Source organism: Melospiza melodia, chromosome Z (genome assembly GCF_035770615.1).
Source record: "Melospiza melodia melodia isolate bMelMel2 chromosome Z, bMelMel2.pri, whole genome shotgun sequence".
Taxonomy (NCBI): Eukaryota; Metazoa; Chordata; class Aves; order Passeriformes; family Passerellidae; genus Melospiza; species Melospiza melodia.
This window is the reverse complement of record NC_086226.1, coordinates 32,037,655-32,157,838: the sequence shown is the minus strand read 5'-3', so window position 1 is coordinate 32,157,838 and position 120,184 is coordinate 32,037,655. Positions and strand designations below refer to the sequence as shown.

General features: G+C 40.8%; 2 protein-coding genes and 1 long non-coding RNA gene across 11 annotated transcripts; 1 reads left to right on the top strand and 2 right to left on the bottom strand.

The window, feature by feature from the left end:
- Nucleotides 1-6,607: 6,607 nt before the first annotated feature.
- Nucleotides 6,608-105,101, bottom strand: SNX18 (sorting nexin 18). 8 transcript variants are annotated; one of them, XR_010031118.1, is made up of 5 exons: nt 103,531-105,101; nt 63,811-63,878; nt 43,294-43,377; nt 40,025-40,202; nt 37,785-39,360 (listed from the first exon to the last, which is right to left on the bottom strand). XR_010031118.1 is itself a non-coding variant. In XM_063180045.1 (3 exons), the coding sequence occupies exons 1-2, from the start codon at nt 105,074-105,076 to the stop codon at nt 63,835-63,837; spliced, it is 1,590 nt and encodes a 529-aa protein (XP_063036115.1). In that variant the 5' UTR covers nt 105,077-105,101; the 3' UTR covers nt 6,608-10,208; nt 63,811-63,834. The 8 variants fall into 8 exon arrangements, 6 of the variants coding, with proteins under 6 accessions (XP_063036115.1, XP_063036116.1, XP_063036118.1 ...); XR_010031117.1 differs by having other exon boundaries at nt 37,785-40,202; XM_063180045.1 differs by lacking the exons at nt 37,785-39,360; nt 40,025-40,202; nt 43,294-43,377 and adding an exon at nt 6,608-10,208.
- A 489-nt stretch (nt 105,102-105,590) lies between these two features.
- On the top strand, nt 105,591-119,984 carry LOC134432056 (uncharacterized). 2 transcript variants are annotated; one of them, XR_010031202.1, is made up of 2 exons: nt 105,591-106,785; nt 118,798-119,984. It is a non-coding gene; the product is annotated as an uncharacterized LOC134432056 (long non-coding RNA). The 2 variants fall into 2 exon arrangements; XR_010031203.1 differs by lacking the exon at nt 105,591-106,785 and adding an exon at nt 116,287-116,352.
- Nucleotides 116,832-118,188, bottom strand: HSPB3 (heat shock protein family B (small) member 3). The gene has a single exon (XM_063180446.1). The coding sequence runs from the start codon at nt 118,057-118,059 to the stop codon at nt 117,463-117,465; it is 597 nt and encodes a 198-aa protein (XP_063036516.1). The 5' UTR covers nt 118,060-118,188; the 3' UTR covers nt 116,832-117,462.
- Nucleotides 119,985-120,184: the final 200 nt, after the last annotated feature.

The window sequence follows — 120,184 nt, the reverse complement described above, 5'->3', positions numbered from 1 at the left end:
AAATAGTATAATTTTTGTTGACTACAAAGAATGAACTGACTTCAAGGGAATGGCACTGTGATAATAACCAGTCTCTTATTAACAATCTCTTATGAACTTCTCATCTACTTTTCACCTTTAAATTGCTACGGGTTCCATCCAGCGTCTTTGTAAAAACTCTGTTCTCAGCAGTCTCAGCACTGCACCCAGTCAGTAAACACTGGACTATCATTTTTATTTAGGCCTAATTTTATATACCATTTTCACTTTTATAGAATGGATTTGCTGACCTCAAGATGCTTGGTGCTGTTCATCTCATACTACTTTGTTTTAGATGCTGTTTAAAATTTTGATGATTAAGTGTTTCTGTCGTTTATAGATTCTAGTTATGGGAAATTTCACCCACAAGGTGGGCCAGATGTAAAGTGTGCTTACTGCTGTGTTCTGGGAGCTGAGCACAGGAGCAGTGGAGGTAGTCCTCACCTCTTCCACCTCTGCCATGGGCAGACATGATTGTGGTGCATTTTTAGAGGCTGCTCCAAGAAGAGTAGTCCATGTCAGTGGAAAGTATACAAGCCATGTCTTCAGCTGATCAAGTTATTAGAGTACTTGAGACTAAAGGTATGAACCCTTCATAAGCTGAAACTAAATGTAGTAGAACCTTGTTACACAGTTTTTAACATTTGTCATTACTCTGTCTTCCCTGATGCCAGTGTGGAGTTCAAGCCTGTGATCAGTGTGAAGGGCTGTGGGTGTTTGGTGTCGCAGCTGGATCTCACTGTAGATCTGTGTGGTGGACCTTTTCTGCTTTCCCAGAGGAGGTCTCTGGGACTGTTCTGAGCAGCTCTCAGCCAGGGGTGGTGTTGCCAGCCACCACAGGGACACCCCTGCACCCTCTGTGGAGGTATAGCTGTATGTCTCTTGCCATTTCCTGGGACCCCTTCTACCAACACTGAGCAGACACCAGCTTCCTCCAGATCCCAGCTGTCAGGTGCAGCCTGCCTCCAATGCCTTCTAGACCGTAGCAGCAACCTGATCCCTTTACACTTTCTCCAGGACACACTCCAAAGAGGACTAAAGAGCTTTAATCTCAGCACTTTTGTAACCCGTGAAGAAGCCTGCTTCACATTTTTCTAGCTCTGGGACCTTCCTGTCAAGAGCAAAACACACCTCATGCTCCAAATCCTTTCAAGCAGTGCACCTACACTTTGATACCAAAATAGTGCACTGCTGAAAACTCCTGAAGTCTGGTGACAAAATCCACACTGTCAGCTTGTGACAGGGTGAACAAATATACAGAAATTAAATGTGTACTTTATGAGATTTTGATAAGTGTATCAGTGTAAAGACAGCTGTGCCTTAATTTGTGGTGTTTAGTGTGTGGTGGAGATGGAACATAAGGTTGATGTAGTGCTGGTGATGTAAAAAATGAGACTGTGACATAATAATCAAAAAAACTGTCATTCAGTTATAACTCTGCAATTCAATGGGCATTCTTGAGTTCAAGCATTTGCATGGTAGGAGAGAAAAGCACTATATAAGAACATCCAAAAAGGTAGTGGAATTTGTGCTGGCTCTTTTGGCTTTAGCATAAGAGGCTGAAATCTTGCTCTGTTTCCAAAATGGTTTTGGTTGACAAGAGATGTTCATTTCCAGTAGATTAGCCATCATGGGATTATATCTTGTGCATTTTGCTCAATTTTTAAAGCATTGAGGGTTTTTTTTTTCAGCTTTGCTTTTGTTTTTATAGTTAAAATCAGCCTAAATACCTAATTAATCAGGAAGTGTGCCAGCATTCAGTTTTCTTCCTCAGTTTTTGCTGCTGTGAGACAACTGTGCCAAAGTGCCTGCCATAATATGGAATGTTCTGATGAAAACTTTTTATGAATGTAAGTTTATTGTTAATCAGTGATTACTTGGTTTAATGCAAAATGCAGAGACAATATTGTAACTGATAACTGCATAAGAATTTAGCTTTAAAATCCCATCCTGAATCCTAGGTAAAAAAATCCCCAAACACTTTCCCTGTGGACAGTGCAGAATAGTCTTTGGCAGAGGATGGTTTATCTTGTTCATATATGGATATGTAATATAGATAAATTTGCTCTGGCTTAGCTAGTCTAGGTTTGAGATGGTAAAAACTAGCTGGGATGAATCCCATACTGGGTTTCCTAAACTACAGTCAATCTAAAAAATACAAAAAAAACCTACCCCATTTTGTGGTTATGGATCCTTTTGAGATTCTAGGAACACACATATTTTCTGGTCAGAATATTTTCTGGGTTGAATATTTTGGTTGTTTCCCTTGCCCTTGAAATTGTGTGGGTTTTTTAGTGGAGATGGGGTTTCTGAAGGATTCCCCTTTTTACCAAATGGAGTTATAAACTGCAACATGAAAGTGCCTTGAAAACATATATTAAATCAATAAACTTTTTGTTTACAATCCATGCTTATAATTGTGCTTTTTATAAAGACCTCTGAAGTGCAGAGACAGAAGAGAATCCCATTGCCAGTAACAGCGTTTTTCTGAGTTTTCTAGTGTTGTATTTTTTAAATTGCACATATGTGCGCTGTGCTGTGCCCAGTGCCTCTCAGTGTGTGTGGCTGGAAAAGGAGACACTTCGCACTGTGCACCTAACCTGGCCATATCCAGCACTGGCAGGAATGTAACATCAAAATAAATACATTGATTTGAACTTGTTCTAACAGGACTGCCCTGGGTTTATTTCAGAAAGATTTTCTGTTATTTAACTGCATCTGATTTTAAAATATCAGGTTCTTAAATACATTAATGTTAATACATTAATGCTGTTTCTTCTTTGATTTTCATCTTGATTGAAAGTACCCCCTCACTCCAGCCTCGCTTCAAATGCACTGTTGAACCGCATTCTTTTTCTCAATCAGAACTTAGCTGGTTTGCAGTTGTTCTTGTAAACTGAGGTAAGGAACTTCCTCTTGAGACATCAGAAATGCTGGTGGCTCTGGGGAGCAGCTCTCTGTACACCATACATTAGTGCCCTGTGCACAGAAATCTGTCCGCAGTAATGACAGATTACTGTGTCCCCCTCCTACACCTCAGAAAATACTGGTTTGGAAAGAAGAGAAAATAGGACAGAAATGGTCATAAACCCTTTACATTCTCCTTTTATTTACATATGGATGAGTGCCAGGTACAACTTCTGCTGCAGTAGCCTTTGCTACCTTCTGCAATTCCAAATTCAGCAGAGAGTCTACTTACGTGGCCTCCAATCTGCTTTGCACCACTTTTTTCGAGTCAGTCCTTGTGATGCTGTGTTGAAATACATTCTGTGAATATTTTTATACAGGCTGAAAATAATTGTCCTGGCATATTCAATGGAAACTGTATTAATTTATCTTCACTCATTTCAAGCTAAGTAATTCCTGCCAGAGCTTGCATATCCCAAATGCAGTCCCAGAACAAAATGTTCTTTCGTTGCAACTGGTGAAATCTATATTTTCACATCTATTTGTAGGGAGATTCTGCATGGTGAAATGCTTGCTGTACATGATCATTTCCTCATTTCCAGTCTTCCTGCTTGGTTGTTTCTGTGGGAATGCTTTGTACATGCTGGTAGGCACTGCTAGACGTGAAGTTATTTGCAGTTTGAGGTTTTAGCTGTGAAGCATTTGCATGGCTTCACAGTGAGAGGGGCATTACTTCACATAAATTTGTTGGGGAAAAACAAAGGAGGAGCAGATTGAGAATTGGGATGGGAGCGTCAAAACTCTTTGCCAGAGCACAGGCAATAGATCTGAATAAATTTATGCAATGTAAAACGTGTGACTGATCACACATGGTGGAGTGATTTGCTCCAGCTCATACACTTCATCTTGCATAGGTACAAGATGTGGTGCATGAAAGCACATTGGTGAGAAAATTTTTGAGAGAATTAAAAATAAGTAATCAAAAGCTTGCTTTTCATATACAAGTATAGACATTGAAGTACTTATCAATGAAATTGAATCTCTTAGGGAGAGGCATGTAGGAAGTTGTTTTGAGACATGCAAAGCCCCTGGAAAGCTGCTTTGCTGGCAGTGAGTACTGAGGAAGGAGCTGGTTAGAGAGGCAGGGAGAGATAGGAGGATTACAGAGGCAAGCTTTCTGGGATTAGATGGAGTTTCTATAAATGGGAAGGTCGTTTGGAAGCAGATCCATGGGTTTGTTTGAAAGGCAGAGGTGACGTGCTGGGCTGTGCCTTAGGCAAGCAGGCTATGATCCACCACACTGCCTGGGAAAGGAAAGTGTCTAGGTGAGTTTTGCTCCTACTAGAAGGGAGAGTCCTGCTTAGGGACGGGTGTCAAGAACTGTAAGCTCAGTTTGCCTTTTCTTTTATTCCTTCTGTAGCTGGAAAGAGCTGTTATTTCTATTAGAAATAAAGAATGTATGACATGAACATGCTGAATTTTGACTTAAGAGGGTTTTTTCAAGAAGTCTAGTTGTGGAATTCATCAGATCAGATCACTAAAATCCTTCTTTAAATAACCACCACCCAGACTGGCTGAGATAAGTTGCCTAGGATGTAATTCAGATGTTAGGTCTGTTGGCATGAATGTTACCTTAAAAATAGAGTTGCAGTGTTCCTAGTGTCTTGGTCAAAGTGCAGAAAGGAACAGGATGGACTTGCTTTGGATTTTGACTGATTATATTAATTGGAAGCAATTAACAATTAATGTTAAATCTAGCAATGTGCAGATACAAGAGGTATTTATAAGTAAGGCAGCAGAGGTCTTGATTTTGAGCACTGAGCTAACTACACAGACAAACATGGACCTGAACTTAATCCTTGAAGAAATGAACGTATCTGGAGAGCTGATCACATTTACACATGGTTGCACAAAATACTGTTGAAAAGCAGCACAGGGATAAGATTAGATCAGGTGTAAAAGTAAGCAGGAGTGGGGTGAATCAACTAGAACAAAGAACTGCCTTCTTCATTAACCATCTGAGCAAGATATTGAGTCAATCTGTATTAGCCATGTAAAGTCCTATACACTTCTAAGAATGCTGCATTATAATCATCAGTGAGTGCCCGTTTTCCTTCCTGAAACCACCTTGTTGCTGGTTGCAGCACTTAGGTTCATTTTGTCTTCTCTATGGGCTGATTCTGGGATCCAGAGACATCTCCTTGGTTCTCATCATGGAATCTGCCCTCAGAAGACAAGTACTTCTGTGCATGCCATTCAAGAACAAGGAGGGAGGTAATGGTTGTTCACCACTGATCTCTGTAATGGCCTACTCTAATCTGAACCCACAATTTAAACTTAAAGGCACTTTAAATCCATTTCCGTTTTATTGGTTCCCCAGAAAGCCTGAAAGGTTGTAAAATGGTGGGTTCATGATGCTTCTGTGTGACTCCACAGCTCAGGAAGCAACAGCTTGTTCCCTCAACACCAAGCTCAGCTTGTGCTGTGCTTGGCAGACCTTGGACATTTAGCAGCCTATTCATGTCCCACTAGGCTGCTGCACAGACAGAGGGCAAGAGCCTTCACTCATGCAGGTCAGTGCAGCCTCTCTGCACTCCTCCTGCTGTCAGAGACATGCCCTCTCCTGCATCTTCAGAATTTGCTCTCAGGGGCTGTCAGGCAGTGGAACCCTGACCTAGTTTCACAGATGTCCTACTGCCACCCTGCTGGGGAGTTCTCAGGCTGGCAGCTGTAATCAGAGGGCAGTGCTTTGCTAAGAAACACCTCAGTAGTGTTCTGCTTTAGAGTTTTATCTTCCTTAAAAAAACCCCAACAAACCAACCTCTTTTGAGAAACACAAACACAGAAGAAGAATATGTAAACACACACACACACACACACACACACACACACATATACATATATATACATATGAATTTAAAGAAATATATATTATAAATCAGACTCTCTGTCAGATATTAGAATAGTTGTAAACAGTGCATCTCCTTCCAGGTACTTGTGCTACAAGCTGTACAGGATGGATGTACATACTAAATGTTTTGCCCATTACCTCAGTGATAGTTTAAGTCATTCTTCATTTCTTTAACAAGTCTGACTGCCTAGGAATTTACATGTCTCTCTTAGATAACTGTTATGTGGTTTAATTGCTCATTGGCTGCAAGTCATCAATACATGTTTATTTTATGGGAAAGTTAAATGAGAAGATGTTCCTGTGCATAGATTTTGGAACAGAAGGTTTCTTGTTCTTCAAATATTTGAAAATCTTTGTAACTCCAGACATCTTGGATCTGATATATGCATTTCAAAGAATAGCTTGGCTGCTGCTGACAACTTGTCCAACTTTTACTACTTTGGGAAAAAATACACCAACCCTGTTACATGTGGGTAGCTGTCGAATAATTTGGAATAAATAGGAAAATTTATTTTGTCTAAACACTCTTTTCTGGTATGCAAGACATGGATCTGTTTATTTCTTAGCTGTTGATAAAATAAAATAAAGCAAAAATGATGATGCCATTTGTTTGTACAGCCAATGCAGAGTCCACTGAGACTGACTGCTTTTCTTTAGCAAGTGCAGAGCAGCTGTAACTGGAAATGTGTTTGGATGCTGTGTGGGTAAATCATCCAGCTGGTTATACTGACAGCATATGCTTAAGAAATACAAAAGCAAGTATCCAGCAAGTATCTCAAAAAGGTGTTTTATTTTCTTGTTTACAGTTTCCATAGAGGAATGGACATTGCTGTTTTCCTGTTAGGAGATACTTATATTTACAAAGCATTTGACTGAGCTCAGCTTTTTGTCCCATGCTAGAATAGATGACACAAGTGACTAATGGCTTCTACACAAGCATGTGATATGGAAAGGGGGAGATGACTGACTCAAAGTCTCTGCAAAGTGCCTTTGAAGATTCCACAGACACAGGAAATGGCATGGCCTTTCTTGCTTTTAGGGCAGGCAAACAGGACGCCTACGTTCTTTGAAAATAAAATGGATGCTGGAAATTTGGATAGTTACACAGCAAATCTACTAGTAGGCTGTCTGATTGGAAGTGACTCCTCTGTGTCAATTTTCTCCTTCAAACCTGGCTCGGGGATTTCACACAGAGGTTTAATGGGAGCAAGCACTGTTAGCACCAGGGTGTTGCTCAGCCTGTGAAATCTCCTGGGTTGGCCATAGCCACTGATAAAAAGGAAGAATATCAAGTGAGCTCTTTCACTCTGAGGATAAAGAGCAACAAGGACCTGGAATCACCGTACCTGCATATTGATGACATACACCAGCATTCACTAAACTTTCAACATCCCAGCTGGAGCCTGACAGTGCCTGGTTTCACTGGAAGTTGCTGAAATCAGAATGGCTTTTCTTTGGGCTTGCCTGGGATTTACACTCTGCTGACTGATGGAGGAGAGAGCCTGGCAGTTCAGGGTCTGAAGTGATCCAGCTCTAGCCTACATCTTGCCACTATGTTTGCAAATCCCATATACTCTGGGAAAGTCTTGGTGAGGTTAGATAAGGATCATGATTGGGGCATTCATGTGATAATGGGGAAATCCAGATTTAAACCTTCTGTCTCTGACTGAGAAAATGTCCCCTTCACTCCCAGAAGAGAGTCCAAACCTGGGAGCCATACAGACTCTTTGCAAAAATACTGAAGGAGCAAGAGGACACTGAATCATGTAGGTGCTCTCCAGACAACCAAGATTTCTCTAAGCCAGGTGAGTGTTCTGTTTCCATTACTATGTGCAAAAAGCAAGGGAAAACATGTTTTCTTGCAGATGATTCTCCAGGGCCTTCTGGGGAGGACGGCTGAGCTGGTTTAGTTGTTACCTGAGTCCCTGACTCGTGAGTGCTGGAGTCCATGGTGAATGGAGACTGGCCCTGTCCTGCAGCCCACAGCTGGAAACCAACTCCTCTTTCATGACACAGACTTGTTCCTTTGGTTTGACACAGGGAGCTCCAGATCTGTATCAGTAGCTACTATGAAAAGTTTTTTCCGATATCTAATGCTCCATGTCTAACATTACCTTGATGGTTTTATTCGTAATTTTTTTTTTTTTTGATGTAAAGCCACTCACTCCCAGCATGTTTTTGTCCAAGTATTCAGGTATTCTGCAAAAACATCATTGCATACATTTTCTTCTCCAGACAACCACCTGTAATGATGTTAATACCAAGGATTTTTCTTTTCCAATTGTTTTATGACTTTTTTTGTTATTTTCAGTTCTCACATAAATGGTCCCACAGAAATCATGTCATCGCACTTTCCTGCAGCCCCAGGCAAAACAAATTTTCAGACATTTTACTGCCACACAGCAGTTACCCAACAGACACATTTTCCCATTGCTTTTGCAACAATGCTTACTTGGTTTTCAAGTTTTGATGGGTTATATTCAATGATGTCTTCTTTGTCTTGACAGATTGTTTTCCAATTGCTGCTCTATCTTCTTCTGTTTTCTCTAACATCCAATAAATGGGCCCAGCTGACAGCAGATGTGATTTCACCATGGTAGAGTCTCTTTCACAGATGAGTACAACACAAAATCACGCTCATGAGTACAACTCAAATCAACTCATGCTGTTTTGGAACCACTTTGCAAGAGGTTATTTTGACTTGCTTTTAAAAATGCAGGAGTCTTCACAGAACACTGCCCAAACTTGCTGCTGAATGAACTTCTATTAAATGCTACTTTTTGAGAGTGGGAATAATATCATAAGGGTGCAGAATCCCTTGTGACATCTTGCCAGGTTTCTCAGGTTTCAAAACCTGGTTCTGTACTTATCTGAAAGCAATACAAAGAGCTACACGTGTCTAAGCTACAAATAGGGTAGGGGCAATATTAGCACAAATTAAGGGCCCAATCAAGTGTAAACAAAAATGATTTTTATTGGAAGCTGATATAAAATTTAATCAGCTCAAATATTTCATTTGGCACAGAGATCTTTTGCATATAGTAAGGATGGTGTGAGGTGATGACTACACATTAGGAAAAGCTGGCATAACAGGTGTGTTTGTATAATGCTGTCATCTCTTCATTGAGTTTTCTGGATTTAATGGAATTTTCCAGTATCTTGTCTGTGCTTTCCTTATTATAGTGAAATGGCTAACTAAAGCCAGTGATCATCTGGTACTGAGTCCAGAATTTATCAATGCTTCTCCTTTCCTTGTTCTCATTAACAAGGTGGTAATTTCTTGAATATTAAATGGTGGGAGATGAGGAGCAGCAACAAGAATACCTTCCTGTGGTTGTGTGTTTTATAGGCCCTGGTTCTGCCCTTGCTCAGCTTCACCTTCAGCTCCTTCCCTCCGGTCTTACACAAAAATTCAGTGTTTCCTGTTGCTGATCCAGAGCTACATGTGTAGGCTCTGCAGGGGAATCTGGGCAGGCTGGATCTGGGCTGAGGACAGTGGAGTGAGGTTCAACAAGGCCAAGTACCAGGGATTGTCCCCCTGTGCTGGGCCCTGCTGAGGCCACACCTCCAGGGCTGTGTCCAGGGCTGGGCCCTCACTGCAGGAAAGGCCCTGAGGGGCTGGAGAGAGCCCAGAGAAGGGCAATGGAGCTGGGGCAGGCTCTGGGGCACAAGTGCTGTGAGGAGCAGCTGAGGGAGCTGGGGGTGTTTGTCCTGGAGAAAAGGAGGCTCAGGGGGGACCTCATCACTCTCTACAGCTGCCTGAAAGGAGGCTGTGGCCAGGTGGGAATTGGCCTCAATCTGCCCAAGTAACAAGTATTAGGATGAGAGGACATGGCCACAGTCTGTGCCAGGGGAGTTTCAGGTTGAACTTCAGGAAAAATTTCATCATGGAAATGTTTGTTAAATGTTGGATTGGGCTGTCCAGGAACATGGTGGAATCACTGTCCTTGGATGTCTTCAACAAATGACTGGATGTGGCACTTAGTACCACTGTCTAGTTGCCAAGGTGTGATCAGTCAAAGGTGTGCTTGGAGATTTTTCCAGAATAAATAATTCTGTTATTTTGTGATGCTGTGATTCTGTGTCTTGACAAGCCAGCCAAAATGTGCCTACATGCTGGCCAGATGGCTGCTGCCACTTCAAATAGACATTGAGCTGGATCTGACTTTGACTCACCATGAGATACTAAATTTGGCTTCTTTGCGCTTTTACGCTGCTAATTTTCCAATGAATTTGTAATAACTTGTCATCTTTGAGAATGCTGCACCTCTCTCAAACTTGGCTCAAGGTTGATGTTACACTGAATTTGGAGATGGGAGGCAGACAGGCAGATGGCATGGTTGTACAGGGGTGGTTCCTGTGGAAAAACAAACTAGAAAGGAAGAAATACAATTCAGATTTCAGTAATTTTACGATGTTTCTTATATTGAAAGACTGAAATGTAAAACAGCTACACTGACAGTACCTAGTAACATGGGTATTTGTAGATAATTGAAGAGCGAGGAATTGTGTTTTAAGACATGTTCTGTGACTGTCAAAGATAGATGTTATTAACACACTGCTAAAATTTTCCCTCCCCTTCTTCTTCCTGTGGAACTCTTAGTTATTGGGTTATTTTTTTACTCCACTTCTGACTCCGTTGTTTCTTTTCTGTCCTTCATTTGCAAAAGGAGAGCGGGCTTTGGAAAAACCTCCAACTGCATTCACACATAACCATATCTGAGGGAAAAAAAAGGCCAAAATGAAGTTTTTTCCTCTTCCTGGAAATCAGTGACACTGAACAGGACCTCCACAAAAATGCAGATGACAGTAGAAAACCTGATCAGTGTAACCTGGTCTGCAGCCCAGTTTTATGTCAAAGAGGATAATCTTAGGCTCTAGTAGCTTAAGGAAGAAGTATTATATCCATGCAGCACTGATAGGAACAAAATGAAATAGATTTTTTGATGCTGATCTCCATGTTTGTAAAGGTAGGAACCTAGACCAGTGTTATAGTGAGGAGAGATATTTGAGGAAATCAAATTTCTCCCTCTTGTGAGAATATTAATAAGTCACAAATATTTTGCTTTATGAGAAAATGAACAAGATCTGTCTTGATGATGGCCTGTAGTAGGTTAACAAGTAACCAAAGTAACAAAAAAAGGCAGAGTGAATAGAAAACATTTCTGGTGCACAGCTTAAGCATTGTAAAAACATACATGGGAACATAATTTTACTGTTTATTTGGAAGTCTTCAAATTGAGCCTTCAAATTAAGCCTTTCTTAAATATGAAGACCTGAAGACATTCACAGGCTTGACCAGACTTAAAGTTTGAGAAATTATGAACTCAAGGACAGAGTAAAGTGTTGTCAAGATGAAGTGCTGTGCTGAAAGAATGAAGTAAAAATGAATGCCAGCAGCCAAGCAGAGATCTACTCACCTCATCTCCTTGAAGAAGGGGGAGATGAATGCCTGGCCTATCCTGATTCCTGAGTACACCCTCATGGGCACAGCACATGAATTCTCCCTTTCCTTGTCTCTACTTTCTCCCATTCCAACAGTCTCCAGTTTGTGGGTCCAGTGAGGGTAGGTACTGACTGCCTGAACACATGGACTTCTGCAATTGTGGGATGATCATTCGAGTCTTTACTATTACACACTTTGCTCTCACAAACAGGCTGGTGGCAAATGTTCTCCTAAAATAACAGTTCTTTACCTCTTGGTAATGCTCTTTACCTTTTGTAATCAATCTATGGTGTAAGTATTCTGCCAGGCATTTTGGAGTCTAATCAAAGCCACCTTAAATTTTAATGTTGGCCCCAGTGCATTCAGTCTCTGTCCTAGCAGATGTTTTTCTCAAAGACTAGTCAAGTTTTGGTTTGGGAGGGAAGTTCAAGGCTTGGAAGGAAAGAGCAAATCTGGAAGGGTTGCCCTGTACTTCCTTAGGCTTTTGTTAACTGATACTCTTTTTTGGAAGAGTCAAGGAACCATCTGGCTGCAGCTGGGTGCCTGTGCAAAGCCCAGCAAAGACAGTATTCACCGTCCTGTGCTCCCTGAGCACAGCAGCTCTCCTACTGACCAATGCAGAGATGACCTTTGGGTCATTCCCCATGTTTAAACAGAAAAGTCACTATTCCTTCCTTTTCAAAAGGAAATGACATTAGCATGAAAATGAACCTATCTACCTCGATGAGCAAGGCAGGAAGTGTCTCTGGTACTGAAGAAAAATATTCTACATGTTTTGTCCTGCATTTTGCCACTATGTATACTGCTCATATTGGAAAAATGAAGAAAATGTGGTTTTCACTCTGTTTTTAAATTCCTAAAAGGTATTTTTATTGTATAACACCTAGCTATTGTTTAATGTCCTCAATCAAGTAAGGAAAGTAGTCAGAACACGTATTTTTATCAGTGGAAATTACCAAAGTAATTGATAAAGAGGCCAGAATCTCTGGGGATATAGGAAAGTAACCTTTCCATAATGAACTTTTTTAGACTGTTAAACTGTGTAAGGTTTTTGGTTGAGCTTGTGGATTTTTGGCTTTGTTTTTTCTTGGACAAAAATGTTGTGAAACACCCTGATGCCAAGTTTTTGTATTGCTGTATTTCTAATCATAGAATGGCTTAGGCTGGAAGGGGCCTTAAAGTTTCCTAATTCCACTGCCTCTGCCATGGACTGGGACACCTTTCACTGGACCCAGTTGCTCAGAGCCCCACATGGTGGGTGCTGTATGCCTGTCCTGATCTTAATCAGGAAATAAATGTTTGTGTTAAATTAAAGGATGGAAAATACAAATAAAACCAAGATGATTTATTTTTAGAAAGCTCATTTTCTTGTCTTTTGACACTATTGTTTTGAATTATAATAGTTAAATTGCTAGGATGAAAACAATGAAAGTTATTACAATACAAAAAAATAACAGGTTTAATACCATTAATTGCAACTCAAGAAGTAAATGACTGTTGGTTTCTCGGCTGTTTAGGTGGCCTGGAAGGGCCCAGGGTGGCCTTGGACAGTCCGGCGCTTCAAAGGACGAGAAGAGACTTCAGATCTTTTCTCGGTCTCGGTGTTTATTAATTGTTTATCTAAAAGATTTTCTTTCAGCCCAACAGAGGTCTGCACAGCAAGCCAGCCATGAGCACACTGAGAGCCCCCGGGGCGGTCACTTATCTTTATACCCGAAGTTACGTGTACAATATTTATAATTTTTCCCCAATACCTTCTACCCTTATTAACCGGCGCACTTCTAGTAATAACCAATCCCAAAGTGCCACCATCACCACAGAAGATGGAGGCCAAGAAGAAGAAGAAGAAGGACAGGACACGCCCCAATTCCTCCATCTTACTTCTTTAGACCCCCCTGTACAGAAATCCTAAACCCTGTGTTCTACACCTTAATTAACTTATCCCTTCATCATTCACCCCAGTGAAATCCTCCCATCCTCATACAGGTGTCATCTCCTGTGTAGGGTCAAAGTCCAGCCACCAGACACTTCTGGCAACATTCCAGGACTCCCGAGCTCCCCAAGGGTGTTCTCGGCCACTCTGCACCTCCATCCTGAGGTGCTGAGATCCCACAAATGACATGAGCCTTTCCCATTATAAAAATATGCAGTACCTTATAAGCATGGTATATCAGCAAAATAAATAAAATCAGGTTTCAGAAAATTCATTAAACATTTAAATCTCAACAACAAAAGATTATTTTGAGCAAGAACAGATTTGTTGTGGGCTTTCTGCCTCAGAGCGGAGTTTAAATTAGATTCAATTATTCAGTAGTTTTATGCTTTTTAAATCCATTAGATGGTAATACCATCCCAAAAGAAACTTTGCCAATCCATTAGAAAGACTCCTAATGGGTTGTTTGGGTTACATTAGTAATGGCAAGAACTATATATTTGAGGTACATATTCAAAACAGGGTATGTATTTAGGGAATTATAGTAGGTGTAAGGACCTTAATTTTACTAATAACTTGAATATATTTTGAGTGTGACTTTTAGCTTTCAAATGTTAAAGGCAGACTAGTGTTCCCCTCTTAACTTCACAATAAATAGAGAATGACACATACTTGTGGTTGGTTTTGCCTGAGATCTCTCTATCATGAAACAAAACCCTTTTATTGCCCAGAATTTACCACTGGTAAATTTTGCTCAATTTTACAGGAAAATATAAACTTTTCTTTCATTTCTGCTTACTTCAGTTGAAGTTGATATACTCATGATTTCCTAAACAAAAGGCATATTTGTATTCCTGTATTGATTAGAAGAGCATTCAAAGATTGAAGAGAATTCAAGATTTCAAGCTTAGCAGCAGGCAGGAACATTAAGACAAGCAATTAAAATTTTATCTATGTGCTCCTCATATTTCAGTTCAATTATTTCCACAATTTTTATGCCATGTACAAAATGTGCAGATCTGTGGTTTATCTGTGATCACTTGCTCTGAATAGGAGGAAGTAGATAATAAGAGGTAGCTAAATATGCCTGTCAAGATTTTAGAAATCTGGCTTTGCATTGTAATTCACACTGATTTAGTCAGTGTTTTTAGCTGAAGTTCATTCATATGGAGACTATTTGCATACATCTTCAGTGCCTAAATATTAAGAGCATCAGAAAACAATGGCTAAATAAACACCTTTGTTTGTTCCCAAAAAATTTTATTGACTTTGAATGATGATCAAGTCATGATCATCATGACTTGACACAAATGTTTACATATTAATGTTTTTAAAACAATTTTTTGATGCTTATTATGACTAAATATATGCAATTCAGTCATATTACAGTCTCAGAAAAGGAGGAGAGCATGGAAAGTGAATTGCTGCTAATAGGAGAACATAGGAGTGGGAGATCTGAAAGTGGCGTGAAAGGAAAGGTCCCTGCAAGGACTTAGCAGCAGTCTGGGGTGCCAAGGCAGAGGCACAGGCTCTAGTAATGTTTTGCAACTCGTGTTCTCACTTCCCCTCATGCCAATCACCCCAGTGGGCAGCAGGCAGACAGCCAGTGCCTGCTGTGGCATCCACCCCCTCCTTTCCCACTGCAGTGGGAATAACCCACCTGTAACAAGGGCATGAGGTCCCACACCTGCTCATGGCGGTCGATCCCTCTCTGTGCCTTGCTCATCCTGCTCAGATCACACAGCTAACTCTGCCTTTCTCCTGCTTGCTCTATGCCACAGAGCCCTTGCCTACAATTGTTGAATTGGTCCCTTTAGCTGAATTTAACTGTCTTGATCTTCTGTAAATCCAGCTAAGGCTAATTCCACACACATCAATGTGTGATGGGGTAATGCTGTAGTCTGATAGGCTGCTCATTGTCCAGAATTTTCAAGACTGAGAGAATTCCTGAATACATGATTAATGTCTCCTCGAGGGCATTAAAAGTGCAATAATTGTAGCAACTGGAGGCAGATACCCACACATGTCTGAATCTGTCCTAGTGGCAGTTCTTGGCAGTTCCCCTTCCTTGCAATGAATCTATTCACAGGATACAACCATGCTACAGGCTCAACATTTTTTTTTCATGTGTTTGTAGAAAGCACTATTTTATTTTGTGTACTGACAACAAAACCATTTTGTTTGACTATCATAAGGCCTTTCAAGGCAAAACAAAACAAAAAAAAAAAGTGGTGGTACTAATGGGCATAAAACTTGTGTGACCTTGCTTGCAATGTGTCTAAGATGGAGAATTGCTAAGATTCAGGTTTTCTTAGTAACTCCATTATGTCAAAATTTCCTGGTTGCAATAGTCATGGGTTTCTCTTTCACTGAAACATGACGAGTTGAGCAATTGGCCTCTTGCTGGGCTGTCTGGAAAGATGACACTACAAACTACACTAAATCCACTATTGCAGATCCCTTCTGTCCTCCACTCCTGCAGTGCTTGGTTTTCCCTTTGTTCCATGGGCACCTATGCTTTCCAATTTTATTTTTCACTGGTCTGATGAAGAAACAAAAAATGAAAGGGAAATACAGGGGTAAAATATAGTGGGAAAAGTAATTGTCCCAGTGCTTAAATAACAAGGCAGCTTCAAACTGCACAAAGAATAATGTAGTTCTTATCTATTATTATTTTGAAGTTATTTATTTCTATAGGAGTCTTGCTGACTTAGAGGGATGATACACTGATTAAATATAACCATCTGCATGATATTCACTTTTTCTGAAACTTGTGCTCTTTTGCTTTATTCTGACATTACAAGTTGATAACACGACAGTTTGCAGAACTGTAGCTGCAACTGTATCTGAAGACCAAAACTAAGAAAAAAAGCAGCCAATTTTTATGAGTGGTAATTTCATATGTGGTTTGTTCATAAAAATGCCAACAATAAAACTTCTATTGGCTTCTTTGGACTGAGCTCCTATTGCTGGTATTTGTTCTCTTTTCTCATCCAGAAAAAATTACTTTTAAATTTCATTCCAAAAGCACAAGTACTTGTCAGTGCTTTTTTTTTTCCAAAGACAAGTTCCATTTTCCTGTGTTAGCTGTCCAGAAGGATGTGTACTGGGGCTACCCAGTCCTGCTGGTGCAGTTATCACTTCCACTGAAAGGTACTCATGGAACAAGGTCTCACATCATCTGTGTCAGCCTCAGAAAGAAGATGGAAAAGTTTGATTTAACCCAAGGTCAAGTCAAGAGTCTTGCAGACAGCGAGGCACTGCTACTATGGGTTTTACCCTACTGTGCTATGCATGCTCTGGGGCAGATTTAGGGGCCATACCTAAAATCTTGTAGATACCAGCTACTGTAATAATAAAATCCAAAGATCTCAATTAGTGAATCATTGAAATAAGAGTTCCCTTTGTTGATTACATTTATGCTTGTATATCAATGAAAACAGATTTTAAATGGCACAGAGGCCAGTCCTCTTAGAATTTTGAGCTCACGGCTTGTTAACCCCACTTACATTTCTAAACATGATGGCCGCAACTGGAAGTTGCCATATCTAGGAGGTTTTGGGAGGCTGCTTGTTTTGTGAGACCTAAACCACGCCGAGGGTGATCCTAGTGATCTAACACCATTGAGTGTCACTGCTTAGGCAAATCCCACAGTACTGTTCAATTCCTTAGCACTGAGCTACTTAACATAACTGTATTCCTGAGCTTCAGTGCAGTGCTAACCCCCCGTACACAGTAGTGCAGCTTGTGGCAGCACCATGTTACATCACTTTTTTGGGCAATGTTTCAGTTCCTGGACCTTATGTTGAAAGAAGTGCATAGTCCCCAAAATATTAAGCCTCTTTCAAAGAGAGAGTCTTCCCCTGAGCACTAGAAGGCTCCACTGGAGGAGATGAGAGCACAGGTACAGCAGCCCCCTGTGCCTCGCAGCTGTATATTCCACTGCTCTGGCACTGTCGTGTGGAAAAATAGCCCCACCTTCTGTGGGACTGCAAAGTCCCCAGAAAGATTTCCACATATAAAATCAATCTGGGGCACAATTCATCATCAAAAAGTGTAAAGACTGTTGACACCGCAAAATGCAGTGACAAAATGCTTAAACTGATAGTGGATGGTAAGAGAATATAGAATCCCAGTGACTTCACTGTCATATATAGCTTCCATTAATGAGTTGTGTTAGCCAATCTTTAAAAAGTATATGTGTTCATATGTATGGTTTGGCTTCCTGATTCTCTTGGCACTGAATTATTCTGCAGAACACGAAGGGAATGGCTTTTGTACTGGTTATATTTATGAAACAAGCTGTTAGTAGGCCGATCTTCTCTAGAGGATGTTGCATGTGAGGGGAGTGGGAGAGAAATGAGTGATCAGAGTGATTTTCATGACCTCAGCATTGAGGAAGACAAGAAGCGGCTTACACCCTGTTCTTGAAAAGTATGACATCCGGGGGAAACTGAGTCCTGTGAAACAAAGAAGAAAAAACGGCTGACTGAAAAAAACCAGGAATTTAAGATTATGACCGCAGACATTCAGCATCTGACACAAAGTGCTGAGTAAGTTTGAAAAGATTTCTTCTCCAGCAAACAGGAACTGTTAACTAATCTACCGGCTTAGCTCTGATATATTTTTAAAAGAAATGTCAAAATTCTTGGGGTTTATTTCCTGAAAGAAAGGTCTGATCCTACAATTATCACCCATCTCAACCTGTTGAGGTTGCCTACCCTATATTCAATTTCTCAGCAAGGTACACTTTAACATGGCAAACTGAGTACTAAAAACTAGGTTCTTTTAGAGTAATTTTGCTCAGCTGGAAGAGAATAGACAGCATGGCTCCAGGAAGAAACAAGGAAAGGTTTATGTTTTAGTTGCACACCACTGAACTGAATGACTGAGTACATCTCTACTATGATCTAAAAGTCCTGCTCAAACAAATGAGAACCCACATTTAAAAGTGAAGAGCTGAAGACAGTCCTTCACTTCCTAGGGAATTCAGATTATTTCACCTCAGTGGAAGGAACTTGATTTATACACATTCAGCTTCTGATTTCACACTAGCTACTCTATCCTCAATTGGGATTTAATTTTAAAAGACTTTTAAATATTTTAAAATTTAAATTTTAAATATTCACAACTAGTATTGCAGACGATCACATCATTTTAGTGTGATTGGTAGGAGAGGTAGTTGGACAACCTGATTCAATGTTATAAAGTTATTTAATGGAAATGGATGAATTATTAATAATGAGTAGTTAAGCTGATCAACATGGAAATTTCTCTGCATAGAAGTAATAAATTTTTTAAAATTATTGCTATTGTTAGTTATTGTTATTATTCATCCTGCCTTCATGTTTAAAAAGGCTCAGAATTTGGCCCTACACACATTAGACATTTCAAAAAGTGTGAAAGAAAAAATCTTTTAGACTGACTGTCTAAATTGATTTTTCTTCCTGCTTCCTTTTGTTATATTTTATGGTAGTGTGAACAAAAAAACCTCCGTGACTCCCAATGTGAAAGAAAGAAGTGAGAGAACACAGAAGTTCCTCATGCAGACTTTAGGTCATGAGAGTTTGTGCTGGTTTATGCATTAACAGTTAAAACATGGGGAAGGCATCAATTTCCATGTGCAGTTGCGTACATTGAGCAATGTTTAACAAAAGCACAGTGCACACTTTTCTGCTTCTCTGCAGAGAAGTGTGGTAGTATTGAATTAACTGATAAATCTGTTCCTTGTTGCCTTTTATAAAACTGGGACCGCTTTTGGAAAAAACTAGGTGTTTAAAAAGTTCTATCTGAAATGGCACAAGTTCATTTTATTTTATTCTTTCGTCTGCAGATGTTACCAGTCTTTCCCACTGCATGGAAAAATACAGCTCATTTAGAGGAAATTTAAGCCTGCTGACAATTCGCTTGGCTTTCTGTTGCTGCTTGTGAACCTCACAGTAATAGTTTACGGATCATAAATTAAAAATGGTAAACTAGGACAGAGCATTGTAAAATGCTTTTAAATTACTTCTGTCATTTCATTGGTAGGATATAATGTCCGAGTTACTTAGAATGAGGAAAAGAGTGCTCACTGTGACATACTAATCACCAGTAAAGCTATGGTGCTAATCCAGGAAGACTGAAATATTCACACTGAATGATACTGGGAGAGTTATGTATCTGCCTTGACATTTCAGAAAATAACCACCAATGGTGATTATTCCTCCAAGACTCCACTGTAAACTGTATGCTGGATCACTACACTTAAAAGTCAGGTCATGATCTGCATGTCTGAAATAAAAGTTATTTCAGCTGTTGCTGGTAGTCCACAATCTTGCTCGTGTTTCGTTACATCTGTGCTCTTCTGGGACTATTTTCATTACACCAAATAATCCAATTAGTCCATTACCTGCACTTAACCTTTATCAAGACAAAGTGACATATTGCCTTACAAGCATTACACAAATGGACAAAGCAGAAGGTGCCACTTGAACATTAGTATTCCTCAGAAATTAGGTTAGCTGTAAAATTCACAAGGCCTTTCTTAGTGTTTCCTTCTGAGTAAACAGATTCATTTATAGAAAAATGTGTTGTATGTGACAGAGACATAGTATGTTTTAAAATTTCTCACTTGGATACGAGTTTTAAGACATTTGGAGGTGTAGTTCCCACAGACAGTTTAAAAAATAGTGCTGTTTCTTCCATGTTATCACCCATTTTTCAAGATGTCCTGTGCACATTGAATCCATATATGATTTACAAACCCATGAAGACTGGGATAATTCCAGTACCTTTTAGAAGGCAGATATGTAACAAGTGCCACACTGCACACTGGTGCAAAGGTCCATCTATTCCATTATCCTGTGTCCACCAGTGGCCAATATTGGATACCTACCCAAAATATAAATCAAGAGATTTACAAGCTTTCTCTAGCTTTCTCTACTGCTATTTTGTTTGGTTGTTTCCTAAACATATGTGAATTTTTTTTGCATAAGTAAGTTTCTGTGGTGCATGACTAAATAACTAGCACTACGTTGGGATATTTAAAAAGAGAAGAGTGTTAGTCTGAATCTCTTCATGGTATTCATGAGCTTATCTATGTCTTTAATATCTCTTCTGATTTGCCACTTTCCAGTCCCAGCCTATATGGTCCTTCTGTATTTTCAGTCATCTGAGTCCAGTCAGGATCTTATTTGTAGGATAGCACTATTTGTCTAAATACATATTGAATGCATTTAGAGGGTGTGCCACCCTCAAAGCAGGTAATCCTGGTCATGGCTAGAAAATGAAGACACATCACAAACATCTAAATTCAAGTGCTTTATCCCTTGGGGAATGCCTGTAAAAGAAAATGTGTTTGCTGATAGAGATGCATTACTGGCTAATCCAAATTATCTAACTTGCTCTGCAAAACAATCCCTCTGCTCCCCAAATGAATTATCTGTAAAGAATGCTTTGCTTAATTGCTGAGCTCATATTAAAATTAGCAGAAAACATGCTTTGCTGTCATTTTTCAGCTGAGCTTGAGTACTAAACTGAGTTCCAGTGACACCACTGTTCAGCACAAGGCCACTGCCAGCAATAACCAGTATTGATAGCTGATAATTATGAATGATACATATGAATGATAGCTGAAATATTTATTCACAATAACCTCGTATTAAGAATGATAGCTGAAATATTTATTCATGAACACAATTGCAGGCTACACATGATTTGTCTCTGCCCATGCATTTCCAGTGGCATGGAAATTACTTGTTTCCTGCTTGGTGTTATTTCTGCTTCAGCTGCTTGGCTCTTGCTGACACTCCTACAGCCAGGCTGCCAGGGGCACAAAGGCCAACTCCAGACCTCGGAGACAGATGTGCTCTGTCAGTCCCATCAATGAGCAAAGTGGAAGGCAGAGCCACTCTCTTGTGCTGTGGCTCATGGGGCTGTCATTTACTCTGCTCCTTCTAAAAGACAAATAAGCTCTTGAGTGGAAGTGAATTTTCTAATTGAATTATCCAGTGTCCCTGACAGAAAAGACCTTAAGAGCCCAGACCATGCAAAGAAGATATAATCTGAAAGCAAATCTGGTTCACATAGCACATCAACCTGTGCATCTTTCTGAATTTTGCCCTATTTATGACCCAATGCATGCAGTATCTGCTATTTTTGATGTCTAAGATAAAGATTTATCTCTATTTCTGGGATTGAGTGGATAGTACACAAAGCCCTTCTATTGGAATAAGAAAGGGCTGTAGCTGTCACCTAAGTTATTGGCAGCTCTCAAGCATTTCCCTTGGGATTCCCACCCAGAACTCAGTTGACACCTGTTTGTGAGGCTATGCTAATCTCCTTGGCATTGGGAAGAAGCAATCTCAGGGATGCAGTGAGCCTGGGAATGTTGTGAGACTGGAGATGTGGTGAGGCTGGGGATGTGGTGTGTGTCCAGTGCCACACCCTGCACAATGCAACAGAGTCTGGCTATGTCCTGGCTGCAATCCAGTCCCCTGAGCAGCTCTAACCCTGCTTTTTGCTTTTGAGATCCCCTCCAGGTTCTCCTCTTCAGTAATGTCTTCAGTGATCACTTTCCATCTTGCACCTCTGATTCTGTGTCTCTTACTGACATGAGAAATTCTGTAAGGTCAAGGCGGTAGGATGAATCCTTAGCAAAATTTGTGGCCCTGTCCTACAGAGCAAGGATCAGAGGCTGCCCCTACGGCTGAGGGCTGACTTCAAGGTTGCCTGTGTGCTATCCCACTCAGGAGCTAGGAAGATCTAGCTGGTCCTGTAGGATGTGAAAGTAGACAATGAGTATTCCTGTCTTACTGCAAGGACACTGAGTCAGGGAACTGTCAGGACACATCATTTCATTTGATTGTATCACTGTTCCTGACAATTTCCTCCAGATATTTACCATCCGGAATGCTAAAAAAACCCACCACATTTCCACATTTATCATGCATATTTGTTTGTTCCAGCTTCCTGACACGGGGACTTTTGCTGTCTGAATTTGCTTAGGTAATAAGATTATACACACTTCCCACATAGCCTTTTTTTGCTTAATATTTTGTTAATATTACTTGTTGTGCATTCATCCTTCATTTCCACCAATAACAAAAATGAATTTAGTAACCCTTATAAAATAATGTAAATAAAATTTCTAATTTTTATGTGTTGTGAAACATTTGAATTACTCAAATTGAAAGAAGAATAGCACAATACAAAAAATGTGTCAGACAACAGCCAAATAGGGGAAGGAGGATTCTCCTGAGTATATAATTGGACAATGCAAAGTAGGCTAGCAGAAGGTCTCAAGTGAAAAGGAGAAATCTTAACCTAAAAAGTTAAACATTCTTACTAGCTGGTGACTCAAAAGGTCTCTATAATCTGATAGTTAACTTAATTTTTCAATTTTTCTTTTTTTTACCTAGAAAGGCAGAAAAAGGGGGAAAAAGCTGTTTTCCTATTAAAAAAAATTGAAATGGTGTGTTTTGAATGACTTTTGTTTATAAGAAGTTAAATGCTATATATTAAAAAATACTGTTGCATATAGGAACCAGCAAAGAGTGGATGCATTGCAATACTTTACATGGCCTGTTTTCCTTGGGAAAAAATTGGCACTACACTATAGAAAAGTTTTTCACAACTCTACTTCTGAGGCAAACAGTAAGCCTATATAGAAGCTCTTGTACAATCTGTGGGATATAGTGTCGCTTTCTAATTTTTTGCAGGGCCAGTGAAGTGGGGCAGCAGGAATGGAACATTGAAATTCTGAAATACAGAATCAAATCACAGAAAAGAGAACAATTTATCCTAAATTTAGGTAGACCTTTTTCATGTGATTGTGATTTAACTTACTGTATAGAGTACAAGACAGCTTGGTAAAATGGTTACTAATGTTGTGATTTGCTTTATGTGCACTCTGCATTCCTTCTTTTATTTCAGTCTGTTCTATCTGAAGTTTTCATATTTATGGTGAGGAAGCAGGTAAATATGGAAAATAAGTGCAAGATTATGTAGAAAGGCAGAGTAAAAATGCATTGATGTGGAGAAAGTAATGCATACACTCTATTTATAGTCTACTTGTAGAAGTCACTGTAAGTTTGACTTTGTCTGACAGCTCCTTTCTCTAACTCCAGGCGGGTACAGCTTTGACTGGAGCAGGGACAAAAGTGGAAACAAAGTATTGACTATTCAAACTTTCAGTTGAGAAGTTAGAGTCCTGGCCCGGAGCTCAGTTTTGTCATGTATTTACTGACAATGACAAGGCACAAAAAGGTCACCTTGAGCAGAGCCTTGGTCTCATTATGAGTTTAGGCTCAGGCGTCCCTGCTGGCTTAGACCCGGTCAGAGAGGCACTGCCTCCCCTCCTGGTGGCTTTGCTTTCCTCTTGCCCCACTTCTTCACATGTGCTGCACTGAGTCAGGGAACTGTTTTTCTGGTTTAGATACAAGATATGGTTGAAGTAGAGGGCAAATGTTGTGGTTTTCATAATCAAATAAGAACACTGTTTACGAGGCTGAAAATTTTCTTGTTTCTAAAGGTTTTCAACGAATCACATTCACATCACAATGTTCAAATACAAGAGGTTTCTGAAGAGGCAAGTCCCTGAAGTGTGGGAAAAAAGCAAGGAATACATAGATGTACATAGGAAGTTGGTAGAAAAAGTAAGAGGAAGGAACAAACAGCTAAAATAAGCATGGAGTGAATAAGGAGGAAATAATATGAAGTTGCGTGTAGATAACCTAATGCCTCAAGAGAAAACAGGAAGAATAATACCAGCAGAAAAATGGTAAGCACCAAAAAAGTAATAGAAAAAGGTCACTGTTGAGTGTCTGTAAGCAAAACCACAAAACAATGGTATTTGGAGATAGTGGTAGAAGCATGTAATGAAGTAATGGTTGATATCTGACAAACTGATTTCTTTTGTATCCATATTTTCACAATGGATGAAAATGGACACTGTTCTACCAGCAGCAGCTACATACCATCATTAAAAAAAAATCTATTTCCTTTGTGAACTTCAGAGAAGTATAATCAACTTTTGATGGGATCATAATCTCTCAGACCGCAATATAATTTGAACAACAAAACCATTTCATATTCAGCCATGAAGTCTGTGAGCTTCCGGCCAAGCTGACGAGACCCTGGGACATTCCTGTGAGCGTGAGACCCATTAGAAGGATGTTAGCTGCCTCTTTGGGCCTGGAGGCAGTTGAGGGGTATGATGTGGACTCAGCTCTATAATCTTCATATTCAACACCTAGATACTGAAGAAACCATTTCAAATAGGACCATGAGAGAAAATGTGCTTCTTTACTGTCAGATCATCTTATTCTGGCTCATCAGAGCCACTTCCAGCTCAGCAAGTGGCTTTGCAGCATCACACACTTACTCATCTCACCTTCAACTGACCTGCCTAACATTGTAATTCCCTTTATTTGCAACTACATACTGTGCCTTTGAGTTTTGGATGCAGCAAGAACAACCACAATAAAATGTTCTAAAAATCAGTGGAGCAGAAAATTTTGTAGGAGGCGAGCAAGTTATATGAAGGGGTTAATACCTGAGGGGCTAATATGACAGAAAGTTTGATTTGAATTGAAATTGTACTAACACTGCAGGAATAAAACTTTGCAAGTTAGATTATGTGCAATGTGAGTAGTTACTGTCATCCTCAGATACCATGAGCAAGTACTGGAACTGTTCAGTTTGGGAAAAGTGGAAATGAAGGAAAAAGATTCCAATTTGTAGAAAACTTTACCTAAAGTAAAGCTAACAGCATGCTGTCTAACTGGAAATTGGACGCAGAAAGTAGAGAAATCTATGATTTCAAAAAGTCCTATCAGAATTTAAATTACCATAGATGCCAAGAGACTATTTTTTTCCTATCACAGATACTCTGGATGGAAGTTAGATGGGAACCTCAAGATTGGAGGAAGGCTGGGCTGCAGTGATCATGCACTGGTGGAATCTGCAGTCCTGAGGGATATGGGTCAGGTAAGGAGCAAAGTTAGGATCCAGAACTTCACCTAAGAAAATTTAGACCCTGCCCTCAGGTCGAACGGAGTGGAATAACTCTTTAAGAAAATCTTCCACAGAGTGTCAGACCTGACAAACCCCAGGAGCAAGAATATGGACACAGAAGGCAAGAGACCAGGATGGCTGAGCAGGGTCCTGCTGGAAATACTGAAGGGAAAGAAGCAAACAAAGAGATGAAGTTCAGTTGTGTAGGGATGGGGTGAGAAAGGCCAAGATGAAGCTGAAACTGACAAGGGATGCAAAGAACATCAAAAAGAGCTTCAGTGGGTGTGTTTACCAGAAAAGGAAGGACAAGGAAAATGTATCACCCCTGATAAACAGGGCTGCGAAACTTGCAACAACAGATGAGGAGAAGGCTGACATACTCAACAACTCTTTTGTCTCACTTTTCAAAGGTTTTATCTCTTCCCACACCTTTTGAGTCAGTGCAAGTTACTGACTTGTCAGCATCACTTCTGTGGCTGGGAAGACCATGGAACAAAGCCTCCCAGAAGCTGTGCTAAGGCACATGGAGGACAAGAATGTGATTTGAGACACCAGCACAGCTTCACCAGGGTTAAGTCCTGTCTGACAAACCCAGTGGCCTTTCATAGTGGACTGACTGCATCACTAGACAAGAGAAGGGCTGTGGATGTCCTGGAGTTCTGTAAATCCTTTGATATGGTCCCTCATAACATCCTGCTCTCTAAATTGGAGAGAGATGAATTCCATGCATGGAACGTCCTTTGGATAAGGAATTGGTTGAGAAGTCACATCCAGAGGGTCATGGTCAAGGACTCAGAGTCTGAGTCAGTGACAAGTGGTGCCCCCAGAGGTCTGTACTGGGACCATTCTTCTTTAACATCATCATCAATGACATAGACAAAGGGCATCCTCAAGCAAGTTTGCAGCTGACCCCAAGCTGAGAGATACTGTGGACACACCTGAAGGATGGGATGCCAGCCAGAGGGACCTGGACAAGCTCAAGTGGTCTTATGGGAATCTCATTAGCTTTAAAAAAACCAAGTTCAAGGTGCTGCACCTGGGTGAGGACAATCCGAGACAGAGTAAAACACAGACTTGCAGCACATGTAGCGCACAGATTTGCTTTTGGAGAAAGAACAAACACTTAGAATTGTATCCTAATGAGGATCTGAAGGAGCTTTCTGCTTTACAAGCCAAACTGAAATGGCTGATGAACATAACTATCTTCTTTTAATTTTTGGTGTGTCTTTTTTTTGGTTTTTTTTTTTTTTTTTTTTTTTTTTTTCTTTTTGTATGCTTTCTTTTTTGGGTTTTTTTGGGGGGGATGGGGGAGTTGGTGGGGTGGTTTGTTTTTGGTTTTTTTTTTTCTTGTTTGTTTTTTTTCTTTAAATTCAGGCTTTAGCATTCAGCCAGTTTCCTCCCAGTCTTCCGTCAGCAATAAGCATAAATCAGCCGCAGTAGGATGCTTCACAGTCACCCTGCCCGAAGGCACACACTGTTCCATACTGTTGGGCCCATGGCCTTCTCTGATTAGCTGTCCTGGAGCCTGGCAGTCTCTGGGAAAGAGGTGCACAGACTATAGCTGCATTAGTTGTAGGCAAAGGATTTGTCCCACTTCCTGTGGCAAGGTACAGAACAGATAACTCTCATAAAAAGGAAAATGAGCTGTGCGTAAGAGACAGGCAGAAGTAGACTGGAAGCTTGACATGTGGGTCGAAACTGTAATGACATCAGCCTTTTTTCCCAAGAAGTCAATAGGTGACAGATGTTGCATGTAAATGTAGATTTCCCCAGGGAGGAAAAAGAAAGGGTGAAGTAAACTGAGTTCACAGCAAAGAAATTAAAATTATGAGACCATACATCAACACTTCAGATTAAAATACATGTAGAAAGTATCTGTTCCCATAAGGGAGATGTGAGCTGGATGGAGCCTGGCAGTGAAGCAAGAATCTAAGACAATGTCCTTAATATAGAATAGGCTCCAAATAAGCTTGGATGTGGATATCATCCTCATGATTATATGCTCGGTACTCTTTAAAAAGTAAATTTTCAGCACAGACACTAAATGTCTTAGTCATATGTTGTCCTGAAAATACACCCTGTACATGTTAATTTTTGAATGTTGGTTAGAAAAGCCCACATCAGGGCTCAAATATAGTACCTATGCTGGAAAATATGGAGAATAAAAGACTTACTCAAATTAATTTGTATTCTATAAACATGCAGAAGTTGATTCAGCTCTGTCTATTTGCACAGGTCAATGTCTGGTTTGCTCTGCAACTTTGATAACATGTCTATTGCTCAAGAGTAGAGGTGATCGCTGAATGAAGATTTCACAATAGAATATTTCACAATATGCATTACTGCCCTGTTCCTCCATTCCTAAACACAGGAGTTGGTGTGGACATTGTGGTGCATATTCAAAGAACTATTGCATTTTCCACATTAGAGATATTCTCCAATCTTTCCCATGATTTGTTAATCTTCTGCCATTTCCATTGGCAGGGTGTTACTGCATAGCAGGATACTGACTGGGGAACCAGTGAAATTTTCAGAAAAAGTTTATGTTAAGCAGCTCAAGCTTTTAGGAAAATTCACAAGTCTCCAGACTGTACAAATACTCACAGGTTTTTCATAGCTTATGATATGCTAAAATTTGGTTTGCAGTGTTTTGTTGGTTTTTTTTAGACTTGAGATTAAAATTAAAGCAGCTGGTGATTCCAAGTAACTCTCCAAACTGCCTGCAAGTTTAAAGATAGCCTTACAGGATCTGGAAGTACTCATGTATGAGAGGGGGGGGCAAGAGTGAAGGAATGTATAAATAAACTCTGGAGTGCTTTTGACAGCTCAAAAATTTGAAGAATGCTGACTGTCACAGCAGTAGAAATTAAACCTGCAGTTGGGTTCCTACTTGTGAGATTTAAAAACCCAAATGGGATTCATAATTTTCCTACCCTATTCTATTCGAAGACCACAAAAAATAAAACAATAACACATCCAACCCCTTCCACTGTGACAGTTGTTGTTCAATGCTCCAACAGTGCATACATGGAGCACTTTGTGATGACTCTGTGCACAGAGCAGCAGCAGCTGGGTTACACTCCTTGGGATGCTTTAATCGTTGGGCAGTGTGATAAGCCAGCACCTGGGAGAGGAGCAGGATGCTACTGAATGCAGCTCTTGCTGGTGCAAAGGCATAAGAACAGACAAACAGACATTGCATCTACAGCCCTGTCACTATGGGGAGGTGATTAATGCACACTGGTACAGCTGGATGATTTATCACCCCAAAACAACATTAATTATTGCTTTCCCTATGGCTGGTACCAGGGCTGCAGATAGAGCTGATGATGTACATGGTGTTCTTAATTCTGGTCAGTCAAATGGGTGACACATACCCAGCCTGTAGGACAAGCCATTATATCCCCTCTTAGACTCAGCCTTTTGTGCCACCCTTTGCCTCACCAAAGAAATTGGGGCAAATACAAGGGAGTAAATAAAATGACTTGGACGTGCTAGTTCCTTACTCTAGTTCTATTGTACTTTGTACTTATAAGATTACAAGTGCATTTGCTTACTATTCAAAATAAAGATTTTTAAAAGGAAAATGCAGCATTGTTAAAGTGACTTCTGAAGTTCATTTGTAAAGAATTCTGGGAAATGTGATTACAAAAGCCTCTAGTCAAAAAGCTTTATAGTCAAGCACTGACCACAAAGTCTGCTGTCCAAAGTCTGCTCTCAAAGTAGCATAAATCTAGTTTAATACCCATGGTTTGGTGGAAGTACTCCAATTTTACACAGCAGTAACTGGGAATTGAACCTAGATCTTTGCCTTTAAATTTTTTTTTTGCCCAAAAAAGGGTAAATAGAAAAAGTATGCCTTTGACAGGGAGTCCTACAGGAATTCAGAAGGTCATCACATTGAATAATTTTCCCAATTGCTCCCCATGACTTTCCACAAAACAAACAAACAAACAAATAAACAAACAAAGCCAACAAAAAAAAACCCAACCCCAAACAGCAGCAGCTCAGTTGCTCAGTGTTGTGTCAGCTCAGCTGTCAAGAGAAAAATAAAGCAGATTTTCCTAATGTACACATGAACATAGGTGTGAAACATCTGTAGTGCGATAATTGGCTGTACAGTTGTACTGTGGGCAATAATTAGTTATTTTCAAAGGCTTTTTAAGTGTGCTGGTGAATTATGACAGCCATCACATTTATAATCATTGTAAAAAGTCTTAATTAACAAGTGAATAGCAGAACTGCAGTTATGCACTCTCTGATCTTTGCAAAGACTGAAGGCTCAGGTACAGATTGCAGTGCATGGCACAGTGCTGAGGGATTCTGTGATCAACATCTTGTTCCCAGGATGTGGTTAGAAGCCTCAGCATCCTTCAGAGTGGTGTGTTAAGTGTAAGGGCTTGTCCGTACAGGGACTTATCCCTTATTAACTCCATGTGTGGACACTCCCATTCCAGAATAGTGGGTGGACAACAAGTCCTTAAGCCAGAGAAGCATTGTCTCCCTCTCCGTGTTATCCTTGGCCATGACCCCAGTGATAGTTCTGGGGACATCTGCTGAGGAAGCTGAGGACAAACTGGCAAATAAAGCAAGGATTGCCTCCCCAGACAGCAGAGAGGGCCCATAGTCTGGGGTGCTCTCTGAAACAAAGCCCTGGCATGATTGCTTTTACATACAGCACTATGGCAGGCTTCCCCTGGAAGGAAAATTGGAATCAGCTGTGTCAACATATGCCATAAATAGAATACTTTCCTCAGGAAAATAGCCAGCAAAAATAGAGCACAGTAATCTTCAGCCCAATATTTGCATATTGCTAATACCAGAAAAAAGCATTAAAAGGGACAATGGAAGAGGATTATTCTACTTAGAAGAACAAAGCATTAAGAAGGATGTTGACCCTGGTATTAGAGTTCTACAAACCTGTGTGAGGAAAAAACAATTTCATGACAATAGATGAAAATTCAAGAGCAGCATTATGGTTATTTGAAATAGCTTGAATCATTGTAATCCTGAAGAGTCCAGCTGGGAATCCACCCACTGTGGCGTTTTGCCAAGACGAATGTGTATATCTCAAAGTGCTTCAAGGAGGCAGCTTATAAAACGGATTGAGAAAGAGACTAAAGTGTTTTATTAGAATCTCTCTCTTCTCCTAGAACTATGGAATGTAACTGGCGGATTTCCAAAGGAAAGACACAGCTAAGCCCAGTACACTGGCATTGGCAGGACTGTATGGCTGTAACCCTCCTGCGTTTAGTGTTTGCAGCATGCATTACTGGCTGATTTAATCACCATTTCTAGAGTGACACTTGGTCAAGCAGCTGAGCACACCTTAGAGCAGCTGTGCTGTGTTATTAGGGGAATGCTTGCTGCAGTGGCGGGAAGTGAAGGGCAGGGTCACATCATTTTGAGAGGCTCTTTGTCTGATTGCAATACTGAGGTGTACACATCCATAAATTGTTCCTTTCCTGTGTTGCAGGGTGAGACATACACAAAGCAAATAGGCTGTTTTCTTGAAACGTTTCCATAGGGAATAAGATTTCTGTTTCTCTCATGTACTGTAGAGAAACAGGAGCTACTTCAAAAAAATAAGCCAAGCAGATTACTGAGCTTGTTTTACTCTTCTTCCTCAGGTAGTTTTATCACCTCTTTGCATGCATATCTCAAAAGGGGCTGTTACTCTTTGTAAATAGATTGTTTTTATTGTTGTGCTGAGCAGCAGAAGAGGAATGTGGATTTGCAGGGAAGGCAGGGAAAGAGCAGTCAGCCTACCAGTGGTGCTGATGCTGACTGATACCAAGGGCCAGTTTCTCACAGCTCTTGTGACAGGCTTGAAAAGCTTATTCATTTGGTGGAGCAGCCACAGTATTACCCAGTTGTAAAGATAATAATAGCCTGTGTTGAATTCAGTAGTTTGTGATTAGGTATAGCCAAACAATCATTCATTCTGAGTAACTCACCTTTTTATGCACCTAACACTCCATCTGCTTGGGAATTAAACACATAAAAAAGGCCATTCCTGTTCCTCACTTGTAGTGGTTTACTAATACAATGCATTTAGATATTTTAGTGTCTAGATTTGAACAGCCCATGCAAAGTTTCACTATTTGTGAGTGCTTTAGCACCATCAGAGGCACACAGTGCTGTCTCAATTTACCCTGTGTGTGTGTGTGTGTGTGTGGACATGGGGGTCTGGGCTGAGCAGCTGGACTCAGAGCCCTGCTCACTGGGCTGGTGAGCGTGAGCAAGTGAGTGTGGGATCACAGCAGGTCCCAGGTTGTGGTAAACAGGCAAAAAGAAATTAAAGGAGGCTGATTATTTTGAAAAGAAAAAGTGCCTGTTTATTAAAACCAAGAACAACAGAGGACGAGGCCTCAAGGTAAGCTTAAGGCCTACGCAAAAGCCAGAGGTAACACGAACAGTTTTGTCCAACAAGGTGTTTTTCTGGACACAAAGTACTGTAGAAAGACAAGAGGTGCTCGGATCCATGGGTTTTAAAGTCTCTTAGAGGTGCAGGATTGGTGCGTTTCCAATCCACTTGTTGATCGGTCCCTTTTCTGGCGGCTGGCTGGTCCATAAAATGGGGCATTCCTGGCCAATCATTCTGGAATTCCTTGGCTGGCAAGTCTTCCAATCACAGTCGATATTAATGCCATCAGCTCATGAGGCAACTTTCTAGAAAATTCTCTCACTCAGGCTTCACCAACCCCCCCCTTCTAGTGGGCACACACTCAGGTTACAGAACTATTTAAAGTGCTATTTAACTCCATAACTTATTACTTCATAACTTTTTACATAAATTAGGTATAACAATCTATTACATTAATTAACAACTCGGAATAAAATTACATTATTAACAATTCATAACTCTGCCTATGAAAGCCAACTTTGTTTATAACAAGGTGGGACCCACTGGTGAGTAGCTTAAGTGGCCTAGGGGCCACCCTGGGGCAAGTTTCTCCTTCTTGTTACTGGAGCAGGTGCTAAGATTTTAATCTGATATTACCAGATATAGTTTATATTGATAATGCTGTACTCATGAAGGTGGCTTGTTTCTAATTTTTGTTTCATGGAGACATTTTTGATATATTGTTAACAGGAAATTTATGGAACGAAGGGCGACAGCTTTAAACTGAAAGAGGAAAGATTCAGATTATTTTCAGGAAGAAATTCTTTACTGTGAGGGTGGTGAGACGCTGGAAGAGGCTGCCCAGGGAAGCTGTGGATGCCTCACCCCTGGAAGTGTTCAAGGCCTCATTGGGTGGGGCTTTGAGCAACATGGTTTAGTAGGAAGGAAATGTCCCTGCCCATGGAAGTGGAGTTGGAATGAGAAGATTTTCACAATCCCTTACAACTCAGACCATTCTATCATTCTGTGATCCAGTGGCTGTTATTCCTACATGTCAAAGCTAGCAGAGAAAAAAAGCAACTGCTGAAATCAGGTCAAGAGACATATTGATATTTTCTGGATAATAGGAAGAGAAGGTAAATCCGTGAGTGAATGCATTTTATTTTAAGATGTGTTTTTTTTAAAAGCTTGATGTAATTCTTTTGAACCTCTGGGGACACAGAATCACAGAACAATCTGACTGGAAGGATCACCAAGTCCAACTCAAAAGTAAAAGCGTTGGGAGTGTGAATACAGGGATCAGACCCACAACTTTGGCACTATTAGCAGCATCCCCTAACCTATTGAGCTAGTCCCAGAGTACTTGATAGAAGTGATCTCATTTTTGCATGGTTTGAGTTGATGACCCTGTATTGACAGCAATAAAGACAGAGTAGAAAGACAAAATTTTGGATTTATTTTACTTCCTAAGGTGGGCAAGGTGGGTTATGTCTAAAATGTGTTTCTCTTCACTAGTGTGATAAAGGAGCTCAGGATTATTTGTTCATCTGTAGACCTACTCATTGTAGGCATTGGATGTTCAACTTGCTTTGGAGGAAGAAGTTTACATTTCATGCCATGTCTTTAGTGAAGCTTAGAGATAGCACATACAGAATTTGATACCAACCAAGGAAAATATCACAATGGAGGTCAGATTTCTTGGTTTTATTAAGATCTGAAAAAAGTACATGAATCCTGAATTATACTAGAATTTCTAAACTGTGCAGCTGTATGAATGCGTTTGACCTCCTTTTTGGTTTTTTTTTTTTGTGATTTTCTTGGGGGTTTTTTGTTTGTTTGTTTGTTTTTTGTTTGCTTGTTTGTGGGGTTTTTTTGCATACCATACAATTTCTTTATGATGTCTAACAAATATCTGTCTATATTACTAGGCTCATTAGGAGTCCCAAATATTTTTATTAAGAAATATTTTAGAACTTGCAATGAAACTGTGCTTTAAATTGACATTTACAGATTTTCCTTAGGAAAAAAGCCTTTTCAGCTTAATTTCATTTTCCTTCATTTTGTGGAAAGCATTTTCTTTTGTGACACTAGCTGCGAGAAATTTTTCTGGCTAGATATTGAGTTTGCATAATTTTAATTGGTCCATCTGTATTTGATTGATAACACAATGGAGCCCTTTAGAACAGCTATTATTTCAGCCTGACTGTATTTAATATTTTACTGTGGCAATTCCCAGTGTGAAACAATGAATATGCTTCTGAAACACTTGGCTTATATTCTGTGCTTTAGAGGATGCACAGAGAAACATCTCGCTCATAACAAGAAGCCACGTCAAGAGAGGTTCATGCTAATCTTAGCCAGAATATATTTACAATGTAATAGCAAAGATAATCCCAAGTAAGGAGCAGATATCATCCAGTGCTCCTGGAAAGCTCTCACCTTGTGATGCAGTTGATATTGGAGTGTTTCACACAGTCAGTAGCAGTTTATGGCACAGCATGGAAGCCTCACAAAAATGAGGTGTCTCAAAGCTGGCAGTTCTCCAGCTGGCAATAGGCAGCACTCTCTCTTTACAGTTAATTTGCCCCTGCACTTGAATACACTGATTTTGTGTCATCTTCACAAAAGTGTCCCTAAGGTGCTGGAGTAATCTTAGATTTTTTTTTTTTTTAATTGACCACACTGGGGATACATGGCTAAGTGTGTCTGCAAAACTTCCTTGAGAGATCAGAGAATCGTAGAATGGTTTCAGCTGGAAGGGATCTTAAATATCACCCATTTCCTGTTTTTCACCACAGGCAGGGATGCCGCACACAAGATCAGGTTGCCCAGGGCCCCATCCAGCCTGGCCTTGAACATTTCCAGGGATGGGTCATCCACAATGTCTCTGGAAAATGTGTTCCCTGGCCTCACTATCTTTTGAGTAAAGAATTTCTTCCCAATATCTAATCCAAATCTCTCCTCTTTGGATTTAAAAACAGTTTCCCTTGTTTTATTACTATCTGCCCATGTAAAATGTTCCTCTTTCTTTTTTTCATAAGCCCCCTTTAAGTACTGAAGGATCTCAACAGGGTGCCCCCAGAGCCTTCTCTCCTCCAGGCTGAGCAACCTCAACTCTCTCAGCCTGTCTTCAGAGGAGAAACATGCCAGCCCTCTGATCATCTTGGCGGCCTCGTCTTGTATTGGCAGCGCCAGAGGTGGATACAGCACTCTGGGTGGGTCTCACAGGGGCAGAACAGAGGGCAGAATCCCCTCCCTTCACCTGCTGCTCAGGGATGCAGTGCATGGATGCTGGCGCTTTGGAGACAGCCCAGGACACGTGTGGCTCTCTGGGCTGTGAGTGCCCATGGCTGGGTCATGTCCACAGCACCCCCAGGTCCTCCTGAGCAGGGCTGGTCCCAGTGACTTCTCCAGTCTGTGCCCGTGTCTGGGATTGCCCCAAACCAGGTGCAGCACTTTGCACTTGGCCTGGTAAAACTTCATGAGGTTCTTGTTAGCCCATTTCTTAAGCTTGTCCAGGTCCTTCTGGATTGTGTCTTGCTCTTCTGTTGTCAGTTTGGTGTCATCTGCAAACTTGAGAAGGGTTCTCTTGATCCCACTCTCTGTGTCATTGATAAAAATATTAAAAGCCACCAGTCCCAAGAGAGAGCCCTGGGGGACAGCACTCATCACAAACCCCCACTGGGACATACAGGCATTGACTGCAACTCTCTGGCTGTGTCCATCCAGCCAGTTCCTTATCCACCAAACAGTCCATCCTTCAAACTCATATGTCTCAAATTTAGAGATAAGGATACCCCTTGGACCACATCAAAAGCCTTACAGAAGACCAGGTAGATGGCATTGGCTGGCCAATGGATGTTTGCTTTTTCTACTCACAAAAAGAGGGTTACTATTTTTCATATGTGTGAGGAATTCCCTTCAAAAACTGCAGTTAATTCTGTATTGCCCAAAATATACACAACACTAGAGAACAAGAGAATCTCTCATTGTTTCCTTCTACACTTAAAAGGGCTTGTGACACAAGTTGGTGTTATTTAAGTTGGCCCAAAGATTTGTTCACTAACATGTTGGTTAATTCCATATTTTGTATTCACAAGAATGCCAGACTACCAGTCTGTGTGACCAAGGAAGGCAGGACTGCAGCTGTCATGCTCCAAGACCTCTTTCATTCAAGCTTTAGTTTTTAACTAAAACATATCACTCTCCTACGTATTTGGTTCCTGGCAAATGTCTATTTCTGGCTGGAGTATTGAAAGCTGCAGAGTTTTCCTTTTAGAAATGTAACTGTAGCAGTTTCCAAGGAAATTGTTTGCTCATAAAACTCATCAGGAAAAAGACAGTAGTACCTATTGTGTTTACACGTCTTTCAGCTGGTGTCTGTATTAGCAATTCGTTTTGAGGAGATTTTGTTTCTCTCTTTACTATTTGCTGTGTTTTTCCTCCAAGTTATTGATGTGTTTATCAGATTTCCTCCAAAGGGAACTAAGTCAGATGCTCCAGTCCCCTGCCTGCTGGCATCATACCCATACCTGAGCCTTTTCCCCAAGAAGGTACACAAAGGAGATACTTCCATGCCACCATCATAAATAATTTAACTTTTTTTTTTCCTTGTGTTACATATTTATAATAGTTAAAACACGAGCTCAGGCTTTTCTATTTTGAAGATCAGGTTTAGCCACGCATTTAAAGACTGGTGCTGGATCTGAAATTGTGTACAGCTCAGAACACTCTTGTGGTTCAGAAATAGCTTCAGATAAAGTAAGTTTTTGGAAGCTCAGCTGCTTTACAATGAAGTAGAATTAGTCCTGCTGTTTCTGGCATATAAGAGCCATGTCCTTTCCTTTCTCATTTTGTTCCTTTCCAAAATTACTGCAATACCTGAGTTTCCCAGAAACCTCATGACTGCTTCCAAGCTCTGGCAGTGTGTGGTAGGGAAGTGTGTAAATTTTTGGTTTGTATGTGGAGGATAAGAAAGGCTCCAAGGCTTCATGAAACAGCTAGCATGATGCACAGAAAGTTTGTTAGGGAGTCCTGAAACTAAAACTTTGTCTGCCTGAGTAACTTATGCTGACTTATATGTATATATATATATTTTTTTTTTTCATAGAATCACAGAATCATCAGTGCTGGAAAAGACCCTCAAGATCACCTTTCCCACCATAGTCACCCTAAACCCTTGTGCCACATCCAGGGGCCTCTTGAAACACTTCTAGAAGTGGCGACTCCTCCACTTCTGCAGCCCAGGACAGATTTGTCATCCTTCAGATGGCTTCCTAACTGGTGTCAAAGGTGCAGACTGGCTGTGGACAGCAGTCCGTGTTTAGTGATTAAGCCATGCCACTTCTTGCCTGCTTCAAATATTGGCCCTGTAAAAAGCCCAAAACATATGAGCCAAGATGACAAGGAAGAAAAAGTTGTCTCTAGCTATCAAAATGAAAAAGCAAGGGTTTTAAAAACTTTAACTGGTGCTGAGCAATCTTCAGTATTACAAGAGCATTTCAGCTTACTCTGTGTGTTTCAGATAAATGTGAGAGGCAGAGGGAAAAACAAGTGAAATAGAATTTTTTTAAAGAAGACTCAAGAAAACTTTATACAAGAAATTTTCAATTAATTAAAAAATTGGGTTATTGATGAAACAGACAAAATTTTATTCTTTGATGTTTGAATAATATTAGTGTATAAAGTGTACCTATTGTAGAAAATTATTTTCAATGCTCATCCTGAAGAAAACAAAGATCTAATATAATACTAAAAAAAGTGAAGTTATAGAAAAAGCAGAGTAGGACCTTCTCAGAAATGCACAGCCTGAGCACAGTGGGCAAAAAACAAATATCCAAATGGCAGTTGGATTTAAAGGAACAAAACATCCTCATAATGAGAGTGATTGAGCAGTGGAACACATTCCAGAAAAGACATGAAATTTCTCTCTTTGGAGATTGTTAAAAGTCAGCTAATAACACCTTATACTTTCAGAGATTTCCTTGCAGGAAAACCTGCAACCTGCATTAGGCTAACTAGCACGCTTTTACTTTTTTAGACCTAAATGTGACTTTTTTGGTTACAAAACGTAAGCCAACAGATGGAGGTAAGGATCCAGGCAGAGGCTTGCTTATAACCCTGTGTTTACCAGATCTCTGTCTTTGAAGAGTAGGGTTGCACTCTCATGCAAAGCCTCCTGTTCTGTCAGGAGCTTGTGAGTTACAGTAAACAGCAGAGACACATATTTTTCTGTGTGAATTTATTATTTCTCATTTTCTTTAAAATTCTGTAAATATTGTAATTCATCATAAGAAAATTAATTATATTTTAACAGTATCTTATTCTTTTGAGGAGAAAAAGGAGCTTTGATTTGAAAGAGTTTGTTTCCTTTGAGGCACAAAAAAGTAAAAAAAGAAGGTAAACTACATGGCAGAACAGTTTTCATTGGTTTCTGTCAGGTTCAATTCAGAGACTGCTTTGTGTGCTTTTTTTACCTTCAGTAATCAGCAGTTAAGATGTTGCATATTTTAAACACATTTTCTAACAGAAATGGGGAGGAAATTGAACTGGAAAGAGAAAAAAAAGATTAAGAAAAATCCCAAGATATTAGACTTTTTTCCAAATCCTTAAGAATTTCTTTTTGCTAGGATACTTACACAATATATCCTTTTGAAGAATTGCATTGTTTGTAAATATTTTATGAAAGGGGATCTTAGATTAAACCCTGTTGAAATATTAATTGGAAAGATTTCAACCAGCTCTGACAAATAGCCTTTAGCTTCATAATGTTCATTAGAGTCTGTTTTGTTATCTAATCAGCAAAAGCAGTGAAACAGATTCCCTTTACATGCCAGGAAGGCAAAGGAGGAATAATTCAGTGCTGGGATGCTAAACACAAGTGCTGACTGGAAACACATCTACAAAAGTAATGGGCTAAATTCATGGTAATGGTCTGTATTTTAAAAGAAGGGGGGTTATCTCCTATTGCAAGCAACATTAGTTTTCCCCGTAGAGGTCACTTATCAAAGTGTTTGGCCGCACTCCCCTGCTGTTCAGCAGCAAATCTCTGCAAGAACGCCTCGGCAGGCCTAGGAATATATGGTGTCTATGTTCCCTGCTTCCTGCTTTTGTTAGCTGAATTGCTGCTGGACTCTTTCCAATCACAACATTCTGTAGCGTACTGGCAGCACTCTTAAGAATTTGGTTTAAAAGCCAGAAAAACTGGAAAGGGTGACAGGCACCTGTTTAGGGGCAGATCTGACAACCTGAACTCACTGGTACCACAACATTTTCAGAGAAAAAAATTCAGGCCTTAGTCAACCACAATTAAACACAATTTAACAAAATCTTTTCCCTGCATGCTTACTTGAGTCCCTTGCTGGGTAGCAAACACTTCAATGAGTGCTTGGAATTTTTGATAAAATACATTTCAGAGAGATTCACATTCAGATAAAGATAGGTATATTCAAATACAATATTCTTCCTTATTATCTGTGTAATTAATGATGCAGCGATAGAATATGCTGTGACTTGAATGATGCCTGAAGGAACTGAGAGACTTGCAGGAAACCAGCAAGGGAAATGTGCATCAGCTCTAAGCTATGCATGACGTTTCCCTCTGAATTAAATAGCTGAAAGTGTACTTAAAAGGCTTTTCCTTGGGGAATTTCATGAATAAGAATGAAGATCCTAGGCAGCTTATCTTAGAAGCAAAATACTCTGTCCTGGACAGGAAGAAATAATATTTACCTTTACTTCTTTGGATTTGACACTCTGGTGCTTATTGACTTATTTCACTGGGAATTTTAGTCAGCTTTTAACTGCAGGAAAACAATTTCACAGTTAGCACTAAACATACACAGGATTTTAGAAAGGAAGGGTAACGGTTATTTCCTATCTCTGTATGAAATCCTTTTGAAGTCAGTCCTTCTCTCTGTTATAATCTTAAAGCTTTTTCTCTAAGATCATAAGCATTTTATTGAAGGGACAGGCCTGAAGTTCTTCGGAGGGAATAAGAATATTAATTCTGTAACTGAAGTGCATCCAAATTTGAAGCCATGTACTTGAATGCCATTAAAAGGAAAGCTAGGATGCAAACATCAGTTATGCATTAAATTAGTAACCAGTATTTCTGCACCATTAATTTCATTCTGATAATAGCTGACACTGTTAAATCAACTCATCACCTCATTCTTATGCTGTCAGTGTGAAAACACAGTCGGTAAAAATAAAAAGTTTCAGCAGAAAAATGGTCAATGTGCCATTATATGAAGTGTGAGGGTAGATCTCTTTTTACTAACAGAAATCTCTTTTTCTACAGGCAAAAGAGATTTACAGCTAAATACAGTAAGTTAAACTATATATCACCATTCCCTCTTTATAATGTACATTTTAGTAATGCTGCAAAATGCAAAGCAACTGTAAAGTTCATTGAAGAGGAAACTAAACACTCACCACATAACTTTACTGTAGCTTGTTACCCACCTCTCCATCCTTGCAGAACGACTTTTGGAAAGCCCAAGACTTTAGAACAGTGTCCTATATTAGTTTCTGCAGTGGTGGAAATTAGATCCCAAAGAAATGTGCTTGAAAACATTCAGTGTTTCTTGCTTCATGAAGAAACATCATCAGGAGGAGAAAAATGTGAGCATCTGCTGTTGAACTGCAGAAAGGAACAATCAGTGCAGGAACCTTAATGGAAAAGCAAAAGTCATGGCAATGAAGTAGTGTAAGAGAAAATTAAATCAGGCTCAAATATGTTGGATCTGTTGACAAGATGTTGAGGTGGTTTTCTGGAGCTGATGTTCCAAATTGATCCCCAAATCACACTGCTATACTGTGACAAATGTTTCCATTGCCAATCTAGAAACAGGCTTGTAATTTCCCCATGTAACACGTTATAAATACAGTGTTAATGCACTGTATTTATAGAAATTGTAGAAGTTGTGAAAGGGATGGATTCTAAGTTACTGAACTTTTAATGAGAATTCTAAATGGAGGGAAAAGTAACTGGTCTTTACAAATGATGCAGTTCCTGCTGTTAAAATGAGTCAATAAAGGGCTGCAGGCGCAGCAATTGTCATATGTAGTCACTGGTGTTTGCTTCTGAACCTGGTCAGAGGTTATGCAGCAAATTGCACAGTGAGATTTCTTGACACCTGTGGGAGAGATGCAGACACTTCTGCTTATGATGAGCATATTGCCTGAAGACAGAACAAAAGGATGTACGAAGGACTCAGTGATTTCTGGGCTAATTGCTAAACAAATGCTGAAATAAGAGTCAGAATTTTTTATGGACTGTGCTGCTGTGGGTGTTTTACACAGTCGGTCTCTCTATAAAACTCAGCCTCTGGAAAACACCACTGTATTTCCTCTTGTTCTTAAGGGGCATAAATTTAATGTCACAATGGATGTTATATGGTATTTTCTGAAGCTGGCTGGTTCGGTGTTCACAAAAATAACTTTGCAATTTAACAGGCAGGATTTTGTATCACACCAGAGCAATCATTATTTGACTACTATTTGCCATCAATTCTCAAATAGATACGTATTTCTAGAACTCCAAAACCTCTAGAATTTCCGAAATGTACAGGTACAGGTACTCAATACTTAAGTGGAAAAGTACGTACATTCCTAAGATTTCTATTATTCCTCTTATTATTTCAGACCTCCAGAAGTTTCCTGCTGACAATGGCAGAAATTCCCTTCCCCCAGAATCGAGCCAGGCTGCAGTTTTCCATAGTAGTTAACATGCTGCTACATATTCTCATTTTCCTACAAGTACATGCTCTGGGTTTCAAGTGCTTGTTAAACACAGCCACAGTAACTTTGTGGGGAATCATCCCAGGAGAACCTCTGGAAGCTTGAAACAAAGAATTCAGTGTACAATAGGCATCTCAGAGTTTCCCAGAATAATGAGCAGTACACATGACACAAAGGATTTCTCTGGTTTGAATGCTGCCTTTTTACGAGGAAGTGAGTTGGAAAAGGCTGGGCTTATTTATAAATAAAACATAAATGTTTGGATGCTTATGTAATCAACAGCATGACTTGCTCAAAGTACAAGTGTGTAAATGTCAGTTCTAATTCTCTGTTCCCTCACATCATAGAACAACTGATAATATCAGCATTTATAGCATTTTTAAAGTTTTGAAAGAAAGCCAGAATCAATATCATGACTGCCTTCTTATGCAGTGTCTTTCAAGATAGGATATTGCTTAATGATGATCTCCTGTCCTGGCTTCTGCTATCCCTAAAATAATGTTGACAATAGTGGCTTTGTTTTTTTGAAGTACCCCAAATTTTGCTGGCATTAACAGATTCAGCCAAAAGGAAAAGATCCATAAAAAGTGTAGGCCTGGTTCTTCTCTCCCTTCTCACTTTTTTACTGACCCTAGAAGAACTGATCTCACTGACTTACTTTGGAGCTAGCCCTGACTCAGCCAAGCCCTACAACACTTAACTTCCATTACACAGGAGATCCTTTTCCTGTTCACAAATCAGACTATAAGCACTTAATCCAGTCCCACTAGAGGCCCAGGCAGGTAGAAGCAAGAAGTTACTAGGGTGCCAGAAATTAAGACCAATCCAGGGAAGGCTGAGCAGAGCACCTACACACTAACACATCATTGGGAGTCATAAACCCTCTTGCTTCATCTGCAAACAATCACAGGGGTGCTTTTTGCCATGAAACAGATGGTACAGGGGAAAAAATGTGTTCCCTTCTCCTCCTATTAGCATCCTTGATTTTCAGGAAAACTGAGGAGTCCAAAGCCCTGATGCCTGCTCCTGAAGGCTTAAAGGCCCATGCTTGAGGCAGTGAGGTAGTTCACTGAGAGGGGAGCTTGTCCAGTCCTCACATGCTTGGCCACAGGACAGCAATGCAGGGAGGCAGATGTTTCAGCTCACCAGACCCACAGCACTGTGCGCTTGCTGCGCTCTGTAATCCTGACAGAACTCCAGCACTGTTTCCTCTCTCCACCTCGAGCCTCTGCCCAGGTTTTAGCCAGTTGCCAGCCACTGTCTGCCTCCAGTGGAGAGAAGCTACCTATGGATTAACATATCTTGCTTCTCCAAAGCCCTTCACCTTGCTGTAGCCCTGCCCTTCACTGAAAGCTAACCTCTATGCCATGGTTTACAGTGCAATTGCCTAAAAACCTTTCTGGGTTTCAGCCAAGTACATTGCAGACTGAACTGGTTTTACTCCAGCCAGCATGGGAAACACTTATCCTGATTGTGAGACAGATTGAACGTTTTGTAGTTAGATCAGTGTGAAACACCAGGTAAAGTAAAGTTGGGAGAGGTCTTTGGCAGAATTTTAGCTGTGGTGTGTCAGGTACTTTGATTGTACGTGGGCAAGCACTGATGTAATCCAGAACAAGAAGATTATGTACAAACCAGTTATGATTTTACCAGGGTATGCTTGACTGACCTCTATAAATACAGTAACAAACTGTAAGGCACTGTTTCTCAACCTTGTTTACAGCGGATTCTTTTTTTAGTTATATCCAATTCATTAAACAAAAAATCTAACACTTAACTCCAGCTGAACTACCAAGCACTGCCTCTATGGGAAAATATTTCAGAACAGACACAGTGACACATATAGAAGCCACTTCCTTCTATAATCAGAAAACATTTTGGCCAGCGAGGTTTTAGGTCCACACAGCAGTCCTTATCCTTGCTGGAGTCCCCATGGGTTCACCTGAGAGACCACAGCACAATTTCTTTATGGGATAAGAGGGAGGACACACCTTCATCTTGCCCAGGTGCAGGCTTGGGATGCAGCTGGGTCACATCTCCAGGAACACAGGCACAGTCCTTGCCCCAGCATAGGCCTAAAAGGAAACAGGGGATGGAGGAAAAGGAAAGATCCAGAAAAAGGATAGAAAAACATATAGCCTGGGAGAGAGAGAAGCAGCAAATAAACATGCAGCATGCAGATACAGACTCCAAACTGAACCAGATCTGTTCACATGTCTTTTTCAGGTTGAAGCCACAGCTGGCCTCAGGGAAGAGCCAGTCTTGAGAGAAACAAACTATTTTAAACTGGCCTCGTGCTCCTGCCCTTTCACAGTGAGTCACACTGTTCTGCCTGCTGCCAGCTTCAAAGCTCAATTCCCTGCTAGGACTTTGGTTGAAAATGTCTGGAGGCCCATACGTACCTACTGACAGTGTGCTCACCTTGGCTCCTAGAGAAATTGCGGGCTGGGAGGGATTGGAGTATCCCAAACTATTGAAAAAAAAATTCCAGAAAAAGGAAAAAATAAAACTGAAATCACAAGGCTGCTGGGAAGTGCAAAGTGCAATGTCAGCACTGTGCTTGCCTGTTGGGCCAGCAGAGGTAGGAGATGCAAATGACTCTGAGCCACAGTGGGTTTTTACTGAAACTGTGAGTGGTATAGCTTGAGCTGGATGCTAAAAAGTAGCCAAAGCAGTACCACCCAGAGAAAAATAAAGACAAGACTTAAACTGTAGAATTCTTTTCATGGTGTGTATCTGGGTAGAGGACAATTTGCAGTCAGATTTCGCATCACCCCTTACAGTAGAAAGTACTTTTCAGTTAAGTCCTGAATGGGGCAGCATCACTCACGTGGTCAGTTCCAGTCAGAGCATTTGCTCTGAAATAATCTCCTGTAGAAATGGTGGTACATAAAGAGCTAAAGCATGGGTATGCCAAAAAGCAAGAAAATGAATGTCCTGACTCTTATGGTACAGCTGCCTTTGCATGCAGTCAGTCTCCATCAGTGGTTATACAGTTGCCACTGTTAAATCATCTCCTAAATTCTGTCAGTTTTTGTTACTGTACAAATCTGACCTCATCCTGGTCCCCTGCCACTGCCAAAGAGCTGCTCTATTTACCCACTGCTGATGCAATATCTAAACTCAAAAGGTTTACAGTAAGATATTTAAGATGGAGGGAGAATAAAAACCAGTGCTAATAAAGCAACTTATGCCTGAAACATAGTTTGAGGTCATTTGCCAGTTTAAGAAAAAAAAAAAAAAAATAAACCCCTTTGGAAGGGTTAATCAGCTTGTGGAAAGTTTCAAGGAGTGCCAGAGCCCTGGGTTAGGATCAGGGAGGTTGCAACAAGCCCTTCCCTAACCCTCAACCTGCAACATCAGTCCTGCTGCCCATAGCCTCAAACAGCCAGGAAGCACAAGGAAAGGTTTGTGAGCTGTGTGTAAATACAGACTAAATGCAGGCTCTGCAACACTGCTTTTACATGTGTTTAATTAGATTGAGTAGATAAATGTGCAGTTGCATCCTGGGGAGTACAGGGAGGGACCCTGTACACCAGGGACTGACATCAGAGAGGTCACAACGGGTCTAATGTCTTTAAAATAAATTTATGGACTCTATGAAGTCCTTAATTTTTCCATAATGATTTAGTTCTCAGGATGGCTGTGTAAGTATCCTTCTTCGAATATTATGACCAAGAACTCAGTATGATGTGACCATTACTTTCAAAAATATTCTCAGAGTAGTAAGTGCATGGCTTTTTTTGTTTTGTTTGTTTTGGTTTTGCTGTTGTTGTTACTTTTATTTTTTCTTGGTTTGAGTTTGCTGTCAGGATTGCTTGGTTCTATCCATGTAATATTTTTTGGGACTTGGCATACTGGAAATACACCACACTTCAGGATAAACAGAAAAAACGAAATATCATAACTGGTTTTATGTGTGTGCAATATGTGGTAGCTTTCATTAAGAGGGTGTGGCTGAGCAGCAGCCTCTGGCAGGGCATCTGGCTGCTCTCTTTGCCCAGTTTTAGCTCTACTTCATAGGTTCAGATAAAACCATGAAGAGAAAGCAAAGCGTGCTTTGAGACCTGGGCATGCTCAGCTGGGTAGCCCAGGATCCACTGCAGCCGTGGTAAAGGCCTTTTTGGGTCACAGCAAGGCAGTGCCAAGCCTGAGGGATATCCACGGAACAAGCAGGCCTCCTTAAGACCCAGGATTGGCTCCGTGCAGTTTATTAGAAAGCCAGCAAACTGCTGGAGGTCATTAGAGCAAGAGCAGGAAGAAAAAAAGGATGGGCATTGCACTGTGACCGTGCGTGGGAAGAGGGGGAGTAGCGGTGGGGACACTTGTTTTCAACTCTCATGCTGGATTTAAAAGCCTCTTGTTTTAATATACAATTGTTAGTGCTTTTGGAGACAAGATGTCTCTATATTGGTGGTGTTACTGTGATTATATTTGCACATTGGGATTGCAATAACAATGTAACATTCTGAATATTCTAATGCTTTTAAATTAACTGTTAATAATTGGAAGTATGACAGAACCTCTTTTTGAGGTTGCTGTGCTTCCAAGAGCTAGAAAGAAGATTGTGATAAGAGATGAACAATGCTCCAATGTGCCTATCCCTGCCCCAAGCTTGGTCCAGTGTGCATTTTTCACACAATTTGTTTAACTCTCACTTAACCCAAACCCGTAGTTCCTGGATCGCACAGAGTGTCATTCTGCAGCCCCTCCCGAGTAAGGCTGCGCCACTCAGCTCTCTTTCCCTCCAAGCCTTCTTTCAAACTCAGTTCCAGTTTAGTCTGTCCCAAGTCCTAGCCTGGCTGCAGCTTTTGGGTTCCCCCAGTGCTGCCTACCAAAACACCTCTGGGTGGGCTCCTCTGACAAAGTCTGCACAGAGGAGGCTCCAAGAACAAAAGGTAGAGTACAGGCAGAAAAGAGAAAATGCTATTTTTAGTCCTGTCAGATGTTAAAAGGTTTATAGCAGGTTCTTTATAAAGTTCTGAGATTTCCTGAAACTCTTAAAATTCTTTGAGCTGTGCCTTTCACAGAAGGAACAATCTTTCTACATCAATTTATGTATAGATCATATGCCAGCCACCTATCTTAGCTTGGAAAACTTTTCCTTCAGTGCAACTTCCAGTAAAACTTTATGTTAAACAGAAGGGAAAATGTTTTATAGATGTCATAAACCCCCCACTTTTTTACTTAAAGCCAAACCACAGTAACTTCATAAAATGAAAAAAAATTCCAAAATGCATCAGAGATACTGTGATCAATAGAGTAGAAAAGAATCTGTTGTAAAATTGTGACATGAGAATTACAAAAAGAATTAGAGTACATGTAATCTGTCTGATAAGTAGCACAAGATTTGTTTTGTGTCACAAAATGTTTGAAGTAAAAAATTATATCACAAACAGTATGTGAGTCTAACAAAAGCCATAATGTGTATGGCTGGTAAATAATTTGTTTTTTATTATAGAGAAGTTTTTCTGTTGTTGCTGTAATTTTAATTATTATCTTCTTATTATATCAATGTAATAATTTGAACTATTTTTTTTCTGGTCAAATCTTCCTATTGCTCAAACATGTTTCTCACTGGCATCTTCTTGTAAGTCACTGACCTTTTTACTTGTTTTGTCTCTTTTTAGGAGTGTAGGAATATGATGAATGATTAACCTCCTTCTGATGTTATCTTACTCCACACAATTCAGGTAGATTATTAGATTTTTCTTTTCTCCTTGCTAACAAGGAAGGAAAGGAAAGGAAAGGAAAGGAAAGGAAAGGAAAGGAAAGGAAAGGAAAGGAAAGGAAAGGAAAGGAAAGGAAAGGAAAGGAAAGGAAAGGAAAGGAAAGGAAAGGAAAGGAAAGGAAAGGAAAGGAAAGGAAAGGAAAGGAAAGGAAAGGAAAGGAAAGGAAAGGAAAGGAAAGAATACTTTCAAAATGTTTTAAAAATCCTTGGTGGCTGATTTGCAAAATAGTGAAAAAACCTCATCTTTTTCTGAGAAATAGCAAAATAGAGGTCAAAGATTCAGCAGAAATTGTTACACTGAAAGAAATATATAAACTGCTCACATGAGAAACTTTTCAAGTTTGCCATGTTACCCAGGCTTTCCAGTGATTTTGTTTGATTTTTGTTGTTGTTCATAAATCTGTGAAAGACATTTATTACTCGGCATAAAATCCTTCTGAAATTTCTCTCCTTCCTCTGCAGATTGGTGGCTGCACAAAAATGTGCCAGTGCTCTCCATCATCCATAAATCAAGAGCATTGGCCACAGCTGTTGACGACACTCCAGCCCTTCCCCAGGGCCAGTGGTGTTACTCACAGGGACACACTTCAATTTTACCCTTGGTCTAATCCCCCAGTGCACCCCTTTGTAACCACCAGCCTGCTCTTCAGAAATTCACAAGTCACAGCCTTCCCCAACTCTTCATTCCAGGTTAGCACACAATGGCTGGGTGTTGTTCCCAGGAAAACAAAAGGCTCCAGGGATCTTCTTTCTCAGCTCCCTCTGGTGTGTCCGCAGATTATAGAGATGAAGTCAGTAATAGTTTTTTATATTCTTAGTCCTAAAAACCTCAGCACAGCTGAACTTTGCTCTGTCTTAAAATACTTTTTCTCTCCTTGGGGCTTTTAACACACTAAGTCTTTCAGTTTTACATCAAACCTTTCCTGGACTCCTAACAGTGCTCCTTCAATAAACTCCTTGGCTCAGCTGGAGTCAATGACCTAAGTCCTCTGGCCTGCAGGCAAGGCAGGATTTCAGCTCTCATTCTTGCAAACTCTCTTCATTTTCACTGTACCCCTTCATCTTTATTTTTCATTTCCTATTGCTATTTCCTAAACCTCCTTCATTACTGGTTCATAGAAATTTGTCTCAAATTCTCTATTTCCTTGGCATTTGTTGCTCTTCAGATTTTCTGGTTATAAAATTTATGTATGTGCTTGTTGTGGGTGTCTGTGTCCTGTTGCAAATGAAATCATCAGAGGCTTTTTACTGCCTGGGTACATCTAATGCAAAGTTTCACTGCAAATGTATGTGTTTGCTCAGATCCCTGAGCCAGCGGACTGTTCTTTTTTAACACCACGTGGTGATTATTGCCTTGGGATTTAGGTCATTTGAGGATAGAACATGGAGAAATGGACACAAACTGAAAGTGGGGAAATTTAAGCTAAATATAGGAATAAATTCTTTACTGTGAGGGTAGTGAGTCATTCGAATGGGTTACCCAGAGAAGTTGTGGATGCCTCATCCCTTGCAGGGACAAGGCCAGCCTGGAGGAGGAGTTGAGCAATGTGGTCTGACGGGAAGGGTCCCCTATGACAGGGGAAGTTGGAGCTAGTTGATAATTTAAGGTCCCTTCCAACTCCTAATATCCCATGGTTCTATGTTTTCTAAAATAATGTTGCTTGTGAATGCAAACAATTCAGGGAACTTTCCTTCTGAATGAAAACTGAACCTCTGATAGCTGGACCCACTCACATTTCTGGTCCTTGCTGGCCAAGTGATGCTACAGGCACAGACTCACAGAGTGACCTTTCTCTTTGTTGAAAGGACGCCCATGCCTCCTCCTCTTCATGGCCCTTTGATTGGAGATGATTAAGATGCCATGATTTTGAGAGGACTGTTTGATGTGTGAATTGTTTTGGCTGGCTATCCGCAGGATGATATCAACGTGTCCTCAGTGATTGCTCCTTGGATGGCATGTATTTAAAGCAGGAGCTTGAAGCTGTGTTCCGGAATGCAAACAAGTGAAAAACAGAAGGGAAATACTGCCAGCCTGAATGGTGTCCTGCTGTCTCCTCTGAAAGGGTAGAGGTACAATACAGAGAGAAAGATTGATTCAATCTATCTACTGGCTGCTGGACCAGGCTGGGCTGTAAGCAGTTGTTTCTCTAGATGTAGGAAAGATGTTTATTCATGGCAATCTCCACTTAGAATGTACTTGTTATCTTGAAAACTGCCAAGCTGGGAAGCACTGCCCTTCCTGTTTTTTCTACATGCATTTACAACATAGTGAGGTCTTAAACTTTCTTTGAAATGCCACAAAAAGTTTCTCTGTGTTGAATCTCTGTTCTGAGTCTTTGAAGATTCAAAATCACTGCCCCTTTGGATAAGGAGCTTGCTAACAGTGGTAGTCTTTGAAACTTGAGCCTTCAAACTGTTGACTCATACAGCACTTGGCTTAAAAGAAATGACAGTTCTGTAAACCGGTGGTTTTAGTTACAAAAATATCCCCTCCCTCCCTGCAGGGATCAGGAAGAAGGTTTCTCACTTCCCTTCCTCACCAACATTCATGTTCACCAGAATGTTCCCTGTTTAATTCACTTCATACCTGCTGTTTTTTCAGAGTCCTGATGCTATTAACATTTCTTTCAGTCTTTCTAAATGCAATGGTAGAAAACAATTGTTTTCTACAGGGCATGGGGTGTGAAGGACCAATCCTTTAGCTACTATCTGAAAGCATAATCAGAAAATGGATTTTGCAAATATTGTGTCTTGTGGAAGGAGTTACAACAGCATTATTTTGAGTCCAGCCTTTCAGTATCAAAAACCATCTTGAAAAACCAGGAGCTGGCAGAAGTGTCTTTTAGAAGCTATATGCCATGCCTGTCATACATTCTTAAGACACATTGTTCCAAAAATATCTCAGGTCTAGATGATTTTATCCTAAACATGTGGTTAAATGCACATGCATACATAAAGGCATAATGATAAATCTAATTTTAATTTTCCTTTGAGAATAAATATTATCAGTTATAAACCAGTCACAAGCAATTAGCAATTCATTAAAATTTAATCTCCTTGAGTAGATGGTAAGATACTAGATGTGAGTTATGACAACCATGTCTAGACTAAGAAGCATAATCTTCTTTACTCTTTTTTTGTCAGGTGTGTTGGATAGCTCATATCAGATTTTGTAACATCACTTTGGCTGTTTTTAAGCTTCCCCTCTGCTTCCAAACTGAAACTGGCAAAGACTGGATGTGAACAAATATTCCAGCAGTGGTCTAAAATGCAATGCCAGCGGTTCTTGAACAATAGAGTTCCCTGCTGAAGAGCTAACAAAGTTGCTTGGTGTCTCTCGAGCCCCATTTTACTTGTCCTTTGGGAGTGGTCCTTGTGGTCAGCCACCTCCCTGGTCCTGTGCAAGCCCTGCTGTGGAGGGAGCTGGCAGGAGGAGCCTGTGCAGAGCTGCGAGCCAGCGGCTGATCAGCAGAGTCAGCCCCGCCAGCAGCCTCAGACTGACGCCTGGCCCTCCTGCATCTGGCTGAGAGGCACAGCCTTTGACTCATCTTGCAACAACGTCCAAGGGCTTATGTGGTTTGTTTTTGCAGCTCTGATACTTAAAATCAGTTTAATAACGCAAAATCCTTCCATTCAGACTGACCTCTTCATGAGAACTGGGGCTGGATTTGAAGAATACAGTTCTTGCTGTAGCCCAGAGTTGGGTCACATCTGGATTGCTGTGTGCACCCTAGGGCTCCTGAGCCTGAGAGAGGCAGGAGGGAGTCCAGCAAAGGGCCTTGAAGGTGATTAAAGAACTAGAACTTGTGATGAACTAGGCAAGGTTGACAGAGCTAAGCCTGTTCAGCTTGGAGAAGAGAATACTCAAGAGGGATTTTATGAATGTGGATAAAAAACTGATGGGGGAATCAAGGAGCTGGATTCCTGGCTCTTCTCAGTGAAGCTCAGTGAAAGACAAGAGGCAACAGGCAGGAATTAAAATGCGTGGATTTCCATCTAAATACAGGAAAATAACTCTTTTAACCTGAAGGTGATTAAACACTATAACAAGTTACTGAGATGTTGTGGAGTCTCCACCTTTGGAGGTACTCAGGGCCCTGGACAGCCTGTGACCTTGCCTAGAGCAAGGGGCTGGACAGGACAATTGCCAGAGGTGCCTTCTAGTCTCAGGTGTTGCTCACAGGACATAATGTCAACAAAGTCAATCTGCAGTATTTTTAACCTATTGCACAGATTTGCAAGGATTTTTGTGTCTTATATATAAACCTGGTAGAGGCCTAAGTGGAAAAACACCCAATTTAGTTGTGCTTATGAAAATTGCATGTGTAAAAAACACAAACACTGCATCAGTGTTAGCCATAAATTCTCATGGGCATTCTCTCTCTCACCCTCTGTCCTTGTGACAGAATTGCTGACTGTGACTTCCATTTTCAACCTCAGTGTAGAAGAAGCCACATCTTCCCTCCTGTGACAGGTGGTGCCAACCACCCTGTGGGGCTTCCTTGCCCCAGCTCGAGCTCTGCTTCCATGGCCAGCAGCAAAAACTCCTGTCCAAAAGTGAAAGGGGCAACTTGTGAAAGTTTCAAGGTAAAAGGGCAGCCCTTGTATCTCAAAACAGCAGCTAGTTTTACTGCTACTACTCTTAGCCAAATTTTCTCCAGGAAAATATCCAGAAGATTTTGAAGGCTTTAACATGTGAGCACGTTTTAATGAATTAATAGCTGGGGGACTGAAGCTGACTTGAGGCTGCCCCTCACGTCATAAGTGAAGGTCATAAACTGAAGAACTGCAGTGCTTATAATGTTTGACATTGGAATGATTGACACAAAAGAACAGGAGCTGCCAGGTCCAGAGAGATGGTCACAAGGGAAATCAGAAATTATATTCAGGAAAAAATACAAGCTATAGAAACTAGGAAGACTTTTCCTGATGGCAAAAACATTGTAGTCTTGTGTAGGAAAAAGGCAGGGATAGAAAATATTTTAAATAAAAATCATGTGCTTTTTCTGTGTTTTCCCTAGGGGTGGTGGAGTATTTTCATAAATCTATGACTAACTTTTTAGTTCGGGACCTCAAGCCAACTCTGCAATTACCTAAACCTTTCAGTATTTTTAGTGAGATTACTGTATGGGTGTTTTCAGCCAAGTTAGTCACACGCATGAACTCTTATTTTTTTGCTTAACATCTATTATTCATGAAGGTTTAGTAAATAGGACTGAGGAGGCAAACAAGGGGTTAACATTTCCTTCAGTAATGGAAAGGCCATATAATTGACGTGATAGGTCAAACCTTACCCAGAACTAGAACAGAAAATAAAAACTGCTTTTACAAAAAAAATGCCTATCTTTAGATGTCTAAAGATAGCCAAGTCTATCTTTAAACTTGGCTTCTTATGTAAAAACATTATGAAAGATGGGAGGGTTTTAATGTAATTAACCAGTGAAGAGAGTAATGAGGCTGTTACTAAAGGGAAGTAACATAGCATCCTGGTATTGCCTGGCTGAATGTGAACCTACTGAGTATGCCAGTATTCTTTTCTTAATTATGAACTAGTAATATGACTTTGATATTAACTATGTTGCATTTTAGATTGATCTTTTAATTTTTTTGCAAGGTTGTTTTTCTGAATGATAGAATTCCTATAGTTAATCATATACTCAAATTTTCATCTTTTTGCTCTACTTTCTTACTTCTTGAACTCCAGATATTCTTTTGAAGTCTTTTAAATCTTTGAAGCTCTATAAATAACTTTTTCTCATATTCATATTGAAGTAACTCAGCTATGTTGAATCTTGAAGTTTTACCAAGTATTGTAATAAATTAAAATCTTGTCAGATGCATGCAAATATTTTCCATAATCATAAGAATTGTTATGGTGTATAGTAAACAACTTTGTGAGTAAATAGCACAATTCTCACTCTGCAGGCATTAGAACATATTACTGGACAAAGCAGAAATATCTTACAGTAGGCTACATCTTAGCAATGCTACCGTATGGATTTAGTTGCTATTTAGCAGAGATTTATTAATTTCAGACTTCTTGGGTCCCTGCTTTTCATTCTTTTTGATATTTAATATTATTTCTAGCAAACCTATTTCCAATTAAAAGGAATAGTTACAAGGGAGGTTTCCAGTTGAGAGTCTTTATAGGTACCTATTTCATTGCTTCTTATGTTAAAAACTATGCTTGAGGGCTGCAAAATTTGAGCATCAAATTTATTTTATTTGTATTGTAGTAAAATATGATTTTTTTTTTTTTTTTGTTGCATTCACAGCTTATATATTTACCATTAGGACGTCCTGTATTCCCTTCTAAAATTCTTAGTGGGGAGCTTATTGAACAACATGTGAATTCAGAAAATGGAAAAAATGTGGTAGATGTAAAGTCTTATGATGCTGGCTGTGCTGTTTCAGTTTTTCTCAACTAGCCTCTGGAGACTATAGATCTTGGAACAATCCTCTCAGCTCTATTTGGCTCTCTCTCCATCTCTCCTTAAAACACAAACCATGGAGGAGAGTGATGGGACCACTGAAGACCTCTGTCTCCCTCACTCCCACATGGTTAAGTTGAAAGGACAGCCTTCTCAGCTTGGCTGTCAAGGGCAAAGCATTTTGTATTATGGATTCAAAACCCTGACATTTTTGAGATGTGAATAAATGCCTTGCAGCAGGAAAATGTTAAGCTTGATTATTTGTGGTTTTTCCTTGTTGACAGTGTTTCCAAAAACACACTGCTGTTTTGTTCATGGCCATGTTCTGAGCCCATTAGTTAGTAATAGGCTAATAGTAATTAGTTAGCACTGCTCATAGTGCAGCAGTGCTGAGATGCTCCAACCTTGTACATGGCTCTATACAAGCCTGTAAGAAAGAGCTGAAGGTCTTTTTCCCTCCTCTGAAATTATTTGACAGAATAGGCCCAGAAGTTGGAAGGGCACAAGGCAGAGTAGGCAATAGATATGATTATGGCCTGTTCAAATCTGAGCCCATTTTTGTGTGTAACCAAGGCAGTGGAGGTGTGGTGACATGCTCTGACACATGTCCAAAGGAAAGCCACCCCTTCAGCCCCAGGTGCCCATGCTGCTGACAGGAGCCAAGGCACACGTCACTGTGGTTAGGTGGGGACAGCGTGGGTTTAACATATATCATGGTTCTATCTTCATTTTGGTCCTGGAGAAATGCAGAATCAGACTGCAAAATAAATTGGATGCGTTATGCATGCCAGCTGTCTAATACTTGCCAATATTTTGTCATCTTTGGTGCAGAGACAATTTAAGGGGGAAAGCGAGGCAGGATGAGGAGAGTGATGGCATGAATTTAATCACAGCTGTTTTCTCTCCACTGCCAGGTGTTTTTGGCAGGTTAAATCTAGGTGTTGAGCTGGCAGTGGTGCTGCAGTTGTGTAATTTGCTCTGCACAGAGCAGTAGGGCTGTGCCAGGAGCTGTGATAGAGGGAAGGTGGATTCAGAGGGGCTGGGGTAGGAAGTTTAAACAGCAGGATGCAGTAATCTTGATCCGCAGTGAATCTAGGCTCCAGAAAACAGAACACTTTTATTAACACTTGAAAAATAAATTATTAGGTATATTAGAGGTATTAATTGGATCAGACCTTGTGTTGCTATGCCCTGGCAACAAGTCCCTTTTTTGCAGGCAAAGGATGAGTACCTGAACTCACATTTTTGCAATTACTTGACTTAGAGTGAGTTTTACTTATTCATTGATTTGGTGTTAAAAGGCGTTTCTAGCATTAAAGGAAACTGAAAATTTATTGCAAATTACAAAATCCTTTAAAAATCCTTCTTTTTTCCTTTGGTTTTGCACAGATTAATAGAAAGGCAATGGTCAGTGATTCTTCCTTAACTAAAATGATCAGACTACAGAAGCCTTCTTTTTTTCCTAACTTGATAAACTTAATGTTTTCTTGAATATATTTTTGAATAAGGACTTTAATAAATTTGAGAAGATTAGGGGTTGGTTGGGTTGCAAAAGGTGCTTTGCAAGGCATAATGTGGGACTAGCTCTTCTGATTTCAGATCAAACATTAGCATAAAATAAGGTTTTGTTTGTTTGCCCATTTTTGTGGAAATGGCAATGAATGTGGAGTCTATAGGAGAAAAATTATGTGGCTTGTGTTACCGTCCCTCCAGCAAATGCTTTCTTAGTATCTATTACCCTTAAAAGTATGTTTTGGATTCATGCTAATCAAATCATGTTAACCCCTCATCATGTAGCTGCATCATTTTGTGATCCATACCGTAACTGGCATAATAAAGATTGAGATTTTTGAAGTACACCTCTCAAAAACAATTACTAGTAGACTATACCCTCTCTCACTTGTATATTGACCAGTTCTTATAACTTCTCCTTGATGATAAAACTCATTTTTCCGGGAGCCTCAAAGTTCCTGTGGATCACACAAGCTGCACGTAAGGATGTACTAGTCCCAGGTGGCGATCTGTCTCTTCTTTCCCCCAGCCCATTCAGCCAGGTTTCCTGATCAAGGGTGCAGGAAGTGTCAGCAGGTCCAGCTGGAGACCTGCATAACAGGATCAGGCTCATGTGCTTATATTTTGCTTCTGGTGACAATATCAGCAGGATATTGCAGGATTCTGGTTTTGGAAGTCAGTAGAAGTGACTGAGTAGGGACTGTGGCTGCTTTGTTGAAGACATGCATCAGTTCTCAACTAAGTGCAGAAGCAGACTATGCTGTCCTTATTTCTCATTAACTAAAATGTCCTAAAATTGCAGAGTATGCTGAGTTGGAAGGAACCCTCAAGGATCATTGAGTCCTGGCCCTACACAGAGCATCCCAAGAGTCACACCTGCACCTGACAGCATTGTCCAAACATTTCTTGAGCTCTGTCTGGCTTGGTGCCGTGACCATTTCCCTGGGGAACCTGTTCCAGTACCCAAACACCCTCTGGGTGAAGAACCTTTTCCTGATATCCAGCCTAAACCTCCCAACACAACTTCAGGCCATTCCCTTGGCTTCTGTCACCAGTCACACAGATAAGAGATCAGGGCCTGGCCCTCCTTTTCCCCTCCCAAGGAACTTGTAATTGCAGTGAGGTCTCCTCCAGGCTGAGCAGACCAAGTGACCTCACCTGCTCCTCCTGTGGTTTCCCCTCAAGGCCCTTCTCCATCTTTGTTGACCTCCTTTGGGCTCTTTCTAATAGTTAAAATATCTTTTTTACATTGTGGCACCCAGAAGTGCCCCCAGCGCTGGAGGTGAGGCTGCCCCAGGGCAGAGCAGAGCAGAGCAGGACAATCCCCTCCCTTGCCTGGCTGCTGATGCTGTCCCTGATGCCCCCAGCACACGCTTGGCCCTCCTGGCTGCCAGGGCACTGCTGGCTCATGTTCAGCTTGCCATGGACCAGAGCCCCAGGGCCCTTTCCATGGCACTGCTGCCCAGCCTCTCGTTCCCCAGCCTGTCTGTACATCCAGGGCTGCCCCATGCCAGGTGCAGAATCTGGCACTTTTCCCTATTGAACTTCATATGGTTGGTAATGGCTAATTCCTCTTATTGTTGAGGTCTCTCTGCAGGGCTTCTTTGCCCTCCATTTATGTGTCATTGTCAAACTTAGAATTCCTTTGGGTCCTGTGTCCAATGTATAACATATTGGTATATATTTATTTGATTTTTAAAATAGCTTATTTTCAAAGGGAAAAAATTGAATCAGCTCAAGAATGAGAATGCCAGAAAAATTTCTTTTATCTCCTACTGAATTCATTGTTGGAGGGGCAAACCTTTCTAAGTCAAGGTCTGGTTTTCAACCCATATGCTGCCTAGGAGCAAACTCTCTCCACATAAAAAATGAATTCTGCCTTAACTGCTTTACCTCTGAAGAGTTCTTGTTCTTTAGCAGCTGCAGCATTACAAATGAATCTTGGAGCAAACACCTAAGCCCTGGGGAGTGATGGAATTTCAGGTACATTTTATTCTCAGTGATTTCAGGGCAGTAATTTCAGGCAGCTTCCAGCTCAGCATGACATGTTGTGGAATTGTTTGTCTGAGGTAGTGAGCCTAGATTTGAAAAGGGGTGGGCTTCCAAACCAAAGGTTGATACTATGTTTTTGAAAATTTTCTTCTTCTCAGCATGGGTCTTTCTTTAGGACAAATAATGATGTGAAATGATTCTTACCTTTGATTTGGAGCCTAATGGGGGAAACAAGAAGGCATTCAGGGTCAAGCAGCAGCATGATGGTATGGGCCACAGTGCAACACTCCTATGTGCCCTGCTAGGGGTGGGCAAGCCCGGCTGCACAGAGTGAAAATGGGACTGGCTCCTGGGCTTCCTGCCAGCCAGTGCAGCCTGGCTGCTCTCTGGGAGCAAACAATAAAAACTGACTAATTTCGTTCCATTTACAAGATGGTGCCCTTTCCTGCCAAAGTCCAAGTTCTCAGGAAAAACATTTATTTATTGCTTAGGCAATTTTGTAAAAGCAAGTGAGTTCTACAAACAGAATAAAACCTGTCAGTCAGTGAGTGTTATTTATCTAGTTCTGTTTTCACTGGTGTTGGACCCCATTTTTCCCGTTTGTTTTTTTTTGTTTCCTAGCACTACTCCATCTCACCTTGCCCGTTTTACATATTAACTGAATTAATTAGTAGGGAAAGATTTGAGCCAGCTGGATTTTACTCTAACTGGATTACCTCACAGGAACATGCAATCCATCAAACAGGCTAAAGTAAACACTTAGCTGGGTCACAGTCTTCCTACAGCCCAGCCCATCTAAAATCCTGTATGAGATCACTGAACTCTCTAAGCAGATTACACAGTTACCGTTGTACTGCAGGAGATGTTCTGTAACAAAGCATTTGCACCCAGCAATCAGCCAGCTGTGCTGCTGGGAACAGGAGGTGGTAGGCACTTGTGCTCTTTAGTCATTTACAGCATTCCCTATCTAAAGGCAAGGCACATCTTGATTAGAAATGGGATGCTCCTACTCTGGCTTTAGGGGCAGCTGTTTTATTTGTTTGAAATACTTTCAGGGATGAAGTTATTTTCTATTCTTCCATCAATGCAAGATGAACGTCGAAGGTGTGAATGGCGAAACACCCACAGATCTAACCACACTGGCAAGTGGAAATCTGTCAGCATTGTCCTAGCAACAGGTATCATCATCATGGGTGCCAGTCCTGTCAAACCTGCCTGTTCAAGCCTCTCTGCTTGCCCCTGTGAGCCCTCTGACAGGAACCCTCCGTAAAGCACCGTCCCATTTTAGCTGGTTGCTGGCCTGGGATTCCCGCTCCAGTGGGGAAAATCTTGTTCTGGCCCTCCAGCTACACCAACCACTGTGAGTGAATTCATCTGAATCATTAGTCTAACTTACTAAAGTGCCCTTAAATAATTCCTACCAGCTGCACACTGCTCAGCATCACCCCTCAGTGCCTATGCAACTGCTGTCTGCTGTGGCATGGAGAGGGTCTGAAAACCCCTGCACCATGTGGGGATTTGCTCCTTTATTTCTGGTTGGAGACTCGATGTGCTGAGCCAAACTGGGAGCATTCAATGGCAGTTCTCATCTTCCTGCCTCCAGGGCTGTCAAGGCAGCAGCTTCTTTGTGTGGCAGAAATACAAATGTTTCTATTTCAGCCATCCAGAATACTAAAATTATTCCATTAATTAATACTTTCTCCCCCACCTTCCCTCCCTTCCACCCCACCCCCCCCCCCTCCTCAAATGCAGAGAACTACATTTTGGGGTAATCTGGAGCCATGAGAAGAGAGGTAGAAGATCTGCTTATAGCTTGCTGGAGAGACTTAATGGAATAACATCACTCTGAAATGTACAATTACAACAAAATGGTTTATAAAGAGAACATAGGAAACAGGAAAAAAATGTTTAAAAATGGAAAAAATGTAACTTTTTTGTGTTTTGGAACACCTTTCAATAAAGTATATTATATTGAAACCAAACAGCCTGGAAAATGCTTTGGAGTTTTATTCAGAAGAAAACAGAATTTTTTGGCTGTTATCCAGCTTAAAATAAAGTCATACTACAAAATATGAAAAGCTTTTCTGAACTAGAATTTCATACTTTGTATGGCTGTTGTTATATTATCCATGCCTTACTTAAGCTGCAGAAATGGGATGTGAAGACCGGTGCAAGGTCAGCTTTTGTAAACAGGTACAAGGAGAGTTTATTCTTCCATACATTCAAATTTTCTAGTCCTCTTATTTTGTTATTTTTTCCAGCTGCTGAGAAGTTTTCTGCTGATTTCCTGTTGGAAAGGAAATTCCACTTACATGTGGAAAGAAGGGAAATCACAATGGGAAACCAATGCCAGATGAAAGCATAGGTATCTTGTCAGTATTACACATGTGGCAGGGAGCAGTAAAATTCTTCATAAGCAGCTGCTGTATTGGAGACACAGTGTAAAGCTCTCTTCATCCAAAATAATGAGGGTTTCCATGTGGGGCTTCACCAGAGTGTGACTTATCTTTCTTCGGCGTGAAATCCTTTGGATTCATCCACTGTAGAATCTCGGCCTTGTGATTCAATCTCAGTAACATTTTGACAGGCAAAGAAGTGTCATAAAGCCTTACCCTATTGTCTCCCCTTCAGAAATAGTCCTTGTGAAGGGTGCCACGTGTGACCCCCAGCTGGTAACTCAGCCCCACCCAGCCCTTCACTCACTCTCCTCACAAGTAGGATGGGTGGGAGGACAGGAAGAGTAAAACTGAATTAACTCATGGGTTAAGATACAGACAGTTTAACAGGGAAAGCAAAAGCTGCACAATTAATTCACTGCTTCCCATGGGCAGGAATGTGTCCATTCACCCCCAGGACAGCAAGGCTCCAACATACACGGTGGTGACTTGGGAAACAAACACCACCACTCTGAACTTCTCACTGCTTTCCTCCTTCTTCCTCCAGCTTTATATGCTGAGCATGCCACCATATGGAATGGGACATCCCTGTAGTAATTTGTGGACATCTGCCCTGGCTGTGTCCATCTCAACTTCTTATGCCCCTCCCTCCCCGAGTATCCTCACTGGTGGGACACAGAAAAGGCCTCAATACTATGTAAGCACTGCTCAGCAATAACTACAACATCTCTGTGTTGCCATCACTCTTTTCAGCACAAATCCAAAGTACAGCCCCATACAAGCTACTGTGAAGAGAACAAACTCCATCCCGGTAACCAAAAGTAATCTGAAATTAGGATTTCACTGACCGTGTTATCAGTTATTTATGAGGTGTGATTCAAAGCACACTCATTCTTGCATCTGTATTATCTCACCTGGCAGCCTATTGCTATGGACACTGGTTATTGCAATTAACACATAATTCTAAGTGAAGATATGCAATATCCTAATTCCTTACATTAATTGAGACAAACTCCTTGGAGATGCCCCAATTCCTTCTGTTTTTCCTTTAGTGCTCAAGCATTGTCTCACTCTTTTCTGCCCAGGTTTCCAACTTTGGTTTCAGGCAGCTGTGCACCGCCCCACTGCTGCTATGGAGATGCTGCAGTGGCAGTGGTGTAGCACACACAAGAACTCTCCCCTGCCTCGCCGCCCCTCCTCACACAGCATCCCTCTCCACAGTGGAGGATGCCTGAGTGTGTAGATTCTACGGGGGCCTCTGCTATAGCAGCCTTCCTGTGTGCTTTTGGCAGCTGCTGTACCTTGGAGTAGCCACAAATAGCAATCAAATCTCCAGAGATATTCAGATATGTAGCAGTGGATTATCCAAGATGAACAGTGCTGCCTTGGAAAAGGTACCACTGCACTGCACATCTGGGTTTATGTAATGGGGTATTGTTTCTGGAGTTACACACCAAATGTGCTTGCAGACCTTTTGTATGATAAGGGTGGCTCCAGGGAAACAAATCTGTGTTCCACATCTTTTAAAATCTTCCTCTGTAGACTCTCAATTGATAGAGCACAAATACTTTTAATCTGCTCTGAAATGGAAAGCCCAGATTCCTCATCAGGGCGATTTTCTGTTTGTGCTCTTTGCTGGTCCTGTTTCTCTTAGATATTTTCTCCAATACCAATTCAATACAAATTTAAATTACATGGAAACTGTTCCCTCCCTGGACACCTCAAACATTCAACAAATAGTACACATAATCACAACATTTCATCCAATTGCCAAAAGCTGACTATTATTCTGCATGATCAAATCACTAAATCCCCTGTGTCTGTCTCCTATCTGGGGCATGGATTTAAAAGGCAGCTGTATTCTGACTTCTATTCATTTGTTTGGAGCATTGCACAAGCCATGCTAACAATTACATAAATCAGCCTTTTTTTAATGTTAACTGATAGTCTTTTTTGATTCCTGGCCAAACTTCTTTTTGAATAATCTCTATTTAGTTCTGTATTAATTACTCTTCTGGGTGCTATTATAAAAACCTGACCAATAAAGTCCTTTAAAAGAGTCATTTTAGAATGTTCTTCCTCAAAATTCAGCTCATTGCCTTAGTTTCCAAAACCACACAGAAACATCCTTTAAATGAGTATGAATTAGAGGGAACATCAGGGCTTTGTTTGATCTTTGACTAATTTGGTGTACTGTGGGAGCAGTGTCATTACCCAGTGACCCCTCCCCACCACTGGGATAGCCTCAGTGCACACTGGTGCCCTTGGCAAGCCAATTCCATGTCTGTGATCACGCTCTCACACCAGGCTCTTTCTCCTGTTCCACCTTCTGGAACATGGGAACAGGATGGATTGATGGCTCATCATTTTTACTATGGTTATTTATTGCTGCCTTGCTGTGTGGGCAAAACAGATGCAAAACAGAGATTTAGAATACAAACACCAGCTAAGCCATGCAAAGCTGCTTGTGGATCCCTGAGTCAGCAGCATCCCGCTCTGTGTCTCCAGAGCAGCCCTGCAGCCTACTGACACATTGCTCCACAGCTCTGCAAGCTGGATGCATGTGCCCACACCTGCCCTTCCTCCTTAGAGTGGTCCTGCTGCATCTTCACCTGCTGAGCTGGTAGCAGGGATGGAGTGGCAGACTGTGGCTAGGTCACCATTTATCCTGTCTGATGCACTGCCAGTTAAGTGATCTCAATCAAATGCTGTTGAAAAAGAGCTTTCACAGTCTGTGGGGAAATGGATCCCATCTGTCTCTGAGCAGTGACATGCCTCATCTTTGCTTATGTGATGGATTCTTTCTCATACCAGATGTTATGCTAGCTAGGCTTGCCAGCCTCAAACACTTCAGCAGTTTCACAGGGACTGTGATAGCGCTTTGCTCAGCTGAGCTGGTTTGTCTACCATAGGCAGGATTTCATTAGTGATGAAGACATTAAAGAAGAGCCAAGGAATTACTGCCTTTATTCTTGCTCTGTAGGAACAATCTGACACACATTGGGTCTGCTGAGCTGTTTTAATGAGATTGCACTTGCATGTGAGATCTGATCCTGGGGCACTCTTGACCCATCAGCTTTAAACTGGTTGCCAACAACCAGTTACTCATAAAGATTAAAAGCTCCAGTTTATTCCAAACTGGAAATATATGAACTCCCTCCAATTTACTGGGCTTCCTCACTTCTTCCATCACTCATCTCTGGCAGAAGTGTTAGTGTCAAGACTCTATTGACTTCTCTGTGTCTCTGGCTGCAGATGTTCTCAGCACATTAGAGCTGTTTTGAGACAGTTGTGGTGAAAATAATTAGAACAGCATAGAATAATTTACTTTGGGAATCATCTTTAAGATCACTGGGTCCAATCATTAATGTAGAACTGCCAAGTACATCAGTAAACCATGTCCCTGGACTTACAGCTCTGTTCTTCCAATATACATCTGTGAGGTTATTGATTTCCAGTACGTTCTCTGTTCTACATCAACATTTTCAAGAAATTTAATGTTTCTGAATCACTGGAGTATTCTATTCTTTTAAAGGAATTCTGCATATGCCCCATTTATGCAAGGGTATGTTGTTCTTGGCATTCAGGTAGGATAGACTTAGTTAAGTCCTATCTGTACCTCATTTATGTTGATGTCACTTGGAGTAAGCTTATTGATTGACCAAGTTTGGCATTTAGCATTTCATAGTTTTCTATTGTGCAAGGCATTGGGGATAACATAGAGATGTAGAAAAAATTGTATTTTGCTTTTAATTCTTTGGGACATAATCAGGGATCCAAATCCATTCCTTTGTATCAGGCTTTTATGGCTTGTTGGAGTGTGTTTCGGAGATAGAAAACTGTGGCACGTCTTATATGTCAGGTCCATTTCCCTTATTGATTGTTAAAACGAAGTAAATGGGGAAAGAAATTATTTTTTCTTCCTATTTATACTTTTATGCTAAAGAGACAAGAAACTGTGGTAGCACTGTTTGTTCAGGCCATGCAGTCTCATCCTGCTTCTCTTTAAAGAGCTCAGACCAACTCTGTGAATGATTTGGAGGCACTCCTGGCAGCTGGGCTGCGTGAGCAGATGTGTGAAAGGCACCCCCCAGCCACTTCTCCAGGAGCTGTGCTGCCCCCAAACCTGGCTGTCCCATCCTGTGTCCCATTCCAGCTGCTGCTCCGCATGGGGAGAAGAATGCTGGTGCCATCAGAGAAAGTTGCCTGTCTGGCACCGTTTTGACAGCAGTTCCCGTAAACTGGGCAGACTCCACTCTGACCTGCAGATTTGCCTGACTCCAGCCAGACTGCTTTGGAACCAGATTGTCACTGATCTACTTCTTGCCTGTCCGTGGCCCATCTTGGCCGCTTTCTTCACTGCTGCACGCCCTGGCACCCCACAGCTCCCTTTCCATCTGCATGGTAACACACCTTACCCCACAACAACGCATTCCTAACACTTACCAGCTCGTTCCCTTTGTGGAAAGATCACTGCAACCCGATGTGCTCCCTCTGATATTTGGCAGCTTTGCCTGGGGAGAGGAGCAGAGAGAGAAGAGTTGAGACAGCATCTCTGACTGCAAGGGCAGAAATTTTTGCTTTTTGCATACAGTTTTCATTTCCCCCAGCTAATGCTGGAACCAGCCAAAAGAATTCTTTCTTATGCCAACTTGAGTACATCAAGAAGTCATTTAATGCAGTGTCCAAGTTTGGCCAGAGCTGTTTTGATTTAGTAATGTCTCTTACAAATACATGCCAAAGTATCTAGTTTTCTAGTAATAACTTCAGCCCTGGCAGTATGACTTTCAGAACAAACACCAGCTTTTAAAATCTATCATGGATGTGTTTGCAATTAGTTCACTTTTTATCTCTCAGATTTAAGAGGAGGATTTACTTAAAGGTGGACAGGCAATAATTTGATCTATATATCAAAATAGGGCTTTGCTAATGAGGGAGAAAACAAGCAATTGTCTAATGTAAGATATACAGAAATTTATCTGTCTTTATAGAAAATTATTCCCTCTAGCACTTTTTTAAACTCACAATACAACTGAGCACTATTATCTTTCTGAACATCTAATTTGAAGTGATTCTTTAACACATTATTAGGGGTTTAAAGTGTGAAAAATACAAGAACCATTGAGATTGGGGTTTTGGCTAGGGGACTTTATTCTGAAAAATTCAGGTTCCTGAGAATTTAACTTTTTGGTTTTGGAGATATTGCCAGCTACCTCAACAAGAGAAGGTTCCTGCTTCTTTATTTTCATTTCTTCTTATTTCAGCGATTATAAAGTAAGGAAAAAGTTTCAGGAAAACATTCTTTGTGGGAAGTAACTTCTGGCAAGAATAATATGTGATTTCTTAACCGGCATTTTGAAGCAATGAAGTTATCCAGCAGCCTATTAATATCTAACCTACTATTGCTATGTCCTTGACTGTGGTTTTGAATAATGTCTGCCTCTGAATCTCTTTTTGTCCTTTTTCTTTCCTTGCTTTCCTCCTCCACCTCTGTGCAGTCCCTTTCCAAATCATGCAATAAATTTTCAGTCTAGGAGACAAAGTCAAATCTATGTTTCATAAACAACACAACTCTTCCAGATTTTCCCTTTATTAGGGGAAAAGTTGGAGCTCTCTTAGTAGCCAACACACAAAATAAAAATTCCTGCTGAAAAAACTGTATATTAAGGAACCCGGTTTAGTTATTGCTGGTGTCTGTGAATGTAATTTTTCCTCATACATTCTTGTCTGCTATTGTTGCAGGAACATTGCAAAGATTTGGGAGGGTGTCTCCTGACTACACTGTTTATTTCATTATTAGAATTTAATTATTAAAAAATTAAGAATTTGCTGAGTAATCTCCTTAAAACAGTGTCTATTTTAACAGAAGAGCCTCAGTTTGGACAGCAGCCAGTCTATTAATGCAGGAAACTTGTATAGAATATTTGCTAATCCCTGCCAGATTCGAGTACCACTAAAATGTTTCCAGTACTTTGATTGCAATACTAGTGAAGATCTCACATTTTTCTTTTTTATTTAGTCACAAAAAAGTACATATTTTAGTTTTCAGCAAAGTTTACAGCAAAAGCATCACATACTTAGACTCTGCCTTAGTCTGCTATATCTGGTGTATTCGTTCTATTTACAGCAACCACAGATGTTTCCAAGAAACATTTATATTGATAGGAAAAATATTGCAAGTATGCATTGGTGGAAGTATCAAATATAATACATTTCACTTATTAAAACATCAATTAAATGTATCTGGCAGTTTTCATACACTGGCAAGGAGGTAGGGGTTCAGCCTGCACCACAACCTCCCACTCTTGCTCCAGACACCAACCTCCACTTTATATATTAAGGAGCCTATTACAGTTTTAACAATTATGTGAGTAACAGGGTCTGGGCAGTACAAGGCACATGGGATCACCCATTACAGCTGCAAACTGTCATTCAGTTATAACGCTCACTCACAGCTACTCTGCAGCTACTCTGACTGGAGTCAGCTCATATAAATCTCAAAGTTTCCCTTGCCAGGGACAGATTTGCCCTCTTCTCATAGTGATTCACATGTCAGCAAAATCAGGTTCCTTGAGCAGAGCCTGAGATTTCTGCATGGTTGAAGAAGCATCCCAATATTTGGGACTGCCTTCAGACCAAGAAGGCATACACCATACTTGTATTTGGCCCTGGAAAGCCACCATGTTTAAGGAGACCCTGCTTGTGCATATGTGTAACAGGTCACTGTTGAACCCTCATCTCCTTGACACCCACTGAGACACCCAGCTAGTACAAACCTTTATGAATTTAAAGACAGGCTAGCTCAGCAATGCAATGGAATGGAATGGTAAGGCATAATCTGTTTTCAACATAACATTCTTCATACTCCCATACATCTCAGCTGTACCTTTATGGAATGGCATATGAGCATTTCAATCCAGCACTCTATCCCACATAAGACTTGGATAATACTATCAGGTACATGGTGTGATTCTTGGAGTTACCCTGCACAGGGCCAGGTGTTTGACTTCAATGATCAGTATGGGGACCTTCCAGCTCAGGCTATTCTTTGATTCTGTGATTTACTTTGTATTATCATGTAGGGGCAGCTCCCTGTCTTTTGCTTCAGAACAGATTCTGTGCAGATTCTGTTCTGTTCTAGCTGAGATTCAAATACTTTCACACCTAATAGAAACAAAAAAAATTCTTACTGATCGATACCTTTTGGATAATAATCTTTCAAAAAATAAACCAGGTGTAAAACCACCTTGGAAGGAAGGAAGAGGTAAAAACTTCTATCAAAGTAATGCTACTTTGGAGACAAATGTGTGCTTTTGGGCATGCAACAGTCCCCATTATGTCCTGAAGAAGCAGTTGAGAAAGATTTTTCATGTCCCAAAAATTATGAGTTGATGTTAAGTTTCCTTTCTTCCAAATCTTAGTTGCTACATTTATGAACGCTGACTCTCTTATCATTTTAGACCACCATGACAATAACAGCACTAGGGGCTCAAAATTTAGGGTATGTGATGAGTCTTTCAAATCTAGTGGAAATACATGGAAGCCATTTATCTCAGTTGCCTGGAATTAGATTTGCAAAAAGGACAGACGACATTTTTATCACATTTTTGTGTCTCTTGGTTAAAATACAAATTTAAATTCAGTGATTGCTTACCTGTCCAGATAGACAAATTTTCACCATTGAGCAAGAAATGACACAAATTCACCAGAAGGCTGGTTTGCACAACAGCAGCTTCAATATGAAAATTTTCTTCTTTTATAGATAGGTTTGACACATTCTACTTGATTGGCTAATTAACAAAAACGTCTTTCTCACAAGCAGTCCTTGAGAAGAACAGAAAAACAGAGCAGGAAAACACCACCTGCAGGCTGTTTATACTAACAAGCTATCATTGTTTCTCTACAACTCCCTAAAAAGTCTCTCAAGTCCACTGTGAGAAAATTAATCCCATTTTCTGGCTCTCTGACCAGGCTGTCACATCCACAGAGAAATCACTAATAGGCCCTAAATAAAGGTAAATTTGAAGGGTTGTTATTTCAGTAAGGAATAAAAAATACACTCACATCGGCCTTGGCAGAAAAGATTTTATGGTGGTCAATAGAAATAAATCCAGTTGAAAGCTAGGCACTGGAGGTGCTCCCCAGGGGTTCAGTGCTGTGATCAGTCATGTTTATTACTGCTATTGATCATCTGGACAAGGGGATGGAGTGTACCCTCAATCAATTTCCAGATGACACCCAGTTGGGTCAGATTGTTGATCTGCTGCAGATCCTCTGCAGGGGGATCTGGGCAGGCTGGATCATGGCTGAGGCCAGTGGAGTGAGGTTCAACAAGGCCCAGTGCCGGGTCCTGCCCTTGGGTCACAACAGCCCCAGGCAGCTCCACAGGCTGGGGCAGAGTGGCTGGAAAGGAGCTGGGGGTGCTGGTGGCAGCAGCTGGACATGAGCCAGGCTGTGCCCAGGGGGCCAAGAAGGCCAATGGCATCCTGGCCTGGATCAGCAATGCTGTGGCCAGCAGGGCCAGGGCAGGGATTGTCCCCCTGTGCTGGGCCCTGCTGAGGCCACACCTCCAGGGCTGTGTCTAGTTTGGAGCCCCTCAGTTTAGGAAGGCTATTGAGGTGCTGGAGTGAGGGAAGGAGACCAGAGAAGGGCAACAGAGCTGGTGAAGGGTCTAGAAAGTATGTCTTATAAGGAGGTGCAGAGGCAGTTCGGGTTCTTTTGTGTGGAGAAAAGGAGGCTCAGGGGAGATCTTATCACTCTCTACAACTCCCTGAAAGGAGGTTATAGCCAGGTAGGTTCAGTCTCCTCTGCCATGTCTCAAGTGAAAGGATGGAGTAAATGTCTTTATATTGCATCAGGGGAGGTGTGGGAAAATGACTGGGGCTAAAATCAGAGAAAACATGGAAGTCGTATTCACATTCTAGCAGAAGTAATAACAGTAGAGAAATTATAGGGTGAAATGCAGATGATACTCCCTGAATGGGATTACCCACTTCCCAAGTGCAACCACATCCCAGTGAACATGATGCATGATGAGTCACTCAAGCTCTCCTTAAAGGCAAAACTGGTATAAAAGTAAGTTAAAATGGGGAGAAATAAAAGAAAACTCCATCATAATTTCTGGGATCAGTCAACAGGGTGAACATGTCTTCTTTCCCATGGGAATGCCCACTGGGTAAGAATTGCACTTCATGCATGCTGATTTATTATCTGGACCTAACTTTTACTGGTGATTAGAGCTGGTCTGCTTATTGCTTTGAATATATTTTTGCAGCCAAATACTATCACCATCAATTTTTGAACTTTAACATGCCACAATTTTCTATTATATTAATAAAGAATGTATTCTGTAAACTGTGATCAGGAGTCCTTCACAGGCTCCAGCAGGTGCAGGCAGCAGGTAACACTGTGGAGACCTGGGAGATCTGGGAAGGGGTCTGTTGTTGTGTGTCCCTGAACAAGTTGAACTGCCCTCCAATCCAGATGGGGTCACCATCTCTGCAAGTGTTCCAGAGGTGCCTGGATGTGGCACCTCAAATTCAGAGACAAAACCTTTCTAAAGTCAATATAGATGCAGATTACATGCTTCAGGCTAGATGGTGTGTCTTCTAACCCTTTGCATCAAATGCCAAGCAAGTGGATTTTTTTTTGAGAAATACATCCAAACCTATTACACTCAGAGCAGCCTCTGAAGATACTGCTGTTAATTCTGGTACTTTCTCAAAGCACTGTGCATACAAGATATGGCAACATATAGGTTGGTGTAATTAACTTCTGAATCTAGGAAACTGCAAATCAGTATAAGATTTAAACAGTGTATACTTGAAGGGAAATAAATAGAAAATTTGTGCAGTGAATATGCTGGAGGACATTTCATTGTAAGCAGTCAGGAATCAGAATAGTTCACATCCTCTGGTGATAATTATTATGCACAAGAGTTTATTTTGCATGAGTATCTATTTTCAAAGTACAGAGAATGAATGTGAATGTATGCATGCACGTGTAACTACATAGGCATTCATAACTTGAAATTATGGTCCTGATATTTCAGACAACAGAAAAACCAATATAAAATAAAGGCTTATTCCATTGCCTTGTTCTGTGCCTACTAACATCTGTGCATGCTTGTTTCCATGGACCTACAGCAACCCGAGCTCACCTGTTTGAGTGAAGCCCTCACTTCTGCACAGCAGCACAGTTCCTGCTTTATGGCAATTTGCTCAGTGTATGGGACTCTCACAGGCACAGCAACTCTCAGCAGACAGCAATAGTAGTATTATTAGGCTGGAGACTTGCCTCTAAAAATATAAATATACAGTTATTTCCTGGTAAAACTACCATCAGATGGTATCTGTAATAAAAACCTCTCTTCCCACTTCCATCTCCTTTTGCCAAAACTGTAAAGATCTTTCTACTGTTCCCTGCCTGACATTTCAAGCTGTTCCTTGGTCCTCTGATGCTTATGGCTGCACAGTACTGCTTTTCACAGTTAACCTCAGTTCAATATATAAACACATCATTTCCAGAAATGGAGGTCCAAGTCTTTCAGACATGGTCAAAATTTACTTTTGGAGACCCTAACATGATTTCAGCATGGCGCCTTTAATGGTAAGAGAGTAGTATCTTTACCTTGAGATACTTTGTGGGTAATAACAGCTCTTGAGACAGAGCCAGGGAAGAGACAAAACACTCTGCCCTCTGAGATCAAGGCCAGGGGTCTCCCATGGCTGCTAAATCTCTGCCCTCCCATTCCCACAGGCAGGCACTGGCATGGTTATTATCAAGCCTGCTTTCCTCCCAGAATGATTGAGGTTAAATTTGTCCTTTTCTCCTGTGCCTTTTACTCTGATATGGGCAAGGGTTGATGGTCAGCATTAGGGATGACCCAGACAGACCAGAGACAGAGACCTGGGCCAGAAAGGGACAGGCAGGACTCAGCAAGAGGGAGGGGCTCACCCAAACTGAGCAACAGGCATGTTGCTTTCCTCTGCTTTCCACAGAGGCCCTTGACTGGAAACCTTGTGTTTCTTCAGGAAACAGTGTCTGCAAAAGAATTTTCAAATTGAAAATATGAGCGGGTAAATCAACTTTTAAAGGGTGCTAGCTCCAGTGTAGCCATGCAGTCAGTGTCAGTACTGGGCAACGAGCTCAGAGTGCTGGCCTACCTTGTCTTAGGCACCCCCCAGTTGACAATAAACATTTCTTTGCCTTCTGTGCGGGAAATAATACACCATGATGTTCAAAATCTTCTTTGTGAACTAAGAGAAAGCATGACACATACCTAAAAAAAGCCAAGAATTTATTGTTACTGCAACAAAAATCTTAATGGTCTACTTCAAGAATTATTAATTAATCTACAATTCAAGACTGTAGATATTATTATTGCAGGAGAAAGGAGACCAGGAATGCAGTTAGAGCACTTCTGTACAGGAAAAGACTCAATCATAGCAATAATAAAATCGTCATGCCCATATTTAATATTTTCTACCCCTTTCTTTGGACATGTGCTCACCCTTCCACTTTCCTCTGGACCCTCAGGAACTCTGGACCAACTGGAGAAGATAACAGCATCAACCATAGCCCTTGGAGTCACTCACCATGAGGAATGTGATGGTCATGACATTGGATTCTTCCTCCTTCCTGAGATGCACTTGGGATAAGAGGGGGGGGGGGGGTTTTAATGCTTTCCAAAGTAATTTTTTACCTTTCTTTTGCTTTCCTGGTTTATGGCTTCATTTTACAAATGCATTTATTACATATAATACTATTTATGTATGTTAGATATTATTTCCATGTTCCCTTTGTTAGCTGTCAAATTAGATTAATCCAGATCAGGATCCACATTTCTAAAATGGACAACTGGTGAGTCTCAAGTGCCAGACCTGTGGCCCATTTCTTACTGCTCCACCCCCCTAAGTCTGTGATGAATTCTGTATCTCCACTTCTCACATCCTCTGCTGTCATACCACACCTCTATTTCTTTGCCCCATATTGTGTCACAGAGCCTTAAACATCTCATTTAACCCAGTGCCACTGCTTGCTACTGCCAGCTGTGTAAAAGCACGATTGTACCACACAAGTACAGGATAAACACAAGTAGAGGGAATTAGCCACAGGCACCTGGTTAACTGGAGGTTAAACTAAGCAAAACAGAGCTGCAGGCAAGTCAAGAGATATTCAGACAGAGTGAACCTGAGGAGTCTCAGTCACGAGGTCTTGGAAAGCTCCTGCAGAGCTCATGGGTTCTTGCTGGAAGGCAGTACTGCACTGCAGGGCTACAGGTTTACACAGCAGAGAGGTCTTGTCTCTGGAGATATTTAGGTTTCCATAACAATTCTCTAATAGGAACACATTCACAAAGAACTCAAAACATTTCACAGTCATCTTCCAACCACGATGTATGTGAAGGGACTGAGAAAGCTTGGGTTTTCTTTTAAAGCTGCTGGGTTGTAGGAGCAGCTGAGGTCACTTGGTCTGCTCAGCCTGGAGGAGAGGAGACTGAGGGGGGACCTCACTGCAGCTGCAACTTCCCTGGGAGGGGAAGAGGAGGGGCAGGCACTGATCTCATCTCTGAGTGAGCAGTGACAGAACCTGAGGCAATGGCCCGGAGTCGTGTCCGGGGAGGTTTAGGATGGATATTAGGAAAAGGTTCTACCCCCAGATTGTGTTTGGGCACTGAAACAGCTCCTCAGGGAAGTGGTCACATCACAGCCTGACAGAGCTCACTTGGACAATGCTCTCAGGCACAGAGTGTGATTCTTGGGGATGGTGCTGTGCAGGGCTAGGAGCTAGACTTGATGGGTTACCCACACGGGAGGAAGATATTCTGTGATTCTGTGAAAACTCACATGGTGAATTTCAGTGCTATCTATGAGAGGTTAAGCACAGCTCCAGAAATTACTGTGGGCTAAGATAATTCCTGCCACTGTGGTTCTCTCATGGTCTGTGATGTTTGTGTGATTGAAATACCTGGTGTCCTAAGTTTACTTCTTTAGATGTTTTTCCTATTTCTCAGTCACACTTCCTGCACATATTTTTGGCCATTGCTTTTTGATAAGTATTTTATTGTGGCTAAATAGAAATATTTTCAAAAGTTCTTTCATGTTGTTTCATCCTTAGCAAGGACAAATTCAAAAGTTTCTATTTCCAGTAGTTTAGCATATGAAAGAAAATTCTATAACTTATTCAGAAATTATTGAGACTCTGTTTTTTCCCAGATTGACTGATCAGTCTGACTGATCCAGCACATTTAGGACACTACATGTGAACAGGGTTTAAGAACTAGAGCTGGTCTTCCCATGAGACAGCAGTTCTGCACCTCAGGGTGACATGCTGTCCTGTACCTGAAGTCAGCCCAGCTCCCAGTGAGTAGCCAGCTGTGGGTATGGTTCATTTGCAGACTCCTGCAGGACTTCCCCCAAGCTGGACTCTGCCTCCCAGCCCAGCCTGTGGCACTGCCTGGCTCTGGGAACTGCTGGGACCAGCAGCCAGGCAAGGGGAGAGCAGCTCTGTGCCCTGGGACACCCACCAGGGACAGCCAAAATACCCACTCTGTGTGTCTGGCTGATTCTCTTCACCCCTTCTGTTCCTGTTTTAGTTTGAGGGATAGGGCATGAAAAAGCATGTTGGAAGGGCATTGGCACGACTTGTCGTGGCAATACAAAAACACTAAATAAAGAGGAACAGCAGAGCTTTCCAAAATGCTGTTCCTCTGCATCTTTGTGAAATGCAGAACCCAAGTTTTCAGACAGTCTTTTAAATATCTTAGTAATCTTTCAAAAATGTTTAAACAATTCCAACTCCAGCTGTACTTACAGTTGGCTTAAATTTTTCTTTCATACCAAACATATTTAACAGAGGCTGCATTATTTTACAGCACATTGGAATTTCAAATTAGCTTGATTTGCTCTCATATTATTTAATTGCTTTTGATATATCTTATACATAAGTAATTCAGACATACCGACCATTGCACAGTGTTGTTGAAAAGTAACATAAAGAAAAGAAAAAAAGCCTTATAAAGTATTCAAAGGCTGCAGTTTTTAAATTGCAACACAATATATGAAAAGTCCTCTAAAAACCTCATATTGTAACAGATTTGTATGTATTTAAATATCAGATCATTAAAAAAACTCTATTATAGTCTCTTTATTCTGCCTCAGGAGACTTTAAAAGGTTTCTCACATGCTACTGTTGCCCTATAATCACATTTCCAAAAAAGAAATTCAAAACTGAAAATATAATTTATTACCCTGGAGTAAAATATAATGTGGTGATTCATCTCATCTAAAAGCAGCTGCTTTCTTTGTCACCTTTGTAAGTAGCATTCATTTCCCTGCCATGAGCACAATTTACAAATTCATCCTAAGGCTCAGATAGCATCATTAGCATATATTTAGCAGTAGCAGACAGTGAGCAGCAGGTAGAAATGGTTGGCTGTTGAGCTAATATGCTTTGGGCACTCTTCCAGCTTGTATGATAAGAGAGAAAATACACTACTTCAAAGTCTGCGAGCCACAAAACAATTAGCAGAAGAGAATGACAAAATTACCTAAATACTCAGCACTTAACAGGGGGTATAGATATACTGACATTATGTTTATTATTCTAGTTAACACATGAAATTATAACCTGAGTGAAGAGTTGCATCGGTGTGTTATAGAGTCATTTAAATATCTACTTGTTTCTTTGTGTGTTTTGTGGTTTTTGTCTGTTTAGCTTCTTCTTATTTTTCTTTTTTAAGGGAGGTGCCAGTAATGAAAAAGCAGGCATCTGCTGCCAACCATCAGTGTGGGCAACAAATATCCAACAAATCATAGCTGAGAGATACTGCTGTCAACATGATTTTAATATTTTCATTTTATTGAAGGATACCAATTTCCTTATATGTTGATAAATAAATGTGCAAGAACTAGGGAGTGTGTTTGTTATCATTTGTTTTCTTTCAACCTGAAAGTAGATACCTGCTACTGCTACTCAGTGACAACTGCATCAGCAAGCCCTGACACAGGCATAGAGTCCACTTATTTATTTATAATATGATAATTAAACTTCTATTATGTTAAAAAGACATATCTTGAAGAAGGTGAGAAAGAATATGTTGCAGTTTGTGGTTTACTGTAACTCAGCCTCGTTTCCTAGTAATTGCGACACTCGAAACCTTGTCACTGGTTTCAGAAGAGCTTACTGCCTGAGCTAGCACCATGCAGGATCACCACAATTCACACAAGAAATATTGGCTATTTTATCAGACAGGGCCATTCAGTGGGACCTGGATAGGCTGGAGAGCTGGGTGGAGAGAACCCTAGTGAAGTTCAACAAGGGCAAGTGCAGGGTCCTGCACCTGGGAAGGAATAACCCCAAATATCAGCTCAGGCTGGGGCTGCCCTACTGAAGAGCAGCTCTGCTGAGGACGACCTGGGAATCCTGGTGGGTAACAAGTTGACAATGATCCAGCTGTGTGTCCTGCTGGCCAGAAGGCCCAGCGGGATCCTGGGTGGTTCAAGATGTGTGTGGCCAGCAGGTCAAGTGAGGTGTTCCTGCCCCTCTACTTGGCCCTGTAAGGCCACATCTGGAGTGCCCAGTTCTGGGTTTCTCAGCACCAGACAGCCAAGGAGCAAAGGGTCACAAAGATGATCAGGGGTTTGGAGCATCTTCTTATGAGACTGAGGGAGCTGAGACTACTTGGAAAAGAGATGCACATAAATCCATCTAAGACTACAAATGCACATAAACATCTCAAAGGCAAGTGCCAAGAGGATAGTGCCGGACTTTTTTTTGTGGTGCCCAGTGAGAGGACAAGGAGGCCATGAACTAAAACACAAGAAGTTCCACCTCAACATGAAGAAAGTTTCTTCACACTGAGGGTGACACTGGATCAGGCTACCCTGAGAAGTCATGGAGTCTCCTTCACTGGAGATGTTCAAAACCCACCTGGTCATGTTCTTGTGTCACCTGTCTTGGTGACACTGCCTTGGCAGGGGATTGGAGTGGATGATCTCCTGGAGTCCCTTCCAGCCCTAATAGATCTGTGATTCTGTGAAAGACAGTTTAAGGCAAAAAAAATAGCCAGCATTTCCACATGAGTGTAAGTTCAAATGCACCTGGCACTCTGAATTCCTAAAGAGAAGCTCTCAGCTTAGCTGGGAAGTGTTGGGACTCAACCCTCTGGAACCATGAACTCTCCTACCAGAGAAAAGCCTGCATAATCAACCAGAAGAAACTGAACACAGTTTAAGGTTTCAGTTTCTGGACACTGCACTTAGCGGGCAGATGCATAATCTAGATCTTGCTCTCCTTCAGGTAACCTCTAGCAATATCATCACAACTCTAAGAAACTCAGCTAGAGCAAGGTCCAGTACATCTGTGCTGATGAATTTTACATGCACCTTAAGCAATGAGGTATTTGACCGTGGGAAGACCTGAGCAACCTTGAGGGAGGTGCAAAGTGCGATGGATGCACCTCCATCGCATCACTTTCAAAAACATAAACATGAAAATGTAAATAGTTATGGAATTAGGCACTTTCAGGATTGAGTGGAGGCTGATGAAGGTATTTTAAATATATAATTTGAGAACTGGATGCCTCTTTGAATGTATCCCCAAACTTTCTTGTTTTGCAGCTCATGGCAGCAGCTTATATGGCTTCACTACACTCTGAGACACATCTCTGCTTTGGGCTCCTCAGTATTGCTCATCAGTATTGTTCATCATCAGAAAAAGCCCACTTACATTATCTCCCCACTGATAGAGATTAGGTTCTGCTCACTATCAGACTATGAAATTACAAACATTTGAGCAGGAATTAAAAAAGAGTCAGAAAGAGTTCAAATTAACCACTGAAACAGTATTTCAGTGACAGCTATTCACAAGAGAAAAGAAGTATCTGACAGGTAAAATCTTGACAAAAGTTTTAAAGAATTTTTAATACAAGTTCTAAGAATGCAGCCAGCCCAACTGGAGTAATGTAATCAATGTAGAAAGGATACATGTAAAGAAAATTTATACAAAAACAGAGTTGTTTCAGACAGAACATGTCTGATGCACCAATAATAGGAAAACAGTTGAGTCACCCCTACGCATAAACATGTAGACAATACTGCCAATTGCTACAGATCACAATTCAATTTTATCAACCTGTTTTTGCCAGTTTTCCTTTGTTATGCTTGTTCGTCCCTCGGGCAGCGGGGACAGTGACTGGTCTGTGGGAATACAGCTCAGCAGAGGGCTGTGAGCAGAAGGATGGCATCGCGTGCTGTGAAGGGCAGAAGGCACATCATGCCTCGCACACATGGTGATGTACTGCAGCAACCCTGAGAACCATGTAGGCTTGAAAAGCCTTTTCTCACCCTGCCTTTTCTGGCTTTGGGATTCCTGTAGATAGGCAGCTGTAGCTCCTACTGGGAATCTGACCTGTACTAGAGCAGTCTTAGCCTCTAATCCCAGTTTAGAAAATATGCTGGAAGTGAGAAAAGTTGCTCAGAATTTGCATAAATTCTAGAATATACAGGAAATTATTTGGCATCTTTTCTGTGCAAAAATTTTCAGACTAGTTTGCATGTGTCAGCTACATATGGGAATTTAGGTATTAGAGCTGCATAACTCCCTATGCAAACACTGGGCACTCTTATTCAGTATTAAGCTTAATTTGATTTACTTTAGTTCAGTATGTGAGCAAATAAGGCTAAATGGGGATAGCATGAATCCTGGATGAGCATATGGACATAAGGCTTTGACATGGTTTAGCTAATGTACTTTAGATCTATTTTGAATGAAATTTCCTGACTATCCAAGCAGATAACTGCTTAAGGCCCATAAGGAATGCAGACCCTGTAAACCTAGTTTAAGGTGTCTGGCTCATGGAGAGGATCTCTGCATCAGGTGACTTGACTCCTTGAACAATTTGCGTACACATTTCCCAGGGGGAGAAGAAAAAGATCATACAGAAGTAGTCAGTGGATGGAATGAGCACTGGGGTAATGAGCACACAGCCCCTTGAGAGCTTATGTCCTTCCTGTACAGCTTCAGATGAAAGCTTTTATAGCCCGGGGACTCACATCCCAGACTACACTTTGGAAGGTGGGCACCTACAGCGTGTCCTGCTAAAGAGCAAGGTCATGCTGAGCCCTGACTGATGCCAGTGTGAATGTCACTAACTCCTGCACAATGTCCTGGATAGCACTGAAATAGTTTCACCCATGCATAAGGGAATCCCACCTCCTTTGGCCTCAGAGATCCAGGAACATATGTCTCAGGAACAAGCATCTGTGATAAGTGTGAGCTAAGGCTTGTCCTTTCCTTGCTGTCTCCAAGTGCAGAAGAATGCAAGGGAGGTTTTGAGATGACCTTGACGCCATTTGAACATTTACTGCCAGAGGTTCCTCCTGGCGTGGCTGCTCCTGTATTTTAGACCAAGCAATAATGATTCTAAAGAGAAAATAGTCACAACTGCCTTCTGCAGGATACTTCACCCATTGGGCATTCACGATTTAGAATGATCCAAAGGGAAACCTGCAGCATCCTTCAGCTTCTCTCTTTGGTTGTCAACAAACAGCTCCACAGTCTCCACTTGGGCTATGAGGAAAGAGACAATTATTTCCCCCTTCCTTCTCATCTTCCTGCCCAAACAAGTTCCAGACAGGCTTTCCTTACCACACTGATACACTGAACAATGTTGCAAGGTGTAGAGTCTGCCCTTTATCTGGTTACTACTGTGAGCAGTTAAAACTCCTTCCTCCCCACTCCCAGGCACTGGGAGATTCATATTTCTCAACTTCTTCAACCAAATACGCTCCTTAACTGCGGCCCAAAGTGTGAGCAACCAGTTCTTGAAATGAGACACATTTCCTTGTCACTGCATGTGCTGTGGGGGTATGGACAGCAGAGCCCAGAAACTTACCTATTTGAGACACTGCAAGAATGAAGTGTTGCTGCTGACAACCACCTGGGGGAAAAGACCAGCAGAACAGGACAAGCTCACCACTGAGCTGCTCACCACTGCAGCATGATGAATTGGCCACATCCTTATGCAGGGTTTAACACGTATCATCATAACTTCAGTTTTCCATCTGACTTTCATGTCACTCAAAACAGAGCTTAAAGGCACCTTGCCACATCATTTACCCTAAAGCAGAGATACAGCTGCCTTTCAACTACAGCTTCTGAATGGATGTTGCTTACGGAACAGTCCGGGCTGTCTGAGAGCAGCTGTCCATGCTTATTCACAAGTGACTCCCACAGAGAAAGCAGCAAGGAAAAGAAAAGAAACTGAATACTACCGCATGTTTGAAATTAAAGACTGTCCCAGAGAAGGTAATTGAGCTTGAAAAGGTATGCTTTTCTTACCAACTAGCAATTCTTCATTAGCACACTGAGTCAGGTTTGCTTTAATCTATTGGACAGACTGTTTCTACACAGCAACTACCCATGGGCACAAAGCAAACCTGGTACCACAGTCTGACAGCAGGGACCTTACCTCTGATAAGCTTGCTTCACAGATCCTGAACAATGATGCAAGCAAACAAAGTTTTGCCAATGCTTACTAAAGCTCTGAAAAACTCTTTCTGTATTTCTTACAATTATATGAAATTAAATCTACCCTTGATAGATAAGCACTGGCACAGATTTGACACAGCAATTGTCACAGCATGCAGCATGGTCCTAAATTCCTTTGATTTAAAAATTGGGGTAGTCATCTTGCCTGCAATTTCTCTAAGCAAAGCAAAAAGAAAAATACTGAACGTGGCAGCACCCTGCCAGGATGGCACTGGGGGACACTGACAATTATCATTTTGCAAGTGCGGTTTGCAACATCGTTCACGTGTTTGGAACCAGAAATTGTCTCTGAAACTGAACTGCTGTTCGCAGCTCTTTCCCCAGTCACATTAGGAAGCACTGGGGTGGAGGTGATGGGTGCGGCAGCCTCCTGCAGGACAGGGAGCCAGCCAAGTGCCCCTCAAGGACAGCGGAAGAACTAAATGTCTCCTGCAACTCTTACCTGAGGGCTAGTGACTCGAAATTGAAGGGAGGATACTCTTTCAACACTATTTCACCATCTTCACTTTTAATTAAAGAACTGACTCTAGGTTTTTTTGCAAAGAAAAGATCTTTAAAAATAGCATGGGGTGTACCAACAGAAATACAGTCACCTTAACTCATTGCAAATAAAACTTTGTACTGTCTCACTGAGCTCTAAAATTTTTAATGTATTTATGTGATGTTTTTCCCCTGCATTATTTTATCCATAAAAAATAGTTGTTAATGCCAGCTAAAACACTCAAGAGAGAAAAGATGAAATTCAAAATTCCTGATTTTATCTTCTTGCAGAAGGTTTTCATGCTCCTTGGAAAAGTCTTTTAAAACCAAAAGCAGTATCATTCTTCATTTCAAATGATAATGTTATATTCCCCAAAATAGGGGATGGTTTTGATTAAAATTGCAGGATAGAGCTTTTTGACAGGCAACTTCAAAATTCTGTATGTTAAATTCAGTTGTAAATGAGCAGAGAAGGGGAATAGTCTGGGCTGAACACTTCTGGGTTGATGGAGGGTTGTAATTTCAACTCACTGAGCCTGATATTCTTCCCAGTGGAGTCAAGCAAAAAAAATCCCATTGATTTCAAAGTGGGACCAAATTAAGTGGCAAGTCTATCAGCCAGTACAGGAGATGTCTTTTAACTTTAGAAAATTAACTTTTACTGTATCTATTACTAATTTGTATTTAAATTAACTCAGGGCATGTCTGAGCTTTGCTGTCAACCGCATGAGTCTGAAGTATATAGAAATTACATTACTTACATATATTACACAATTTACTTTTCTATGTGCAACAGATTCTATACTGCACTGTGTTACATTGAGAAATTATGGAATTACGAGGCAGCATCTCAAGCCTTAGGAAATGACAGAAGTAAGTTAGTCCATGTGGCTAATTCTGCTTTCCTGTGAATATACATCCAAAATATACATCCAAATGATCACTCTATGATTCATCTCAGAAGGCCTTTATCATTCTATTAATGGAATGAACAGTACCTGACTGAGAATCCTTGCTACTCAACATGTGGCCCCATCTCTTATTTCCTAAATAATACTCACACATCATACTGAAGGTAAAATATTAATTTTCTCAGGAGGGATTTTTTAAAAATAAATCAATATCTGAACACTAATTTCAAGGAGATTATACTTACATTTGCAACATTCCAACAATATGATCTGGGTTTACTATTCCTCTTTTGCTGCTAATGGATTACAAATGTTCTCCAACTTGTGCAAGTCTACTCAAAGAAATGAATACCTGATTATTTTTTTCCAGACAATTCTGCATTTGAAGTATTTCCTTTATCCAAAGCACAATGTGTATAACCTTCAGTGAAAATTGTGAATTCCAAGCACCTTGTTCGGTGTAACTCCTGGGTTTAAACTCAAGCCTACACAAAATGGAGAGCATATAAATGATTTATCTCACATGGCTTATATTGCATAGAGCCTGGGTGGAGACAGGAACAGAGTCAAGTTCTCTGAACACCACTCTGCAGGCTGACAGCCACCTGTACCTGATCTTCACTCCCCTGGACTTTCTCACAGTGCAGAGTACAACTGATGCTGAAAAAGAAGTAAGAATTAGCCAGACAACAACCTCTCTGAAAGACCTTAAGCTGATTAGCACAATGCTTTATATCATGTGCACTTAATCAGGCAGGGAAACAGTGCAAATGTCCCATGAGGTGTCTTGATATACTAGTTACCACAGGCAATTTTAATGCTGAAATATTTTTAATTTTTCTTTTTTTTTTTTTTTCCCCTGAATGATTAATCTTAGTATTCCTTAATACAGAAGTCCTTATGTGCACAATTTCCTAAACTGATCTCCTCTTCCCAAGAAAAAAGGTGTGTGATGAAACGCATGAGGCCACACCGACATCTACCGTGCTGCCTGACTGGGCCTGAATTATGGCATCTCCTTCAGCCCCAAAACCTACAGTTCTTCAACAGTTTTCAGCTGCCCACGAGACCACTGAGCAAAGAATGTAACTTCTAATGATGGAAACAAAACATTGCTGTCCTCACCACAAGCAGAACTAAAGCTGCCCATTTTCTGCCTGCTCATGATGGCTATTTAGAAACAGCAAAAGTCTTGGATACTTTGGAAGCTCAAGGCATTCATCAGGCACTGGAGGAAAAGGCCTTTGTAGTCACAGGGCCTTCTCTCCTCACCATTTTCTTATCTTCATGTTCTTCTTCAGCTGTCTCTGACATCCACCTTCTTGTAGCTGCCAGGCACAACATCCAGCTTGTGTTCCAGGCTGCTGCTCCTCTTCTCCCGTGGCCAGGCCCAAAAAGCCACCAGCACCTATCGACAGCTTCTTTGCTCAGCTTGTGGCCTGAGAGGTGCAGCTCCTCTGAATGTAGGGGAAAAAAACTACAGTCAAAGCCTCACTTGCTGCTGACTAAGGTTAGAATCAAGATTGCCTGGAGGAAAAGGGACTTACAGAAAATTCATCTGTCAAAACTGCATGTCCCAGAAAAACTTTGGTAAAACTTGGAAATAGATGGACAAATTTTCACAGGCTGTGCAGAAAGCACATCTAAGGTTGTAAAAGATAACGAGTCTGCCAAATATCAACTCCTTCCTCCAAAGTATCAAAGAACTAAAGATTTCCAGCCAAACTGTTTACAGAATTTAAAAACACCCTTTTGAAAATTTTTTATGAACTCCTTTTGAGAAATAGCTGAGCAATTCTCACTTAAGCTTCCCAGAAGAATTCAGGTTGCAGCAGACAACCAGCAAGGAAGATGCTAGCTGGAATGGTGAAGGTCTGGCAAAATAATCAGGTACTGCCAACCAGATGTTGTAATTCACCAAAAAGATACCTGTGCCTCACCAAGTAATGTCGGCATTTTCAGTGCAGGCAGCTGATTAAGGTTTTCTAAAACCAAACCAATTTTATTTGCAACAAGAGTGTAGAGAACATGCACAAATCATTGGGGTAACTCTCTTCTGCAAATATCACAAAAAAAAAGGGATAGGAATCAAACATCTAATAATTTTAGTACGTTGCTAATTTCTAACTGTAAACCCTACAATTTGAACAGAAATATTATTCACTCTCCACTTTTTGGTGATTTTAAGTACATAATTAAGGGTTCATTCCAGGGTTCACAGGATTCAGCACTTAAACACAAACTAATACCTCAGTGGATCTTCTTGCAGATATCAAACCCCAACAAGCACACTAGATTCTTACTACTTACCAACACAATAACTGCAATGCATTGAAAACAAATTACATGAATCACATGAAACAAAAGGGTTTGTGATACAGAGCAAATTTGCTTTCTTTCACATTTATTTATTCAAATTGTTAGATTTCCTTTGGTGCTTCCATAGTCCCACACAATATACATTCACATTACTGTAGAGTACACTTGGATCCCAGACCACGCCACTCAGTAGTCAGTCAGTCATAAGTAGTCAGTGTCATAATTGGTCCAAATTCAATTAATACTATAGTTCTTATACAGTCCAGCAAGCATTAATAGAATGCAGGCACCCTGCATCATAAACTCATGCTGAGCTAGAAGACACTTGTCAGGATCATTAAGTCCAACTCCTGACTCCAAATAGGAATCTCCAAGACACACCATATGCCAGAGCATTGTCTAAACACTTCTGGAACTGTCAGTCTTGGTGCTTGGACCACTTCCCTGGGAAGCCTGTTCCAGTGCCCAAACACCCTCTGGGAGAAGAACTCTTTCCTGGTATCCAACCTAAACCTCACCTGACACAACTTCAGGCCATTTCCTTAAGACCCATCACTGGTCACCACAGAGATGAGATCAGTGCCTGCCCCTCCCTCCTCCTCATGAGGATGTTAAAGAGCACAGCAAAGTCTCCCCTCAGTCTCCTCCAGGCAGAACAGACCAAGTGACCTCAGCTGTTCCTCATCAGGCTTCCCCTCCAGAACCTTCAACATCCTCATGGCCCTCCTCTGGATGTTCTCCAGTAGTTTAATGTCTGATACTGTGGCACCCAGGAGTGCCCCAAGCGCTGGAGGTGAGGCTGCCCCAGGGCAGAGCAGAGCAGAGCAGGACAATCCCCTCCCTTGCCTGGCTGCTGATGCTGTCCCTGATGCCCCCAGCACACGCTTGGCCCTCCTGGCTGCCAGGGCACTGCTGGCTCATGTTCAGCTTGCCATGGACCAGAGCCCCAGGGCCCTTTCCATGGCACTGCTGCCCAGCCTCTCGTTCCCCAGCCTGTCTGTACATCCAGGGCTGCCCCATGCCAGGTGCAGAATCTGGCACCAGCCCTTGTTGAACTTCACATGGTTGGTGATTGCCTGGCCCTCTGAATTGTCCATCTCTCTGTTGGGCTTCTCTGCCTTTAAGGGCATGCACAGTCACTTCCATCTTAGCCTCATCATCAAACTTAGTACCCCTTTGAGTTCTGTGTCCAAGTGATTTATGAAGACAGTGAAGAGCAAGGGGCCTGAGATGGAGCTCTGTGGAACCCCACTGGTGACCATTCACCAGCCTTATGCAACACCCTTTACTGCAACTCCTTGTGCTCCACCCGTCAGCCAGTTCAACTCTACAATGACTGAGGAAAAGAAGAAAACGCTAATATAGATGTAGACCAGAACCCTTCTGTACCCTGCAATAATTTAAACCAGGATTCCAACCAAAATTTTCTGGTACATCAAATTTAACCAATTACTACACTCACTTTTCCTGTACTCAAATAAATTCACAAATGAGAAAGTAAGGTGAAGGCCATGACAGTTTATTAGGGAAAACTGTACCTGTTTGATAACGTTGTATGAATACATATCACAGCTTAATTTCCTCCTGGACATGAATATGTCATTAATACCAGCCTCCTAAAATACTTCTACTGAACCAAGATCAATTTCTGAACAGGTCTTAATACCTCCACACAGAATCAGCTTGATTATAGTCTGATCTAATTACTGTAAAGACATTTAGTAAAACAGTATGTGGCTTAAGCAAACATTAGCCATGGAACTCAGCTTAAACCTAGCTCATGACTCTGTCACATAAATAAATGATGTATGGGAAAGTAGGAGTACTGCTGGAAAGAGTTGTTAGGGGAAGTGGTAAGTTTTGAATGTAGAATGAGACACCATGAGGAAGGTAAAGAACAATTCAGCTCTATGACTGTGGTCCTTATTTTATGGTCAATCTTGTTTGCAGAACTGTTTCAACAGGCTGGAAATGGAGTCTTTCCTCACTGATTGTCCTTTCTTTTACAAATACTTGCCTTCCCCTCTTCATTATTCTATATTTTACTGCTTTATGCGTGTACTAGAAGCACCACCAAACACAGCTTGTGCAAAACAGCCATCTCCAAAAATTTGGAGGTGAATCTTAGAGCCAAAACTACATTCCTCAGTTATTCCTCTGAAAGAGAGGTGTGGGGTTAAACTATAAAACCTCACATGATCATTTGAAAGAACTGCACATTTCTGCTGCATAGGTGAGGAATGATTTGTACTTAACTGTAACTGTTGCTCAACTTCCTTTTCCAGGCTTTCATTTGTTTAAGCTATTTTTGATTAATGTAATTAAACAAAAAATAAACATTTTGCTTCCTTGCAAAGTTTTCTTATTTTTGTTCAGGAGAGAAAAGATAGGATAAACAAAACCCCTCTTTCATACTGACTTATAAGAAGGAAATCAATAGGCAAGAAATACAGACTTAATTCAAGGGAAATAAGCCATAAACCTCTTTAAAAGATAGTGTTTACATATCTATAAATGCACCCTGCTTGTCAAAAATATTTCTACAAAAATTAAGACAATTGTTAATTCTTGAGTGTTACAAACATAAAAATGCCACCTGTTTTCCAAGTCAGTTCAGCCAAGCCTTCAGATAATTTATTTATTGATAATCCCCAAAAACTTTTTCCTTAGTAAACTAATGAATCACAGTGGAGTTTAAACTCAGACAACCGGCAGTGCAGATGCAAGTCTGAAGTTAAACTGAAATCAGCAACTGAACAAAGCGCAAATAATTTGAAACTTAAAAAAAATGTTGCAGCCACATAGCTTGCATTAATATCCCCTTGATATATGTAATTTTTATTAGGCTAGCTCTTCAACTTTCTACTTACAGTAATGCTGTATACCAAAAAAAAACAACAAAAAGCCAAAAAAACCAAACAAAAAACACCAAAAAACCTCACCCCTTACTATTATTTCTTTCAGAAAGGGAATTAAGTGGTGTATTTTTGTACATGTGCTTAACATCCTAGTACATTTAACAAGTAGTCTCGATTTCCAGGGAAAGTGTGAATAAATTTAACTTTTCCCTTTTGAGCCAACATTCGTTGTAAGAAAGTACTTGCTATGCAAACTGGATGGCAGCTGAATTTTTTTCCAGTCAATGTGAGGTTTCATCATCAGTTCCTGTCACAGGCACCAACCCTTCATTCATTTAATCACAAAAAATGTGACTTACTAGAAAAGGAAAAATAGAGTCTAAAGGCACAGAATCACATAGCTGCTCTAGTAGGAGTCTGTAAACAGAGAATTGCTTGAATTTAGGAAATCCAAATCTAGGAAAGTAAAAAGGCATCTGAAGCAGGCATTTATCTAGCCAACTTCCTTAAATACCCAAAGGGCTTTGAGGTCTATGAAGTATGCACTAAGATACCGTATTTCAAAAAGCAATAAGGCAAATAGTATACTCATTATTTCAAAAAAGTTACAATGGTGTAGGCATACACAGTATAACTTAGTTACAATGCGTGGTACTGTTTCTACTACATAGCCCTATAACTGTTTCCTTTCTACATAATCAGAGATTAAACCTGGGTTCCAGGTGAACACAAACCCATCCTTGTACCGCCATCTACCACTGGCAGCAGCTCTTCAGCAGCATTTGCTCTGCTGCCTGGGTCACGTTCATGCTGAGCAAAGTCCACAAATCAGGGACTAAACACTGTCATACTTGTGAAGAGCTTCTTCTAGCTTTTGTGTCACTTTTTGAAAAAAGAGTATTTGCTGTTGCAAGAAATGCTGCATCTGTGATTTAAAGTCCCTCACACGAATTTTGTGGAAATGATTAATTTCTGCGAGGGTTGCAAAGGAAATAATGTTACAACGTTCTTGAATGCCCTCAGCTTTTTGGAGCTCCATCTTCCCCTCTTCCACGTGCCGCTTACTCTCCTTTACTTTGGTAAGGGCTCCTGTGTAAAGAACAAAATGAAACAGTTGAACTGTGAGGACCATGTAGACTTGACTACTGAACTTTAACAAGTGATTTAATAACAACAAGGATTTGTATAAGACTTATTCTCAGTGTATTTACAGGTGTGCACAGACATGTGTAAATGAAAGACAATAAAACAAATGCTTTTTAATGTAAGAAAAATCACAGACCAGTGGATCCTGTGTAAAAAATAAAACTCAATACTTTTTTAAGGCTCAAGCGTACTAAAGTTACTAGAAATCCTATTTTACAACCTTAAAAATCAGATGGTGTCTTCTGAGAATATATTATCATTATACCAGTAGAAGAGTAGTGAAAGCCCAAGAAAACTAGTCAGATCAAAATTTAAGCCTACATAAATACCAGAAAAATAACCTTGTTAAGAACTGGACTATGTGAAATATCCCTTTCCCAATCCTTGTGAAATGTCAAAAGCAAATCTTAATACACAAAATCTTGTCAAGACATGTTTTTGCTTTTACACCAGAGATACTCCAAAACTAATTATTGATTACCAGAGAATCTAAAAGCTTATCTCAAAATCATAGATGCCCAAGCAGACTTTACACTTATACAGTGTTATAAAACGTAGTAGAAAAGCAGAGTTACAGAATTGACAATCCTCCCTCTCCAAATAGCTAATGAAGGCACACACATCCTACAAAAGCAAAGTATCATCCAAAACAGACCCTACCCAAAGCAGAGCCATCTTAAGTCATTCATATTGGACTCCATTTCCCACAGATCAACTTCTTTGCCTTATTTTATTCATATAACTAAACCAAATCAGACTAGTACAGCTTTTATCATCTCAGTACATTCTTGTTCCTGTAAATATTTGTAATGTCGCAACTCTCCTATCAGATTACACTTCTTACATGTGACTACAGCACGCTGCCTGAAGGCCAAGGGCAGTCTCTGTCTCTGGGGGCTGCGAGGCAGAAGCAGTGTTCCACACCTTCCTGGCTCCCATGGCACAACAGTGGGATGGCTAAGAGCTTGGCACTGGCTGCTTCTGCTGATTAACCTCATCATCTCCAGCCTGGCTCCAAAAACATCACTGAAAAAACCTTTTCCACATGCAGTGGTGCTGGCAGTGACACTGTGCCAGAAGATCTGTATGTTGTCCTCTAAGGAATAAGAAATCTGTGAGGTAGGGTATGATCTGAAAAACACTTAATCCCTTCTCCTACAAGAAGAACACTTCTTTCAACAAATTTAGGCTTAGCGAAATTTTTTCTGTGCTCTGTGGGCATGACAGGAATCTATGCACAGCTGTGAAAAACTGAAATTTGGGACTTACTGGAAGCCAGATGTAGCTGGTTAAATAAACATGACAATTCTTCAGTTGTGATGTGGGAAACAGCTTTAGATGTTATTTCTAAAATGACCAGACTGAAAAAGTAATACTGAAATTCACAGCATCAGCAGCTGAAAGCGTAAGTATGCTATGAAGCATGTATAATCTTCAGATTATTTTACATCAATAAAAAACATACCCTACCAAACACAACTGCTCTCCAGACAAGATATATTATGTATTTTTTGCTATCAAAAATAAAAGAGAAAGATTTATAATTAGTGAAGCAATCCAGCGGGGAAAGTACGGTGCAATCACTAACACTGCTCTGTTAATGCATGTGGATCATACTGGCCCTGTAGTGGAATTACTTTTAAAACCTGGACAGACTTTAACCAGATGTCAGCAATATATGACAAAGCTCATACATATGCTTTAGTATAAAGCTTTACTTTATTGTTTGTTTTTTTTTAACGCCTTTAAATTAAACTTTTAATTATACCTGAGAATTAGTAATATAATTAATCTTAAAATAACTCTATAGAGGGATAATATTATCTTATTTGAGGACAGTCAAAGAATTCTCCCTAAACACAGAGAAAAACACCTAAAACCACGTCCTTTTCTTTAAGAAGAAATTATTTGTTTTAAAATGTCATTTTTAAGCTGTTCAGCATCTACTGACATTTGCAAGACTTAGCTTAGCAAATCCAAAGTAACAAAACTTATTAGTTTTCATGGCTTTGAAAGCAGCTTAAGTAACAAAAAATTGCCCATTTTTCTCCAAACACCTTTCCATAATCTACACTTCTTGTACTTTGATCTATGTGAGCAAGACCCTGAGCGGGAATAGAGATTTCTCCACGTGGAAGGTTCAATGATTCATCCTACAGTGAACAGAAGACAGGGAATTAGGAAGTGGAGAGCAGCCCCTTGTGTATATCCCTCGTGAAGAGAAGGGTTCTTGCGCAGAAATGCCTCAGTAGGTGATGGTAACCTTTAAGGACTCCCAGCTCACAACTCTGGACCTGCTGCAGCCAGGCTGCAGACCATCAGCTCCCCCAGCTCCACCCTCACCAACTGATCCATCCCACTCAGCGCCCACTCTGGCACCTCACAGCTCCTGCTGCCACCTGGGGTGCGACACTGCTGGGAGCAAGGCCCACTGGCCTACAAGTACACCTGCAGAGATTGATCCTGGCTTCTGATTTTAATTATGTGAATACCTAGTATTGGTTTGGACAACAAAAAAAAAAAGGAAGATGCATTTAAAAGAAAAGAAGGCTGAATCACAGCAGTCAGAGAAAAGACTAAAACTTATTTAAGGAAGAAGAAACAGAAGGAGTCACCTCCCAATGCATATTACCGCAAGGAAGTCTCCTGCAGAGTACATGCCTGGGATAAATATATACCAGTGCACTGTTCCCAGAGGGATGGAATACATAAAAATAAATTCTTGGGCTTTTTTTTAGATCCATATGTACAGATTCTGTTCAATCTTGCTCATGCATTTGAAGACCTTCTGTCAGAGTCACTTCCCAGTGATAGGGACTAGCTTTCAACAAGTGAAGAGGGCCTGGATTAAAAATGATGCAAAAAAACTGTGCCACATCTATTTCTGTTCTTAAAGGTGGGGAAAAGCTTATATGAATGCTGTTTGTCACTGCCCAAATCCTTACAGTAAACAGACTCCTATACTCACTGCAGCTAGGGGTTTAAAAGAGATTCAGATTTCAGTTCTTGTTTTGAAATATGAAATTAGACAGCACAAGATGATACAAACACATTCAACAAGGAACATTCATGCTAGCAAAATTAGTGCTAGTGTATTGTGCTAGAAGCCAAGAAAACAGGAACAATGCAGAGTTCTCAATAGAAATAAGTAATTTCAAGCCATAAAACAGTGTACTAGCAGCAACTTAAATCGGTGCTAAGGAGTTATGAGGAAAAAATAAGTGTATTGAGACAGTAAGCTACTCATGCAAACATGAGATTGCTATGAGGTAGAAGGAGTTGTACACATTCAGGAAAAGAAAATATCCCGAACCCAAAAGCACTTAGGTTTGGGTCAAGCAATCTATTTTCACATCATCTGCAGTTTTATTCCAGTAACAAATGTTTTGAGATTGTGTGATGTGTCAGATAAGGATGGGTTTGGATACATATACTCAATTTCCCTCCATACAGTTAGTACAGGTGTACTCCTGTGAACCCATGCTGATGTATATGCATCTCCAAGTCCAAGCTGCAGCCTCAGTGTGGCCAGAAGGCAGAAGTTTTGGGGTTCCTTTCTTGCAGATTGCAATCCAGACTGCTTTTCACTCAAATCCTTAGTCTCCTTAGGAAGGCAGGCTTGTCCTGTGCCTACAAGCCCATGCAATCAGACTCCAAAGAGCAGTGATACCTGCAAAGGATGTATCATCTTTCCCTTTCCACCTCTTCTCAAAACACCCAAACATCAGCTCTCAAGTGCTGCATGCAACAGATAGGAGTGAAACATCAGCTGTGTCCAAAGCTACTAATCCACACAAAGAATTCTTCAGGGCAGGACCCCTTTTTTTGCTCTCTGTTTGCACAATGTTTACCACAATGACATCTGTTTCATGGCAGGGCTTGCTCCATTCTTAAAAAACACAAACAGTACATTGCTGTAGCAGCAGCAATTTAACTGCATACAGTAATGCTGCACATGGATGAAACACAAAGAAGCATCAGTTCAACACTGTTAAATACAGCATCTGAAGCAGTGTTAAGCACCAGCTGAATTTACTGGGGTCTGAAATCCACTGTCAATCTCAAGAATGCATTAAGTCAGCAATATATCAAAGCCTTCAGTATCTCACTTCAAAATATTCAACTTGAAAACTCACCCACTTGTAAGAGCCAGCAGGTTATGTTTTTATACCCCATGATTGTAATGCCTTTATCATTGCAGCTATTAAAGTATCTCTTTCACAGTGATAAATTACACTAAAACAGAGCAAATACATTTTTAAATGATCTCTCAGCAGCTGTACCTCAGAAATCTTGTGCCAATAAACTTATCTATGCAATAAATATTTCATCTTTCCATTACCAGCACGCTATAAAATAACATTTAGTGCACTACTTACTAGAAGGTAAAACAACATAGTTTCCACACCATTCATATGTCCAGCATATTAAATACTCTAATAGGATGCATAAGGTGTCCTTCAAAGCACTTTAATGAAGAGAGAGCTTTGAACTTGTCAAACAACTGCCTTAGCTTTACTTTTCTTACAAGAAATCTAAAACCTAATGGAAAAGGAAATAAACATATTAATGATGCTACTTTCATAAAAAGATGTAGAAGCAGATAATGTGACTAGAAACATTTTCTTTTTCCTTACTTAATGATGAAATCATTTAACCAGAGATCTTTGCTTAAAGATGTGAAAAAGCAAACCCTAGGTAGCTCACGTGCATGGAAACAACATTCTTTCTAATCCAGCAGAGTGCTGCCAGAGCAAGTTGGTCTACGTTGTTGTCCCTCTTACTCCAGATCTAGCAAAGATGTTGTTACAAGATGTCTCAAATGACTAATCCAATAAAAGAATGCAAGTGGCCTGGGGAGAGAGATGATGCCTTAGCTCTATCATTGGCTTAGCTATGTGATCCGGGTCAGCTCTAGGTTACACAATCATTAGCTCCAACACAAGGGAAATTGCAGAAGCATTTTAGGAGTGTCCTGTTTTCAGCTAGGGTAGAGTTAGTGTCTTCTCACTACTGTTACAGTGCTGTGTCTTAGATTCCGAGTGAGAATGGTGTTGATAACACGCTGATGTTTGGGTTTTTGCTATGGCATGTTTCCGAGTCAAGGATTTCCTTTTCTGCCTCCTAGTCCATGTGCCAGTCAAGAGGTGCACAAAAGAAAACTGGACATTAGTTGGGCAAGTGATTGGAACTGACCAAAGGAACATTTCACTCCACAGAAGCCATGCCCAGGATATAAACTGGGGGGGTTACCCAGAAGCACAGCAGATCTGGGTTTGAGAGGGGGTCTGGCAGTCAGTGAGTGCTGAGCAACCGCATTGTACATCACCTGTTTGTTTCCTTTTTATTGTCATTATTATTAATTACCATGATTATTGCATTTTACTTTAGTATCAATTACTAAACTGTTCTTATCCCAACATACAAATTTTACTTCGAGTCTCCTCCCCATTCCACTGGGGTTAAGGTGGGGGGAGAGAGAGGAAAGGGTTGAGTGAGCAATTGCTCAGTGCCTAGCTTCCAGCTGTGCTCAAACCACGACAATGAGATAACACATAGTGTGAAATCCAACTCTGAAAAAATCCCCAAACTTCTCCTTCTCAATCGAAAGTGAAATAGTAACAGAACAGAGATTTTGCCTCACTGACAGATTATTTTCTTAAGAATGCTCTGAACACTGATTAACAAAAGAAGCCTACACTGAGATTCTGCAAATTCTTTACATTTTCTGGCCAAGATTTATAATGGAAAGCAGCATAATAGGAATTTGCCTGAAATTAAAACCAGAAGACAGGGGAAAAGTACCATTACAGTTATTAATATTGGAATGAGTTGCTTTTAAAAAAGTCTAGTATTACAGTTTAACACCAAAAGAAGCAAGTGATTTTCAATACCAAAGGCAAAATTCTGCCACTTTCTTTTGCTAAGTGCCAAGACAATAGTTTTCAAACCCAGTCTTTGCATTTAAAAGATGACATTCTCCTTTAGGGCACAAAAACACTTTAACAACATTCCCTTTTGCAAAGTGAAATGTCAGAAATATAAAACTCAAATGCATCAAACTGCAATTACTTTAGTATTATAGAGGTTTTTGTAGATACATGAAAATGGCTATAATGCTTTTAGAACCTGCAGCCTAACAATAGTTGAAGAAGTGATCTTTGTTTTCCCTTTGCTTTTTTTGTTGCCCATTGCTCAAAAAAAGCCCAGAACAGCATAGTACTATCCTGTAAATTTAGGTTTATAAATTACAGCACTCTGCTGACATCTAGATCAACACTGACTACAGAATTATTAAAATCAGACATAATTATTTGCTCTTTCAGTTACCCTGCTGTAAAGCTTATTGAAAGCTGGCACTAAAAAACACATTCTTCAGTTAAAAATCAAGTTGCTTCCTAATTTACACAACTCAACAGCTCACACAGTCTTTGCTAGATATTTCAGGACATTAATTAGCTGTAACCTCATCTGATGGTCTTAAATTATAAATTCATTTAATTAACATAAACCAAATTAACAATGATGCTAGAATACACAGTGTAAAATGTCATTTCTTCAAAACTACCAGTGTGACTGGTAGTCTAACTAATATCTTTTTAAATTTTAAATAGTATGATTATTAAGATCTGATTAGACTCATTAAGCATACATTTGTCAGTTCGTGTACACAGAAGAAAAGGTGATTTATTTACCCAAATCTACAAGGACTGTAATCATACCTGTGCGTGTTCAGAGAGTGTAAAATGATCACACTACTAAAAAAATATTTAAATCTCTAACTGTCAATGTGCTTTTCGGTCCAGAGTACCCCAGAGGAATCTATGAGCCTTGGTGCGTAGCATCTAAAGTACCAATGTTTTGCTGGGCCATGGTACACCACGCTGCTATGTGAGCAGATGCCATAGCTTGCTTTTGGAGGAGTTGAAAACAGAAAATGAGAGCAACATGGGCTAGTAAATGAAAGAAACACCACAGAATTATCATTTTAATGCATCTACCGCCCCACATAATGCCATTAATAACATTTTTTAAAACCCAACAAAACATAATGCTAGGTAGCCACATAGACAAAGTGTGTAAAATGTGATTAATATTTTCCATTCAAATGTTGAATGCAGAGATGTTAAAACTGTTATCTTCTGATGCATTGTACACTAGCAGTCTTCTAAGCAAACAAATGACCGTATTTTAGACACTAAAGCATGTTTAAACTGACTGTAAAATCCAGTTAAACTATGTGTACAGCTGTCTGTTATCACAGACATAACATTTTGCACCACAGCCTGAGAGGCAAATGCTAACTAATGCTGGGTTTGCCCAGTTCTAAGGCATTCTGTACTTTTTGGCATTCACACGTACCATTCAAAAGACTTTTTCTTTGGTGTGGTTTCAGCTGGCAGTGCAGACTAGGGGGACCAAAAAGAGTGAAACATAAACTAGACTGGTCACCAGAAACACAATATATTTGCCCATTAGAAAGGCAGTCATGTTTTCTAGGACCACACTTGAAAACCTAGGCAATTGGAATTTGCAGAAGTACCAAGATGAAACCTTTCAGTCATTTTTAGTACTTCTCATTAGTTTACATCTAACTAGGGCATCAACAAGCTTTCTAATACAGAACTACTCTGCTTTTCCAGAATTGGAGTTGGTCTATTACAATTCAGTTGTCACACGTTTTGTGAATTTTTCCTCATTAGGATGCTAGGAACAAGCACTTTATGTTAGAAAGGTGCTCCAGAGTTTTAACAGCTTTTGTAAAAGCTCTGTTCATCCTGCAGACTTCAAGACAACAACCATCAGAAATTATGCTGTCCATGGATAAAATAAATTAATTTTCAGTAGAAATAGTTAACAACGAATGAGCAGAAATGTTTCCTCCTTCTCCTCCTCTCCAAAATGGATGTGAGCACTATTACATTAAATGCTGACTTCTTTCCTTGTTACAAAAAAATTTGTGTAAGATTCATGGGAAGTGGATGGACAGGGGAACCAGGTAACACTGTGTATCAACATCCAACTATTATTGAGACAAGTAAGTATAAATTCAAGTTCCATTGACTCTTACATCACTGCTTTATTGGGGCACAATGAAACACCTACTTTTGGATGTTGTTTTCTGTTAAGACTAAAAGGGAAGCAAAGAACAACTACAACTTACAGTGTTTGCTTGTCCACTATCATCTGTTTAGCTCCATTACTGTCATAAGATGAGCAAATAAAACATGTATAGGCAGTTTAACATAAATTCATAAAAAAGAGTCAAGATACAAATGAAATGCAGATACTGGTTTTGGATATTCTACTACCCTTTAACTGCCCTCTCTTAGATTTCTGAACGTTTCTCGGCAAGAACAAAAATAAGTTTTCTTGTTTGAAAAACTGCATTTTCTGCAGTTTCTGTATAAACAAAAATAAGTAGAATTTCTGTAGCAGAAAGAAACATACAAGGTAAGCCATCATTATAAGTAACCCATTAAAATATGTTAAATAATACAAAAGCAGAACATGTGAAAATTTTAATATAATGCTATACTTACATTATTTAAAAGAAAAATTTCTTTAGTATACTGCTAGTTATAGGCAGCATAGCTATTCATGCATATAAAGATACAAAATCACAAACACTCTAAAAAAATCAGAATAGTACAGAATAGTAAGTTGCTTTTACTATGGAACAACAAAGAAATGTAAACTCCGAATCACAGGATGAACCTGCTTTTCACATTGTTAATGAACTGCATGCAGGCATAAAAAGCACAGCTCAGTTCACCATGATTACAGAAGCTGTCCACCCATTATGTGTACCTACTTAAAACAAAGGCTGAAAACATCACACTTCCTCCTGTTCTGCTACAATAACAACCCAAAGCCACTGGCAAGAACTGAACAGATTGTTTAAATGTTGGTGGGTTGTTTGGGGTTTTTTTCCATTTTATTTAAGTCCTCATGGCTTTTATGAAAGATACAAACAAGACCACATAAGAAAGCATGTGCCATTTGTTTGCTCTAGTCTGCTGATAAGGCTCATGTTTGGGAACTCAGCCAAATGTAACTTCATATTTTTACAATTAAAATTTTCAAATTCTGTGTTATTTGAACCAGGAAATTTAAAATACATAAGATGCCAACTGGCTAAGTTTACACAGTCAGCGCTTACTGACTTGGCATTTTAACTGCTCAAACAAAGTCTAACAATGAAGTCATGGAAAGATGCTGGAAAGGCTGAAACATGTCCTTGTTCTAAAGGTTCTAAAGGTGACTTACAAACTAAAAAAGTTAGGCAACTTGTTTGGTTTTGATAATGTGCTAACAAAGAACTGGAAGAGCTCTGGGAGCTTCTTTCCATTTTCAGTCTACCAAATCTTGTCTCCCATATTTGGATAGAAGCCCTATCAGCCAAACCAGGAGCACCCAGGGCTTCAGAAGAACCAGCCCTCTCTAGAGATTCTCCATATGTCTTTTAAAAGGCATTACTTTGGTTTTGAAGTAGAATTCCTCTTTCTACAGTATAATTTTTAATTCTTCAATGTCTATACTGTTGTACTACTCGCTCGTTGCTCACTGAGTCTTCCCAGTGGATAAAGCCTTACTACTTGTGGTGAGCACATAGTATTGGGACATTTTCTATGATCTGACTACAAAGCTGATGAAGATTTGTATTTAAATAAATATACACTGCCTGTAGGAAAACCTACAAGTGTGAGCTCCAATCAAAACTTCTCCAGTTAGGACTAGCAGGGTAGACTGGACAGACCTTCTGGTGCAGTAATGCATGTAGCCTCTCCCATAGAAGAAACAGCTATAGTCTTCCTCTGATACCAGCAGGTTTTGAAAAAAACAACCCACTTGTGTGTTATTAGCCATGAAATGTCTCTGTTACTGAAAGCATATGATACCAGACCAGTTTCAGAAGGTAACAGGAAAATAACCCATCACAACAGCATGAATCTCACTCCCTTAAAAAGCAACAGAGATTGTAAGGGAGTGGAAAAGGAAAATTAATCATATATTAAAAAGACCGATTTATCTTTCATATAGACAGGGCATAGCAGTCCTTTTTTTTCCCCTCTTACTGTTTTAATTTTCTTCAAGCAAAGGCATTGCTCAATATTACTCCTGTCCTCTGACTCTGACTACACACAAACTAAGGCAGCTGTAATTTTATACAGTTTCTAAATGTGACGATTCTTTCACATTTTAGCTCCATTTCCTTAAGGTTACGTTCAAATATTGTGAGACAATATTGGGTAATGCGGCAGCAAGCAGACAGTGTTACATCATCATGTGACAGCTATGGGGAGGCTGACATGGCAAAAAAAAGAAGTTATCCAGGAGCATCCTTTCTCACCAAAGCTCTTACACAGATGAAACACCCATCTCCTTTTACTGCTGCAAGGGTCATCTGGCTAGGATTGCATGCCTAGCTCTTACCCAGCAGCTCCCTGAGTTGAAGCCCATGCAAAGCGTATTCATCTGAGGGACAGAGGAGGAAAAAACCCTACAAGGTGGATAATAGGAAAAACGGTGATGAGAAAAACCCTGTCTGCACAACAAATTTAAGAGCTTAGGAAGCAAGCATAAGAGAAAAGCACTGCTTTTATACTGTGATATAAAGTTTTAGGTGCCAATATTAAGCAGTCTGATTTATTCATTAATTCCAATACCAGTTCTCCATGGCGGGAGGAGGGAGAGGGGGGAAGCTGAAAATGTTAGAGAGTTCCAGGTTTCAGTGCTGTTTGGATTTTCCAGTGCTTTAAATTTTGATGCAATTCCATCTAGATAGATTTTTTACCTACAGTCTTGTAAATCATATAAAAACATATATGTAATATTTGTAAATATTCTAAAAACACAGCAAGTGCATTCTTTAAAGCCTATGTCTAGAATTAAGTTTGCTTCAGGTAAATAAGACTATTTGCTTTATTTTACTTTTCACAAACAGTGATCAGAAAACAGTAAGTCATTCAAGTAGTTTTTAAAAATAATTCTCTTAAATCCTGGCATGCAAAGGAAATGGAATTGCCTGTATCTCAGGAAACATTTAGACCACTTTTTCAGGTCTCTTTAGTAAAAACCATAGCCAGAAATTTCTCAAATAAGAACATCATAATGTTAAGAGAGAAGAAATCTGGAAAGCACAGATGAAACAGCATGTTAGTCAGTACTTCCTCCATGTTCATGAATTGCAAGAGGCCAATTATAGTAATTCCTAAAACAAAACTTGAAAGAAAGATATCCAAAACTCTGCCAACTTCTCTACCCTCACAAAGCAAATATGAAGACAAGAGAGCCAGACAAGAATGAGCTAGGACACTAGCATACACTGTCTCCAATTCCCACAAGTGCACGAATTTTCTGAACTTGCATGGGCCTGCAGCGAGCATTTGTGTTGTACAGAAGTAGGAAGATTGCATCAAGTTGAGCAAAGCTTTAGCAATTAATACATAGAAATTATTTCACCAAGAATGCCTAGGGAATTTCCCCAAGTAGACCTTAAATGCATAAAAGAGAAGGTATTATCCATTACAAATGGGAAGCTGCTTTGCTTCTCAAAATTAAAAAAACGGAACCAGTATTTCTTGAACCATACACCAGTTCTGCAATAGAAAATGATAAATGCAGCTTAGTGTTTTGCACCTCTGGAACTTTATATCCCTCTTCTGCAAATGTTTTGGCAGAGGCTAAAGAAAACTGTGTACAAGTGTTTCTGTCCAATATGTACCTTCCATTCCAAAAACCTCACATACATGCCCAAGTATCTTTTCATGCATGCACATCAGAAGTATTTACCTACAAGGAGCTCAGGGCTAGATGCACGAAAGTATTGGGATATTTAGAAGCTTGAGACAACACTCTCCCATTGTCTACCCTATCCAGGCACTGGTTCTCCCTAATCACTTAATTTTCCAAATAAGACCTATAGAACAGAAGTCATTGTAAGGGATGTATGCCTTGATACTGATATGTTCTATACCAGCCTCAGTGGGACTCTCAAACCAAGTATTTCCAGATGGAAATGTGGGGTTTCCAACTTGGCACATTCTTTGCTGTAGGACTCATTCGAATGAATCCGAGACCCAGACTAGGGTGCACAAGACACCAAGAGAGGTCTCAAAGCATTGACCTGTTGATCCTCGACTGGCATGTGGTACAGAAATGTTCAAATACTTTGTCTGTCTCTTCTGTAGCCGGAACATTAACTCTTCCTGCAGAAAATTACTTAAACTCTAGGAACTCAAGATGAAAGAAAAGGAATCCTGTAAAATCTCCTATTGAAGATATTGCCATTTCATAAAATATCAATTAACAATATTAGTAAGATAGCTAACAGGTTGAAAATATTTCCACAGTCCGTTGGTACATGTGTTTTACACAAATTACACAAATCAGATCACATATGATATCCTCAGCATAGAAGGCAGAAAGACCTGAATCCCAAAACAATTAAAAGCACAACAGTTAACACATTTTCTTGGTTAGATGCAGACAAAGCAATGGCAAGGCTTACATGGCTTTGGTTCATAATTCTAGAGAAAAAGAAAAAGCCCACATATAGGGGAACTTTTATCTCCGTGGCTCTTTTTGCATAAGTTGCAGAAAGTTTTTAAACAAAACCTCAGAAATGCAGAGTTCTCAGTCCATAGCACAAACTGCATTCAGAAATCATATTCAGCAGCTCTTCAGCTAACTGCAGTACAGCAAAAGCATAACAGGGCAAGACAGTTAAAATTACAGAATCACAGATTATGCCAAGTAGGAAGAGACCCAGGGTATCACTGAGTTCAACTGAGCCCTACAAAGGACATGCCAAGAGTCACACCAGGTGCCTGAGGGAATTGTCCAAACGGAAATCTCCAAAACAGGAGCCTGTTCTAGTGCCCAAAAACCATCTGGGTGAAGAACCTTTTTCCTAATATTCAGCCTCGACCTCAACTGACACAACTTCAGGCCATTCCCTTGGGTCATGTCATCAATCACACAGAGATCAGTGCCTGCCCCTCCTCTTCATCTCACAAGGAAGTTGCAAGCTATAATGAGTTCTCCCCTCAGTCTCCTCCAGGCAGCACAGACCAAGTGATCTCAGTTATTCCTCATCAGGCTTGCCCTCCAGAACCTTCAACATCCTCATGGCCCTCCTCTGGATGTTCTCCAGTAGTTTAATGTCTGATACTGTGGCACCCAGCAGTGCCCTCAGCACTGGAGGTGAGGCTGCCCCAGGGCAGAGCAGAGCAGGACAATCCCCTCCCTTGCCTGGCTGCTGATGCTGTCCCTGATGCCCCCAGGACACGCTTGGCCCTCCTGGCTGCCAGGGCACTGCTGGCTCATGTTCAGCTTGCCATGGACCAGAGCCCCAGGGCCCTTTCCATGGCACTGCTGCCCAGCCTCTCGTTCCCCAGCCTGTCTGTACATCCAGGGCTGCCCCATGCCAGGTGCAGAATCTGGCACTTCCCTTTGTTAAACTTCATATGGTTTGTGATTGCCCATCTAATTTTTTATGGTCTCTCTGCCCTCAAGGGAGTCAGCAGCTCCTCTACTTTAGGGTAATCAGCAAACTTACTGTTCCTTTTCATCCTTTGTCCAGGTCATGTATGAAGACGTCAAAGAGCACAGGCCTGATGATAGAGCCCTGTGGAACCCCCCCAGTGACAGGTCCCCAGTCTGACACCACCCCATGCACTGTAACCCTTTGTGCCCAGCCCATGGTGTGATTGTCCAGCTGGACATTTTGTCCAGGATACAGTGAGAGAGAGCAACGGAAGCTTTAGTGAAATCCAAAAAGATCACACCAGTTGGTTTCCCTTGATCAACTTAGTGGATTACCTTGTTATAAAAACAGGAAGACTCAATAAGCAGGATTTTACTCTCATGAAGCTGTGCTGGATGTGACCAAGGACTGCATTGTCTTTCAGGTGTTTTTCAACACCTCTCAGAATAAGGTTCTTCAGAACTTCACCAGGCACTGACATCAGACTGACAGGCCTGTGGAAGGGGTCCTCCTTCTTGCTCTTCTTTAGAACTGGGACAACGTTTGCCAGCTTCCAGTCAACTGGGATCTCTTAGGATTTCCAAGACTGCTCAAAAATCAATGAGAGGAGCTTCATAATGATATCACCCCACCCTCTGAGCATTCTTGGATGAATCCTATCAGGCCTCATAGATTTGCAGGGATCCAGCTTGAGCTGGGAGGGTTGAGAGTTGATCATTCTCACACTCATAGTCCTCCAGCTCTATGCACAGACACAGGCAAGCTTTGGTACAGCTGCCTTGGCTGTAGATCCAAGGGAATATCATCTTGGGTTTTATCAGAAGTAAGTAATATATTTGCATTATGTAGCAAAAAAAGAGTACTGCTTCTAATTTCAGGGTTCATAGTTTTAAAGGCATGGCCATTTATACAATGTATCAATCAGGCTGCTGCTTCTGCAACTTTTAAGGCCACTTTGGTGTAATTTTACTGCTTAATGAGCTTGTTCACTAGAAAATAAAACCCTTGAAGAAAGACATATCAACCCTATTTTTCATATGACTTCTTATCACAAACACAGTTTCATAGCTATTGACTATACAAACAGATGTTTGTGTAGTCTATAGAGACAATATTATTTCTCAAAATTGGCAACTATCCCAGACAGTAAATTTAAAACAAAGCCTTTAAGTTGCAAGAACACCAAACAGTTCATATTTTCATCTGAAGTTTACAGATTGGCATTGAAAAGCTGTACCTTCTTAATAGTACCCTTTAAGAGTAATAAACCAGCAATACGGAGCACAAAACATTACTCTCGGTTTTTGTCTAGTTTGCTGTCTGGTAACAGAAACAACAAAAACCACACAACTCATAAAACTCTGTTCCTGTCATGGCCACGTACACTCAAGAGACCACCCTCTGAAGCCCCTGCCATATTCCTATGACTACTGTGTGCCATGGATGATACTGTGAACACAGTGCTAGCTCAGAGGTGCTGGAGCATTAACAGCTGCAAGCAGGGGAGCTGGACATTTCTCCAATCCGCTCCAGGACAGTGCCTAGCCCAAAATCAACTCTACATACTTCATGCTCATACACTGCTCTAATTATTTACATGAACCTTCAGCAGTTCAGCAAAGTACATTTTACCAGTAAGCGTAAATTCAAATAGAGCTACAAAAGAAATAAGGATGGTTTCAGCACATATCTTATTATTCCCAGTCCTCTCTTCAAAGGCTTGTTTCCAAAAATACTTCAGTGAAGACCTCCATATAACCTTAAAGCCTGAGGCTATTTTATTTAAATAGTATATACAGTATGCTGGATTTTCACATCTAATACAAGTATCTGTCCCTTTATTTTTTCCAGAAGCTTACAGATAATCCTTTTAGATAACAACTCACTTTAACATGCTCTGCTCCCAAACAGGAGGCATTGCCAAGGCCACTCATCTCTCCAAATCTAAAATATTTGAAAGCTGTTATCAAAACACAATACCACAGCAGCTAGCAAAGAAAATCCTCAAATGCTAACCTTCACACTTCTCTTTCCTCTTCAAAATAAAATTAAGATTGTTCAAGTTTACACTCACAATTTTTGATATTTGACAGCATAATGGAAATCAGACTTTGATGCATACAATTTTTATGAAAAGCTTATTTTCTTAAATAACAACAAATTGTGCACTTTGTAGCAAATCTCTTTCCTCAGATGTTCCCAGTTATGCATAACCTCTAGACAGCTGTCTTTCTGCTCTGTTGAAAAAACTTTTCCAACTCTTTTTACCAAACTTAGTGTACTGTTTTAGATGCAAAACTCCTGGAAATTTCATGTAAGGACAAAAAGACTGATTTGCTCTGAGTGACAATTCACTTGGGATTTAATCTCCAAAATAATTTTCTACAAAACTCATGCATTTTCTTGGGTAACTTATGGATAACCATTTCTGCAGAGCATATGTGATGTTTTATTGGCCTTGGTGTTACAACTGAAAGGCCCACACCCTCCTGAACTTTGAGTTGAAAACTACAGGTAAGGAAGATAACAAAAAAAAGAATTAATGATGGACTTACCTACTTGCAATGGTAAAGAATGTATGACTATCAATAACTTAACAGCAGCATCTCCTCATATACAGTACTTCAAACCTCTGTTTCTCTGGACACGTGTCATTAGTTATACAGCAGCTTTTTTTTCATTTTTGAATTTCTTTCTTTCTGACAAGTCACAAAGTACCTTACAACTAGCAATCTGAAGTTGGGCAGCATGTTTCAGCTAGAAAGATGCTGAAAGGATAACAGGTGACCAGCATGTGTTCATGATAATAAAGGTGAAGGTTGAACAACTAAGAACACTGTAGCTGACCATTACTATTTCACAAACACCACAGGACACCTGGCTGAACAAAGATGCCCCAGCAGCCTTAAACATCTCATCAGACTGACGCTGCAAAACACACACTTCCGTGTGCACCTTGAACAGAGTGGCCAATCAGAGGAGTACCTGCATCATCATGTTACTTCATATTCAGTACCTAACAGAAAAAGATTCAAGATACCTCACATACCTCAGAGTAATAGATGTTTGCATACCACTTGATTTCCAGCTTGTAAACAAGCCAAATAATTTTTAATATATAGGCAGTTTAGTTCAACGTGGTTACTTTGAGAGATATGCAGCTGAACACAGCAACTTCTGATTAACAAAACTCCCCACTATGTTTAGGCTTTTGGCACATAATAAAAATTCTCATTGATGTGTTTTTTGTATTTCTAGAGAGAGTTTACCTAAGCAAACACAGGAAGATTGAACACAAAGCCAGCAAGCCAGACACAAGGCAAATTTAGGCACTGGTTCCTATATCGGTTGCATGTCACTGGTACATAAAAGTTAAATTGTTTCAGAAAACACAAAAGGGTCTTACCTTTCTGCACATGGATGATGTCTGGAAAGTTGGCCAAATGCCCCTGATACAACGCTAACAAATCCATCACAGGATCTAGGTCCTGCCGGGGCTGATCTGCAAAGAGGTCCCCGATGGCATCATAGGCTTCTGCAGTGAAGGCTATGGCTTGGTTGAGGCCAGCTGAAAAGGCTTGCTGGTCCAGCTCAAATGCCTGACTGAGGCACTTGAAGGAGTGCCCCACCTTCTGGTATTCCTTCTTGAAACCAGTGACTTGTTTGCGGGCAAACTCGTTGGCCGTGTGATTAAGTTGCAGGGCACTCTCATCCATCTTCTTGGTGAAGGCTTTAAAGCCATCCACCTGGCTTTCTACCTCCTGCAAGTCCAGGCTGGCCCCAGGGCCTGTGGGGACACTGATGGTCAGAAAAAAGTTGGCACCCACCATCTCATCCTTTTCAGCCTTGCGCTTGCCTTGTTTCCAGGCCTTCTCATCCGTGCTGGGACAGGTAAGGAAGTGCTGGAAGGCATCACACTGAGCGAGCACAGGGTGGCTGCACATGTGGTCCATCCACCAGGCCAGGCCTTTGCGACGTTTGGAGATGAAGTCCTCCTCAAAGCGGCCAGTGGCCTGCTTCTCTGGCAAGTGTGGCACGGAGATGACAGGGAACTTCTCAGCCAGGCGCCCATAGAGCCAGTCAAAGTGCTTGTAGCGGCGGTGCACCTGCTGCCCGGTATGGCTGGGCACCAGCTTGTAGGCGATGTAGCTCTTCATGCCCTTGAATTTGGTCTGTTTGGTGGGGTCCTCGATGGAGCACTGGAAGGGGTACGGGTTCTCTTGCCACTCGGGGCCCCTGGGGCCCAGCACTACGCACAGCTTGTCCCCGTCCTTCACGAAGCCCGACGCCTCGCCCAGCACGAAGGCCTCTCCGCCGGACTTGACGAAGGTGGAGAAGCGATTGAGATTGCGGCTCACCGTGGCCGAGCTCTTGGCGGCGCCGCCGCCGCCGGGGGGGTGCGGGTGTCCCGGTGGGTGCCCCGCGCCGCGGGGGCCCAGGGATGGCTCGGAGCGGGTAGACAGGCGGTACCGGCCCGGGGCGCCGCCACCCGCCGCCTCGTAGTCGGGGTAGGAGCTGCCTAGGGCGCCCGGCTCGTCGGCCACCGTGGAGCTGTCGTCCCAGTCGTCGTCCCAGTCGTCATCGCTGCCCTGGCTGGGCTGGTAGGAGCCGCCGTAGGGCGGAAAGGGATACCCGGCGGGGGGCGGCGGGAAGGGCTCGGGCGGGGGCTGCTGCGCCGCCGGCTTGAAGGCGGCGGGGGGCGGCAGCGGCTCGAATCCGCCGACGGGGACGTTTGCGTAGCGGGCAGGCGGCGGCGGCTCGGCGGCGGGGGCGCGGATCACCTGTACATAAGAAGCGGGGAAGAGCCCGCGGTCCCCGCGGCTGTTGACGCCCTCCAGCCACCCCTCGATGTCCTGCTCGCTGCACAGGCTCAGCACCTCGTGCTCCCGCAGCGAGATCTCACCCGGGTTCTCCGATCTGAAGTCGTACAGCGCCCGCGCCCTCAGCGCCATCGCCGCCCACCGGGGCGCTCGCTGCGCCGCCGCCCCTCACCGCGTCGCGCTGGTGGGGCTGCCGCAAAGAGTGCCGCCGCTCTCGGGCTCCTCGTCCCGTCGGCGGCCTGCCCGGTGCAGCTCCCGGCGCGGGTCCGGTGCCGCTCCCGGAGCCGGCGGCGGGCGCGGGGCCGGGCCGGGCCGTCCCACGTCGCCAGTTGCGCTAATCCAGAGCCGAGCGGCAGGGCGGAGCAGCCGAGCCCAGAGCGGCCGCCCCCATCGATGGCCTCCCCCCACCCTCCCCCCTCCGTACGCCCCCTGCCGGCCGCGGGCCCAGAGGGGGCCGCGCCCAGCGCCCCCGGGCCCGGAGTGTCCCAGCCCCGCCGGGCCTGCGCCGCTCGGCCGCCGCCAGCGCCTCCCGGTCCCTCCAAGGCGCGTCAGCGCTTCCCCGCGTCCGGCCGGGAAGCCTCCCGAGCCCCCGCGTCTTGTCCCCGCGCTCCGGTGCGGGAGCCGCGCCAGGCGGTGCTGAGGAGCCGCGCCGGTGCTGCTGGCGCTCCTCCGGCTGCCTGCTGCGGCCTGAGAAAAAGAATGTCAGCGTGCGTTTTGCTGGTGGATAACGCGTATTTTAGCCTTCGCAGAAAATGTAGTCATGCTACTGATGTTGGTTTTCTGCGGAACAGCCTCAGTCCGGTCGAGGTGCTTTTTTCCCTGCGTGATTATTTCCCCACCTGTTGCTCCTGTGTTGTCTAGTCATATGGATCCCGTCCCGTTAATCATCTTTTACCTCTCTTTGGATCCCTAGGTAGAAGTTTATCTCAAAATTTCTACCTGTTCACAAGCAATTAGAAGGAAGTGTTTCAGAGGAGATGTGACAAGTTTCTGGTCCCCAGTTCTTCATGTTTTCCCAGTAGCATCCAGGTATCCTGCTTATTTCTCTGCCATAGTTTAGAGAGTATGTTACTTCATAGATTTGTGTGGAATAATTTGTCTTCACCTGGAAGCAATTCACTGGAATGCTACAAGACCCACGGTTTCCTTTCACTGCTGGTTTTAGTGTTTGGTACCTGGGGTTTACTTTTTACACTTTTTCAGACCTTCATTTTCTCCACAATTAGTTCACATATCATCACAGTACTTTCCTGTTACTGTTGCTCAGTTTGTCTACTCTATTTTTTTTTAATATGTCAGCTCACCCCAGTCTGTGCATGTTAGCCCCAAACTCCTTTAATGCTTAAATCTGGAGGTCTGTTTTAATTACGGAGTACAATGACCAAAGAAACATGTAATTCACCACACAACCAGCTCCTCAGTAGCCAGCCCTGTGGAACACGTTTGTGTTGCAGCAAGTTTACAGAGAGCAATTCTGAGTATCTGCAGCTGTGCTAAGGTGGCCTGGTCATCATCACTCACTGCTGACCAGCAGGCCCTGAGGGGATCCTCAAACCCTGTGTGAGGACCTGTTATTGCTCCTAGAACCACCACAGCTCTCTTTTCCTCGGTCAGTACCTGCCCCTGCAGCCGATGCACCGTCAGTGTCTGCCTGTCACCCCGGTCTGGTTCTCTTCTGCTAGACACAGAGATAGCCATTGCAGCTGGCCCACAGCCACCATGCTGCTGTCCGCCCGCTGGCCAACTTACAGCAAGGACTAAAACCCCGACAGGAGATACATGTGGATCAGTTTGACCTTGGCTTTAGATTTCATCCCAAATTCTGACTGCTGCATATCAAGGTAAGGGATTGGGATTTTGTATTCCTTCCAAAGTTACTGCTAACATTGATCTGGGAAATCTTGGGCATTCATGTGAATCCTCACAGGTTAAACTACAGAAGAATAGTCCTTGATCTGCCTTCTCTATACTACTTAATGCATCATATATATATATTTGACTGCACCTGATCCTACTGCTTTCCTAAACTTTTCACTCCAATTCATCTAAATTTCAATGTTCTTAATGATTAATGTTGTTTTCTCTGAATAGATAAAAAAATATTTTTTGTCACGTGAACAGTACTAGACAGATGCTGACCAGCTTGATTTGTTTTAAACAGATATTTAAGATTTCCTCTCATTGGAGAATGTGGAGTGACAAACAGATGCCTTGCACAAGTGCAACGCTGGTTCAGGAATGGGATTTTCCTGCTCCAAGCGGTCATGCTGACTGTGCCTGTCAGGCTGTGGCTGTCACAGCCAGGGCAGGACAAAGGGACAACTTTGAGCTGGGCATCTCTCTTACTTCCTGGGGTCTGGTGGAGGTGGCAGCTGTCCTGCTTCCTCGTGCTCCCCTCAGTGCTTTTGGCCTGATTTATCTCTAGTAAGTGTTGGCTTGATATTTGCATCTCAAAGGAACAGAAGCAAAGGTGTCAAGTCCAACAGGGACAAAAACTGCTACCAGGAGAATTTGAAGGTGTAAGATCTATAAAGCTAATGAAAGTAGTATTTCTTAGTTACTCAGGTGAAAATTTTAAAGTAGTTATTCTTTAAGATCTTTCAGTTTTATCTGAAGACTTTAATAAAAAAATTATGTGACATTGAGTCATGTTTTTTCCAGCACTGATGTTTTCAATAAAGCAAAATACGAAAGGAAAATGTGTGCTATGTTATTTTCCTAGTGATCAAAACTGCAAAAATAATTTGGAACAATAAAAAGGTTACAAATGACGTTTTCCATAATTTCCCACCTGTGAGCCAATTCTGATTACCACAGTGCTGAGGCACTCTGTTGTGCATATTATAACATCTTAAAACCATCAATTATTATTTTCAAGAAAACTGACCTGCAAAATTAGAAGCTATTCTAACAAACATTTTAAAAATGTTAAAAAAACCCAAAACAACAGCTTTCAAAGTCCTCAATAACCATCTGCAGTGCCAAGTAGAAGAGCTGGATTTACTGAGCTTTTCTCTTGATGTTTGGGCTAGGAGAGACAACAGTTTCAAAGTAAGAATGGTACATAGTGACTTAGAGCATTTTAGCTGCACAAAGCAAGTATCTCAGTGTTTTGTTGGTCAGGCATTTCTACCATCTTCATTGGGAATTGAATTTTCAGAGGCAAAGTGAATGTTATTATAAAGACTAATAACCTGTAATTCAGTGAAAATGTCTATTATTTACTGTGTATCAAGGGACCTGTAATTTGAGGGAGTAAAGCTAAAAGCCAGACTAAAAACAAATGGCTAGCATGTATATGGGGTATCTCATTGTATGTGAGTTAGTTGTCTCAAGACACCCTTACTATGTGCTAAAAGAGATATTTGAAAGCACCATGATTTTTTTGCTGATCAAGTACAGAAAATTAGTGTAAAAAATTTGGAAACATTTAAACATTTTTGAAAAAAGTATGGTTTTAATCTATCTTTAAGTAAGAAAAAATGAATGAAGAGAGGCTCTGAACTCAAATGTAATGGAACCTTATATTGCCCTGTGTAACTTCTCATTGAAGGTGTCAAATCTTTCCATCTTTATTTTGTTACTATTCCTTTATGCTATTAATTTGCTGCTTTAGTAAGAAAAGCAAAATGAATTTTCATGAGAGAAGATGAAACTTTGGTGGCACTAAGCCTTTTCTTTTTGATGGTACTCCTCTGTGGACCCTGGACAAATGTTTGTGTGGACATTGAGCAATGCTATAATAGGAAATACACTGAATAGTGCTTCGTGCAAGAAAATGGCTACAAATAGGTTGGTTTTCATCCATATGATTTCTAGGAGCAAGTTTGATTAAATGCTTACACAGTATATGTGATTTTTTGGGGGGATTTTGCTATTTGTGGTAAATCTGTAGCTGGTGTTACTACCTCATCATAACTAGAGCTGAGCTTAATTTTTGGAAACCATACAGATTGATAATAAATTTCACTTAGTAGGGGAATAAACTGTTTTGCTTCCATTTTTATGTAATCTCTGATAGGGATGTCACAGTTTGGGTGCCTGGCAGGGCTGCCACTAGAGGGCACAAAATGATTTTAAACACAAAATTGTTTCAACATTTCACTTGCTAAACGTAAAAAGCTAAAGGCAAGTAAAGACTTTGAACTATCAAATCAGTAAAGAAAGGGCTATAAATTTGAAAAAACATGTTATTCTAGTGGGTTTTTTTTCAGTTTGTGAAAGATGGAATATGATTTTATTTTAATTGTTTTAAAAAATCTTACTTGAAAACATAAAACTGAGAGAAATGAAAACACTTCATAGTGTTCTATAAACTAAAATTTAGGAGAAGATGCAGTGAGATATAGAGGGAAACAAGATATTTTTCAATCGCAAGCATGAATTAAACAAAACTTACATTGCTTTTTTTCAAACTATATTGTGTAACTTTAGAGATAATTGATCAGGAACACTGAGGCTTTTGCTTGGCCTTTGCGATATGTATCAGCTATCTCAGCCCCAGTCTGTGTAATAGGTGGCTGCTACTCTGTCATTCTCCACTCTCCATTTAATATTCCTTGGAATGTGTGTCTGTCTCCATTTCTTGTCTGAAGGGATAATGCTTCAAACCATCTAAGGATGCTGTCAGGATAAATCCTTTATTTATGCAGTTCTTCCATGCTGTGGCAGGGGTGGTATGTGCTAGGTTGACATTCTGAGGGCGCTGAGTCTCTCGTGGTTATGGACAAATGGGTCCATGCCAACTGCCAGTCCCTGGGCCTGCACACAGGCAGAATTACCTGCTGAGTAAAGACTGAGACAGCAAAAGAGGATGAATGAGCCTGTTGTACTTTGTCCTGAGCTACCTAAGTCCTTGAAGGATTATCTCAATCTTACATTTATCAATCTAATACTTTAGTAATAACAAATACTTGACAAAAAGCAAAACTGAGAGCTAAGGGGGTAGCTGATGTTGAGGCCAGCATTATACCCATGGACCATATAAACGTGGCATGAAAGTAAAGTTATCCCAACAATAAACCCATTGTATAGGATGAATGTCACAGTATATTAAGAATAAACAATTGAGCACTCATTAATTTCCTGCATCAAGACCTCCTTAGCAGGGTCTGTGGTTATGCTAACGCTGAGGTTTACCATGGGAAAATAAATACTCATGGGCTCTAAAAATCCACAGGACTTGAGCTGAAGTTGCTCTGGTCAGTGCAGAAAGGTGCCTGGCAGAGGCTTGTTGCCCAGTGAGGGACTAGTCACTGGCAGCTCCTCAGTTATATATGTCAATGGGTCAGGATGGATGAGGCTTGAGACTAGTTTATGAATTTTTACTGTCTGTCATTGAGTTTTATGAGTGACTTCTCGATCTCAGCCTGGAAACCAGGACAAGTGCTCACTAGCTTAGGCAACAAACCAGTTTTGGTGGCATTTTGACCATCAAAGTATCTTATATTTTCTCAGAGCTTGTGTTTAAGCTGATACAGTGCATTCTGTATCAGGAGATAGTGGCATTTCCATTAAGGCTAATTAATATTTGGGTATTTATGGGATATTTTTTCTCTTCAAGGAGAAAAATTTTGTTCATATTGTTGCTTGACGACATGGACTACTTGAAGGATGGCCAAGGAGTTACTCATTTGTCTGTGTCAGCTCAAGACATGGAGAGTTCTGAGAAGCTGAGTGACTCAAAATGACACTACATACAGTTTTAGCTTCCGTGTTTTGCTGGTCTTTTGGAGAACATAGAGGCCTGCAAATATTGAAGTGGTGAAGAAGGTTCTTGCTGTGCTTGCTTAGGGCCATGTATTTGTGAGAGTGAATGACATTAATTCCCTATCACAGGTGGTGTAGCCTGATGCTTCCTTGTTTTGAACATTTGTTTTAGGATGGAGTTCAATGCAGAGATGTATAGGGGATCCCATACCATTAGTAAAATCCTAAGAGATTATAATTTCCTAAGAGAAACAGTATCAGAACCTGTCTCTGATTGTTCTGTATGCATTTAGAGTGTTTACTGCTACCCATAAATACAAACTGTGCTCATGTAAGCAGAATTATCCAAATCTAAAATACATTTTTATAAAAGGGCAAGTGAAAGTAGAAATAGAAAAAATAAGGAGTTGGTAGCAATATCAATTGATACAAGAGAAGGCTCAAAATATATTAAAAATTATATGGTCAGTGGGAGGTCAGAACATATTCAATTAACAACAGAATCCTGGCAATAGTTTAAAGAGTAGGACATGAAGATGGCAAAATTACCAATGATGATACAGGTATCCATAAGGTACAAAGGTATTAAATATATGCAAAGTTATTCGATATGTACTTCTGCTCTATGTGGAAAGATTATGCTTACAGTTTTTCATGTTGATAAATTAATTTGTGTTCTATTAGTAGCTAATAAGACTATTTAGTAGAAGGCTCTATGCTTTTATATCTTTGTAACTCATAAAAGCAGTGTAATAGAAAGACTGTCCCAAAAGCTGTCCGGAGTATTACTTTTCATTTTAAGATAAAATTACCACTGAACAAATCTCAGGGGACTAGGGAAAACCTGCTCTTTGTAGACCATGATGATTATTAACACTTTAATAACTGATGGAGGGGTGTGATGAGTTTTCCATCAACTGAAGTCTTGAAATAAAGATTTGATCTCTTACTTAAATACGTGGTTTTTTTCAAACATATTATGGGCTGGCTTAGTGAGGAAGTTATCAAATGAGATAATGCGCATTCTGTTCAGGGTGTCACACTAGAGATCATCACTGATCCTTCTGCCCTTTAAATCTGGAATAAAATAAATCTGGGAACCTTATCTGTCTCGACACTAGTCATTTCAGACTGAGGTTTCTAGCAGGTTTAAGTTAAATATTGCTATGGTTATTATGATAAGGTCTAGAGTTCATATTTCTTCACTTACTTGTCTCATAGTCTCCTAATCTGTATTGAGTCTCTCAGTTTCATTCCTGGATCAAGTCCTGAGGCTCCATATATACATTAAGGCAGAGGCTGTTATTTATGGAGTGTCTTGTACAGTACATACTAATCATGCCACCAGTGCTTGGGTAATTGTGGTAAAGTTGCAAAATATAATTGAACTGCTATTAAAATGCATACAGCTGTCACCAGAGCAGGTAGCTTATGAGCTTCTGTCTGCCTTGTAAGACAGAGTACAAGAATTAAATTTTTATTAGTCACACTCTACTCTGAAAATCATTCCCCTTCATTAATTTTTCATGATAGCTATATCAATGGATCATTTTTAGCTAAGAGTTGGACTTATTTAAACCCAACATCCAAATTCCAGATTAGTTTATTCACAGACAGAAACCATGCCTGCTCTTTGTGCTTACTCCAGTGTGCTGCTGTGATGTCTGTGGGACAGATAACTTCTATGCCCAGACTGAGAAGGGAAGGGTATATCCTGGAAAGTGAGGAGTGGAACTAAAAATAAAGGAGTTAGTGCCACTGGAACCCAAAACATTCTCAGATCCCATCTTGCTTCTTGTTGGAAATCTGACACATACAGAGAACTACTCATGGGGTCCCTCTGGGTGTCTGAATCATCTGCAGGAGCTGTCAGCTTCTACTCCTGGTACTGTGGTGGAAAAGAGGAATGTTCCAGCCAGCCCTGGAGGCTGCGCATTAGCACCTGAGTGAGGAAGTCGCTGGATCAAACCAGCTCCATGCAGAGCCAGTGAGAAGGTTAACTGCACAGATTAGCTACTTTCTACTGATTCAGTAAACCAGTTTGAGCTGATGAAGACTTGACTAGGAATTTTGAGGTGGCTAGTTCAGGTAGGGCACTTCCACTTTTATTCCCATGTCGTCCGACTCTGCTAAAAACAAATGAAACTTTTAGAGATTCTGACATGGATATATCTGCTTACATGATGAAATATACAATTAGTAGATAAGGTAATTGAAGAGATGTGCAATTGAAAAGAAAGGTAGTTGAAAATAGTAGCTGAGGTAGCTTCATCTCTTTCAGCCTAGCATACCAAGGGTTCAGTCCATGTACATGTTCCTTTTCTATTAACAACCAAAAAATTTTGAAGTAATTTTAAAACGTATTTCTCAGCCCCTAAAAATGCTTATTTTACAAAAAAGTCAAATATTTCTTGCAGAAGATTTAAATATTATGTCTTCAAGTACTTTTTAATATATCTACTGGTTTTGACTTGGGATTGAGTGTATTTTCTTGACAGTAGCTGCTGTGGTGTGGATTCGCTGGAAACAGTGTTGGTAAGAGGGATGTTTTGGCTCTCCCCGAGAGCTGTGTGCCAAGGCCTACCTGCCCTGGTTCTACAGTTTTCTGTCTCCTCTTCGTGCACAGACCTTCCTGCTGCCGCTTCTGTGCCATGTAGCAGAGCTCAGCAGTCGCATGCTTCATCCATCGCCAGTGCCCACTGGGGTCAGGGGCAACCCAAAGCACAGTAAACACACCAAGGAGCATGAGAGGAACTGTAAATTATTCTCTGTTTGCACCAGTTCCATTTGTGCAAGCGGCTGCTAGACCTACTTCCCCTTGAAAAGGCTGTCATCAGCAGTGTTACCATGAGGCTAAAGAGGGTTACTTTTAAAGCAGAAAAGCAGCACAAATTTCATTTGTGGTGAAAATGCAGCCCACCATGGCACAGACAGCAGAAATCTCCACTCTAGCTTTAACCTGAATGGGGAGCCCTGAGCTGGAGTGCCATGTTTCTCAAGTGTTTTTGGTTTTTTTTTTAATAAGGGATGACTTTTCAGCCTGAGCACAGAAGCAGAGAGTCTGAGTTTTCTGGACCTGAGCACACAGGGACAGTACTTCTGGCTCCAGAGTTAGCACAAGTGGGGCCACCTCAGTACCCAGTGTACAGTAAAGGTGTAACTGTTTAGACTTAACTTCTGTGTTCACAGTGTGGGGCTATTGAGCTGCGGTCCTCTGGGTGGGAGGGGACAGCAACTGTCTCTGTTAATTGGCAAAGACAGAGGTCTGCATCTCTTTCAAACAGAAGGTGTACCTAATGTTTTCAGAAATATTTCTACTCACTTTAAAAACCAGTCTTGTATGGTTACTCAGATTAAAAACTAACATTTTGATTCCTGGATATGGAGTAAGTAAGGATTGTGAGACCTTTCTGTCTGACCAGGAGTGTTACCACCACGATACACCAGATATTTCCTTTTCTCTTTTCCAGTGCTGCATCTAAATTGTTATTGAGTGACTGGTAGGTATCATATCAGCCTTGGCTCACTGTATTACCAATATTGGACCCTATAGAGAGATCTCAAATGCCCTGGGTGCAGCAGAAACCGCAGCAAGGCAACGAAAGGCATTTTTGGGCTTTCTGCCCACAAGAATCTTATGGAAATTTATTTTTTTTTACCTTCTTTTTGGAGACGAGTGCCATATTGATACATTTTCTTCTGTATGAAGGCATTTTTCACAGTGCTTATATTCATGCATTAAATAATCTTTAGCCATTTGGAGGAGCAGTTTGATCAATTACAAAGGTAATTCCTCACTGTTGGGAGCTGAGAAGGCTCAGTAACACTTGGTCTGCAGGGCTTGCACAGGCTTATCACTTATTCTGGGCCAGAATTTTATAGACAGCCAATTTCACAGTTCCTAATTTAACCACATCAGCATGTCTTAAACCTGTCTTAATCTGTAGTTGTTCTGAAATCCTTTGCTGTTGATTAATATCTCAGTCTGTTGCCCATGAGCAATATTAGCACCTTTCTATGTGACATTCACATTCAGTTCTAATCAGATTATAAAAGTAAAATATCATATAAGATATGTGAGAACAGATCTTTCCAGATTATTCAGAAACTGTCTGCCAAGTACTTTGAGGTTGTTCTGGTAAACACATAAAAATCATGCATCCAAAATCTTTTGATAAATCACTACTTTAAAAAAGGGAGGGAAACATTTCCTATGCTCTTCTTGATGCTGAAATGCAGGAAGTCAGTGGCAGGTCCATACTCCAGTGTGGTCCGTGTTACATGAAGTCTCAGGTACTAGGTCAGGTAAAGTTCCCATTTACCAAGGAGCATGGATATAGGCTTTTGTAAAGATCTGTCTACAAGAGAAGGTAAAGTTTGGCTGGGTAAATCTGTGCTATGGCTGGGTCAAGGTGTTCCAATGTTTTCTGACTGAGTGACACTGTGAGCAAGTACAGACTTGGGCACAGAGTGATGCAGAGAGACTTGCAATACAGAACAATCAGATGTCACATTCTCCACCCAATTTTGTGAGGCAAGCCTGTGTACATAAGCAGGCCTGTGTGTAACCATGGTATTAACATATATAGAACAGATGATATGATTTTGGCTGTATGATCTAACTTCTTGCCAAGTTTCCAGTAGCTTAACCATGATCTAATTTGAAATAATTAAATCAGTTATGTTTTTTTTAGATCATCATTCTCATCTATAGGGCTATGAATATCATCACTACAGTCATAGCTAGAATAGTTTTTATAACTTGTAATTTTAAGTGATGAAATTTACAAAACTCTCTGTTTTTACAAAATTTACAAAACAAACATCACCAAAACAGATTGCTAACTTGTGATCCTGAACACTATCCCAATAGTTGTGCCATGAGGTGGTGTAGAAACCATGGGTTTAAGCTTGTACAGTTTTTGTAAATCTGGTCTGTAAAGTTTAAATTCTACACTAGACCTGCATCTAGAATTCAGTTTCTTAAGTCCATGTTACGTCTTCTACCAGATTGCTGTCTGATGAAGCTCCTAGATGTAGAAATCTAGATCTGATTTGCTATTTGATCTTAAACTAATATGCAAATTGAACACAAGCAATATGAGGGAAAAGCGTGGGGTTGAATAGAAGTGCAGGGACATATGTTTTATATTTGGTTTTGTTTGTTAGAAAACATTACAGTCTTGACTTCTGGTGTATTAAAAATATAATTGCATGTGATGGAAATTTACAATTCAGAGTTTATTTTGCCTTTCTTGCACAAATTTTTCTGACTTTTTAGCACAATTAATGAGTAAAATACAAGAATTGTACCACCCACTTTTCTAAAACCAATTGCTTCAAATATCTTTAAGTCTAAACAGCAAAAACATAAATCTTTCTCATAAAGGGACGTGTGCCGACATCCAAGCTTGGGATTTTAATTTGAAACTAAAGGAACTCTCTAGCTTCAGCCAGTGAGACCCCAGGTTTTGTTCATCATAGTTTTCTTGTATTCCTAAAATTGTATTTGCATTCAGTTTCATTTGAATATGGTTTTGATTTGTCCAAACAGCAGATGGCTGTGATAAAGCGTCTGTTTTTAACTTGGCACTTTCCATTCCACATTCCTTTACTATTCATAGCACACCAGTCATAGTAGTCTCCAGTACACATAAAAGGAGGCAGTTCGACTTGCAGATGCAGTTACCCTCAAATATGTGAGTATTTACAAACCCATAGCATTATTTCTTTTCAATATTGAGAAGACCACATAGATAGAGAAGGTGGATATTTTTTCACCTCTGCCACTCTCATGAAATGTGAGACACTGGAACAGAAACTAAAGCTGAGTCTGCAGCAAGGAACCCCTGTATTTAAAATTAGATTCATGTAGGGCCTGTGTTCCTATGGGGAGAGGGGGATTATCATTGGCAGAAAAATTTGCTCTTGAAGACAGAGTTGTGGGATTGCCTTAATTGTAAAGCAACATGGACAATTAAATACCCATCAGATTAAATTACAAGATTACCTAAAATGTGCAGGAAAAAAGGCATTTGTGCGAGAGCAATGTCTTTTTATTACTGAGGTTTTACAAAGAAGAACTTGGTACTTTTGTAAACAAAAATCTTTTCTTCAGTTGTTATGTTAAACAAAACCAATTTTCAGAAATGTCTTTAAAAGTTTTCTTTCAAAGTAATTTGACAGAAAGTATAATTTCTATTTATTGTGTTTTCAAGCAAATAAAGTCAAGTAAATACATTTTTTTTGTTATAGTTTGAAACATGCAATACACTTCTAAAAAGTAATCTCTTGAGAGTTTTTTGGTACAGAAGCTTGAACTGTGGAAATAGGGATTTTCTCTTGATGGTATCTTTCAGTTCATGTGCTTTTCCAGAGAGAAGAATTTAATCTCAAAAATTAGAAAACAGATTTTTAAAATTTCTATAAGATTCACAACTTGTCCATTCCTTCTTTAATGTTTATGACTATGTATAACAAATGCTTACTGCTTAGAAATACAATTCCCGCTACTTAACTCAAAACTGTGCTCCATTTTCAATATGTTATCAAATAGATTTTTTCTTTTCTTCTGCTGAGACTAGCCTGAGTTTGCTACTGTTTGAACAGCCTGTGTTTTCAACCTATGTGTAGGCAAGCAGTACAACAGTTTACATCAAACAGTAAACTCAGCATACAAAAAATATATACAAATAATTTCCTTTGATAAATACTGCTACTTGCTTACTACACCCTACAGCATCGCATGACTGACATAATTTTGTTACATTAAGAATGATTTTATCTCACCGATAACTACAGACATGGTTCTAATTCTTTTCCACTGAGTTCTTCATTTCAACAACCAAAATGCCATCATGGCAGAAAAGTGCAGACAAGTCTTTGTTCTCCACTCCGTCGGGTAATTTGTATTGTCTGGTGAAGCTTCTGGATATGAAACCATGCTCGTCCATCCTGGGTCCGTGCTGAGCTTTAATCAGGAGCCAGCCTTCAAAAGTTTGGATAATGATATCTTCGGGGCGGAACTGCACAACATCCAGCAAGACCCGGAATTGTGTGTTTTCCTCCTCCTGGCCGCTCTTCCCACCCCCAGCCGTGCTTTCTGGGGCGCACCTTTGGTCGCTCGGCGCAGCGGTGGCAGGGCCCGGCAAAGCATATAAAAGGTGGTTCAGTCTGTGTGCCTCCAGCTCCTGGCCAACAAACTGCTCCTGGTAGCGTACGGGAGTTTCCACCCAATGTCTTATGACAGCTTCTGCCATTGCTGAGGCAGAAGGATCAGCTGCTGCTCCTGCTGTGCTGGGAAACTGCAGAGTCACACTGAGCTTTTCCCAGCCTTGTGTCTTACCCACAGACCAGTCTATCAGTTGATGTCGCCTTTCACTTTTAGAACAGGCAGAGCTTAACATTTAATACAGTGTCCTGTGCTGCAGTGCTGTGAGACTTGTTTCGTCTTTTATCCACTAACAATAGAGCACTATTTATAGCACTGCAGTCTTGAGTGGCTCCAACACATGCATGGCTTTCATGCAGGAATAGTAAAAGAAACATTTTAATGCATGTCTTATTGCAATATTGTGCTGTATATAATTATGAATAATGATTACACAAATAATGTGATTTTTTTTTTATTTAAATGGAAATTCAGTACTTTGGTTTTTCCAAGGGATATGTGGTAATATGTACAAAATCTGTGTTTCTAATTGAATTGTATGTTCTAATTGAAATGTGTAGCTAGTGAGGGAAGAGGTTTAATTACCTTGGCAGCAGGAATGGAGCAGATCTCAGGTTAGCTAAACTGTGAAGTTAGCAAGTGCATTGGACATTTTTGCAGAAGCTGTGCATAGGTGAAATTTGGGCATGGTCACCCCAGGACACCATGTTTTTGGTGGGGGGAGGGAACTATCTCTGCCCAAAAAAGGGGAGTCTGTAGGGCTGAATCTGCAATCTTAATGACCTACAAACACAGCAGAGACATCTCCAACATGTCAGGGAGTCAGCCACAAGAGTGCAGACAGAACTACAATGAAAGCTCATGTTTCAGAGCTTCCAGAAGAGCCTAGAGTTATTTTCCCCCAGGGGCATAATTCTAAATCCTTAATGCTACCACATTGTCCCAGTAACTCCCATCTTCTGTTGCTTAACAGCTTGAACCTGTGATCTCATCTACTGCATGTGTCTGCAAAGCAGGACTGACGACTTCCAAGGCTCTCTGAGGTGTAATTGTGGAAGCACAAAATGTTTGGGAATGGAAGTGACCTCTGGACATCATCTATATCAACCCCCCTGCTAAATCAGCTTCACCTAGAACAGGTTGCACAGGATCACATCCAGGTGGGTTTGAAGTGTCTCCAGAGAAGGAGCTTCTGCAGCCTCTGCCTTGTAATCTTCTTGCCGGTCTATGATTGCAGGGCAGATAATGCCTACAAAGGTCAATAGTTTGTTTAACAAGAGCTAAGAGAAAAGTGCAATAAAGAAGGAAAGTAATTTCTAAATTTTAGCATGTTTGCTAGAATATCACTCTAGCTGAGCTTGGTAATGTGAAGCAGAATGTGTTACAGCAATTGATGGGGAAGATTTTTTTGTTTGATTTGTTAGTGCAGTAAAAGTTGCCCTATAGTTAGAAATAATCAAATAAAAGACTTTTATTCCTTCTTGTTTGGCTATTGTTATTCAGAGTTCTCTCTCTCCCTTGTCCTTACATGTTCCATTACCATAGTTATTATGGGATCTTTGGTTGCTAATGGAGTAATGAAGAAAGAGGCATCTAAACTTCAATATTTATCACATATTGACTTCTTTATTGCATTAATAGCAGGGCAGAATTACCAGATGTATGTGTAATTAAAGCTTTAAGGCTGCCATTTTATTTTAAACTTATAAAGGTTGTATTGGAATGTAAGGAAATTTTCAAAAGTTCAAGATAACTTACATTAAAGACCAACTGTTTAATTGAGTGTTGTGAAAAAGAAGTATTGTGAATAAGGAGAGTGAGGCTACTTTATTTAACTGTTGGCTCTTCTCCTGTTAAAGTGTCCTCCAGAAATAATTTTAAAATGCAATTCTGTATGTATGATTGACTAAAATAGTGATAAAGCCAACCTAGATCATTGCTTGTTATCTGCTCAGGTGTTTTCTCTTTTGCTAGCAAATGATTCACTTGATGAAGAAACTTTAACCCTGACGTGAAGCAGTATGCCTGGCTGGTTGTGATATTATGCTTATACAGATTCCTGAAAGCTATTGCTGTCCCTAATTAATTCTGTGATGGTAGCCTGACTTATTTTACTTAAGTTTTGCACTTCATTAATAAATGTACTGTACAGGAAAATCACTTTTAAATTTTGTTTTATTTATTCCCGTTATCTCTGGAAAAAGATACACTTGCCCATAGTTACACTTCAAACGGAAACCGAAGTCACCGTCTCACTGCAAGTCACTGTGGGACAGCTGTATCTATTCCCAGAAACAGTTGTGTTAGTCTTTCAAATGTCTGTGCTAAGCATACTTGAAGCTGTCTGGTCTAATTAGCAC

What these genes read in the sequence shown, in the direction of transcription:
- SNX18 (XM_063180044.1), bottom strand. Translation starts at nt 105,076, where the DNA reads ATGGCGCTGAGGGCGCGGGCGCTGTACGACTTCAGATCGGAGAACCCG. An exon ending in CATCATCCATGTGCAGAAAG is followed by an intron (nt 86,576 to 103,530) that starts GTAAGACCCTTT and finishes TTCTTTACACAG; the next exon opens with GAGCCCTTACCAAAGTAAAG.
- HSPB3 (XM_063180446.1), bottom strand. Translation starts at nt 118,059, where the DNA reads ATGTTAAGCTCTGCCTGTTCTAAAAGTGAAAGGCGACATCAACTGATA.